This window comes from Neovison vison, chromosome 12 (genome assembly GCF_020171115.1).
Source record: "Neovison vison isolate M4711 chromosome 12, ASM_NN_V1, whole genome shotgun sequence".
Classification (NCBI taxonomy): Eukaryota; Metazoa; Chordata; class Mammalia; order Carnivora; family Mustelidae; genus Neogale; species Neogale vison.
In genome coordinates, this window is record NC_058102.1 from 103,852,776 (window position 1) to 103,996,954 (window position 144,179).

Here is a 144,179-nt window from a genome sequence, read left to right on the forward strand (position 1 = left end):
CTATATCATCTATCATATAGATGTATCATAATAGGGATGACTAATTACTCAGCCACCCTCTAAAGCACTGGCTTAACATGAAGTGGTGATTCTAAGAAACAGCTCCCCCCACTTTATAGTTACAACAAAAAGACTTAACTTTTTTTTTTTTGCACAAAACATTCATTGAATCATGAAATGTAGACAATCAGAGATAGACGGATGTAACGGTATCAAGGAAAAGAGCACACCAAGACTCTTCCACTTTTATTACAGGTTTTGACAATGAGAGCTTCATAAAATCCCGTGAAATTCTAGTAGCTATACAATAAACATCTACTTCTGAGTAGACATATGCCACATTACAGCAACCATTTTAACGTGTAAAATAATTCTGAATTCTTACTATAAAAATATTGGCTAAAATATGAAACATCTTTGCAGTAAAACTGATCATGTAACTTAAGATTTCAGAAATGTCGGGACGCCTGGGTGGCTCAGTTTAAGGTTAAGCAGCTGCCTTCGGCTCAGGTCATGATCCCAGCGTCCTGGGATCGAGTCCCACGTCAGACTCCTTGCTCAGCAGGGTGCCTGCTTCTCCCTCTGCCTGTGCCTGCCATTCTGTCTGCCTGTGCTCGCTCCCTCTCCCTCTCTCTCTCTGATAAATAAATAAAATATTAAAAAAAAAAAAAAGATTTCAGAAATGTCTCCTGGGAAAAATGGGAATGTTTCCTTTCGCCAGATAAATTCTCAACGGTGAAACTTAAGGTGCCATAAATTAGACAAAGCTAGAAAGCAACATCATTTTACTAGAAAAGAGCAGTATGCAACATGGACTTCCTCCTTGTCGAAGGGACAATCACTTAATGACAATGCCTTATTATAAACACCGGAAAAAGAGAATACATTCTTCAGGAGGAAATAAGACCACAAGATAATTCTTATAAACAATTTTCTTCTTGAAGTCTTGAACAGCTTCAGATGAACATCTTCACAAAATAGGCAGAGGCAATTCACATGACATGAAAGGATTCCTTTACATTATGACACACCTCCTTAAATAGAAACACACTGTAAAACTCTGATTCTCTTAATCAAACATTTGTTTCCTGCCACACTCAGCTATGAGCGGCGTTTGGATGCAAAGGTTTAACTCGTGCTAATCTGGACAAGCCAAGGCGGAGACTCTGATTTGGAGACTTAACAGACACCCCTGCCAGTGGGCTCCTGTTGCTGTTGCTGCTTCCAGATGTCGCTAAAAGAAAACATATCACCTAATGCTCAGTATGTTTGCAATCTCTTAACAATGATCAACTTATAAAACAGAAGATACAAAAAATAAAAAAAAAAGGCAGGTATGGATTACTGTGGTATACAAGTTCTATCAAGTTATAAACAAGATCAAAAGAATCAACAGTATTAAAGGGCAGAAAGAATACAGTACTGCCTATTTTCAAACATGCTCAAAAAGCAAGATAATGACACCAAAACTTTAAGCACAAAAACTGAAACAGGTAAGTTGGGAGCAACTAATACTGGTCATGAGAAATGCATGAAGTTATAATTTCTAAAGTAGCAGAAAAATCCAATGTATTTTTGAAAATACTGCAATTCTTACAAATACTTCTTGAATCTATTTTTCAAATATTAAATTATTGTAAACATGACAAATATTCTTTTTATTTATTTATACTAGTTCATTTAAGTGACATCATACGGTATTTGTCCTTCTCTGACTGGAGGTGGGAGTAGATGGGTGAAATAGATAAGGGGGATAAAGGGTTCAGAGATACAAACTTCCAGTTATGAAATAAATAAGTCATGGAGTTGAAAAGTCCAGCATAGGGAATATAGTCAATAACAGTGTAACAACGTTGCATGGGGACAGGTGGGGACTATGCTTATCATGGTGAGCACTGAGTAGTGTATGCAACTGTTGAATCAATATGTGCCTTATATTTCACAAGATGAAAGGTAGTAATTAAGAGACATTAAGTAATCATGCAGTCTCAGACTCTTTTTTTTAATAATGCTTTTTATTTAATATTTCAAGTTTTTATTTAAATTCTAATAACATATAATGTAATACTAGTCTCAGGAGTAGAATTGAGGGATTCATCACTTACATATAACACCCGGTGCTCCTCACAACAAATGCCCTTCTTAGTGCCTATCACCCATTATCCCTCCCCCCCCCACCCATCTCCCCTCCAGCAACCTGCAGTTTGTTCTCTATAGTTTAGAGTCTCTTATGGGAGAAATCAGAGGGGGAGAAGAACCATGAGAGACTATGGACTCTGGGAAACAAACTGAGGGTTTTAAAGGGGGGCGGGGAGGATGGGTGAGTCCAGTGATGGGTACTAAGGAAGGCACAGATTGCATGGAGTGCTGGGTGTTATTCATAAACAATGAATCATGGGACACTACATCAAAAGCTAATGATGGGGGCGCCTGGGTGGCTCAGTGGCTAAAGCCTCTGACTTCGGCTCAGGTAATGATCCCAGGGTCCTGGGATCAAGCCCTGCATCGGGCTTTCTGCTCAGCAGGGAGCCTGCTTCCCTTCCTCTCTGCCTGCTTCTCTGCCTACTTGTGATCTCTGTCTGTCAAATAAATAAATAAAATCTTTATTAAAAAAAATAAAAGCTAATGATGTACTGTATGGTGACTAACATAACACACACACAAAAAAAGAAAAAATAAATAAAATAATAAATTTAAAAAGAGTCTCTAATGGTTTGCCTTCCTCTCTTTTTTTCCCCCTTCCCCTATGTCCTAATGTTTTGTTTCTTAAATTCCACATATGAGTGAGATCATATGGTATTTGTCTTTGACTGATTTATTTTGCCGAGCATAATACCCTCTAGTTCTCCATCTAAACGGCAAGATTTCATTCTTTTGGATGGTTGAATAATATTCCATTATATATATATACTACATCTTCTTTGTCCATTCATCAGTTGATGGGTCTCTGGGCTCTTTCTGTAATTTGGCTATTATTGATAATGCTGCTATAAATATGAGGCAGCAATACAAAAATATTGACTCAGACTGAAATCTGTCTATTAATACCTAGTCATTGGGGGTGACCACTGTGGACCAATCAAGAAATATAAGTGAAAAGATATGAGTAGATGTGGACTGACTTAGAGAAGGAGAGGGGAAAAATGAGGATAGACATAAGACAGGGAGGAAAGTGGACACAGGTTCTGATAGAAGATGACACACACTGTGTTTAAGGAAGAAAAACGGTATCAGTTTCCTTGGACTTGAGGGTGCATATGGTTGGGTGAGAGAAAGTGGATACAGGACTACTTAGGAAGCCACAGGTAGTTTGGGCAATAAATTGGACAGGGCCTGGACTAGGTTTTTGGTAATGTCAAGATAAGTGAAGGTCAAAGAATTCTTGAAGAATCAGTCAGACTTGGCTATAGAGCAAAAAAAAAACCACAAAAAAACAAAGAGAAGTCAAGTCTGCAAGGGCATTTGTTAAATGCTGGAAGACCATGTACAGGTCCTGAGGCTTCAGTCAGACTGTGACCAGTGGGTCTTGAGCAAAAAGCTTTGTTACCAAAAATAAATATGAGGAATGTTAAATGTTAACACTCTTTGACACTGTAAATCCACCACTAAAAATTTGTTCTAAAAAAATAATCAAGGATGTGCCCACAGATTTCTAAAAATAAGGATGTTTGTGCTTATTACAAACTTATTTATGATGTTGAGAAAATAATAAACAATCTGGATGCTCAGTATAAGGGAATGACATATGATGAATAAATGCAGCAATTAAAAACCTTGATGTTGAAAAGTATGTAATGATATGATGTGACACTTAAAACTAAGGGAAAAAATTGGCCAGTGATAATTTTCTAAGCCCCTGCCCTTGATCAAGAAATACGCCATACCTGGTGGGACCCACTTAGGTTTTCTGCTTTCAGCTGAAGGGCTGCATATTTGTAATGGCTTCCTAGCGGCCTCTGAAGAAAGAGAAACCTTTTTTGCTGAAGGCTGAGATTCTGATTTCACAGCAGCTGGAGCAGAGTCTCTTGAAGTCACTTCTTAAAAAAATTTAAAAAAATAAATAAATAAAATATATACATATATATATACACATATATATGGAACGAAAGAGAGAAAGTAATGAGCACTGGGTGTTATACACAACTGAGGAATCACTGAACTCTACCTCCAAAACCATTAATAGACTCTGTGTTAATTAACTGAATTTAAATAAAATAAAATTTAAAGAATATACACATAGAAAAAGTTTTGCACAGAGGAAGATTAAATCTAGCATGTAGATATAAAAATTATTAAGTTATATAAACTTATAAAAATTAAAAAGGCAATATCCTAAATTTGGAAAACGCTTACATTCACTGAGAGCCCAAGAATAGTCATCTCTTATGAGCATTTATAGGCGAGGCAGTATGGTACCCACACCACATACATTACTTTTAACTCTCTGAGCAATTCTGATACAGATATTCCTATCCCCACTATCAGATAAGGGAGAGAGACTAAGCAATCCGCCTGTAGCCTGGTAGTTGATTAAGTACCTGAGCCAGGATTAGGAATAAGGTCCACCTCCCAAGTCTATACCTGCAGCCAGGATATAACAGTGTCTCCTCAGTATGTGTCAATGACACGATATATTAGGCTCTAGGGTTACAAAGAGTATAGCTCAGGGATCTTGTTCCCAAGGAACTTAGACTCTAATAGAGTTCAGTCACTAGACTCCAGTAAGAAGGGGAAAAAAAGCAATGAGATGTGTATCGCGCAGTGTGATGAGACAGAAGACAACTCTAGAGGTATGCACAGTAGGAGGGAACCTACAATCTATGTATGTATGTGCATAGGTTTCACAGGCCACAGGGAGGTTGTCTGAGGATAGTTTGAGCCAGATCAAGGCTGCAAAGTAAACAGAGAGGAAAGTTTTCTAGGCAGAGGGAGAAGAGCATGCAAAGCTAGAGAATGCAGCCAGTTCTAGGAGAGCTGCCAGTTCTGGATGGCTAGATACAGTGGGAAGGTCAAGGATAGGAAGGTGAGAGACGGACAGGGTGCACATCACTGATGCAGAGTTTTGCACACCAGGGAAGGGGTCTGGTTAGTCACAATCAGATACTGATTTTTCTCAGGAAAACCTGTGTTCTGAATACATCTCTCTGATGGTAGGGTAAGACAAGCAGACCACTTAGAAGGCTCTTAAGGTACTCTAGGTAGAGGTGATAAGGGTACTCTCTACTCTAGGGTAGAGGTGATAAGGGCCTGAACCAGGGGTGAATGGAGGAAAGAACAACAGATTGGAGATCTTCTAAGAATTAGATGGGGGCAGGCGGTGATGGAGACAAAGAAATAATCATGACTTGCAAGTTCCTGTCATGGGCCCACTGCCTGATGGTGTCATTTACCCAGAGAATAAGCACAAGAATGGGACTAGGTTTTGTGGTTTTTTTTTGGAGGGATATGCTGGAAATGAAGGGAGGAGGAGAGGTGAAATACAAACTCACTTTTAGATAATGCTTACTATGTCACGATTTAAGGGATATCTAAATGCATATGAATACATAAATTTTCATTATATACTCTTCTTAATGTTAACATCTAGTCCCTACATGAGCACTGTCCAACAGAAGTTTTTCTGCTACGATGGAAATTCTGTGCTGTCCATGTAATAACCACTAGCCACATGTTGTTATTAAGCACCTGTAATAAATGTGGTTATCAAATCCACGGAAGTGGCTTTCAAAGTTTATTTAACTTTAATTAAATCTAATATAGCTGCATGTGGCCAGTGGCTATCATATTGGATAGCACAGCTCTCGAGATTTTCTCTATCAAGGGAAAAACTGTAGCATGTGCCTGAATAAAGACTCTCAAAAGTTACTCAATACCTTATTAGTGAGGCTAAAAATATAATCCTTCTTTGCCGACTCCTAATCCCATAATTTAGCAGGTAAATTTTACTTCTTATATTACATATTAAACTTCCTTGTGAAGCAACACGCTTCAAGGTATACAGAAGACTTGAAATGGTAAATTCCAATGTGGAAACTGACATTTTATTCTGAGCTTTTTGTGTGTCTTAGTGAGGAAGCATAAACAAACATCCAAAGAAAATATAAAATATGTTCATGTTGTTAATGACTTTTTCATATCTGTTTGTGGCCGGCAGAAGAATGGCCCCAAACATGTCCATATTGCAAAATTAAGTATTTTGCACTAAGCTTACCCAAAGTATCACATCTGGATTTAGGCTTCTTCTCCTTTTTCTCAACTAGGGATTTTACCTTCACTTCTTTCTTTTTAATTTCTTTCACTTTATTTTTTCCCATGGTGAAGTCTTCGTCATTGTCTTCGCTCTCACTAAAATCAGAGTCGTCCTCAGACTCTTCACCTAAAACAGAGGATTACATACCGATCTTTGTTCTAAAAAGTGAGGCTTCCATGTGTACCTGAAACTAATGTAACATTGTATGTCAATTCACTTCAATTTTAAGGCAAAGTGCGGTTTCTATTGCCTTGACTTTACTGCCTTTGCACTGTAATTCTTGGGCAGCTCGCACTCTGCCGTGCCGCGGCAGGACTGAGAGCATGGTTGCCTGGGCTGGAATCCTAGCCCTCTGCTTACACGTTGTGTGGCCTCAGATAGTCTGCTCACTTCACTGTGCTTAGGTTTCCTATGTATATATGAGGACCATCATAAAGCCTACATCAGAGGGTTGTTGTGCAGATTAAATGAGTTAATACAGGTAGAGCGTTTAGAATAACATTTGACAAACAACAAGGAAAACAGAACTGTTTGTTCTTACTATTATCATTATCATTTTCCATCAGTAATCTTTACTTTCAATTTTTCCAATTTAACTTAGTAACTTAAGAAGAATGGTAGGGCACAATATTAGGAACTCCTTCAAAACAAGGACCTTGATGGTAATAATAACAGTATACTTTTTTAAATACTTTTTTTATTCTAGAATAAAAACCCATTAGGAATTGAGAAGAGACTAAACATACCACAACATCTTAACTGATAATCCTATGTATGATTTCATTTGGGACACACCTCTCATTTCCCACAAGCTCTTCTCTGTATTATATGGGATGATACAAGCCAGCGAGGTGATAGGTTAACCAACTACAGCTGCTCTAGAAATCAACATTTTTCACAGAGCTGGAACAAATAATCCTAAAATTTGTATGGAACCAGTAAAGACCTCGAAGAGCCAAAGGAATGTTGAAAAAGAAAACCAAAGTTGGTGGCATCACAATCCCAGACTTAGAGCTAATAAAGAGCTAATAAAGCTCTATTACAAAGCTGTAATCATCAAGACAGTATAGTACTGGCACAAAAACAGACACATAGATCAATGGAACAGAATAGAGAGCCCAGAAATGGACCCTGAATTATATGGTCAACTAATCTTCAACAAAGCAGGAAAGAATATCCAATGGAAAAAAGACAGTCTCTTCAACAAATAGTGGTGGGAACATTGGACAACCACATGCAGAGGAATGAAACTGGACCATTTTCTTACATCACATACAAAAATAAACTCAAAATGGATGAAAGACCTAAATATGAGACAGGAATCCATCAAAATCTTAGAAGAAAAGACAGGCAGCAACCTCTGTGACCTTTGCTGCGGTAACTTCTTGCTAGACATGTCTCCTAAGGCAAGAGGAACAAAAACAAAATTGAACTCTTGGGGCTTCATCAAGATAAAAAGCTTCTGCACAACAAAGGAAACAGTTGACAAAACCAAAAGACAACCTACAGAATGGGAGAAGATATTTGCAAACACTTTATCAGATAAAAGGCTAGTATCCAAGATTGATAAAGAACTTTATTAAGCTCGACACTCAAAAAACAAATAATCCAGTCAAGAAATGGGCAGAAGACATGAACAGACATTTCTCCAAAGAAGACATACAAATGGTTAATAAACATATGAAAAAATGCTTACCATTACTCATCATCAAGGAAATACAAATCAAAACCACAATAAGATACCACCTCACGCCAGTCAGAATGGCTAAAATTAACAGGTCAGGAAACAACAAGTGTTAGCAAGGGTGCAGAGAAAGGGGAACCCTCTTACAGTGCTGGTGGGAATGCAAGCTGGTGAGCCACTTTGGTTCTTCTAGAAGCTAAAAACAGAGCTACCCCATGACCCAGCATTGCACTATTAGGTGTTTATTCAAAGGATACAAACATAGAGATCTGAAGGGGTACCTGCATCTCAATGTTTATGGCAGCAATGTCCACAACAGCAAAACTACAGAAAGAGCCCAGAAGTCCATCAACAGAGGAATTACTCAGCCATCAAAAAATGAAATCTTGCCATTTGCAATGACGTGGATGGAACTAGAGGGTATTTGCTAAGCCAAATAAGTCCATCAGAGAAAGACAATTATCATATCTTACTCATATGTGGAACTTATGAAACAAAACAGAGGATCATAGGGGAAGGGAGGGAAAAATAAAATAAGACAAAATCAGAGAGGGAGAAAAACCATGAGAGACTCTTAATTCTAAGACAAAACTGAGGTTTGCTGGAGGGGAAGGGGATTGAAGGGATGGAGTATCTGGATGATGGACATTAAAGAGGGCACATGATGTAATGAGCACCGAAACTAATAATACGGGATATGTTAATTAATTGAATTTAAATAAAATTAAATTAAAAAGAAAAAAGAATATCTGATAGTTAAGCAATGATTTTTCTGTTCCGGGGAAGGCCAGGGGAGGGGAGTCAGAACATCATGTCTTATAAATAATAAATTCTGAATAGTAAGTATAAGTAAGTAGTAGTACTGTATTTATAAAAACTTCCTTACATTTTCTATATTATAAAACAGTACATACTTATTGCATGAAATATAGAGCACAGCAAAGAAATATCAAGGCAAAGGGGTGCCTGGGTGGCTGAGTCGTTAAGTGTCTGTCTTCGGCTTAGGTCATGATCCTGGGGTCCTGGGATTGAGCTCCGCCTAGGGCTCCCCGCTTACTGGTCTGCTTCTCCCTCTCCCACTCCCCCTTCTTGTGTTCTAACTCTAGCTAAGTCTCTCCCTGTCAAATAAATAAATAAATCTTAAAAAAAAAAAAGAAAGAAAGAAATATCAAGGCAAAAGAAAATCTACTCCTAACCTTGCCACTCAGAGATAGCCACTGTTATGCTCACTGTATATAATACTTACCTATCTGTAGGAAATAATATTTTATAGAAAAAATAATTTACATAAACATTCCCAAGCATATAGCAATAAACAATAATAAACTACCGCTCAGACTCAATATTCATCAATACTTTCCTACATTTGTTTCATCTCTCTTTTGTTTTCTCTTCCCCTCCCTGCTCAGAGTATGTTAAAATAAATCCGAGACATCAGGTCAGTACGCTTCTAGATACTTCTGAGTATGTCTCTGAAAAATGGGCTTTTTTGTGTGTTGGAGGGAATGAGGAGAAAGGGGAACCCTCTTAGACTGTTGGTGGGAATGCAAGTTGGTGCAGCCTCTTTGGAGAACAGTGTGGAAATTCCTCAAGAAATTAAAAATAGAGCTTCCCCATGACCCTGCAATCGCACTTCTGGGTATTTACCCCAAAGATACAGATGTAGTGAAAAGAAGGGCCATCTGTACCCCAATGTTTATAGCAGCAATGGCCATGGTCTCCAAACTATAGAAAGAACCAAGATGCCCTTCAACGGACGAATGGATAAGGAAGATGTGGTCCACACATCTTTTGTTGGTTGTCTTTTGATTTTGTTAACTGTTTCCTTTGCTGTGCAAAAGCTTTTGATCTTGATGAAATCCCAATAGTTCATTTTTGCCCTTGCTTCCCTTGCCTTTGGCGATGTTCCTAGGAAGATGTTGCTGTGGCTGAGGTCGAAGAGGTTGCTGCCTGTGTTCTCCTCAAGGATTTTGATGGATTCCTTTCTCACATTGAGGTCCTTCATCCATTTTGAGTCTATTTTTGTGTATGGTGTAAGGAAATGGTCCAATTTCATTTTTCTGCATGTGACTGTCCAATTTTCCCAACACCATTTATTGAAGAGGCTGTCTTTTTTCCATGGGACATTCTTTCCTGCTTTGTCAAAGATTAGTTGACCATAGAGTTGAGGGTCTATTTCTGGGCTCTCTATTCTGTTCCATTGATCTATGTGTCTGTTTTTGTGCCAGTACCATGCTGTCTTGATGATGACAGCTTTGTAATAGAGCTTGAAGTCCGGAATTGTGATGCCACCAACTTTGGCTTTCTTTTTCAATATCTCTTTGGCTATTCGAGGTCTTTTCTGGTTCCATATAAATTTTAGGATTATTTGTCCCATTTCTTTGAAAAAGATGGATGGTACTTTGATAGGAATTGCATTAAATGTGTAGATTGCTTTAGGTAGCATAGACATTTTCACAATATTTATTCTTCCAATCCAGGAGCATGGAACATTTTTCCATTTCTTTGTGTCTTCCTCAATTTCTTTCATGAGTACTTTATAGTTTTCTGAGTATAGATTCTTAGCCTCTTTGGTTAGGTTTATTCCTAGGTATCTTATGGTTTGGGGTGCAATTGTAAATGGGATTGACTCCTTAATTTCTCTTTCTTCTGTCTTGTTGTTGGTGTAGAGAAATGCAACTGATTTCTGTGAATTGATTTTATATCCTGACACTTTACTGAATTCCTGTACAAGTTCTAGCAGTTTTGGAGTGGAGTCTTTTGGGTTTTCCACATAGAGTATCATATCATCTGCGAAGAGTGATAATTTGACTTCTTCTTTGCCGATTTAGATGCCTTTAATTTCCTTTTGTTGTCTGATTGCTGAGGCTAGGACTTCTAGTACTATGTTGAATAGCAGTGGTGATAATGGATATCCCCGCCGTGTTCCTGATCTTAGCGGAAAAGCTTTCAGTTTTTCTCCATTGAGAATGATATTTACAGTGGGTTTTTCATAGATGGCTTTGATGATATTGAGGTATGTGCCCTCTATCCCTACACTTTGAAGGGTTTTGATCAGGAAGGGATGCTGTACTTTGTCAAATGCTTTTTCAGCATCTATTGAGAGTATCATATGGTTCTTGTTCTTTCTTTTATTGATGTGTTGTATCACATTGACTGATTTGCGGATGTTGAACCAACCTTGCAGCCCTGGGATAAATCCCACTTGGTCGTGGTGAATAATCCTTTTAATGTACTGTTGAATCCTATTGACTAGTATTTTGGTGAGAATTTTCGCATCTGTGTTCATCAAGGATATTGATCTATAGCGCTCTTTTTTTATGGGATCCTTGTCTGGTTTGGGGATCAAGGTGATGCTGGCCTCATAAAATGAGTTTGGAAGTATTCCTTCCACTTCTATTTTTTGGAAGAGTTTCAGGAGAATAGGAATTAGTTCTTTAAATGTTTGGTAGAATTCCCCCAGGAAGCCGTCTGGCCCTGGGCTTTTGTTTGTTTGGAGATTTTTAATGACTGTTTCAACTCCTTACTGGTTATGGGTCTGTTCAGGCTTTCTATTTCTTCCTGGTTCAGTTGTGGTAGTTTATATGTTTCTAGGAATGCATCCATTTCTTCCAGATTGTCAAATTTGTTGGTGTAGAGTTGCTCATAGTATGTTCTTATAATAGTTTGTATTTCTTTAGTGTTAGCTGTGATCTCTCCTCTTTCATTCATGATTTTATTTATTTGGGTCCTTTCTCTTTTATTTTTGATAAGTCTGGCCAGGGGTTTATCAATTTTATTAATTCTTTCAAAGAACCAGCTCCTAGTTTCATTGATTTGTTCTACTGTTTTTTGGTTTCTATTTCATTGATTTCTGCTCTGATCTTTATGATTTCTCTTCTCCTGCTGGGCTTAGGGTTTCTTTCTTGTTCTTTCTCCAGCTCCTTTAGGTGTAGGGTTAGGTTGTGTACCTGAGACCTTTCTTGTTTCTTGAGAAAGGCTTGTACCGCTATATAGTTTCCTCTCAGGACTGCCTTTGTTGTGTCCCACAGATTTTGAACCGTTGTATTTTCATTATCATTTGTTTCCATGAATTTTTTCAATTCTTCTTTAATTTCCCGCTTGACCCATTCATTCTTTAGAAGGATGCTGTTTAGTCTCCATGTATTTGTGTTCTTTCCAAAGTTCCTCTTGTGGTTGAGTTCTAGCTTCAGAGCATTGTGTTCTGAAACTATGCAGGGAATGATACCAATCTTTTGCTACCGGTCGAGTCCTGATTTAGGACTGAGGATGTGATCTATTCTGGAGAATGTTCCATGTGCACTAGAGAAGAATGTGTATTCTGTTGCTTTGGGATGAAATGTCCTGAATATATCTGTGATGTCCATCTGGTCCAGTGTGTCATTTAAGGCCTTTATTTCCTTGTTGATCTTTTGCTTGGATATCTGTCCATTTCAGTGAGGGGAGTGTTAAAGTCCCCTACTATTATTATATTATTGTTGATGCGTTTCTTTGATTTTGTTATTAATTGGTTTATATAGTTGGCTGCTCACACGTTGGGGGCATAGACATTTAAAATTGTTAGATTTTCTTGTTGGACAGACCCTTTGAGTATGATATAGTGTCCTTCCTCATCTCTTATTATAGTCTTTGGCTTAAAATCTAATTGATCTGATATAAGGATTGCCACTCCTGCTTTCTTCTGATGTCCATTAGCATGGTAAATTCTTTTCCACCGCCTCACTTTAAATCTGGAGGTGTCTTCGGGCTTAAAATGAGTTTCTTGTAGGCAACATATAGATGGGTTTTGTTTTTTTATCCATTCTGATACCCTGTGTCTTTTGATTGGGGCATTTAGCCCATTAACATTCAGGGTAACTATTGAGAGATATGAATTTAGTGCCATTGTATCGCCTGCAAGGTGACTGTTACTGTATATTGTCTCTGTTCCTTTCTGATCTACCATTTGTAGGCTCTCTCTTTGCTTAGAGGACCCCTTTCAATATTTCCTGTAGAGCTGGTTTGGTGTTTGCAAATTCTTTCAGTTTTTGTTTGTCCTGGCAGCTTTTAATCTCTCCTTCTATTTTCAATGGTAGCCTAGCTGGATATAGTATTCTTGGCTGCATGTTTTTCTCGTTTAGTGCTCTGAATATATCATGCCAGCTCTTTCTGGCCTGCCAGGTCTCTGTGGATAAGTCAGCTGCCAATCTAATATTTTTACCATTGTATGTTACAGACTTCTTTTCCCGGGCTGCTTTCAGGATTTTCTCTTTGTCACTAAGACTTGTAAATTTTATTATTAGGTGACAGGGTGTGGGCCTATTCTTATTGATTTTGAGGGGCGTTCTCTGAACCTCCTGAATTTTGATGCTTGTTCCCTTTGCCATATTGGGGAAATTCTCCCCAATAATTCTCTCCAGTATACCTTGTGCTCCCCTCTCTCTTTCTTCTTCTTCTGGAATCCCATTTATTCTAATGTTGTTTCGTCTTATGGTGTCACTTATCTCTCGAATTTTCCCTTCGTGGTCCAGTAGCTATTTGTCCCTCTTTTGCTCAGCTTCTTTATTCTCTGTCATTTGGTCTTCTATATCGCTAATTCTTTCTTCTGCCTCATTTATCCTAGCAGTGAGAGCCTCCATTTTTTATTGAACCTCATTAATAGCTTTTTTTATTTCAACTTGGTTAGATTTTAGTTCTTTTATTTCTCCAGAAAGGGCTTTTATATCTCTGGAGAGGGTTTCTCTAATATCTTCCATGCCTTTTTCGAGCCCGGCTAGAATCTTGAGAATTGTCATTCTGAACTCTAGATCTGACATATTACCAATGTCTGTATTGATTAGGTCCCTAGCCTTCGGTACTGCCTCTTGTTCTTTTTTTTTGTGGTGAATTTTTCTGCCTTGTCATTTTGTCCAGATAAGAGTATATGAAGGAGCAAGTAAAATACTAAAAGGGTGGCAACAACCCCAGGAAAATATGCCTTAACCAAATCAGAAGAGATCCCAAATCATGAGGGGAGAGAAAGGGGATAAAAAGACGTTCAAAAAGAAAGAAAGAAAAAGAATTTAAAAAAAAGAAAAGAAAAAAAAAAGAAAAGAATTTAAAAAACGAATAAAGAAAAGTATAAAAAAGAAAAAATATATATATTAGATAAACTAGTTAAAAATGTTAAAAAAGAAAAGGGTAAAAGTTAAAAAAATTTTAGCAGAAGAAGAGAAAAAAATGAAAAAGAAAAAAAATTAAATTAACTGCAAGACTAAAAAATCACAGGGAGAAAGCCATGAGTTCCATGCTTTGCTTTCTTCTCCTCTGGAATTCTGCTACTCTCCTTGGTATTGAAACTGCACTCCTTGGTAGGTGAACTTGGTCTTGCCTGGATTTCTTGTTGATCTTCTGGGGGAGGGCCTGTTGTAGTGATTCTCAAGTGTCTTTGCCCCAGGCGGAATTGCACCGCCCCAAGGGCCGGGCTGAATAATCTGCTTGGGTTTGCTTTCAGGAGCTTTTGTTCCCTGAGCGCTTTCCGTAGAGTTCCGGAGGACGGGAATACAAATGGCGGCCTCCTGGTCTCCCGCCCGGAGGAGCCAAGAGCCCGGGGCCCCACTCCTCAGTGCTCCCTCAGAGAACAGTGCCCAGTAACTCCCGTCTGCCTGACCTCTGGCCGAGCTCCGAGCTCACCAAGCCTGCAACCGGTTCAAGGTAACCCCGAGCTGTGAGCTTACTGTCGGCTGTCTCTGTAGCCGGCTTCCCCGTTCCAATACTCGCAAGCTCTGCGACATTCAGACACCCCCGATCCTTCTGTGACCCTGCGGGACCTGAGGCCACGCTGACCCCGCGTGGGCTTCACCCCAGTTTAGCCTCTGGAGCGATGTCCCTCAGCGGAACAGACTTTTAAAAGTCCTGATTTTGTGCTCCGTTGCTCTGCCGCTTGCCGGGAGCCGGCCCCTCCCCCCGGGGTCTATCTTCCTGTCGCTTTGGATTCACCTCTCCGCCAGTCCTACCTTTCAGAAAGTGGTTGTTTTTCTGTTTCTAGAATTGCTGTTCTTCTCTTCGATCTGCCGATTTATTTGTAGGTGTTTGCAGTCTTTAGATAAGCTCTCTAGCTGATCTCCTGCTAGCTGAAGTACTCTCAGCTTGCTACTTCTCCGCCATCTTGACTCCTCCGTCTATTAATCACTTTTAAAAAAAGCAGTATCCCTTCCCTTTTCACCCCAATGCCTCTGAGTTGTTGAAGTAACCAGGTCAGATGTCCTACAGAACTTCCAACATTCTGGATTTGTCTGTTTTCTTCCTCATGGTATCACTTAGCTTACTCTGTGAGTAGGAATTTTCTTAAGGCTCAATTAGAATGAGGCTCACCTTATTTTTTTCCTAAGTGATCACTTCATGAGTGATGCTCTGTACTCCATATTGTATCAGTTCACAAAGCACATAACATCTGTCCTACTCTTAGTTGGCTCAGCTGCCCAAACTCTCATTGTGAAGGTCCTCATCAGCCCTCCATTGATGGTCTTTGCCTAAATTAACATCTTTATGATCTTCAAATTGCGATTTCCTTATTCTGTCTTTACACACAAATAAAAACTTAAAAACAGGTATGAGAGTAATCAACCCACGTATTCTCATAATGATTACTGGGTTACATAGAAGTAGCTGTATAATGCCAGCAGACCACATGGAGGCTGCTAGAAATAGCACTTTGTAAAATCAAATAATTATCTGGAGTTTCCGAAAGGATCTAGGTGTGGAGGGCAAGTAGTGGAGTTTCTCCAAAATTTCAAAATACAGACTCTAGGAGGACAAAACTTCCTATATATCCAACAGTATTGTTAGTGCATGTATTCTTTTCTTGGCTTGAGAGAATAAATGGTAGGAGCTGGCTAAACTCCATCAAACTTTTCTAAAGATGGGGTCCAACTGATCATCATCAGGCAACAAAGAAAGTAGTTTAAATAATTTTGGTGGTGGGAAGACAGAGCTCCCAGAATCCCAAGTCATTAACATACCATACTGGCAAATCTGGCAGGCCCAAACAGTGGGGTTGTGGATTCTGTGAATCTTCAGATGTCCTTAAGAGAAGTCTTACGTTCTCTCCAAATTTCATTTTTCTTTCTCTACTGAAGGTCACAATGATCCTTCTCTTCTCATCTAATCCGCTGATGAATATTTGGGTTGCTTCCATCTCTTAGCTATCATGAAGAATGTTGCTATAAATATGGGTGTGCAGAAGTCCGAGACCCTGCTTTCAATTCTTTTGGGATACATACCCAGAAGTGGGATTGCTAGATCATATGATAACTTATATTTTTAATTTCTTGAGGAACTGCCATCCTGTTTTTCACAGCGAAAATCCCACTACCCGTGCACGAGGGTTCTGATTTCTCCACATCTTCACCAACACTTGTTATTTTCTGGTTTTTGACATTCTAATGGGTGTGAGATGACAGCTCACTGTGATTTTGATTTGTATTTCCCTAATACAATACAATGCCCAATATTGGGCATCTTTTCATATGCTTTTTGGTTATTTGTGTATTATCTTTAGAGATTTTAACTACTTTTAAAGGCATACAAGCAACTATAAAGTCACTATCCAAATTACAATTTCAATAAAAACTTATTTTTATAAAAGGATTTGAGAGATTATCTGAAATTCAAATGCAAATAACAAAATATTTCTCTTTTTGAATCTCTATCATGCCTGAAACATAATCCATATAAACCTGGCCAAAAAGCAAGTGATTTCATTTCCACAGAAAAAGCAAACATTTGAACCATTAGTAAATAATTCAATAATATGAATCACTATTAAAGACAAATTCATTTCACTGGCATGCTAAGTAGACTTGCAACTCATAACTTTAAACCTGTTTATGGATTGCTCTGACAAGCGTGCATCAGATAATGACAACGACATTCTAGAAGTGCTACGATTATCACCCTGAAAAAGCACTAAAACTGACAGGGGTTATTTTTTATCATTTGGGGCTTTTTCGTATTCAGTAACCTTAAGTTGGGAAGCTTTCAGCCCATGCTCTCCTATACTGTTTCTCCAGGGTGTTTTTTTCACCGGCTCCTGCTTTCGGATGTTCTACTTATGTCTGTTTCTCCAACTAGGACCCCGAGACCACCTGCTTTGGTATGACCCGGGTCATGTAAAATGGCTCTACACTACCTTCCTCTTCTTCACGGCTCTTCTATGATGACACTGGATACATTCTACATTTCATTATTGTCTGTGTTCCCTTGCTTGAATTTAAACTCCTTAAGGGAGCTCTGGTTTTTGTTGTTGTTGTTCACTGCTATATTCCTAGTTTCCAGAATATCATGCACAGAACAGATACTCAAAGATTTCAGAATGCAGATGAACAAAATCATTTGTCAAGAGCATGTTAAAATCTGTCAAACTATATCACCTGATTTGGAAAAACTTTATGGATTTATTCATTTTAATGAATAATGAATAATGAATAATGAATAATGATGTCCTGTCATGGTTACTATGCTTCTCATCTGCCCTAATTTCTTTTTTTTTTTTTTTAAAGATTTTATTTATTTATTTGACAGAGAGAAATCACAAGTAGATGGAGAGGCAGGCAGAGAGAGAGAGAAGCAGGCTCCCAGCTGAGCAGAGAGCCCAATGCGGGACTCGATCCCAGGACCCTGAGATCATGACCTGAGCCAAAGGCAGTGGCTTAACCCACTGAGCCACCGAGGCGCCCCTGCCCTAATTTCTGAATGAGTCTGAAACCTGTCACAATAAAATACAGGTTTCATCTCACTTCAACCCCAAAATGTCATGAATTTCCACTACCTACAGAAAAAAGTCTACATGTCTCAGAGTGGGCCTGAGACCCTCCATGATCCTGTGCCCACCTGCCCCTTTTAGCCTCTTCTATAACAGTCTCTCCCGCAGGCTCACTGACCTCTTATATGTGTGCTTATCTATGCCACTGTTTATGCCTTTCTGTCAGTCGGGAATGCTATTTTGCCCTGGTATTTTGCCTAAATGCTACTCATTTTTCAAGGCACAACTAAAAGGTCACCTCCACATAAAGCTTTCTCCCCAAATGGCAGAGCTGAATTTGACTGTCCTGCTTGTTTCTCAAGTTTGCACATATCAAACATTTAGCACAGTGCCTTGCATACATTAATGGTCTCTAAGAACTTTTGACTGAATTTCCATAGGCTTAATTTTGAGGTAGGCTGTAACTCACCAGTTGCAGAGTCTGGTTCAGAGTCATTAGCACTGTCACCATCACTGCCTTCCAGAAGAATCTTCCTCTGTTGTACCACAGCTTTTGATGCTGCTTTTCTTTTCCCTTGAGCACCATGCAAATCATCTTCCTCAGTAATCTTATCCAAATCTTCAGGAGAGGTGTAAAAACCAACGGGAAACTTTTTGTCACAGATAATATTGAAAGAACTGCAGGACAGACTTCTATCACATCTATTGTTTTTACGTGCCCTGCTCCGTCCCTCCGCTGCTTCTGAGAGATCACAGAGTCTGACCTGGGTCAATCCCAGTACATCGGTCTCCTGATGAAAGAGTCCAGTTTAAGGATACATGCAAGACTCAACTGAGGAGGCTTTTCCCCAAGAAATGGTAAAAACTGGAGCCCCTTTTTTTCCATGGTCAACAGTTATTGGCTAGAATCCGGGGGTCGTCATGGCCCTCCCCCAGGAAAGAAAAGGCAAATGGGTCTGTAGTAAGAGGGAAGAAAACTACTAAAACACAAAGCAACGAAGGAGAAGAGGAGACGAGAACCTTGACAAATTTAAAGATCTTGGTTCTACATGAGAGACTATGGACTCTGAAAAACAATCTGAGAGGTTTGAAGTGGTGGGGGGGTGGGAGGTTGGGGTACCAGGTGGTGGGTATTATAGAGGGCACGGCTTGCATGGAGCACTGGGTGTGGTGAAAAAATAATGAATACTGTTTTTCTGAAAATAAATAAATTGGAAAAAAAAAAGGGGGGGGGCCCAGGTTTGGGACAGCTTACCAAATTCAAAAAAAAAAAAAAAAAAGATCTTGGTTCTAGCTACAGTGGTGGTGTTTAAATAAAAGCCAGAAAAATAGCAATGTTGATAGAAAAAGTAAATATTATTAATATCAAAACTTACCTAAATAATCACTGGCCACACTGCAATTGGAGATATGGGGAGACTTAGTCATTGTTCTGATTCCGCTGCTGCCACATTTTTCAGTGCCTAAAGACAATGAAGAAGGGAAAAAAGATACAGATGCACCTTAACCAGCCAAGAAGCAGAAAGAGGAAAATTGGTGCTCTGATGTAAAAGTCCCAGATACAGAGAAATGATCCAAACTCAGAACACAGTGATTTACCTTGGAAAGGTTAGCATATGGTTAGGAGTTTGGGCTCTGAAAGGAAGACTTAGACTTCTGTTTAAATTCAGGCTCTATCACTTACATTGGCTGTATAACCACAGGAAAGTTGCTTATCCTCTCTAAGACTTAATGTCGTCATCTATAGCATGGAGATTAAAAAAAACAGTGTGTGGAATAATTGGATTTATTGTGGGTGATTAAACACTGATCACATGTAGGAATTTTTTACTGTAGTGCCTAGCACATAGGAAACAGTCAATAAATATTAGCCATCATTTCCGCATAGGCAGATACATGCTCTTATTAACGGAGCCTCTTCAATCAATGTAATAGCCTTAAAATGATCTAAAGTATTTCAAGAGGACTTTCAGTCATGAAAATGGGTACTATTAAATCCCATTGCTCTAAAGTACATTCATCTATGAGAAGTGGTACTTCCAAGGAAATCCTGCCATGTATTCTACCCTCTCTTACAGAAGAGAGATGAATTTCATTTTCTCAATTTTTGGATATAAGATAATTCTCTTTTTACATTTCTTCAATTTCCTGATTACTAAATGGCTCCCTAATCAACAGATTCTCAATAACTTCCAAATTGGAGGCAATATTGATTTAAACATCTATACCCCTAAATAAGCTAATGAACTAAAAATATCCTCCAGCATAAGTTAAGCCAAACAACTTCATCCAAAAAGCATTTTAACAGTTTGACTCTCTTTTCCAGGAATAATGATTTCTGCCTCTCCAGAATATCAATATTGCCATCTGCTGCACAGTTGCCAGAAAAATAGAAGGAGAAAAACCCAAAGAGATCCACAAGTCACACATCTTTTATGTCCACTGAGCTTGCTAACCAAACTAGTATCTTTAACCGTTGTAAAAAATAAAAATTACCACCATCAGGTCATGTTTAACTGATCTGAATTTTGAGAGAAAACAGGCAGATTGTTAGGACTGTATACACCAATTCATTTGATCAAGAGGTTAAACGTCCACTGTAAACAAAAATGTAACTTGAACACCCAAGCTCATAGTCCATGACCGCAAGCTGACAGTGAGTGTTAAGCAAAGATGTGTGTGTGCACAGAGATTTACACATCAGAATAAATAGCTGGATCTAACTGGGCCCTCTACAAATTGCTCCATTTGTTGTCCCAGGCATTAACATTTTATTCTTTCCTCTGTGAAATGAGAAATGATGACAGAAACATTAAAGTTATAAAGATAAATATATGGAAAATGAAGTTACTTTTATCTTGAGCCTCTTCTACATCAGTGGTGACTGTTGGAAGTTCCTTCACTGATAAAGCTAGTGCGACTTCTAAGTCTCGCTGGTAGAGCTTGTCATCTAAAGCCATCCTAAAGTGGACACACAAATAAAAATGAGTTTTTAAAAACATCAATCTCAACCAAATAGCAAAATCTGCAATATTCCTGAATTACTATGTAAGAGCTGCCAATCTCACAAAAATGTTTTTAAACAGTAATTATAATCATAAATGACAACACTGCTAATATGTAGTAATGTCATTTTACATCTAGCACAAAAGACTGGAAAAAGAGGAGCAGCAAGCGCCCTTGTAAGTACTGCTTCCTTTCTGCATAATGTCAGTCCTAACTACCCACTCAAGCACCTGTTCAACCTAGAATAAAGACTTGGCTCAAAAGTCCACTTAGAAATCTTCCTTGACCTCACTCACACCTCCTTTAGACAAGTATTATAGCTCTTATATTAAACATTTTTTAAAAAAGATTTTATTTATTTATTTGATAGAGAGATCACAAGTAGACAGAGAGGCAGGCAGAGAAAGAGGGGGAAGCAGGCTCCCCACTGAGCAGAGAGCCCAATGTGGGCTCAGTCCCAGGACCCCGAGATCATGATCTGAGCCAAAGGCAGAGGCTTAACCCATTGAGCCACCCAGGCGTCCCTTAAACTGGTTTTTTTTTTTTTTTTTTTTAAAGATTTTATTTATTTGACAGAGAGAGAGAGCTCACAAGTAGGCAGAGAGGCAGGCAGAGAGAGAGGAGGAAGCAGGCTCCCCGCTGAGCAGAGAGCCCGATGCGGGGCTCGATCCCAGGACCCTGGGATCATGACCTGAGCCGAAGGCAGAGGTTTTAACCCACTGAGCCACCCAGGCGCCCCCTTAAACTGGTTTTTAACATCTGTTCCTCCCAATCTCAGTTTTAACAACTATGTCACCAAGTACTTACTATGTCTGAGGCAGGCACTAGATAGAATACTAAAAGTACCCTCAAGGAGTCTGAAATTAATGAGGAGGGTAGGGAAATAAGACATACAATATTTATCCTATATATGCAGATTATTATATCTCCTATTCAAGGTGGTTCAATGTGCTATGGTATGTAAGAAAACTCAAAAATTCAAAAAAAAAAAAAGTTACATAAAAAATGAAATACTGAGGGGTGCCTGGGTGGCTCAGTGGGTTAAAGCCTCCGCCTTTAGCTCGGGTCATGATTTCAGGGTCCTGGGATCGAGCCCTGCATCGGGCTCTCTGCTCAGCAGGGAGCCTGCTTCTCTTTCTCTGCCTGCCTCTCTGCCTACTTGTGATCTCTGTCTGTCAAATAAATAAATAAAATCTTAAAAAAAAAAAAAGATGAAATATTGAGATGTACCTTGAGAGATTTATTTTTTTTAAAAAACAAGTTTTATTGATATATAATTCACATAGTATAAAACTCACCCTTTTAAAGTGTACAATTCTGCAGTTTTTAGTACAGAGTTGAGAAACCATCACTGCTATCTAATTGCAGAGCATTTTCATCACCCCCAAAAGAAACCCTACATCCATTAGCGGTCACTCCCTGCTTAGCCCTCCCCAGCACCTGGCAACCACTAATCTACCTTCTCTTTCTATGGACTCACCTATTCTAGACATTTCTTATCAGTGGAATCATACATGTGACTTTTCATGGCTGGCTTCTTTTGCTCAGCATGTTTTCAAGGTTCATCCATGTTGTAGCATATATCAGGACTTACTTTTATTGCTGAATGATATTCCATTGTATGCAGAGACCATATTTTATTTATCCATTCACCAGCTGGTAGACATTTGGATTGCTTCCATTTTTTGGCTGTTATGACTAATGCCATGAACCTTCTTCATGTCCAAGTTTTTGTGTGGGTATGTATATGTTTTCATTCCTACTGAGTATATACTTTGGCCGGGTTATAAAATAACTCTGTATTTAACATTTGAAGGAACTGCTATCTCTGCTTTCCAATGTGGCTGCACAATTTTACATTCCCAGCAACAATGTGTGAGAGTTCCAATTTCTCCACGCCCTCTTTAACAGTGGTTTCCCTCTGTGTTTTTGATTATGGCCATCCCAATGGGTGCGAAGTACTGTCTCACCACAGCTTTGATTTGCTCTTCCCCAATGGCTAAGAAAGTCAGGCATCTTTTATGTGCTTATTAGCCATTTGTAGAACTTCTTTGGAAAAATGTCTACTCAAATCCTTTGCCCATTTTGTAAACTGGGTTATTAGTCTTTTTACTGTTGAGTTGTAAGAGTTCTATATATATTCTGAATACAAATCCCCCATCAGTTATATGACTGGAAAATATTCTCGTCCATTTGTAGGTTATTTTTTTCACTGTATTTAAAATGTAGTACAAGAGGACGCCTGGGTGGCTCAGTTGGTTAAGCAGCTGCCTTAGGCTCAGGTCATGATCCCAGGATCCTGGGATCGAGTCCCACATCAGGCTCCTTGCTCAGCGGGGAGCCTGCTTCTCTCTCTGTCTCTGCCTGTCTGTGCACGCTCTTTCTCTCTCTCTCTGACAAATAAATAAATAAAATCTTAAAAAAAAAAATGTAGTACAAGCAGCTCAAAAACAAAAATAAATTTTAAAAAAGAAAGAAGAAAAAGAACGTGGAGTAAATTTCTCTTTGTTAATCAACTTTTCTCACACTTGCAGCAGTGAACCATATCGTGCCTTACCTTCCATTTGTTAATACTCCCCTTCAGCCCATCTCTTCTCCATTCTACAGGTTTGGGGCCTCTCGGTACTTGCTTCCATCATTCTCTTTTCTCTTTTGGTACTAACTAATGGAAATCCAGAATTCATCTACAAACTATAGGAACTTCTCAGCGCTGGACAACTCTCAACAATATAAAGAGAAAATATCCTCTATCTACAGAAAAATACATTGTTTAATTTTTATAAAATTATCCTTACAAATGTAATTTTTAATGAAGTAGCTTTATAAGACTAAAGGACTTTAGAGACAGGTACAGAGTCCTACCAAAGTAAGCTATAACTCCTAAACATTGTAATTATGATTGACTTAATACTTAAATGAGCATTTCCTTACATGTTTGTGAATTTCTAAGGCAGAAAGTCAGAAGGGGATGAATGTTACATCCCTGTTCTCCTACACCCACTAAATAAAATAATACCTAGGACTCTGCTCAAGTAATAATTTAAACCAAGAGTTTGAATCTGTCTCTCTTTTAAATGAACACATCTAATGTATATTTACTCTATATCTTACCTCTCACCTTTTTTTAGGTGTTTTCTCTTGTAGTGGGATATCTTCTTTCTGGAGATTCTTCAGCTTAGGTTTCCTTGTTTCTAGTTTCAACTCCTTTGGTGTTGTTCTGGGTTTCTTATTTAAAGGTGCAGTTGCAGAAACAAAGTCATCTATTTATGTGTGAATCAAAAATAAATGTCTATGAAATTGCTTTTCATAAGTAAAAATAAAAACATTTTCTGAGCAGTTTAAATTCATTACAGTGTGCACTCCAGTTTTAAACATTAAGAAACTTGTTTAACTGCCACAACGTAAAAAGTATTGTTGGCATATTATTTACCTTTATTATCACTCATGCTTTTCAACTTTGCTTTAGTGGCATTTATTTTCAAATTACCAGTCTAGCAAAAACTGATAAAGTTTCAGTGACACTCAACATAAAATTGTTGCTATAGCTTTTACACTCATGCGTGACACACGTGTGCATAGCCTCTGACACATGTAGTCTTAATTGCAGCATTAGTATTAATATATGTTGTCTCTTTCAAGCTTCCCTGAGTAGGAATATGATAACTTGTGGCTTGCCCCCCACCTCCACTATGTCTAGAACACAACTGGCAATTTATAAAAATCTACTGACCTATTGGTTACAGTAATAAAAAGCTACAAGTTAGAGTCTCTACTATTTTCTTCCAAGTCTTAGACACACTTATAGTCGAGCCCAAAGCAAAAAAACAGGTTCCTTCAAATCTAGGATTACTAGAACATTTGACTCAAAGAAAGCTCTGGTGGTCTGAATAATACAAAACCTACTTCGAAGTATAATGTAATCTAACTGAACATTTCTCACACTTTCTGACCAAAATTCTTTTAATAGCAGAGACAAAAAAAAAAAAAAATGTCAAAATCACATATAGAGTATAGCTTACTCCTAACCTTTCTTCCAGGTCTTTTTTTTTTCTTCCAAGTTTTTATTTACCCTATTAGTTAACATACAGTGTAATATTAATTTTTTTTAAAAGATTTTATTTATGGGACGCCTGGGTGGCTCAGTTGGTTAAGCAGCTGCCTTCGGCTCAGATCATGATCCCAGCGTCCTAGGATCAAGTCCCACATCGGGCTCCTTGCTCAGCAGGAAGACTGCTTCTCCCTCTGCTCACTCTCTCTGACCAAAAAAAAAAAAAAAAAAAAAAAGTTTTAAAGATTTTATTTATTTGACAGACAGAGATCACAAGTAGGCAGAGAGAGAGGCGGAAGCAGGCTCCCTGCTGAGCAGAGAGCCCAATGCGGGGCTCGATCTCAGGACTCTGGGATCATGACCTGAGCCAAAGGCAGAGGCTTTAACCCACTGAGCCACCCAGGCGCCCCCAGTGTAATATTAATTTATTAGAATTTAGCGATTCAACACTTATAACCAACACCCAGCACTCATCACAAGAGGTGCCCTCCTTAATCCCCATCACCTATTTCCCCCATCCTCCACCCACCCCTACTCTGGTAACCATCAGTTTGTTCTCTATAATTAATAGTGTATTTCCTGGTTTGACTCTCTTCCACACTGCCCCCTGACATTTTCATCTGTTTTTGTTTCTTAAATTCCACATATGAGTGAGATCATACAGTATTTGTCTTTCTCTCACTTATTTAACTTAACTCTATCCATGTCATTGCATATTAGTAAGATTTCATTCTTCTTTATGGCTGAAAAATATATGACCCAGCAATTGCATTAGTAGGTATTTACCCAAAGGCTACAAAAAAAATACTAACAAAGAGACACATGCAGCCTGATGCTTATAGCAGCATATTTTTTGAAATTTAATTTTAATTTTCAGTGTTCCATAATCCATTGTTTATGCACCACACCCAGTGCTCCATGCAATAAGTGCCCTTCTTAATACCCACCACCGGGCTCACCCAATCCCCCACCTCCTTCCCTCCAAAACCCTCAGTTTGTTTCTCAGAGTCCACAGTCTCTCATGGTTTGTCTCCCCCTCCAATTTCCCCCAACTCACTTCTCCTCTCCATCTCCCAATATCCTCCCATATTATTCCTTATGATCCTCAAGTAAGTGAAACCATATGATAATTGAATCTCTTTGCTTGACTTATTTACTCAGCATAATCTCTTCCAGTCCTATCCATGCAAAAGCTGGGTATTCATCCTTTCTGATGGAGGCTTAATACTCCATAGTATACATGAACCACATCTTCTTTATCCATTTGTCCGTTGAAGAGCATCTTGATTCTTTCCACAGTTTGATGACTGTGGCCATTGCTGCTATGAACACGGGGGTACAGATGGCCCTTCTTTTCACTACATCTGTACCTTTGGGGTAAATACTGCTATGAACATTGGGGTACAGATGGCCCTTCTTTTCACCACATCGATACCTTTGGGATAAATACCTAGTAGTGCAATTCCAGGGTCATAGGGAAGCTCTATTTTTAATTTCTTAAGGAGTCTCCACACTGTTTTCCAAAGTGGCTGCACCAACTTGCATTCCCACCAACAGTGTAAGAGGGTTCCCCTTTCTCCACATCCTCTCCAACACTTGTTTACTGTCTTGTTAGTTTTGGCCATTCTGTGTAAGATATCTCAATGTGGTTTTGATTTGAATCTCCCTGATGGCTAGTGATGATGAACATGTTTTCATGTGTCTGTTAGCCATTTATATGTCTTCTTTGGAGAAGTGTCTGTTCATGTCTTCTGCCCACTTTTTGACATGATTATCTGTTTTGTGTGTGTTGAATTTGAGGAGTTCTTTATAGATCTTGGATATCAGCCCTTTGCAGTGTCATTTGCGAATATCTTCTCCCATTCTATAGGTTGCCTCTTTGTTTTGTTGATTGTTTCCTTTGCTGTGCTGAAGTTTTTAATCTTAAAGTCCCAAAAGTTCATTTCCACTTTTGTTTCCTTTGCCTTTGGAGACAAGAAAGAAGTTGCTGTGGCTGATGTCGAAGAGGTTACTGCCTATGTTCTCCTCTAGGATTTTGGTGAGATTCCTGCCTCATATTGAGGTCTTTTATCCATTTCAAGTTTATCTTTGTGTGTGGTTGTAAAAGAATGGTCGAGTTTCATTCTTCTATACATAGCTGTCCAATTTTCCCAGCCCCATTTATTGAAGAGACTGTCTTTTTTCCACTGGATATTTTTTCCTGCTTTGTCAAAGATTATTTGACCATAGAATTGCAGGTCCATATCTGGGCTCTCTACTCTGTTCCACCGGTCTATGTGCCTGTTTTTGTGCCAGTACCATGCTGTCTTGGTAATCACAGCTTTGTAGTAAAGCTTGAAATCAGGCAACATGATGTCCCCAGTTCTGTTTTTCTTTTTCAACATTTCCTTAGCAATTCAGGGTCTCTTCTGGTTCCATACAAATTTTAGGATTGTTTTTCCAGGTCTTTGAAAAATGCTGGTAGAATTTTGATCAGGATGGCATTGAAAGTATAGATTGCTCTAGGCAGTATGGACATTTTCACAATGTTTATTCTTCTGATCCATGAGCATGGAATGCTCTTCCATCTTTTTGTGTCTTTTTCAATTTCTTTCATGAGTGTTTTGTAGTTCCTCGAGTACAGATCCTTTACCTCTTTGGTTAGGTTTATTCCCAGGTATCTTATGGTTCTTGGTAGCAGCATTATTTACAATAGCCATATTATGGAAAGAGCCTGAATGTCCACTGACTGATGAATAGATAAAGAATATGTCGTATATAAGATTTTATTTATTGTACCATTAACGGGGATTTCACATTATATTCTGTAACACATTTGTGTTTTAATAGACAATGTGTTTCTTCTTAGGGAAAGGGACAAGAGGAGACAAACCCCGCTATGAGAAACTTGAACCTAGAAGAGCTTAGATTTAAAAGGCATCTCACCTGGCCCTGTTCATTTATCACTTACCTACATAATTCTTGTCAGTGTAATTATCAGCATAATCATCCCAAATGCTTAGAACATCATTTTTACAGCCCTAACTCATATACGCCCGGACAATATGTTCAATGTTAGAGTTCTATGTTATATAAATTCTGAGAAAATTTCCAAATTTTTAAAGCAAAAATATGAACCTCCACTTACCATCGCTGTCAGAATTCTCAAACTGTGAGTAATTGATTGGTTTCTTATGCCTATGACCAAGAGAGAAATTTAATTACACATATGCCAATTTCCCACCTCCAATCCTTAAGACCACTGAGTAAAGGAAAATGTGTTTTGACTCTCTTAAGAATACTTAAACTTGAAACACGAGTTGGATTTTACAGTTGGAACTTAGCATTAGCTGAAATAATTACAACTATACTTGATATATCTGATAAGGAAAATATGTATTCAGATAACCATCAAAGTGAAAACAATCAATATCATTAACACAATTTACATATTGTTTAATTGCTGTGGGGCACTTAGAAGTTCCTGTTACATGTATGCTTTAGTTTTATCTGTGCATTCTGTCTCCTTATTAGATTATAAACTTGACACTGAAAGCTATTGTCTCTCTTTTTTAAATCTCCCCACAATACTAAATAATGTTCCTTATGCACTGGACACTGAAACAATGGTGAGTGACTTGTACCTGCCACCTGAAACAAATCTTTCTACTACTTTAGAGAGCCATTAGAAGAAAGAGATATTCAAAGTGGAAAAAAATGAACTCACTTTCTTCCCCCTTCCCCTAGGCACTAAATAAAACAGCATTGTGGTTTTCTTGTCTATCTTCTGCCAAATACAAGTGTGAATAACCTAGTAGGCCAGTTCTTTCAAACAAAATGGTGTTCTATGAAAAAAGAGGTCAGTTCAGCTCCCAACTCAGTCTCACAAGTGCTTTCCCTGAAGACAACCACTATAGAAGTGGTTTATGTTGTGCATATGTAACTGTGACACTCTCCTACTCTTTGAAGTTAAAGAATTTGAAAGCTGAATAAAATACAAAAACCCCTTTAGTAACTCTGAAGACTGAATAATAGTAAAATATAATAAAACCTTTTAATAAAAGAAGGACACTCAACAGTTGAGCTATAATATGAGAATTCTTACTGTTTCATCAAACACAGTCTTAAGTGAAACTGGCATTTTCTCTCTCTCTCTCTCTTTTTTTTGTACTCTGAATGTGCAGCAGTAATGAATACAAAGATATTTGTGCCACTGTCTTAATTTGTGCTGAGGCTCCAGCAGTTATGCCACCACTGCAGTGCAGGTGACAGAACGATGAATAAAGCAAGCAATGTCTTGGGATTACTATGAAAATAGTTTTGACCTCATGGACCTCCTTACAGGGTTTCAGAGAACACTAGGGGTCTGTAGACAGTACTTTGACAACTGCTATTCCAGACAAGAGGGTTATGTCTTCGCTATTTGGGTGTTTAAATCCATTTCAGACTTCGTGAGCTCAAAAATGGAACTCCTAATCCCCCACACTCAAAGCTGTTCCCTTTCCTAGTCTTCCCTACCTTGATTAGTACAAGGATCATCCATTCAAGTAGCTCAGACCAAAAATACTGTGAAATCATCTTTGATTCTTTTTTCCCCTTACCTCTACATTCACTTCACCAACAAGTTCTGTCAGCAATATCTCCAAAATATATCCCAAATTTATCTGCCCCATTCCATGTCCACTGGTAATACCCTAATCCAAACCACTATCCAAAGATATGATGGTTTTCCTGTCCCCGTTCTGGTCACCCCATCTTCCATTTTTCTCCACCAAGAGCCAGTGAATTTTATAAAGCCAAAACTAGATTTCCTTGTTCTACTTAAAACTCTCCATTGGCTTCCCATTCTACATAGAATAAAATCTAAACTCCTTTCTAGAGCCTACAAGGTCCTACCTACTCTGGCTCCTACCTATTTCTCTGACCTAATCTACAATTCTCTCCACTGCTTGCTAATGCTACAGCTTTAGGGGCCCTTTCTGTCCCTAAATATAGTCAAGTTCAGGGCCTTGGCTCTTGCCCCTGCTAGCTGGACTGTCCCAGATTTTCACGGGCTAGCTCATTCTCATCATTCATATCTCGGATCATGTATTATCTCTGCAGAGAGGTGCATCCTAACTACACTATTTAAAACAAGTTTTTCCTGCTCACTCTCCATCACTTTGCGATATTGATTTGTGGTCCCCTAACCTGACCCCTTGACTGGAATGTAACCTCCCACAATCAGTACAGTATACCCATAAACTCTCTGAATGAGTGCCTGACTCTAGGCCTCCATAGCACTCCACTGTGGTTAAGAAGGGGAATAGTTTCAAACAGTATAATGGAAAGTACAGAGGATCTAGAGCCAGAAGATTTAGGTTTGAGTGTTACCCTGCCACTCACTAGCTGTGACTCAGCTATATTGTCCTTTAAGCCTAGGAGTTTAAATCGATAAAAACGGGGATATCTAAACTGTTATATCAAAGAATTGTAGGGATGAAAAAATGAAAAAACACGCAAGCAGGAGCTAGGTGAAATGTAAAGCGCTGTTCCAACGTTAACATAACCAGGGCTTATTTGAATGGGTGGGTAAAAGAATCCGCAATAGCTGCGAAGGGAGGCAAAGAGAAGGAAAAAGTTAGCATGCTAGGATACTTCTACGGATTGGGAGACTCTCAGTGGACACTGGACAGCTTCCCAGAAACCGTCCATCCCAGCCCACCGTCGCTACCCGCCGTCCTATTTGGCCCTTTCCCCTCAATCATGTGTAGACGAAGTTGCCTACAGCGTCCTCCTGCTTTTTCTCCCCATCGCCGCCGCAGTCACGAACTACTCACCTCACAGGCCGCACCATGGTCCCTTCCTAGGCTGAAAATTCGCAGCTTTCAAGTTCTTGTTGGCAGCAGCGGCGGTTTCAATTCCCGCCCAAAACCAGACACAGGAGCTCTCCGCCCCCTGCCACCAGCCCTCCAATGATTACCAGCCATTCTTGCAGCTGCGCATGCGCTCTGAGAAGAGCTGCATGCTCTCGTCGTTCCCAAGGCATTGCCCTTCCGCATCCGGTCTACCAAAGCCGAGTTTGTGCTTTGTCCTTGCACTTTCGCCACGACAGTGGATTTCCTTAGAAATCAGTAGAAATACAGTAAAAATACACATTCTTACGTGTTTTAAATGATTAAATTGAGGTAGGATGGGAAAATGGGGCACTTAGACCGAGGAATTTTCAGAGTGTTGGGAAAGAGGAAAAGGTCTGGGCGAATCTGCTGAAGCGGATCTGTTGGCTGTAAAAACAAAGGGGTAAGTCAGCTGATGTTCCCTGTGCCCCAGCTCACTGACAGCTCGGAGTGTGCGTTCGGCTCGGGACTTCGGAACTAGGGTAGGTGAGCCCAGGACCAAGAGCGAGGAAGATCTTGGGGACTGCAACCGCCTAACGGAGGGGGTGTTGTCCTCATTCGGCAAGAGCTTCTCGCGCCGGCAACTTGCCGTCCCTTTCCAGCACTCAGAACCTGCTCTCTGTTGGCGGCAGGATCCCATCCCAATTTTGCCCGAAAAGCCTTCCTTGATTTTACCCCTGCTAAAAATAAATAAATAACATAAAATTGGGGAGAGAGAACTAAAGTTTCAGTTTGTTGAAACATAGTAAGTTTATATGTTGAACCGTTTAAAACCGGAGCTCATGGTTTTTGTTGATCGAAAATACTGAATCTAAACAAGATTAGATCTTAACCCACTTATCCCTAACTTTCAGTTCCCTTTTACAGTGTTCCCTTACTGCCTTTGTCTTCATCATGTATACTCAATCAGTATCCTATGATTTTTAAATTACTACGGTATTAGAGAACTTTTATTATTATTACTAGCCTTCATCTGTTGATCATCTTGTTTGTCAGATGCTTCGTATTTATTGCTCAATTAATCGTTATGACAGTCTTACAAATTTAAAGACTCCCCGGTGCCCATCTAAGCTAAGACCTAATGAGTAGTTGTTATCCAAGAAAAAAGGCAGTAAGAGTGCTCTAGGCAAAGAAAAATCATTCCAAAAGGTTGGAAGTGGAAAGAGAGGTTTGGTATTAAAAAGAGCTTCATATGACTGGAAAATGGTTTGTGAATTTGTGTGTTGAGGATGAGGGGTTGCAGGTGCTGGGGGGGGGGAGAAGTGTGGAAATAGAAACGTTGTGTACTGGGTGAAGGCATTTGAATTTTATCCTGAGAGCAATGGAATATGATCAAAAAGTTTTAAGTAGATGAGCAACATGATCAGATAGGCACTTTGGAAAGATTGCTGTAACTTCAGCATGGAGAATACTGTGAAAAGTGATTTGATGGTGAAAAGTGTAGAGATGGAGCCTACTAAGGAGGCTGATAAATAAATCCTTAATTGATATTGATTCTTCCTCTTTGTGGCCAGAATTTCGTCTTTTTGAAAAGTGTCCTATTTACCTTTTGGGATATACTGTACTTTTTCTCACATGGAAATCTTCCTAACACCATCTTTCTTGCATCCTTATCCAATAAGATCTCATACTCACAGCATCCAAGATCTTCAAGATCACTTCTTGGTCCCCGATCTGTTTCTTTGACTTTGTATTCACCAGTTGTTTCATAAACTCTCTATCTGTCCACCTAGTCATCTCTTCCTAAAAATCTTCTCTGCTCTTCTCTCCGTGTTCTCTCTCTATTATTGAGAATCCTGCCTAGGTATGCAAAATACTTTATGGGCATAATGGTTTTTTTTTTCCTAAGTGAAGTTCAAAAGGAACTTTTTTCATTAAAAAAAAAAGAAGCACTTCATTTTCTTCATGAAGATTAAAATGCAGGGATGAAGGTAGGAAAACCAAAAATAATTAGCTTTGAGTCACACAAACAAAATCACTGAGTCGTGGAACATTTTCTTAGAAGTGGTACAACAATAACGAAACATGATTTTTATGGACTTATAATCTGCTGGGTTTTTGTTTGTTTGTTTGTTCTATAGAAATCCTGCCAAAGATGAAGAAAAGCAGAGAAAGATTCTGCAACACAGAGAGGGAATTTGTATATAAATTCAAAGTAGGAAGTCAGTGCTTAGAATTGAGGGTGCCTCTCAAATTTCCTGTTCAAGAGAATGCCAGTCATTTACATGGGCGTCTGATGCTGCTGCACAGTTTACCATGCTTTATAGAAAAAGGTGAGAACTGATTTTGTAAAGGTTTATCTATTTATTTTAGAGAGAGAGACACACAACAAGCATGTGGGGGTTGGGGGAGGAGCAGAGGGAGAGAATCTTCAAGAGGATTCCCCACTGGGTGTGGAGCCCAGCACTGGGCTTCATTTCATGACCATGAGGTCATGACCTGAGCCAAAATCAAGAGTCAGACACTTAACCAACTGAGCTACTGAGGCACCCTGAGGATTGATTTTTTTAATACTTTATTATTTTCTGATAGTCTCTTTCCTTAGACATTTCATATTAGAAAGCTTAAGCCTGAGAAGCTTGAAACAGCAGATGTGTTTAATTGCTTCCTAGAATAAAAAGGTTCCCCAGGCCTTTGTTTTATTGATTTTTTTTCTATAACCCTTGTAGTTATTTACTAGGTAATTTAGTACAAAAATTAAATTATAGGGGCACCAGGGCAACTTGGCCAGTTAAGCATCTGACTCTTGACCCCAGCTCAGGTCTTGATCTCAGGTTGTGAGTTCATTCCCCATATTTAAAAAAAAATTAAAAATAAATGAAAAATTAGCTACGAGGTTTGGGTTAGAATGCTTACTCTCTTAATTTAGTTGGGTGGATTCATTTCAGTTATCACTAATTATGATATTAGAGAATTGCATTGCTAAATGCATTGCCTTTTTAATGAACTGGTCCTCTATTCCTGAGATGTCATGGAAGGGAAGCAATACTAATCTTTGAATAATTATTGCTTACCTAAATTAATTCCATAAGATCATCTGTATTAAATCATTTGTAAAAGGTCTCTGTGTTTTATCTAGCAAATGATAAAAACATTTGAAGCTGAGAATATGTTAGGTCATAGAGTTGTAATGGAATCTAGGAACTTTTAACATGATTTCATTATACAAATAAGGAAACATTGAAAAGTTAAATTCTTTGCCTAACGCAGCGGTTCCCAAAGGTTGTTCCTTGATCAGAAGCTACAGCATCCCTTGGAACCTTGTTATAAATGCACATTCTTGGGCCTCGCCCCATTCTTTCAGGATCAGACACTCTGGGGCTGGCATGTAGCAATCTATTTCAGTAAGCCCTCCAGGGAATTCTGATGCATGCTAAAAACTGAGAACCATGGGTCTAAGGTTACAAACATAGTGACAGAGCCAAAATCAGAACACAAATATCCTGATTTCTATCCCTATGCTCTTTCCATTATATCATCTCTAAGTAGTGTTGCTAAAACTGGAATTATAGATCATCCCAATTAAATCCATTTAATATGCTAATCACCCAATTTCTCTTTCAAATTCAAAGAATGTAACTCTATATATAGGAAGCTTTTTTATTTAAATATGATAACCTTCTGAAAATTTGTAGATTTTTCTTTTTCAGTTTTTCAGTTTCTTTTTCAGATTTTTCTTTTCAAACTGAAAAATCAGACTTAAGAAAGTAATGTTTTAAACCAGTGTCAAGGTTATACATAAGAGTTAAGAGTTTTAACCATTCTCAATGCAATAACCTGTAATAGTAAAGAAAAATAATTGTGAAACTAGTCAAATGATCCCCAAGCTAATTTTATTTTATTTAGACATTCAGTTAAGGATACAAGCTTGATAAAGTTTCACACTGGAAGACCTATCCAGGTAAAATGTTCCCTCTTTATATTGGGATTTTGTGATGTTGGCATTTCTTATCCCTGTTACAGACTTAAAAGAAGCTCTAAGCCAGTTTATAGAAGAAGAATCCCTCAGGGATTATGACAGCGACGCCGAAGCATCCCTGGAAGCTGTGAAATCCGGTGAAGTAGATTTACATCAGCTAGCCAGTTCATGGGCCAAAGCTTATGCTGAGGTAAGAAAATAGATCAGATTGTGAATTTCAGAGATATTCTGGACTTCGATGAAGCTTTTAAATTGCTAAAGTAATAGTGAAAACAGTTGTGGAATCCTTTTTTCTCGACATACTAGACTTTATTCCGTAATATATGATCTGTATTGACGTTCATGTGCTTCTTTCCTATATGAGGGTAAGCACAAAATACTTTATTATGTAATGTCTTTGTAAAAGGGAAGCTACTTTTGTATTTCTAACCAGGACAGGGTTAGCAGATTTAGCAATCAAAAATACAGGGCACTCAAATCCCAAAGAATGAATATTTTTTTTTTACTGTAAGTATACCCCACATATTATATGGAACATAATTAGAGTAAAATTTATTCTTTTCTTATATGAAATTCTAATTTAACCAGGTGACCTGTATAATCTAGAAACCTTAAGCTAGCAGTAGTGGTTCATTTTAAGCTTTTATTTTGTCCTCTCACTTATCCTCACTATTCTTGTTGCCTTTTTTGTTTTTTTAAGAGATAGAGCAAACTGGCGTGAGTGGGGGTCGGGGGCAGAGGGAGAGAGAGAATCTTAAGCAGGCTGCATGCTCCGTGCGCAGCCCGATGTAGGTCTTAATCTTACAACCCTGAGATCATGATCTAAGCCGAAATCAAGAGTCAGTCACTAACCAACTGAGCCACCGGGGTGCTCCCTCACTGTCATTTTTATAGTTACATAATGTCGGCATTTTTCTATTTAAGTAATATATCTTCTTTCATAAAGTCTAAGATGCCATCGATCATAACATACCATTATTTTATTTACTACTGAGAGAGAACACCACCACCAATTAAACAATGATAGAATACCAAGATACCATCAGTACAAGACGCATTCTGATTTCTCAGAAGTGTAATGTGAAAAAATATGGACATATAATGGTGAATGAGATAGACACAAAATGAATTTACATTTGAGTTAGAGAGCCAGAAACTACACAAACAGACAAATTCGATAATTGCAAGCTATAATGAGTGAATTACATCCCACTTTAAGCAACTCGGTCTATGAGAATTTAAAAATCAATTTTATAGACATTGGGGAGGATATGTGCTATGGTGAGTGCTGTGAAGTGTGTAAACCTGGTGATTCACATACCTGTACCCCTGGGGATAAAAATATATTATATGTTTATAAAAAATAAAAAATTTTTAAAAAATCAATTTTATGAGGTCATATTTTGTTGTTCAAAGCAGTTTCCTTCATGCCTATTAAGGTTTCCTAGTATATTTAAAAAAGATGATACTATTTACATGTATTATTTTAAATATTAAGAACACAGGTGCATTAAAAAAGATACACCTGTAATAATTATTATTTAAAACCACATCTTTCTGCTGATGAGAAAGAACATAAGATGTAGTAAAAGAATAATTCTACTCAATTTATTCAAGTAGTATTTTTTTGTATATCTAAAATGGGTTGGGCACACAGTTGAGAATAAGTCTTTGCCTTCAAGGAGCTTATGCTCTGTGGAAGGAAACAAAGAAGTCTGTAGCCAGTAACACTGTGCAGTTAGTGTTGGGATCAGGGTAAATACCTGGGAGCATGTCGAGAAGGTGGGGGAAGAAGAGTGCCTAAGAGTTCCTGAGGAAAGCAATCAACCCCTCTTCTAGGATTGCTATTGGTTTGATACAAAATCTGGAAGCAGAGCCTCTTCCAGCCCTGATTTGGTATAACCAAAGAGACAACTTCCCAAATGTTAGGTCAGTGACTGGTTAGGTCTTTAAGTTGTTATTATTATAAAAATGTAATTACCATATTTACTAATTTATGGTTTCCCTTATTTTTCTGCATATTAGCCATTCTAAAAATAGGAATTTGACTATCTTCCAGATTAATGATCATAACAATAGTAATAATAATAATATTAATATAACAAAATAAAAACACTTTATACTTATTCATTTACTCCCAAGAGTACGGATTTATTGTGAACTAAAATCAACAAGCCTCCATAAAGCAAGTAATCTGTTATTACCCTCTGCAAATTTAGAAGATACATAGCACCCCATATTACATAGAGTTCAGCTTTCTAACAATGCCAGAATACTAGAAGTATAGTTGCTTGTTTGTTTTTAAAGAATTAAGGAAAGAAAGAAGGAAGAATCTAATTCTGAAGTAAAAAATGGAAATCTTGACTGTCAGGAAAAAAACCGAGAGGACCCAAATACTGTTATACCCACTGGATATATTCAGGCTGTGAAAATTATAAAAGCTGAACAGCTAGTACAAGCTCAAGAAATGTAGGAATCAGCAAATAAAAAGAAGGAGTTAAAAAAGGAAAAAGAAATTATGTTGCAAGTCACCAAAAGGTCAGCAGAGATTAGAAGCTGCAGCCTTGCAGAGATCAGAAGAGTCCAAGTATGATGAGCCCCAGAAAGGGGGCTACCGCATGGCTGCAGTGTATGGGTAAACAGTGTTACAGTCACCTGAGAAGGATAATGGGACCATCAGTAAAAAGGTGAAAGAGCATAATGTTTACAGTAGTATTGATGACCTTGGTTTTGAAAGAAGGAGCTCCATTTACTATAAATGGACTTAGCAAACGTTTCAGACGCTAATATATTTAAATCATGAAACTTTTGCCTTCACCACCTTTTAACAAAGATCTTCTAAAAATGTAGTACAGGGGTACCTGGCCGGCTCAGTAGGAGGAGTGTGCAGCTCTTGATCTCAGACTCCTGAGGACCCCGAGCCATTGTTATAAATATAAGTGATGATACCTTTAGGTTATACAGTGAGGGTCAGCTCCAAGGAAGGATGTCTGTCCCATCTCTGCAGAGATGTACTGAATACCCTGCTGTTGTGTAATGGATTTCTGTTCTAGAGGACCACTGCACCCTGACAACAGAGCTGTACTTCAATGGATGTACCTGCCTGGTAGCAGAGGTTCTGATGGCCTACTAAAGTGTGTCTGACTGTGAATCCCTACTGTGTGGAGGAATTCTCTTTTCTTCCATGTTTCCTTTTCTTGCCTACTGCCATAGGTTCTATGTTTTCAGCCTCTAAAAACCTTTTATGGTTTTTTCCTAATCAACTGCTATGTCTTTGCTATTGCACTAATTTTTTTAAATTATGAGAAGTAAGCTTGGCTAGATGAAGAAAGCTAGACAGAGCCAACTATTGGCAAAATCGTGAAGTTGACTTTGTATTTTTGGTGGTGCCCTATGTTCCATTTCAGTGTTGTCTTCTCAAGTCTCTGTATTCATCCATTCATCAAATGTGAACTGGGCTTCTATTAGGCATCAGATATTGTGTTAGGCACTTGGGGATAAGCAGAAAGAAAATAGACACAGTTCTTATCTTCATAGAGTTTACAGACTGACAAATATTTAAAATTGAGTGCCATGGGGGCACCTAGGTGGCTCAGTTGGTTAAGCATCTCCCTTCAGCTCAGGTCATGATCTCATGTCCTGGGATGGACCCCCATGTGGGGCTCCCTACACAGCGGGGAGCCTGCTTCTCCCTCTCCCTCTTCCTCTTCCCCTCCCCCCACTCATGCACTCTCTCTCTCTTTCAAGTGAATAAATAAAATCTTTTAAAAAAATTAAATTAAGTGCAATGAATGTGATAAGTGCTATGGTATAGGACAGTTGCAAGGAGAGCACAAAGCTGGAGAACTTCAGAAAAGCTTCCCACAGGAAAGAGAAAGTGAGTTGAGGCCTGAAAGATTAGTTGGAAATAGGTGGGTGGAAGGTGTGTGGTGGGAGAGGAGAGAAATAATATCCTAGGTAAGGTGTACAAATATAAAGGTCTGGAGGTGAGAGAGCCCATGGCACATTAGAAAAACTGAAAGTTGTTCAGAATGGCTAAGAAAGAGAATTGCAAGTCATCTTGCATTCTGTCTTTATGCCGAAGGTAATGAGCAGCTTTAGAAGAGTTTAGCAGAGAAGTAAGATGATGATCCTAATTGCACTTCAGGAATATCAGTTCAGTGCATTAATGTGAAGAGTTTATCCTGCAAGAGAGAAATATTGGAATAAGTTAGAAGACTGTTGTAGTTAGGGGAGAAATTATGAAAGCTTAGTCTAGAATAATGATAGTTAAAATGGTAGATAAAGAGAAGATACCAAAGACTTTCCATTCATGTATTTGTTTATTCAGCAAACACTGTGTATGGATCCTGTACCAGACATTGGGGATGTATCAACATGACAAATCTGGGCCTTATTCTCGTGTAATGTTAGTGAAGAAGACACTTAATGAGTACGTAATTTACAATATTAAAAATTTTATTAAGGAAATAAGTAGGGTGCCATGGAGAGCCATGAAGGGGGTGAGGTAGGTTGGGAGAACCTAATTTATATAGCATTAGAGAACTCCTCTCTAAGATGGTAGTATTTAAGCTGAAACTTGAAAGATAAAATATCACTTGGCTCAGATTTCTGGCTTGGACAACTGAGGGAATGCTGGAATGGTGGCTCCCTTCACTTGAGCTCCCTTTACCTGAGAAGCAAGTTACAGCATAAAAATGATGGCTTCAGTTTATACCCTTTAAATGGGAAGTGCCTACAAGAGGCACCTATGTGGAGAAGTCCCATAAGCACTTAGCTGTGTACACCTGACACTCAGGAAAGATGATTGGATTGGAGACAAAGGTATGGGAGTCATTCATGCATAGATAAATTTTGAAGTCCTGGGATGAATGAAATTGCTGGTGACTATATAAGGAAAAGAATGCATTCCTGTGCAGAATCTTGATGAAACCCTGCATTATAGTTATCTGTTGACTTACCTGTATCTCCTGCTTGTGTGGATAGGCTCCTGGAAATGTTTAGTGTATTCTCTATTATAGCTCTGGAACCCAATGCCTGAAAATATAACAGTGCTTTGGTATGGGTTGGTAGATGGCAAAAAAAAAAAAAAAAAAAAAAAAAGAATATACAAATAAATGAACACACTAACACTTAAGAGATGAACAGAGGAAGAAGAATCTGCAAAGGGAAGAAAGGGATTGGCCCAGGAAGTAGAAAGAAGAGAGATTATGGCTTCATGAAAGTTGAGAAAAAAGAGGTGCCAAAAAGGAGGAAATAGCTCATAATGTCAAATGCTGCTGAGAAAATGAAGTGAGGAAAAGACTCAAAAAATATCCATTGGGTTTATCAAGTAATCTTTCTCTGCGGCAAGATCAGTTTTAATGGATTGGTGGGGCTGAAACTAGATTTCAGTGACTTCAAGAATGGAAGTGTGGAAATAAGACTTTAAGAATGGAGTGTGGAAATAGAATGAGTACAGATAACTCAAGAAGCTTGGTTGCATAGAGAAGAAGGATGAGACACTTGCAAAATGAAAACACAAGGTCAGAGGTTTGTTTGCGATGGTACCAATGAAGACTAGAAGGGATAAAATCCAGAACTCAGGGAATTAATCCTGACTGGGAGGAGGGACATTTCTTCTGTTTTGGCAGAAAGGAAGAAGAAAAGGATGTATACAGATTCTGAAAATTTTATTGCTTTTGTAGCAGGAAGTTGAGGACATTTTCTTCTGACTGCTTCTACTTTATCTGGGAAACAGGCCACATGAGGTGGGGAACTAATGACACAATTGGATATTTGAGGAGAGAACTGACCAGAAAAAGATGGGATTGCCAGGCATCATTCAAGGGAAACGTTCGAGTAGCACCAAACATTAGAGTAGCACCAATCTGTCACCATAAACGTCGCAGTTTTGTGCTTTTTTTTCTGCTGCAGTGTTCTACAATCTGATTTCAGCCATAGAGAAGAGGAATATGAGTTTTGTTAGGTGGGCAATAGAAAGAATATCAGTCCTGGGGGTTGAGGATTTGGGCAAGACAATGGACCATTCTCTAAACAGCTAAGAGAAGAAAATGAAGCTGGGCTGGACCTAATGGCTGATAAAATATGAGAAAGTAGAAGGGTCTGTGCAATGGAGATCCTGATGATTTAAAGAACCAGTTGCCTGGGAGTAATTGAATGTGAATCTTGGTTAGAGGTTATAGTCAAAGACTGAATGTTTCGATTTCAGAGGCTAAGCTATTCCAGGGGATGATGCAGAAGGGGTTTTAAGGAGGAGTAGAGAACTTAGTAAAGATAAGTTCTGAGAAGCAAGAGGCAGAGAATTGGATTGGTTTATCCACATGGGCATCCAGGTAACCCAGGCTGATGACAGGAGTGGAAAAGAGAGGACGTCTGTGAACTCAGGGCCAAAGATTTATGCAGGAAGGTGGAAGTGGGGAAGTAATGGCCTGGACATTAAAGAGTTTTCTCTCTGCAGGTCTTTACCCAGTGTCCCCATTCCCCACAGCTATCACAATTCCCTTCCTAGTATCCTCTGTCCTGAATGGATGGCATGAGTTAGGTTAGGAAAAAACTGTTTAGCGCTTCTCGTGTAGGTAGTTTCTACCTATTTGTAAGGCTTACTCTAGGCCAAGTTTTAAGTTGATGCTGCCAATTATTAGTTAGCTTATCTGGTACTATGTATGGGCAGGCAGATCCCTATGGTCTCTCAGGGCTCCTTCCTACATAATTTGAGCATGAACCTGAAGTGAATTTTGAACTGAGTTTAAGTCACATAGGCTATTTATAATTCCTAGAGCAGTTACCAGAATGTGCTTTTGGGACTTCAAGATCAAAATCTTCTGCACAGCAAAGGAAACAGCAAAGAGGTAAACCACGGAATGGGAGAAAATATTCACAAATGACACTACAGACAAAGAGCTGATATCCAAGATCTCTAAAGAACTCCTCAAACTCAACACACACAAAACAAATAATCATGTCAAAAAATGGGCAGAAGATATGAACAGACACTTCTCCAAAGAAGATATACAAATGGCTAATAGACACATGAAAAAATGTTCATCATCATCAGCTATCAGGGAGATTCAAATTAAAACCACATTGAGATACCACCTTACACCAGTTAGAATGGCCAAAACGAACAAGACAGTAAACAACAAATGTTGGAAGGATGTGGAGAAAGGGGAACCCTCTTACACTGTTGGTGGGAATGCAAATTGGTGCAGCCACTTTGGAAAACAGTGTGGAGATTCCTTAAGAAATTAAAAATAGGGCTACCCTATGACCCTGGAATTGCACTACTGGGTATTTACCCCAAAGGTAGAGATGTAGTGAAAAGAAGGGCCATCTGTGTAATTAAAAAAAAAGAGAGAAGGGCCATCTGTCCCCAGTGTTCATAGCAGCAATGGCTACAGTCACCAAACTCTGGGAAGAGCCAAGATGCCCTTCAACAGACAAATGGATAAAGAAGATATGGTCCATATATACAATGGAATATTATGCCTCTATCAGAAGGGATGAATACCCAAACTTTATATCAACATGGACGGGACTGGAGGAGATTATGCTGAGTGAAATAAGTCAAGCAGAGAGAGTCAATTATCATATGGTTTCACTTGTGAAACATAAGGAATGACACGGAGGACATTAGGAGATGGAGAGGAGAAGTGAGTTGGGGGAAATTGGAGGATAAGACAAACCATGAGAGACTGTGGACTCGGAGAAACAAACAGGGTTTTGGAGGGGAGGGGGGAAGGGGTTGGGTGAGCCTGTATTGCATGGAACATTGGGTGTGGTGCATAAATAATGAATCTTGGAACACTGAGAAAATGAAATTTAAAAAAAAAAGAATGTGCTTTCAAGTTTTCAGAGGCATCAGAGCAGATGAAATCTATGTTCAAGATTCAGCTAGTCACCTTAAACTCTTCCCTCCTGATCTGGCAACTGGTTGAAGTATAAGTGAAAGAAAACAAGGGGGAAAGCTTACCTATTGAGTGACTGGGTTCAAGATAACCTATTTCTGGGATATGTCTTCTTGTTTAATTTTTAGGTAAATTATTACTCTGAGTTCTATCATCATCGATTACAGTTTTTGTTTTCATTGGTAAGAAAAGGGAAGAATTCAGATTGTTCTTTTTTTTTACAGGTGTATGTCTACAAAGATCAGTAATGGAAAAAACATTGAATTCTTTGTGTCATTTCCACTTTTGCTGTTAAATTATATAATCTTTGACAAAGGACTACTCAGCCAGTTTTCTCGCTTGTAAAAGCATTGTGTCTGTCTGATGTATTGACAGATCCCAGGTCCTTGGGACAGCATCCGTACCTCCCCACATGGTTGTGTGTATCCTCATTTTGAGGGTATCCTCATTTTGCCTCTCCTCATGTTTCTGTTTTTCTTGTTTATCAGTGTTTACTCAGTCCCTTATCATTTTGAGTTAGCTGTTTTCATATCCTTAAAAGCATATTTTTAAAAGATTTCATATTCTTAAAAGCATTTCAAGAAGAAAGAATACTAGAAAAAGTCAAAATAATTGAGTAGGTTTATCTTTTTTTTTTAAGATTTTACTTATTTATTTGACAGAGGCAGAAAGAGATCACAAGTAGGCAGAGAAGCAGGCAAAGAGAGAGGGAGAAACGGGCTCCCTGCTGAGCACAGAGCCCAATGTGGGCCTCCATCCCAAGACCCTGAGATCATGACTTGAGCCAAACACAGAGGCTTAACCCACTGAGCCATGCAGGCATCCCATGTGGATTTATCTTGATGTAAAATCCTGTGCATGAATTGGGTTTTCAGGGCTATTGCATCACTAAACATTTGAGTATATATGTAACCTCATTTTCTACATGTATATCCTAAAAACCTTTTTTTAGCAATGTATTTTTAATAATGAAAAGCTTTTTTCTAATTATAATAATATAATTTAAGAAAGTTAAGGTCATCAGAAATCCCACATTCCTGAAGTAGCCACCATTAGCATTTTGTTGATCATCCTTTGTGTGTGTGCGTGTGTGTGTGTGTGTGTGTGTATTTTACAGAAATGAGATCATAGCACCCTTAATTTTTTTTTTAATTATGGACACTTCGTATTTTTTCTTCTATATTAGCACCCCCTCCTCATCCCTACCTCCAGGTAATTCATATTACAACTTAGTTTATGTCTTTCCATATTTTTTGTATACTCAAATAATCCTATATAACTTATATCTCTATTTATATAAATAAAAGGTCTCAATCCATTGTCTGATGAACAAAAAAAGATTCATACTACATATACTACCCTAGCAGTATAGTAAATAAAATGCCATTTCATGATTTGAGAATCTCTATATGTCATCTTGTAGACCACATTAGAGCATGCAAGGCCTGAAGAGCCCAGCTGGGATGAAGATTTTGCAGATGTGTACCATGACCTAATCCATTCTCCAGCCTCTGAAACTCTCCTAAATTTGGAACATAATTACTTTGTTAGTATCTCAGAATTGATCGGCGAAAGAGATGTGGAGCTGAAAAAATTACGAGAGAGGTATTTCAGATTTCTTGCACTATCATGATTAAATGTCATATTGTCAGATATGATGGCTGCAGGACAATTGGTTTTCATTTAATTGTAAAATCGAAGAACAAAATAGAAAAAGATTCTCTAAGTTTGAAAATTAATCTTCTTGTTTCAGTTTGTAATTTCAACTAGGAAGTCGTCGTAGGCTTATGAAATTTCTCAAGTGAATAAATTATGGTGGCTTTATATGTTATTTCAAGTTCCAGGCACTGCGCAAAGAGCTTTAGATGATGTCTTAGCCCTGGTCAGGCTGCTATAACAAAACACCATAGACTGGGTGGCTTAAACAAGAGAAATTTCTTTCTCCCAGTTCTGAAGGCTAGGTAGTTCAAGATCAATGTGCTGGCAGATTGGATTTTTGGAAGACCCATCTCCTAGCTTGTACAGAGTGCCTTCTCAGTGTGCGATCCCTTGGCCTTTCCTCAGGGTGTGGTCCTAGTGCATCCCTTCTGGAGAGAGAGCTCTAGATACTAATTCCATCACGAGGGCTCCAACCTCATGACTTTGTCTATACCCAATGACCTCCGAAAGCCCCACCTCTGAATATCAGCACACTGGGGATCTGGGTTTCAACATACGAATTTGTGGGGACACAAACATGCAGTCCATAACAGATGCCCTATCTCCTTTGATTCTTACCATGACCCTAATATTATTAGCCCCTTCTACAGCTGAGGAAAATGAGGCTTAAATAAGTCAAATAACTAACTTGTCTAAGGACAAGCTGGAATTTGAAGTCGTAGCTCCACTCCAGAATTCTTAACCACTGTGCCATGCTCTCTCCCCATTCAGAACGTATTTAAAACCCTACATTACTAAGTTCATGGTCTCATTCAGTTCATTTTTGTAAGCTTATTTACATGAGGGAAAAAATAGCACTGGTATTGGTCCAGGATATTTTAATTAGATTTTATTTCATTGTGTACAGTATTGCAAACAGTCCTTTTGTGATTCATTTTTTTCCTCCAGAGTAAGTATTATTTATTTTAAAGCATGGCTTTCCAGATTGCTTCCTAGCAATTCTATAAAATGTAATAATAATCAGGATAAGCTTCTTCTAGATAATCTATTTTCATCTAGCAGAATCTAATAACATTTATTACCTTGCAAATACTCATTTAAGTCTTTAGGTACATGGCATTAAGATAATGTTTTGAGTAGCTAACGAGAAATTTCTTTGATTGTGAAAGTATATTAGGAACAAATCACATGTATTTTTTGTGGCTGACATGATAGTCTGTCCCAAGGTAGTAAATTTAAAATGATGTACTGGTTTGCTCCTGGCTCTCATTTGCTTTACATTAGAAAATGCTGGGACCAGCAAGATGAGAATAATCTGTTATCTTGAGGGTTGTCATAGTTAGGGAAATTGAAAATGCAAAAATTATAAGCAAATGGATTTAGTAATTTTTTCCTGAGAATTATGCTTCTGCGTACCAGATCAGCATTTTCACTATATTGCATAGATTTGTACATTTTCATAACAGTTCTATTCCTCTTTTATTTTCCTATCTAGTAGAATATTAGCATTTCAGAAAGAACTTCATGTTTTGACATCTGTCACTCCATATGGGTTTAGCTTTGCTGGTGAGCTACCCTGAGGCAGTTTATTCCTTTCTAGGTGGGACACCTGCAGTACAGGTAGTTGCCACCAGGTAAAGAGTTGAAGCTGTGACCCTGAGGGAGACAAAAATTTGATTGTTTTTTTAGTCCTTCATTATGTAGCCGGTAGTACTGTGAATATAATTTTAGAATAAGAATGAAGTATAGTTGGCTTTATATAAATATATGGAAGTATAACGACCTAACATTTACTACTTTCTGTTGAACTTCATTTATTTGATTTTTCCTACCAAAGCTTTAAATAATATAACCTTCAGCTCATTCTGAATCTACTCCTGAATCTCGGGTTTTCTGGGATTGTCCTCATTCTGCCTATTTAGATATATTGAAAAATTCCTAGCTTGGCTGTCTGGAGTCCCTATTAGTAGCCACAACTAGTACTTTCATTTAGCTGGTGAGCTACTCTGAATTGTGCCTACTTTGCCACCTACTCACCACACCTCACAGAAAACCCTGCATCTGGCCATCAATATTCTTTAATTGTTCTTTTTTTCTAAATCAAAAGAAGATTCCTATTCCACATGATTCTTCACCTTTTGGGAAGCTGCATTAACTTATTAACTGCATTTACTGGTACTTCATACTTTTCTTTCTATCGTGGAATAGCTTTTTATCAGGAGTTTATTTGGGTTTATGTTATTTTTTTTTAAAGATTTTATTTATTTATTTGACAGAGAAAGATCACAAGTAGGTAGAGAGGCAGGCAGAGAGAGAGAGGAGGAAGCAGGCTCCCTGCCGAGCAGAGAGCCCGATGCGGGACTCGATCCCAGGACCCTGAGATCATGACCCGAGCCGAAGGCAGCGGCTTAATCCACTGAGCCACCCAGGCGCCCCTGGGTTTATGTTATTTTTTGAAATGTCCTTTGGCCAAATCTCTTGATAGGTTTTTGTTTTGTTTTGTTTTTTCTTTGTAAACATAATATTTAAATACATTTATTTTGATAGCAGTTTGTAGTTCATTCTCCACATACCCAACTGTTAGCTTGAAAGGGAAAGGTAAGCTAGGTTCTTCTTGAGGTAGGTGATTGTTGTAAAGGTGAACAGTATAACTTAAGGCAAGTTGGAATTCACTGATAGCCATGGAAGCTCACCCAGTTCATTCACCCAATGCATAAGCAGAAGTGACACATTCTCTTAGTTCTATTTTCATTTTAATTCCACTTTGCATCTTTAAAAGACAGTTTCTTAGCACAGTATAATCATTGTTTGCTGTTTTGTTCTGTTACAGCAGACTTTTATAATCGTTTTTCCTAAGTGTCTTCAAGATAATATTCAGGTTGTTAGAATTGTCACACCTGACATACTGAGCCAATATCTAGTTAGAACTAGAAATACAATAAAGTTTCCTTTGATCTTAATCTGAGACAATTGTGTTGTATCTTTAGCTCTTGCAATTCCGACACATTTAGGATAAAATAAATGTTCATGCAGTTTACTTTGTTGAATTATTGATTAGTCTTTTTTTCCTCACTGTTAATTTTATTACTGTCAGCAAACCAGATTTAAGATATAAATGTTTAAAGATACTCATTTATTGATATTTAAAGATCCTGAATCTTTAAAACTTAAAAATGGCAATGATACGTTTTATCCACTAGAGGGAACATGTGTAATGTAAAATATTAATCTATTTATATCAAAGTTTGTATTTTTAACTTTGTTGCCGTTATTTCTTCTTTAATTAAAAATTTTACTTGCGAGCACCTGGCCCCCAATAGATATTGGAAGTTAATGGGGTCACCCTCATTAGAATTAAGTGAGGACTAAATGGTACTGAATATATTTAATACTAGGAGGTAAATATAGAAATGTATAAATGGGCGCCTGGGTGGCTCAGTGGGTTAAGACGCTGTCTTCGGCTCAGGTCATGATCTCAGGGTCCTGGGATCGAGTCCCGAATCGGGCTCTCTGCTCAGCAGGGAGCCTGCTTCCCTCTCTCTCTCTCTGCCTGCCTCTCCATCTATTTGTGATTTCTCTCTGTCAAATAAATAAATAAAATCTTAAAAAAAAAATTTTTAAAAAAAAGAAATGTATAAATGTATAACATATAAATGACTTATTTATCACATACGTATAAGTATCTTAATCAGTTGTTATAAGGATAAATTCTCTTTTAAGAGCAATTAATATAATTAGACTGATAGTAAAATCCTTTTCATTTATATCTTTATTTCATTCTTTTCCCATCTGTTTGAAATACATTTTAGGACAAACTTTTTAAATACATTCATATTAGAGGATAATTTTTTAATTTGAAAAATTTAAAGAACTTATTTATTAAAATATATAGAAAAGACAACAAACTGTAGGTGTACAATTCAGTAAGTTTTTATAAAGTAATCACACCCATCATCAGTCAGCATAAGAAATGGAATATTTCTAGCACTGCCGAAGGCTCCCTCGGGCCTTCTTGTCACAGCCCATCCCTCCCACAAATAACTGGTATCTGAACGTCTAATACCAGTGATTAGCTTTTCCTGTGGAAAAACCATGTTTAATTTCTGCACAGACAAAGAATGCAAGGCCAAAACATATCTTTAGAATGTGTTTTATATTCCTCTGTAAAGAGAACTTTGTGATTTAATACCAGTTTGATTCTTAGAACCTAACTGATAGCTTCAAGTGATAACTATAAGCTAACTTTCAAAGCTTGAAGTCACTTTAACTCTTGTGCATATAAGTAGAAAATGTAAAGCTGGAGTCAGAGTGTCTTCTTTAAGGAAATCTGCAGATAAGAAAGGAGTCTAGTTTCAAGCATTAGTCATGGAAATTGAAAGATCGCCTAGATTTTGACCGCTCTCACTTCTGTGTTAAATTTAGATCAAGATCTAGCTGAATAAATGAAGCGTTACATGACATTATCATTATTCCCACATCCCCTTTTCAGGCCTTCAGAGTGCTTTCCAGGTATTACAGTTGCTTTTCCTGGACATCTTCTTATAAAAGGAAAAAATTTATTTTTACTTCATGGAGCTTGTTTAATGAATCTGGAGTAGCCATCCCCTTAAAGATATCATGAATATATCTGATCTGCTTATTTATGTTTTAGACAAGGCATTGAAATGGAAAAAGTTATGCAGGAATTGGGAAAATCACTGACAGATCAAGATGTAAATTCACTGGCTGCTCAGCATTTTGAATCCCAGCAAGTAAGTAAAGTACAATGATTTTTAGATACGCAGGTACGTTTTCTTTCACTTATGCTTATTAAAAAAAAAAATGACCACTTGGTGTACTCTCTCTTTTTAGGACTTAGAAAATAAATGGTCAAATGAATTAAAACAATCAACTGCCATCCAAAAGCAAGAATATCAGGAATGGGTGATAAAACTTCATCAAGACCTAAAAAACCCTAACAACAGCTCCCTCAGGTATTACCCATCTGTTCTTATTAGATGAAAGTTCATTGTTAGGAAGGGTTCGTATGTATTATAAAATTGAATCTTTTAGTTGCAGCTATTTTTAAGTTACCAATGACCATCCAAGATAATTTTATACTTCTAACACCTTTGGTATTATCTGGATTTGTGTGGGTTGTTTGGGAGGGGGGTTAATTAGTTGGCTTAAAATAGTGACTTACCCCTGTAGAACTTAGCTATAAATCTCTTAGGTGTGTATATCTAAATATCCCAAGTACAATCTCTTGTTTGTTTTCAATTGGTTTCAGTTCAGTGCAGTTAGCATTGGTTGAATGCATCTTAAATTCCAAGCACTCTCTAAGCAGAAAAACAAAGATGGCTACACATGTGGAGCTTATATTCTAGAGAGACTGACCTATAAATAAAATAATACTGTATAGAATGACATTTGCAGTCATAGAAGCATGTACAAGGTAGAAAAGGAGTGTATATACAGCTAATGAATCATTGAGCACTACATCAAAAACTAATGATGTACTGTATGTTGGCTAATTGAACTTAATAAAAAAAAAAAGAAGGAAAAGGAGTATAGAGGACTTCTGTAATTCATAACCTGTATAGTACCTGATGGCCTAAATGCATTTTATTCATATGTTGCCCTAGAGCTTGACAGCGCTTATGTTATTTCCTGGGTATATACTCATATGTTTGAGAATTTCTTCTTTCAAATCTTAAAGTATATTCAACTGGAAATGTACTTAGTACAAATGTGATAATCCTGTTTCCAACAGTTGCCTGGTATCTGCTCCAAACATTTAGAAATAGCATTTTATTTGTGTAATGTCAGTCTCCCCTCCTAGTCTTGCCTTGAATACAAAAGCCATGTCTGTTTTTTCTATTATACCCAGATCTTTGCCAAGTGTCTACCTCTTCACACTGGCACATAAGACATGCTCAATAAATATTTATAGGATGGGGAGACAAATAGGCAGATGGATGAGTTATCATTTAACTGTTTACCTGATATCTGTATCACCTCTTCTCCAAATATTATAATCTGTCATTTGCCTTATTTTCCCAAGGCAACACTTTAGAAATATTTGAACAATTTTTATGATTAGAAATGGGGTAACATCCTTGACACTAATATATTTGACTCTACTCCTCATTTCAACTAAATAATGAACAAGAAATTTTTAAAAATAATGAACACAATACAAAGGGAAAGGTGGGCAGAAAGAAGTGTTGAGAGCATCTGTATCCTATAATATATAATGGTGTTTCTCAAACCGCTGGTTGCAGTCTGCTAGGACCATTCTAGATTCATTACTTTCCAGTCAGATGTTTAAAAATAGCAATAAAATGGAATGGAATGAAATGAAATGGAACGGAGTATGGCAGAATAGAATAAGGAAAAAATATGACAGCACATCATGGATGAAGCTTTCTATAAATAAATGTGTATATTAAGCCAGAATGTGAAGTATATACTGTATGTTTTGGTTAGAATTGTGGAGAGTCTGGTGATGGGCATTAAGGAAGACACATGATCTGATGAGAACTGAATGTTATACGCAACTAATGAATCATTGAATACTACATCAAAAACTAATGATGTACTGTATGTTAACTAATTGAAAAAAATTAAAAATAAAATAAAAATTAAAATTTAAATTTAAATTTAAAAAAAAAGAAATGCGGAGAGTCACGGATTTCAGGAAGCTGAAAATGCCCCTTGTTATAAAAATTATCTCTCGCTTTGCTGCTATAGTTTTAGAAATTCAATCTATAGAATCAGTTCCACTGTGTACATATTGGCCTCTAGCTGATGCTGCTTTTACAAACTAAGTAGTCCTATGAAAAGATGTTTTTACTGAGACTTTGTCAGTTTTGCTTTTCTTTTAATAGCGGTTTCCTTGGGCCGCAGAAACTTGTTTTCAACTCAACTCCGTATAGAACTCTTGTAAGAAATTGATAAAAGTGGCATTTTATTTTTAGCCATTATTTTTGCTTCTTTTAAAAACATCAGGCCTACTGAAGGGTAAATTATGCAAATTAAAATTTACCTCTTTTAGGTTTTGATGAGTTTTGATAAACTTAACTGTCATGAAATCATCACTGCAATCAAGATTCAGCATTTCATTTTTATATCTTTATAGCTCATTCCTTTCTCTTTCCCAGCTCCTGGCAACCTGCTCTGATTTCTGCCCCTGCAGTTTTGATTTCTTTTGGAATGTTTTATAAATAGAATCAAACCGTTACGTAGCAGTTTGTGTCTTGCTTCTTTCCCTTATCATAATGCTTTTGTGACTTATTCATGTTGTTTCATTTATGAATAGTTCTTTTCTTTTTATTACTCAGCAGTATTCTAGAAATATTGTAGTTAAGATTTATAGGCATTAGTCACGATGTATTATTTCATATACATTATATGTAAGTAATTATGTCTACTATAAAATAAACATATATATGATGGTGTAGAGTTTTGTTTTTCTTTTTTTTAAGATTTTATTTATTTGACAGACAGATATCACAAGTAGGCAGAGAGAGAGAGGAGGAAGCAGGCTCCCTGCTGAGCAGAGAGCCCGATGTGGGGCTCCATCCCAGGACCCTGAGATCGTGACCTGAGCCAAAGGCAGAGGCTTTAACCCACTGAGACAGCCAGGTGCCTCTAGTTTCATTTTTCTTATGATATCTTCATTTGGCTTTGACATCAGGGTAATAGTGGTATCATAAAATGAGTTGGTGGTCTGCTGATGAACCTGTCAAAGGAGTTGATATCTGTAATCATCAATCTGATATCATGTCTTTCTTTCTCGTACTTTAATTTCCTTTCTCCCTTTGCTTAAATTCCTTATGCGTCCTTGTGTGTTGTTTTCCAATAGATCTTTTAGCGTATTGCTCATCATTGTGTGAAAGTCTTTTTCTTGTATGCCCAGTATCAGGGTCATCTCTTAGTTTGTGTCTGTTGATTGCTTTTGCTCTTGACAATGGGTTATTTGTTTCTTTTGCTTGCTTTTTTTGGGGGTCTCTCTCTCTCTCTCTCTCTCTCTTTTAAAAGATAAATGCTGGATGTTGTATGTATTAGAAGAGACTAAGGTAAATAATACTTACATCCAGAAGTGAACAGGCCATCAATGTAAAGGTCATGCTGCACTAGTCAGTAGTTGAGCTGAGTTTGGTTTTTGTTTTTTCAGTGATAACCACAGGCTTCATGTTCTCTACTATAGTAAGCTGCTGCCACTTTGTATTTAAGATGGGGCTTTGGGTTCTAGAGGGTTTTTCCCTGTCATCCTGTTCTCTCCAAAACTTCCAGTAGTTTTTGCAGGCCTGTGCCACAGCATGAGGTCTCTCTCTATGCTGTTGTTCTACCCCTGAGGAATAGACTGTTGTTGTTTGGGAATCGGACTTGGTGCTAGACTCATAATTGGGGGTGGGGAACAGGTCTCTATTGTCTTTGCCCAGCTTCAGTCTTGGGCAAGCCCTGTCTACCTAGGGCTTGAGTTTGGAGCATTCTCAGCATTTCTGTCTGTGCCACCAAAGAGGCTCCCTTGTCTCCTGGACTGCCGCCAGTGTTTTCTTGGAAACACCTGGTGGAGACCAATGGAGAAGAGTTTGCAAGTACATGCAGGCCTCCTTGTGCCTGAGGCTCAAGGCTATTCCAAATTTACATGCTAGCCCACACTTGGCCTTTAAGAATTCATTAAAATGTTAGTGAGTTCTTCTTACCTCCTTACATTACAACAACTCATTTCTATCATGCGCTGCCAGAAATGAAAACTGTGTTTCCTGTCTACCCTAGGAGGGGTGTGTTGCACTTTAGAATTGAATTTACTTAGTTGCCATGTTACCTCAAGTTTCAGAAAAGTTGGGATTTTATAGATGATCTGGCTTTTTCTTGTTGTTAGAGTGGGAGCAGCAATCTCTTGGGGCTTTTCACATCCTACAGTGAGAGTGTTTTATTAATATAAATCTATTTTTAGGTTTAAATTTGCTGTATATACTAATGAAGGTAGTGAGACTAATGAGACTCTTTGGAATAATCCCAAAAATGTAGTCCAAAATGACTATGAGAGACATATCATCTTCAGCATACCGTGACATTTGAATTTACAGTCGTACAGTGCCTCCATGGAAACCTTTTCAGCAAATAAGTAAGATCACAGTAGAGCAAAGAAAGAAGTCCTTGAAAGGGAGGAGAATGTCCTTGAAAGACAGGAAAAAAAAAAGGAAAACGTTAAAAAAAAAAGATGTGAATACATCAAAATGAACTTCATCTTTTTTTTTCCTTTTATTTGACTTCTCAATTTTTATTTCTATCACTTCACTGATGTTTTTAGTTTTTCCTAGAGTCAGCCTTGATATAGGATATACTACATTTTTTTAAATGTGCCATTTTAAAATAGTAATATTCTCTTAGGCCACATGCGTTGATATTCTAATGACTGGAAAGAATAATATGCATTACTTACTGTAAGGAAATCAAAGAACAAGTAGGAATTTTAAGAACTTCTGGTGTTTATGATTCTTCCTTATTACCATGGATTAAGGAGTAGTTTAGGAATAAATTAAGTGGTACTCTTAGCTTTCATTTTGTCTCATTTCATTATAATGCTTTCTTTCCTTCATGAAAAGTTTTTGACAAATAGACAAAAAAAGTATATGAATAATTTTATTAATTTCAGTGAGGAAATTAAAGTTCAACCAAGTCAGTTCAGAGAATCTGTAGAAGCAAATGGAAGGATTTATGAGGAGCAGAGAAAATTGGAAGAAAGTTTTACCATTCACTTAGGTAAGTGGATTCATTTTTTGCAGGCATAATTTATTATAACTTGGGAAGCTTTTTTTATGATGTAAGAGAAAAATCCCTAGCATATGAGTACAATGTACCCATGTTGTTTTTATACAAATTATGTCCTACTCCCAGCGACATGCAGAAGAATGAAACTGGACCTCTTTCTCATACCCATACACAAAAATAAATTCAAATGGATAAAAGACCTAAATGTGAGATAGGAAACCATCAAAATCCTGGAGGAGAACATAGGCAGCAACCTCTTTGCCCTCAGCTGTAGCAACTTCTTACTAGAAATGTTGCCAGATGCCAGGGAATCTAAAGCGAAAATGAACTATTGGGACTTCATCAAGATAAAAAGCTTCTTTCTGCACAGCAAAGGAAATGATCAACAAAACTAAAGGATGGCCTTCAGAATGGGAGAAGATATTTGCAAGCAATGTATCTGGTAAAGGGTTAGTATCCAAAATCTTTAAAGAACTTATAAACTCAACACCCAAAAAACAAATAATCCAGTCAAGAAATGAGCAGAAGACATGAATAGGCACTTTTCCAAAGAAGACATCCAGAAGCTTACAGACACATGAAAAGATGCTCAACCTTACTCATCATCAGGGAAATACAAATACAAACCACAGGTGTGAGATACCACCTGTCAGAATGGCTAAAATTAACAACACAAGAAGCAACAGGTGTTGGCAAGGATGCCAAGAAAGGTGAATCCTTGTGCTGTTGGTGGGAATGAAAACTGATGAGTTTGGAGGTTCCTCAAAAGGTTAAAAAAAGAACTGCCCTACAACCTAGCAGTTACACTACTGGGTATTTACCCGAAAGATACAAAAATACAGATTTGAAAGGGTATAGGCACTCCAGTGTTTATAGCTGCATTTTCACAACAATAGCCAAACTGTGGAATGAGCCCAAATGTCGGTCAACTGATAAATGGATAAAGAAGTTGTGGTATGTATATGCACAGTGGAATATTACTCATTTTATTACCAATAAAATGAAATCTTGCCATTTGTAACAACATGGGAGGAGCTAGAGTGTATTAGGCTAAGTGAAATAAGTTAGAGAAAGACAAATACTAAATGATCTCAATCACTGTCAACTTTAGGAAAGGAAACAGATGGATATAGTGGAAGGGCGGGGGAGTAAAAAAAGGGAAGAGGGAAACAAGCCATAAGAGAATCTTAACTATAGAGAACAAACTGAAGGTTGATGGAGAAAGGGGAGTAGGAGATGAGCTAGATGGGTGATGGGGATTAAGGAAGGTACTTGTTGTGCTGAGCACTGGTGTTGTATGTAAGTGAATTCTACACTGAATTGTATGTCACTGACTTCTACCCCAGAAACCAATATGGAACTGTATGGCAACAAAAAAAATTTAAAATAAAAAAATTATGTCCTTCTTCCATAGTTTGTTTTGCCAAACATTTTCTGGTATAGCTAATATATTATTTTTTTTTAAATAGGAAGGTTAAATCTGTATAGTTATTAGAATGGGAAATTGCAAAGCCTATTTCTAATTATTTGTAGCACAGATTTATCTGAATTCTTGCCATAGAGATTTGCATCCTGTTATACTGGATTTTTGCAGCTGTCTTAGTTTCTTTCTGGGACTGTTGCCCACCCCCCAGGAGCCCAGCTGAAGACCATGCATAATTTGAGATTGCTGAGAGCAGATATGCTGGACTTCTGTAAGCACAAAAGAAATCATCGAAGTGGCGTGAAACTCCATCGACTCCAGACTGCCCTGTCACTTTATTCCACATCTCTGTGTGGCCTGGTTTTACTAGTAGATAATCGAATCAATTCATATAGTGGTATTAAGAGAGGTAAGTTAACATTACCTTATTTATTTCATTAAATTTCCCCCTTTTAATACCATTCTTACAAAGAAAGAATTTATAGAAAAGCAAAAAATTTAGTTAGCCCTAGTATTTTAGTAGCCAAGCAACACACATACCTAGCCACGGCTGTTTGAGATTTCTTTCATACTTTAGCATTTGTAGATTGCTTCAGGATATTTACTCCCTCTTAAAATTCTATTATATCCTAAGTACTGCTCTTACAAGATTCTTGCTTCAAGGCATAACAAAAAGAATAACTAGATATAAACGTATTCAATTCAGAAGCCAATCCTGTCTCCATGAATTTTAGTTCATCCCTTTGTCCTTTCTTCCTAGGATTTTAGATAACATATTTCTTAAATGTGCTAGGTAAAAGTCTAAGTTCCCTCTGTACAACTCACTTTGTATGAGTATTTTAAAAATTTTAGATATATATATTGAAATGTATACATTTTTAAGGAAGCTTGAATAGAGTTTATTTCCCATCATAACTCTAAGAACTGTCTTTTTTTTTTAGCATTGGGGGACTGGATGATGATTAAAGTAACTGTTATTTAAAGGTTTGAAATTATCTGAAAATTTCCTTATCTATTAGTTGTTTACTCTTTTGAGTGAGAGATTGGGTTTCTGATTCCAACAAAACTCACTGTCCCCTAACTTAAGACATAATTATTGAAAGGACAAGTGTAAGAAATCATACTTAAGAATTTTATATTTTATTTCTACCAGTTGTCATTTTATAAGTAAATACTAAATATTTGATAGTTCACTTGTAGAAGTTTATAAATGTTTTGGGTCCCTTAGATTTTGCCACAGTTTGCCAAGAATGCACTGACTTCCATTTTCCCCGAATTGAAGAGCAGCTGGAAGTTGTCCAGCAGGTGGTACTTTATGCTAGAACCCAACGAAGGAGTAAGTTGAAAGAATCACATGGTCAGTAAAACTCAAATTTTTCAAAAGTTCACTTTCAGTGTATTCTGTCCCTAAACACTCTAATAGCATATGGACCATTATTAAAATACAGAAAGTTGTATTGGTGGAAAAGTGGAAGAAAGAAATTAAGAACAAAATTTAAGATCTTCAGAAGCTTGAATTCTGTTCTTAATTTCCTTTTTGCATGATTTTGTTCAATAACCTTAGCAAAAACTGTTTTAATTTTTTTTTAGCAAAACTGTTTTTTTTTTTTAAAGATTTTATTTATTTATTTGACAGAGAGAGATCACAAGTAGGCAGAGAGGCAGGCAGAGAGAGAGAGATGAGGAAGCAGGCTCTCTGCTGAGCAGAGAGCCTGATGTGGGACTCGATCCCAGGACCCTGAGATCATGACCTGAGCTGAAGGCAGCGGCTTAACCCACTGAGCCACCCAGGCGCCCAGCAAAACTGTTTTTAAATTTAAATTCTGGGGGCACCTGGGTGGCTCAGTGGGTTAAAGCCTCTGCCTTCGGCTCAGGTCATGATGTCAGGGTCCTGGGATCGAGTCCCACATCAGGCTCTCTGCTCAGCAGAGAGCCTGCTTCCTCATCTCTCTCTCTCTGCCTGCCTCTCTGCCTACTTGTGATCTCTCTCTGTCAAATGAATAAATAAAATCTTTTTTTAAAAAATTTAAATTCTGTAGTTAAAATTGAAGTACTCATTGGAAAGTTGGTGGTCTTTTGATCCAAGTTCTATATCTCTAAAGTGCTTGCTATATCTCTATATCTCTAAAGTACTTGCTACCTTGAAGGGCATTGACGTGATAGAGTAAATGTTAGCACAAAATATACACTTATTATATGTTCCATCTTTGATCCTTCTTAGGTAGCAGGAAGTCAGGAAGACTTGCTGTTGATTGTTCTTTTGAAAAATTACTATGTCCAGAACTATGTCCTGCTTTTTTTTTAATATTTATTCACACTATAAACATCCTTTCTAACTATTTGAGAAATTTGCTAGAATGTTATTTTTTAAAGCTATAGAAAATGTTCATGGCATTGCTCTGTAGAAGACTTCTATTTATTGATAGACTTAAGGGAAGATATGAGTAAGGGAAAGAATTTTAGCTCAAATTACAGAGTAATTATATTTTTTAATTGAAAAATATAAGTTTAAAAAGCAGTTTTTTATAAATTAAATTGGCACTGTAAGTTTGTTTAGTTAAGATCTAACTATAAGGGTAATATCCATTCAAAAATAAATGTAAGCTGTGTGTTTCTTGTTTTTCAGACATCTCCTATTACACAGGCATAAAATTGCCGTAAATGTTCTTATTTGGCTTTAATGCATACTTTCAAAAACTTGATGTTTTCCCCAAAAAAATAAAATATGGCAAGTTATTAAACTGTGGCTGGTCAGACTTTTGAATCTGCTTCTGGTAGTCGGATGTCTTTTTTGTTGGTTTGTTTTGCAACTTCAGTGTTTAAAAGAAACCGTCATAGTACTTTTGGTTCATGTGTTGTGTTCTGTAGTAAGCTAAGAAATATTGCTTTATCTTTGCTTGCTGTCTTTGTTCCTCTCCCAGTAGAAATTGTAGAATTTCTCCCTTTTTCCTAATGCTAAAAGGTAGCTCTCTAGACTTACTTTGATTAGCATTCACTATGGTTTCCATATTCAATAGACTTTTAAAAACTTGTTTTATTTTTTAATCATTTCCTAAATAGGTAAAACAATCTCAAGATTCACAATTTAAACTGTAGAAAGAGCATACAGCGAAGATCTTCATAATTGTCACCACCCATTCAGTGCCCTTCCCAGAGTCAGCCAAGCCTGCCTTGTGCCTTCCAGACCTATGCTAATCTGTGTATCCATGCGTGTATGTGTGTACATGTATTTATTTTTCCTTTTTACACAAGTGGCATCTTTCTCTGCACACTTTTCCATACTTTGCTTTTTTTTTTTTACTGAATATTTATCTTGGCCATCATAGCATATCAGTGCATAAAAAACATCCTTACTACCTTGCCACTGCCACATAGTAGTCCATTGCAAGGCATCCTGTTATTAATCAGTTCCATGGTAGACATTTAATCTGTCCCAGCATTTTTGCTGTTATAAGTAGTAATACGTAAACCACCTTATGCATACATCATTGTGCACATGTGAGCATCTCTGTAGGCAGCGACTCCTAAAGAGACATTACTGGGTTAAAGGGCGCATACATTGCTAATGTTGATAGTGTTCTCAGTGGCTCTCCATAGCAACGCCGCTAGTTTATATTCCACTCTAGGGACTGTGGCTTTGCTGTGGCACTGTGTGTCACATATGACAGAGCCAGGCTGTGTTAGGAAATCATACAGAAATGTATCCGAACAAAGGACCTTTCAGAAAATTCCAGTCTGTCCTTTTACTCTTCTGTCATCTTCTTCCTCCATGTCATTCAGACTAGCAGTGATATAATGAGAAACATCTTAATATTATTCTTAGTAGGGACTAAAAGCATGGAGATTGAGATCAGGACAGGTGTGGGAGAAGGAAGAGGATTCTAAGTATATTTATGAGAGATAGAAAGTGCAGCAAATGACAGGAAGTTTTCAAACCACATACAGTTAAGGCAATGTGTGTAAATCATGGTATTATTTTGTTCTTGTTCAAGCAACTATTTTGTGGTTTAAGTGAGTCAGTGAAACAAGCAGGTCTATAAAAGACAACTTTCTGAAAGGAACCCACATGTCGTCATAGAAGAACTCTGTGAAAATACTTTCTCCATCTTTTCCTCTTCTGTGTACACCCACGTATTTGTTTTCCATGTTTATATCCTGATACTCAAGTACCTGTTTATTCTAAGGCATTCCATTGTTTTCCTTACTGTGTTCATTATATTAGGATCTTTTTATTTCTACAATCCATGATAATAAACCAAATGCAGTTTTGCTTCTGTGTACATGTTATATAAATTTTTTAAAAAATGAAAAATAGTCATTTTCTTAATATTACAAGGTATTACCATTAAAACATGGGGAGGGGAATGGACAATGACCTCTTCTCTCTTATTCACTTAGTAGGGATTCTGTTTGCTCATACCCCATATGAACAAAATCACTAGAGTCCTTATTTATCATTTCTTTTGTTTTCTGTGTTATGATCATACATTTATTCAAAGCCTATCAGTTATATCACACTGTATGAGAGATAGACTATTGCAGTAAATATAGATTCTGGCAACACAAAATCTCCTCTCTCTGCCTCCCTCTCCCCCTGTTGATAAAATATTTGCATTTATAAGGTACAGTGATACAGTCAATTAGTCAAAGTAGTCACCAAGTAAAAATACTAAGTTGCTTTCATTCAGAATATTTTTGAAAGCATAATTGCCCTTGGTATTTTCAGTTTACCCATTTGAAGTTCTGACTGTTTTCAAGTGATACTCTGATGGTGACAGCCATTCCAAATAGTTGTGTATTTAATTGGAATACATATACACCCTCTTAAAGATAGCTGCTTTGAATACTAATATTCATTCTGCATTTTTGAGTTTTGGTAGAAGATACATCTGAATTTTCTAAGAAATCTATCAAAAATACATATACGTACATAAAATAATTTGTGTCCAAGTATAATGCATGGTCAATTGTGATTTGTCTTATTTTACCAATATTTATCCTTCTAAATAATATCATCCCTTCTAGAAAGAAAGAACAACTATTGACTACCTAAAACAAAAATTTCCCATTTGAAACAAAGTCTCACGTATCTGTTTGAAATAAATTGTATATGGTGACAGATAAGAAATAACAGATTTCAGAATGGGCTGAATATTAAGTAATTCCTGGTACTACTAACCATTTGCTTGTAGTCCTGAACAAGTTATATCACCAACAGTGACTCAGAATCTAAAAATAAAGATGATCACACTAGTACTATCTAATGAAGTTTTTTTATGTGTAGTTAATTTAGTGCCCTGAACCTCCTAGATGAAAAATAGGATAGTGGCAAGTGGAATGTGGTTAAGACCATAGGGTTTAGAATCTGGATATGTGAGTTCAAGACCTGGTTCTGCCATTTACTGTGCATTCTTGGTTAAGTTACTTAACCTTTCTAACCCTTTGTTCCCTCATATATACAATGAAGATAGTAACAGTACCAACATCATGAGATTGTGTTTTAGGAGTTTTGTAAGAATTAAATGAGATGATACATGTAAAATATCTATCAGAATGCCTGGCACCTAACTAGCCTTAGCAAACTTTTGCTGTTACTGTGATTGTTTGGGGAGCAGTAGAATTAATGTGCTTTCATATGTTGTTATGTTCTTTCATGTTGCATTCTCATGAGTAGATTCTGGAAACCGAAATGGAGGAAGTGACGATAAGGCTAAAAACGCTGACAGAAACTATTTAAATATTTTACCTGGTAAGTAGTATTTTATTTGAAATTGCAGTTTTCTTATAATCACATCCATGGAGATCAGAGATTTGAAATAGAAGTTTTTATGGTGTATACATTATAAGAAGTTTGTCAGTGTATCACTTAAAATTGTATCGACAGAATGTACTTTCACAGATGTTCTGCAATTTATATCTTTATTCTTATTCTAGTTCTGACTTTCTAGATCTATACAATAAATATTGTCTAGACAATTTGCATAAATTTGATAGCATTTGCTATTTTAAATTTCTTCTGTTATACATTGTTTCTTTGTTTCTTAAAAGAAGCAAGAAGTCATGTTTACTGTAAAATATAAATAGTACTAGAGACAGAAACGGTTGAACTTGTAGAAAAAATGTGGGTCACATAATTTACAATCTTTCTTACTTCCACCTCCCCATAACCGTTCCTATTTCCCATTTCTTTCATTTCCTTTGTTGTTTTTGGATAGATTATTTATCAGCTGGAAATTCAAGCTCTTGATCCTCTTCCAGACTGAATTCACTGTGGTGACCCTTGTAGTGTTTGGATGACAGGGTATGTAGCAAGGAAGGCATATCTCTTCACAAGCATAAAGTCTTTTAAGCTAACTAGTAAAGTTTGCATTTCCCTAAATAACTAGGTTGTTCCTTCACTGTTTGTACCCAGATTTTCAACAGGTAGGTCACATCCCATTTAATGTAAGCAAATAGCGTATCGCTTTCTGGTATCCATCTTGTCAGTCCCAGTCGGTTAGCTTGTGGTCATCAGCTTCCGAACTCCCTCCCACCTTCAGAGATCCTACCTTCGTGGGTAATGTTAGAGGCAGGATTGCATCACCACATGCTGTTTCCTCCACTTTGTGGAACAGGAAGCTGTCCTCCTCTCTATCTAAAAATACCTTCATTGAGACAGGATTTATTGTATTTCTCTGCACAGATCCATAATTTAAATCATCCATATTTTGTGGCTTTCTTAAAATGTGCCAATCTCCTTACCTATTCCGGAGGTACCGATGTGTGGGTTTTTTGCAATTTACCTCTTTCTTGCTATATTTATTTCCTTCCTTGCTCCTTTTTGGGAAGAGCCTATAGGTTAGTATCCCAGTCACTAAATCAGGAGGATATGTCATAGTAAGCATTAGAAAACGAGTACCTAACTATTGGATTAGATACGCTGACAGCATTTGAATTTCCATTTGTCCAACAGCAAGAAGGTTTACCAGAGATGAAGATCCAAATCACAAATGCTTTTCAGTTTTCAAGCTACGAAAGTTTTATTTATATATTTGTATATTTATATATTTCATTATCAAAGTATTTATCATTTATATCATCTAATTCTCGCAACAACTTCTTAAGGAAAGCAGTCAGGCATTATTTTTCCCATTTCTTACACGAAGTACAGAAAATCTGTGAATCAGATTGATTTGCCCAAGATCACTCAGCCAATAAGTGCTTAGAGACCAGACTTTCTCAATACCCAGTCTAGTCCTTTTTCTGCTATATCATATTATTTTGATGACCACTGCCAGCTCATAACCCCCATTTCACTACTGGGTAAAACAAGGCCAAGAGACAAGTCATGTAAGGTCAAATGAAGCAGTGCCAGTTTGGGGATTAGGAGCACCTGACTTGTTCACTAAGTCATCTGCCTCACCACTGGACAATGGCCCATGTTTAATGCTGCCACTCCCCTCATCGAAATGATCAGTTGGAGCTGAGGTGGTAATGTACTTCGTTGGGCCCAGAATGATACTGTCTCGTATGGTCTGCCAAGTTTCTGATAGGCGGTCTGCATCTTTTATTGCCTTCCAGGAAAATTGTAACTGTACTCTTCCACCAATTTTCCTTTTCCTTTTTTTTTTTTTTTTGTTTTTGTCTAGTTTATTTTGATGTCTCTGTTACTATAATTTCTTTTTCTGCTTATCTAGTCTTTCATCTTAAGTCAAAGAAAAAAAAGGCCTTTGCATGGAGCCTGTCAGTGGCATCCATGGGTACAGCTTATAAACACTGGGTACTACAGATGAGTAAACATTGTGCTAATGTATGTCTAATACTTTTAAGCATACTGTGAGTTTTATAAGTCAATATAAATAAAATCCTACAATAATGACTTTGAAGCAAGGGGAAGTAGAATTTGTGAGGGCAGGAGTTAGAGATGGAAGTGTAGCTCTTAGAAGAGCAAAGCTTTCCTAGAATTTTCTTATCAGAATTTCCAGGGAGGCATGTGTGTTTGTAAAAACATAGTCTTTATAAGCTTGTATATTTTACTTATTTATATTGAGAGAAACTGTAGAATATAAAGGCTGTTGACTAGTGTGACTAATAGAAAATGGAGCAATTATAGGAAGCATGGATTTTAAGCCTTGTCTATAAACATTTGTTCATCCAGTCATTCAACAAATACTTACTAAGTACCTTCTATGTAGCAGGCACTGTTCTGTATGTTGGATTTAAAACATAAAACAAGATAGACAAAATCCCTATAGTCATTGAGCAGAAACAATGGTCTCTTTGATTTAAAAAAAAAAAAAATGCTTTTGCACAGCAGAGGAAACAGTCCACAAAACTGAAAGGCATCCATAGGAATGGGAGAAGATATTTGCAAATATCTTATCAGATAAAAGGCTAGTATGCAAAATCTGTAAAGAATTTATCAAACTCAACACTCAAAAAAACCAAAAAATCCAGTCAAGAAATGGGCAGAAGGCATGAACAAACATTTCTCCAAAGAAGATATACAAATGGACAATAGACACATGAAGAAATGCTCAACATCACTCAGCGTCAGGGAAATGCAAATCAAAACCACAATGAGATACCACCTCATGCTGGTCAAAATGGCTAAAATTAACAAGTAGGAAACAGGCGCCTGGGTGGCTCAGTGGGTTAAAGCCTCTGCCTTCAGCTCAGGTCATGATCCCAGGGTTCTGGGATCGAGCCCCGCATTGGGCTCTCTGCTCTGCAGGGAGCCTGCTTCCTCCCCTCTCTCTCTCTGCCTGCCTCTCTGCCTACTTATGATTTCTCTCTCTCTGTCAAATAAATAAAATCTTTAAAAAAACAAACAAACAAACAGCAGATGTTGGTGAGGATGCAGAGAAAGGGGAACCCTCCTATAGTTGGGAATGCAAACTGGTGCAGCCGCTCTGGAAAACAGTATGGAGGTTCCTCAAAAAGTTAAAAATGGAGCTACCCTACAACCCAGAAATTGCATTACTAGATATTTACCCAGAAGGTACAAATACAGTGATCCAAAGGGGCACCTGCACCCCAGTGTTTATAGCAGCAATGTCCACAACAGTCAAACTATGGAAAGATCCCAGATGTCTGTCAACAGATGAATAGATAAGAGAGGTATGTATGTATGTGTGTATATGTGCATGCATACATGCACACACATACACACACATAAAATAAAATATTATTTAGCCATCAAAAAGAGTGCGATATTGCCCTTTGCAATGACATGGATGGAACTAGAGGGTATTATACTAAGTGGAATAAATCGGAGAAAGACAAATACCATATGACTTCACTTATGTGGAATTTAAGAAACAAAAGAGATGAACATAGGGAAAGAGAAGGAAAAAATAAGAGGAAAACAGAGAGAGAGGCAAGCCGTAAGAGAGTCGTAACTTAAGGAACCAACTGAGGGTTGCTGGAGGGGACATGGATAGGGGTTGGGGTAACTGGATGATAGCACTAAGGAGGGCACTTGAAGTAATGAGCACTGGGTGTTGTATGCAACTGATGAATCACTGAATTCTACCTCTGAAACTAGTAATACACTGTATTAATTAAATCGAATATAAATAAATTTTTTAAATAAAATAATCTCAAATGAAGAATTTCAGTGCTGAGAAGAAAATAGAACAATGTGGAGAAAAAATAAGGGGTGTCCTATATCAGATGGGAGAATCAAGGAAGAGCTCTCTGAGAAGGTACTCTTTGATCTGAGACATCATTGGTGACAAGAAGTCAGACATATAAGAATCTTGGGGAAAAACTTGGACAAGGCAGCCCTGATTTGGAAATAAGCTCTACATGTTTGAAGAACTTTACAAAAGCCTGTGTGGCTGCGTCAGAGGAGACGGTGAGACAAGAGGACAGACAGATACATAGGCAGTATCCCAGTCATATAGACCATGGGAACCACAGTAAAGAGCTTGGATTGTCTTCTGGAAGAAGTGTGAGCCTGCTGGACAATGTTAAGTAGATGAGTGATATAATCTGATTTATAAAGAAATTGTTTGGCCTGCAAATGTGGAAATGGTTTGTAGGTAGGAAAGATGGGAGCAGAGAGATGAAGAGGCTTTGACAAAACCCTAGGTGAGCGATGATGGTGGCGTGTACTAGGGTATGAGCTAGGGTAATAGCAATAAAAATGGAGTGCCTCAGGTTTGAGATAATTGTTGGAGATATTATTGAAAGTAGTTGATGGTGCACTGTACTGTGGGTTAGGGAAGAGATACCGAGATAAAGGAGGTAATTAAGGGCAACTTCTGTGTTTCTGTCCTATGCCAGTTAACTAACTGAAGGGAGATTAGATCCATGAATTGAGATGGAGAATGCTGATTTAGGGTGTAGGGAAGAGAGGTTATCAAGCAACCTGTTTTTACATGCTCACTTTGAGTCAAGTAGGACATTTTGAACATTTACATAAAAATAGAGATAAGTACTCATTTGGTTTGCTTACTACTTAGTGGTCACTTCAGGCCAATTTGTGAACCTAATGCAAAATTGGCTATTGTCTCTTTTTTTCATCACCTCTCCAAGAATGAAGGAGCCGTGGCTGTATTTGCTTCCTGAGCCCAACATAGATACATACACCTCTCGTAGTTCAGCTCATTGACTGCCATATAGTTCCTTATAAAGCCCACTGATGAATGAGATTTATTCATTTGAAAATCATGCTTTTATTTGGTGTTCCCAGGAGAATTTTACATTACACGGCATTCTAATCTCTCAGAAATACATGTTGCTTTCCACCTTTGTGTGGATGACAATGTGAAGTCGGGAAACATTACTGCTCGAGATCCTGCCATTATGGGACTTCGAAATATCCTCAAGGTTTGCTGTACCCATGACATCACAACAATAAGCATACCTCTCTTGCTGGTGCATGATATGTCAGAGGTAAGCAGGTAGAAGAATAATACCGTAATTTTATAAATATGTTAACCATCAACATTGTGTAATAATAATAATCCACTTTACATTTTAAAAGCACTTTTTAAAAATAATCAGTGGACCTTTGTATCCCCTATATGGTTAATAGCACTGAGTGACATATGATACAAAACAGAGAATAATCCTTAACAATTTATGTCCAGAGAATATAGTAAGTAGAAAATAAAAATTAACTTAAGCTTTGGATAAGACATATGGCCCTACTCCTCCCCTTTCTCTCCCTCTTCCTCTGTTTTTGTCTTAAGTAGCATTAGAATTACCTCCACATTTATATTTGGCCTACACTAACATTAAAATTAGTTTGCATTCTCTGAGTATGCATTAATAGGCAGCAGAAGGAGGTGCTAGATAACAGGAAGAAACCGGCCTCATTTTAACATTCTCTCAAGAATGCTCGAGGATGCGTTTTGGATAATACAGTTGTTGGCTTCCAAAGTTAAAATACGGCATAATCATTGATTCATTTTATTACGTACTGTGCTTTGTTTTATATTTTGGAAAAAAGTCTTCCCATGACTGTCTGCTTTCTCCTGTTTTCCTTCTCATCCACATAAAAACTGGTTAGAGAGGATAAGCTGAAGAAATAATGCAAAGACCAAAACTCAACTTAAAGTAGTTTGGAGAAACAAAGTAGCCTCAAAACAGTGGGTGCAGGCAAGTGCTTTTGGGAGAGCTAGTGGTCAGCCTGGTGGTGAAGGACCCTTATCAGCAACTTGGGGCCAGCTGGTTCAGAGGTGGCTTTTTTTTTTTTTTTTTTTTTTTTTTTTAAATAAAATGGCTCGATGTGCATTGTGGATGTCAGGAAGGAAGCCTTCCCATTGATTATTAAAACTTATTTCTCAAAATAAAAGATGTATAAATGCTACTTTTTAGAGCAAAACATTTCGATTCATTCATCTTAAATGCAGTACCCTATGTAAACACACACACAAAATCAATTCCAGGTAAGAGGAGATGATTTACCACTTACATCCCATTTGTATTTTCATCAGACACATTGTTTCAGTTAAGAGAATTCTGGCTCCATCCTATGAAAGCTGCATCAGACTGCCTAATCTGTCACCATTCACTTATGTAGCCGAAGTCATACCTAATATGGTATCAGGAGAGATGAACACACATGGTTTGTTTGGGGTTTTTTCAACTGTAGCTTTATAAAGTTTTAGTTCCATCAGGCATGTTTAGCCGTGGTTAAGTTATCATCACTAACTAGTCCATCTATAAAAGTCTTTGGAGAATAACAAAGAAAGTTTGTGATGAATTCCAGCCGCAAGGAAACATCCAAACATTGCTGCAGCTGGACTCCTGGTTAACCAGTTTATAAAAATGGTTATATGTAGGTGGGAAACAACCTCAAAAACAGTATTTCCAAAAGTCACTAAGTTTGGATTTATTTCCAGACATCTGATACTACTAGCATTCCCTCTCCCACAATGTTACAAAAGTTACATGTTTTAAATTGGGACAGCCAGCTGCAGGACATTAAATTTGTTTCCAAAGTGTCCATTTTCATTCACAAAAGTATATTGAGCCACCATCCTCCCATTTGTTGTATTTAAACACCCATTCGGGTCACGAAGTTTATTCTACAAATTCAGACAACACTGCACAGGATACAGAGTTAATCTTTGTTTTAGTTTTCATGCAAGGGTCCCAAAGCATTTTCAGGTGTTGTTTACTTTCTCTAACAAACAGAATTTCTAGACACTCGGTTACCACATTTTAGTGGTGCACAGTAAAGACCATAGTGTCTGTGGTATTTAGAGCTGTAGAAATTAATTGCAGTTCTAAGAAAAAAAAAAAAGAAAGGAAAGAATAATCTATCAGCAAGAGGAGAGACATCCTGATAATCACCAGGTTATCCCTGTAAATATTTGTGATATAAGATACTGTCATACTGGAGCCAATCTAACCTGATGGGTATAGAATGAACCTGTAAATCAAGAATCCCAAGTTCCTGGCACACCTGGGTGGCTCAGTGGATTAAGCCGCTGCCTTCGGCTCAGGTCATGATCTCAGTGTCCTGGGATCAAGCCCCACATCGGGTTCTCTGCTCAGCGGGGAGCCTGCTTCCCTCTCTCTCTCTGCCTGCCTCTCTGCTTACTTGTGATCTCTCTCTCTGCCAAATAAAGTAAATAAAATCTTTAAAAAAAAAAAAGAATCCCAAGTTCCTGATTCCCTTTTATTTTTTACTGTTAACTTGTTCAATAATTTGGAACTTAGAGCTTTTAGTTATTATAATTGTGGTTGAAGAAGATGTTGTTTTTAAATTTTTATTAAAGTAGAATACACATATAGAAAAGTATACTGAAGTATATAGCTCAAATTTTCACAAACTTAACACCCCTGTAACCAATACCTAGATCATAAAACAGAACATTACCACCACCCCAGAAGAACCCTAACCCTTCCAGTCTCATAAACCATACTCTCTCCATGAGGGTAACCATTTTTTTTTTTTCCCATTTTGAAAAGCATGGATTACTTAGGCTTGTTTTTGTAGTTTATATAAGTAGAATCCTGTAGTATGTACTCCTGTATCTGGCTTCTTTCACTCCATAATTATGTTTGTAAAATCTACCCACATCATTGTCTATGGTTGTTCATATTATTCTATATTACTCTACTGTGTGACAGGACCACAATTAGCAATGCATTCTACTATTTAGGGATATTTGGGTAGTTTCTAGGTTTTGATTATTATGACTTATGTTGCTATGAACATTCTAGTAGGTAGATTTTGGCATTTCTATTATGTATATACTTAGGGATGGAATTGTTCAGTGTCACGGTGTGTGTATGTTTAGCTTCTGTATTTACAACCAAATAGTTTCCCAAAGTGGTTTACTTAACCCATTGTTTCTGCATGTGAAAAATCAGAAAGCCATATTGTTCCTCACCCTGAGATAATGACTAAGAAACTGATTAATAGGAGTATTTCAGGTCCCTCAGAGCCATATACTTGAGAGTAAAGAATAGCCTTTCAGTCTCTCCCATGGGTGTATAAACTCAGAAAATAACTCCTTGGTTACATTCATTCCTATGTATTTTATGGGTTTTGGTGCCATTGTAAATGGGATTGATTCGTTAATTTCTCTTTCTGCTACTTCACTATTAGTATTTTTTGCATTTTTCTGTTTTAATTTCTAATGTAATAACTACCAAGAGATAAAATCCACATAGGCAAAAGCTCATTGGTGTCCTCATTGATTTTTAAGAGGGTAAAAGATCTCCTGCCTCGGGGTCCTGGCTTCTCGGGGAAGACTCCCTCTGCCTGTGCTCATGCACCCTCTCGTTCTCTCTGTAAAATAAATAAAAATCTTTAAAAAAAAAAAAAAGAGAGTGTAAAAGATCCTAAGACCCAAAAAGATTGAGAACCACTCTAATGAAATAACAAATGTACAGTTTTGATTATGAAGACTTGCAACATGGGAAAGTAATTCTGGTGATCATGAAAAGAAGTAGAATTTTAAATGGTATAATCACGGATCATAACTACAGAAAATAAATGGGTCAGTTCTCGTCCGGCGGTAGCACTCACGTGCGCATTTGGTCAGAGATTAGAAAGGAATGTAGAAAATGAGTGCATTCGGTTTGGTAGGTGACCGGGATGGGATGTTTGTGTATTTCTGTCACTTTTGTAATAACATGTTATACAATAAAAGCATTTTAATGCATTGTTCCAATAGTATACAAGTTAATGGAATTATTCATGCTGAAATCGAGAATATTTGGAGTTCCTATGTCACTTTGTCTTTAGAATTAATTATCTAGAAAGTTTTAAGGGTATTTTTTTAATTATAATTAGTAGGATAATTAAATTGGTTTGTATTCCACAAATGTAGTCTAACAGTTACAACAAATTATACCTAAAGACCAGAAGAAATCCACCTAAAGTTAGCAAATAGGTGCCCAAATCTGTTCACGAAGTAGATGGTCAATATTATAGGTCTTTTTTTTTTTTTTTTTTTTTACAGAGTTCTGTTAAAAACATATGATTTGTTTTGGTTCTCTTTTTAGGAAATGACTATACCATGGTGCTTAAGGAGAGCAGAACTTGTGTTTAAGTGTGTCAAAGGTGAGCAGAACCTTATATTTCAACAACATGACCTGTATTTCTTAGTCCCAACTATTGAAAGTAGAGCTGCTCAGGAGAAGAATGTGAACATTACCTCTGTCCTCTGGTGTCCCAGTTAAAAGTGGTTTAACAAGGCAAATATTTTTTTACTTCTCTTTTTCCAATCATAAAGGAAACAAATCTCTGGCCCTCTTGAAATACAAGGATATTTGGATGTTATTTGTATTTTGATCTGATTATACCTTGCTCTCTCTTGCCTTTTTATTTTCTTAAGAAGAAAATATAGAACCACATCTTCACTTTTCCTTCAATAACCTGCTTTAGCTTCAATGTGCAGAGACTAAAAGGACTTGAGAAATCATAAGGGAAAATGCATTGACAAAATGATGTTAAACCTCTCTGGCATGGAAAGTTAAGGATTGCAGAAGTTCATCTGTTCTTCGGGCCTAGCCTCTCCTGCACACGAGTGGCTACCCAGAAAGGCAAGACATGAAGCCCCACAGTGAAAATTCAGTTTATCTCCATAAGGGGCTGGTAGGTTTGAGGACCAGAACCTGTAATTCAGCAAAGTCTGTTGCTCTGTTTTAGGTTTCATGATGGAAATGGCTTCATGGGATGGAGGAATTTCCAGGACAGTGCAGTTTCTGGTACCACAGGTGTGTTATCTTAATAGATCTCTCCCCAGTTTAATCTCTGCTATAATATTGCTCCCAGATACAGCTAGGTACCCTGTCCCAAACTCAGTAGAACATAATAAAATGCTAACATCTTTCTATTTATTAAGGGGAGAAGTGTTTGGATGCCATAAAGGCATTTAGATTATTGTCAAAGATGTCAGCATCTTCCACTCAAGGGATCTTTTATTTAACCCTAGAACCAAACTTGACTCATTTTTTGTTTTTTTCCCACATTCGTGATCTGTAGTTCTTGAAAAATTCACATAAAAGGACATTAGCAGAAAATGATTCTGTATTCTATATAGAGCTTAGCAAAATCAGTGGTACTTTAGTTACTGACTAAGCTAGAGTTATCTAGGGATTTTTCTGGTAATTAAACTTACTATTTGACAGAAACAACATAGTTTCTCAGAACGAAAACACCCACTGCCCATAATCATGTGGCTAACTCAGTCATGGAAGAGAATTTCCAAATACGGCTGTCCTATCTAGGAATAGTTCCATATTTTAAATAACTTTAAAAAATCAATGATGATTTAACAAATGTGAACTTCTTTTTTTTTTTTTTTTTTACTTCTGACAGAGTATTTCTGAAGAGATGTTTTATCAACTTAGTAACATGCTCCCCCAGATCTTCCGAGTATCATCAACACTTACTCTGACATCCAAGCACTAAACCCTTAGAGACTGACACATTGGCAGAAGAAGCCTCTTAAACTTTCCAGGAACTTGAGCTGTGCTGGGATTCTGTCAAGCAAAAGATGCCCAGAAAGAGAACTTTTAATCCAAGTCACGAATCAAATCATGATGTATGTCTGTGAAACCTTCCAAAAATTCATATACTGCATAGCCTAGTGATCAGCCTTTTGGTCATACATTTATTCTTAACATTTCTTTATGAAACTTTTTTTTTCTACTGTTATGCCCTGTCTGCAAATATTAGTACCTGGAACTTGATATGGGAGATTGTTCATTGCATTTTCTTGGAGACATCTGAGTTTTCCAAAAAATTTGAATCATATCAAGTGCAAGACTTCATTAACCATAAGAATAAAATCTTTCCTTTACCTTAATTTGCCAAGCAAAAATTAAAGGCAGTGCAATATACATTGCAAGTATGGATTTTTTATGAAAAAAAAATCATATGCTTGTAGAAACACAAGCATATGAGACAAATGTGCTTATTCTTTTAAATTCTATTTCAAAAACTCTTTCTAAGGTTTTATAAGTCAAGAAAAAAAAGTCAGAAAAGGACTTTGGATTCTTTACCTCTCTCTCATCCTCTCTATATGACCTTACCCTTGTCTATTAATAACATTTCTTGGGCTGGGAAAATAGCATGCTCATTTGCAAGCCCAATGGAAAGTTAGTCCAAACCAACACCTGGCAGAATTTCAGTGCTCATCAACATCATGACAGACAACAAAGATCATTTTTATTTCTCCATCCTGCTTCCTATATTCTCAACTTCCTCAACCAGTCTTCCACTTCCTGCATTCCGTTGCTGATAACTATATCCCCATTTCTTTCTGTGCTCTGTTTCCTCTCCCCTTTTTCGTCATCTTTCCTCCTTTCTCAGATGATGCATATCACTTATTTCTCCCATCTGTAACACATTTGCTATGAGTAGTGACTATATTAAACAAAGACATTTATAAAAGAAACAATTTCATCTTATTCAAGTTATATGGATGTTGTAACTGACCAATGAAATGAAATGGAGGACCTTTGATATCCTGATGAGGTGTTACATCTTGATTCCAAGAAACAGAAAGCACTCTCGTTAGTATATCTAAATACTTAAATATAGTAAATTATAGAAACTCTTTTCACACACAAAATGCTTCCCCATAATGCAGAATGTGTCTTGATTTTCTATGCAAGGAAATGACTGTCCAGGTAACAACACTAAGGAGGACATGTACTCCAGACTGTATCTGTTACACACTAACACCTTCCACATGCTTTTCCAGGGAATCTGGTGATCCCACCAAGAAGAAGGTGGGTATTCTGCTCTCACAGTGAGAAATTATCTTCCAGGCATCACTGTTGTCCTTAAGACTGATTCTAATGCAAAGCAAGGTACACAGAGGAGGAAAATAGGGGTGTGTGAGAGCAGTATCAAAGACTCTTCAGATCATAATATGAAAGGTCAGATTGGAGGTGGGTGTCCTTGGATCAATATAAGGCATTCAAAAGGAGAAACCAAGAATCTTTCCATAGATTAGTCCTGTAACTAAGTGGACAGCCAGTAGCTAGGGGTACAGCCAGAGGTCAGGGGATAGGAGTAAGAGTTCAGTCATGGAAACTTGGTAAATGCTGCTGCCCTGTCCTTCCTTGTTCACTATATAATGTAGTGGCTTTCACCCCAGGGCAATTAGAGGTACCGTTTGGCCCATGAAATCAAGATAAAGGTATTAAGTATCCTTTTTTTTCACATGGTACTGTATTATGAGATATATGGAGTAGAAGATTGGAAAAATGCTTATGATAGTATATGAAGACATACCAAACTCTGAGCTAATAACAAATATATAATTCAAAGCACTAATTATATGTATTCAAGTGATGGAGATTTTAGTGAAGCAGTAGATGAGGAAGTCCGGAATTTTGTGTTTGGACCAGAAAGGGTGAAATCATGACCCTTTTCGGAGTGTTCTAGAGGGCTTCATGGAGGGGAGTGGTTTGGGACATTTCGTGAGTGATGTGAAGAAGGTATCTCAACAGGCTGAGAATGGAAGGGGCATTCTAGGTCTAAGATACAGATAGGAACAGAAATCAAATGACAGGAGGTACTGGCAAATGGCCCACGAGTTGAGAGAAGCTGACCACAAGAGCCTTTTGGGGCTGGGGTATAGGGCCTTGGTTCAAACATTGGTGAGGTGTTCCACTGAGCATGAAGCTTTCTGGTTGCATGAACAATTACAGTGTTCCTAAGACAGATGACAATATGGGCCTCAAGTCCTTAAAAATATGCTTGGAAATCATGCAGGGGCATTGAGCCTGGTGTCTCCATTCTGTATTGCTCTGTCCTCCCCTTCCCTAATTTTCGTTCTCAAAGCACAAAGCCAAGCAAAGCTATAACCATGCTATTGATCAGAAGTGTGGCATCAGCTGTTCTCGGCATGGCATTGTGGCCAGAATGGAAGAAATGCATGAAAAAGAATTTCAACAGAAACACAGCTCAGTTTGCCTGGGAGTTGGCAGATCTCTTCCTGGCACAGAGTACACGTCGTTTGTGCCACTTCAGTTGGATGCTGGCGCATTCTCACAAGAAGAAAAAATGTTCCACAAAGGAAAGATGAATTCACAGAAATGTTCCTAATGTAGAGGCCCTAAGGAGATTCAGCAGAGCTGGCCAAAAGAAGAAACAAAACTTAAGAGAGCAGAGTCTTGGCTGTTTCTCAGACTCTAGGTGAGAATGATTGCTTTTCTGTGACTCCGTTCTCCCATTCAGATGAAAGTGGACTGTTTTGCTCAGGAGGAGTTAGAGCAGTGTGAAAATCATTATCACAGTTATGAAATAAAAAACGTTTTACAACACCTGATTTACCTGAAGTACCGCGTATTCAGAACCATTTAGATGAATGGCTGTTCTACCCTTTAATTATCAAAGACCCTTTCCATTATCTTCCCCATATTTCTCTGAAACATTTTGAAAACTTTTACCGAGCAAACAATTGAAGTAAAAAAAAAATAATCTTTTTGTTGTTATTGTTATTGTTAAAGACATATCTGGGGAGCTGAGTGACAGTATTAGCAAGCAATACATAGTGTATTATTATCATTGCACAATTACCATACATAGTTTTTACACATAAAGTACATAGAATTATCGTGTAATACCAGGAAAATTCACAAAAACAACCTTGCTGTTTTACTTAACCTGCAAGATCTCATCCCAATGAAATGTATTTCAGAAAGATTTTTTTTAGTTTATTTAATATTATGTTCAGTTAGCCCTCATGAGTTTTTGATGCAGTGTTCAACAATTCATTAGTTGCATATGACACCCAGTGCTCATCACAACATGTGACCTATCACCCAGTTACCCCGTCTCCCACCCTCTCCCCTCTGTAACCCTCAGTTTGTTTCCCAGAGGCCAGAGTCTCTTATGGTTCATCTGCCTTTCTGATTTCTTCCCATTCAGTTTTCCCTCCCTTCCCCTATGGTCGTCTGCACTATTCCTTATGTTCCACATATGAGTGAAACCATATGATAGTTGTCTTTCTCTGCTTAACTAACTTCACTTAGCAGAATCCCCTCCAGTTCCATCCATGTCAATGTAAATGGTGGGTATTCTGATGGCTGAGTACTATTCCATTGTATATATGGACCACATCTTCTTTATCCATTCATCTGTTGAAGGGCATCTTGGCTCCTCCTACAGTTTGGCTATTGTGGACATTGCTGCTATGAACATTGGGGTGCAGGTACCCCTTTTCAGAAAGTTTTTTTTAGTAGCTCACTAACATCTCCAAGGACCACTAATTCCAGGAACCCTAAGCTGGGAACCACAACTTTAGGTAGAAATACATATGTGAGAGTACCTTACAAAGGGAGGGCAGGGATAAGGATGGCATGAGTAGCAGATTGGTCTTAGAATCCCATTCAATAAGCACCAAATGTTTACTGAGTTTCTTCCACACAAAAGGGCATGGTGGTTAACAAGAGTCAGCCTCTAGAAGGCTATATACAAAGGCTATGGGCCACACGAAACAGACAAACACATCAAAAAATGGGCAGAAGATATGAACAGACACTTCTCCAATCAAGAAATACAAATGGCTATCAGACACATGAAAAAATGCTCATCATCATTAGCCCTCAGGGAGATTCAAATTAAAACCACATTGAGATATCACCTTACACCAGTTAGAATGGCCAAAATTAACAAAACAGGAAACAACATGTGTTGGAGAGGATGTGGAGAAAGGGGAACCCTCTTACACTGTTGGTGGGAATGCAAGTTGGTGCAGCCTCTTTGGAGAACAGTGTGGAGATTCCTCAAGAAATTAAAAATAGAGCTTCCCTACGACCCTGCAATTGCACTCCTGGGTATTTACCCCAAAGATACAGATGTCGTGAAAAGAAGGGCCATCTGTACCCCAATGTTTATAGCAGCAATGGCCACAGTCGCCAAACTATGGAAAGAACCAAGATGCCCTTCAACGGATGAATGGATAAGGAAGATGTGGTCCATATACACTATGGAGTATTATGCCTCCATCAGAAAGGACGAATATCCAACTTTTGTAGCAACATGGACGGGACTGGAAGAGATTATGCTGAGTGAAATCAGTCAAGCAGAGAGAGTCAATTATCATATGGTTTCACTCATTTGTGGAGCATAACCAATAGCATGGAGGACAAGGGGCGTTAGAGAGTAGTAGGGAATTTGGGTAAATTGGAAGGGGAGGTGAACCATGAGAGACTATGGACTCTGAAAAACAGTCTGAGGGGTTTGAAGTGGCGGGGGGGTGGGAGGTTGGGGTACCAGGTGGTGGGTATTATAGAGGGCACAGCTTGCATGGAGCACTGGGTGTGGTGAAAAAATAATGAATACTGTTTTTCTGAAAATAAATAAATTGGGAAAAAAAAAAAAAACAAAAAAACAAAAAAACAAAGGCTATGGGACTTGAGGAACTATGTGATGAAGGTAAGAAGAATTGGCAAGGTTTTCTGTGATCTGTGATGCTGGCTATGACCAAGATAAAATCCCAGGTGAAGCAGGTGAAGGGATAAGTAGCCTCCTGAGAATACCTGCAGAAGAAATAATACAGGCTTGTGATGTCCTGTTCAATATACACAGCTACAATTATTGCAGTACAATCCAGATCTCTCTAGCTATCCTTTTCCTGACATATCCAAATCCAAAATTTGTCTGAATTTTATGCCGCATATAGTCAATCCTCATTAATCATGGTTTCTATATTTGTGATTTCACCTATTGCTCAAATTTATTTGAATTCTAAAATTAGTCCATAAAGGCATTTACCAAGGCCCAAAATCATTCACAAAAACAGTGGTTTTTTATTTAAAAAAAAAATCAAGTTGTGTGGCTGTTTTAACTGACTCACAGAATGAAATGGAGGACCTTTGGCAGCACTCACAAGAGAAAAAAAATTTTTTTTTCTTTTATTTTTTAATTTTTTTTCCAATTTATTTATTTTCAGAAAAACAGTATTCATTATTTTTTCACCACACCCAGTGCTCCATGCAAGCTGTGCCCTCTATAATACCCACCACCTGGTACCCCAACCTCCCACCCCCCCCCCCGCCACTTCAAACCCCTCAGATTTTGAGTAGACACACACACCTTCCCAGCTGAAAGGAGGAAGGTGACGCTCTGCCTTCTGGTTTCAGCGCTCATAAACAAGTGTCCTTTCCATGGTCTATTTAGTGTCGTGCTTTCACACCTTTATGCTTTTTGTTGGTGATTCTGCTGTTCGCTCCCCTAGTGCGATGCTGAAGTGCTATCTAGTGTTCCCAAGCACAAGAAGGTTGTGATATGCCTAATGGAGGAAATGTGTGTGTTCGAGAAGCATTGTCCAGGTGTGAGTTATAGTGCTGTCAGTCATGAGTTCATGGTTAGTGAGTCAACAATCTTTTTTAAATAAGGTGTCTTTAAGGGGCGCCTGGGTGGCTCAGTGGGTTAAAGCCTCTGCCTTCGGCTCAGGTCATGATCTCCGGGTCCTGGGATCGAGCCCCGCATCGGGCTCTCTGCTCAGCAGGGAGCCTGCTTCCTCCTCTCTCTCTCTGACTGCCTCTCTGCCTGTCAAATAAATAAATAAAATCTTAAAAAAAAATATGTCTTTAAAAAGAAACACACATTTTAAAATGTTATGTAAGGATTAATTCACAAAAATGTAGTGAGAGGCTTGCAGAAACCTCGCTCTATATTTCTTCTAGGAGCAATGGCTCAAAATTTCCTCCTCCGTGTTCACAGCACTAGAGGCAACAGGTTTTGTGTCTTCTCTCACAGGCCAGAGCACGTCAAGAGCTACCCGTGGATATCTTTCACACATAGGGAATAACACATATTATCAGAGAAGCAAACATGTCCTTTCTGGAGATGTTTAGGAATTAAGCAGAAATTGCTGTCACAAGTTAGTTATGATATCTGCAGGAGGAGGGTGTATTTGTGGGTCTCTCCTTCCCTGTTTCATTCTCTCCTGCTTTCTATCCTTTTTTCCTTTTTTCTTTCTTTCTTTCTTTCTTTCTTTCTTTCTTTCTACTAAAGTCCTAGCTTCTTGTTATCAGGAAATCTGTACTCAAAACTTCTCAGGATGACAGTATGGCATCAGAGATGGGGAGCATAGTCCCTAGAATTAAATCCGGTTCAAGTGCCACCTCCCTGATTGACTTGCTGTGGTTTGTCACATTGGACATATTACCTAACCCTCCTAGGCATGCTTCCTCATCTGTAAGCTAGGAAAAATTAATAATAGTATCTACCTCACTGAGTAGTTGGAAGGATTAAGTCAGAAAGTGCACACTACCTGGCATATAGTCATTCTATAAATATTTGCTGCTATTACCCTTCCTTCATGCCTTCCTGTCTCCCCTTCCTTTCTTCCTTCCTGTCTGACCTTTCTCCTCCGTACCTTCCTTCCTTTCACTAGATAGTAGGGATTCGAAGTCATTAAAAACGTCATGTCCTCAAGGAGCTTACAACCCTATCGAGCTGAGAAGGGAAACTGTAACTCGCAGTATTAGCCCACATAGAGTAAGGGTATACAGTCAGTGCAGAATAAAGTGTACACAGAGTGCTGTGGAAGTCAAAAGAGAAACATGAGCAATGCAGTGGGCTGAGAGGGATGTTGAGCCCCTTGAGAGCTGCTTGGCCCTGCCTTTCTCTGGCATTGCCTGAGTATCCTCTGGGAGCCCTTGTTACCCTCAACATAGGTCAAGCACAAATCCTCCTGGCAGGGAGACAGAATGCCACCTGTGCCAGTGGCAGCAACAACTTCAGGAACAAAGGACAGGGCAGGTTAGAATGTCAGGAGGAAGTCACAAGATAGGTGAGTAACCGTGTATTTGAGTGGAGCAGGAAGGACTATTACATTTTTATCAGGTGAATCTAGATTTTAGACATAACAGTAGTATGAAGTAATTATAAAAGTGAAAGTCTCCTAGCCCTGTAACAGCTTCTGGATTTGCTTCTGGAATGCTTCCCTCGTTCTTCTCTTATGACTGTCTTGTCAGTGAGCTGATCAAAAGTTTCCTACCTTTTGATCAGGTGACTGAGGCCAGAGGATTAAGTGCTGGCAAAGGATTAAATGCTACAAAGGTATAGGGAAGAAGTCCTGCCAGTGGAGGATTAGAATTCAGGCATAAGTGGCCAACTTGGTGTAATTGTGCATGTGGTGGCAGTGAAGGGCTGGGGGTAATAAGCACAATGCTTTATTTTAAAAATTGTCTTGGCGGGGCATCTGGGTGGCCCAGTCGGTTAAGCAACTATCTTTGGGTCAGGTCATGATCCCAGGGTCCTGGGATCAAACCCCACATGGGGCTCCCTGCTCAGTGGAGAGCCTGCTTCTCCCTCTCCCTCTGCCTACCTGTGCTTGCGCTCTCTCTCTTTCTCTCTCTCTGTCAAATAATTTTTTTTTTTTAAATCGTCTTGGCTATCAGAATAACAAACCACTGTAAAACTTAGTGGCTGAAACAGGAAGAATTTATTTATTTATTTATCTAAATTTTATTTATTTTTTAAATTTCTTTCCAGTGTTCCGGAATTCGTTGTTTATGTACGGGAAGGCTTTATTATTCATGACTCTCTGGTTCACCTCTGTAGTTCTTCTGGTCCTACCTGTGCTCATGCATGAGCAGGTCTTCACACCTACTTCAGTCGGTCAGATAAGCAGTTCTGATGAATGTGACAAGGCTCTCTCTCGCATGTTTGAGTGTTGGTTGCTGTAGGCTGAAATAGAAGGACCTCAGCTGGGACATCTGGACTGTCCTTCACTGGGTCTCATCCTCCAGGAGGCTAGCCCAGAATTTTTCGCATAGCCATCATAGAGTTAGCAAGGAGAGAGTGGAATCATGCACTGACTCTGGAGTTCTAGACTCAGAGCTGACATGCTCATGCTTCCACCATGTTCTGTGGAAGAAGCAGGTCATGAAGCCAGCCCCTACTCAAGGAGTGATGTAGTAGACTCCCCGTGTTGATGAGAAGGGCTACAGAAGTCACACTGTGAAGAGCATGGACACAGGATGGGGAGAAGAATTGACAATCTTTTTGCTCTTAATGTATGACTCTCTCCTCAGCAGTTACCACTCTCTCTTTTTTACATTAACATATAATGTATTATTTGTTTCAGAGGTACAGGTCTGTCATTCACCAGTTTTACACAATTCACAGCACTTATGATAGCACATATCCTCCCCGCCTACACTGTTGGTGGGAATGCAAGCTGGTGCAACCACTCTGGAAAACAGTATAGAGGTTCCTCAAAGAGTTGAAAACAGTTACCACTTTCTTGATGTTGTTTTTCACTCTTACGGGTTTATTTATAGTTTTAATGCATAGCTATATAGTGTAGCCATTTCTATACAGTGTAGCTGTAAATGTGTCATATTGAAATGTGCCAAAGTGTCATATTGAAGCTTTGTTTTCCACATGTCATTCAACAACTTGCTTTTTAAAATTTCAACATCATGTTTTTGAGTCTTAATCATGTTAACATACATAGAGCTAGTTCACTAATTTTAGCTGCTATATTATTTTTGAATAATGTGAATTATATGCTTGAAGCCCAGGTTATTTATTCATTCTCCTATTGGTGGACAATGGGAGGTTATTTCCACACTTGTGCCACCTTGTTCTGTGCTGCGGTAACCACGTTCTTACACAGGATCATTGTTCATATACGCTAGTTTCTCCAGGGTATAGATCTCTGAATGCAACTGCTGCATTACAGAGTCTTGACATCTTCAAATTGATAGTTTCAAATATTACTCCAAAGTGGTTGTACTAAATTCCCCTTCTATTTTCAGTATGTGAACACCCCCTTTTCTCCATATCTCATATAGCCTAGGCACAAATTTTCAGAAATATACATTTTTCCTGTTTTGGTAAGTATGAAATATCATCTCATTGCTCTTTTGCTTTACATTTCTGTGGTTACTGGTGATGATGAATAGCACAGCATGTTTGGTGTCAGTTTTTATTTTTGTTTTTTTGAGTTGTCCGTGTGGATCCTTTCTATTTTTTCTATTGGGTTGTCTTTTCTTGTCCTCTTTTTAAATTTTATCTATTTGACTTAGAGAGAGAGACAAAGACAGAGCACAAAAATGGGGGAAAGAGAGAAGCAGGCTCACCACTGAGCAGGAAGCCTGATGCAGGACTCCATCCCTGACCCTGGGATCATGACCTGAGTCAAAGGCAGATGCTTAACTGACTGAGCCACCCAGGTACCCCTATTGGGTTGTCTTTTTAATATTTATTTGTAAACATTGTTTTTATTGTCTGAACATTAAACCTTTATAACTTATTCTTGCACATCTTTTTCTGCAGTTTATAGTTTTCTTTTCACTTTTTTTATTATATTTTATTTTTCATAGTTTTAAATTTTAGTTTAATATAATTTATCACTCTAAGATGTATCTAAGATCTGAACAGGAAAGCAAAAATAAACCTACACCCAGGCTCTTTGTGGTAAAACTGCAGGACACCCAAAATGAAGATAAAAGTCTTAATGGTATTTTAACTTTTTAAATAAAAACCAAGCAAAAGCGTTTTGAATTACAATTTCGAAAAGAGCAGTCTTCTCAGTAGCAATAACAGATGCCAGAAAATTATCAGTGACAGAGAAAATAGCTGCCAACAAATGATCAGTGTCAGAGAAAATAACTGCCAACAAAAAGTTTTATACCTAACTAAACTATCATTCAAGCCATACATCCACATAAACACATTTAAGTCAAAAAAAAAAAAAAAGGAGGTTTCAACTAGAAGAACTCTCTAAAAGATCATCTCAAGGAAATTACTTTACTTCAGAAAGAAGGAAACATATCCTCAAAGGAAGGAAGAGACTTTCAAATTGAGAACATAGGGTTTGTTCCTATAAAACAGCAAAAGACCAAGAGAAATATGGCCAAGTCATCACAAAAATATTTAGCTATTTATGGATTTTCTGATAACTATCTTAAGAGTTTAGCCATGGAACACACATGGCACACTGCCCCCATTTAATGTTTGCCAATTTCCTTTTGTTGGCACAACCACCTTAGTTAAATCAAGACATCATTTTCCTTATCAGAATTTCTCCATCTCTAAAACTTTATTTACTATTTTCCACCTATGCTGCATTCCAAGTCAATACTTCTTATCTGTTATCTGTTCCCTCTTTCTCTTAATTTGTATGTAACTTACTATTTGTTTCAATTTCATTTAGCTTCAGTGCTGAGGACCACATAAATTCTACATTATTTTAATTTATAAAAATTCTTTGTAAATCTGCCTGGTATTTTGTCATAGTGTCTTGTTCTTTTCTTATGTTTTATATTCTTTCTATGACTAATCATTTGAGATATGTTTATTATATATGTTTATCAGATCATTCCATTATTATTATTTTGCTGAGAACATTTAAGTTCTCTCCTAGCAAATTTCAATTATATAATATAGTGTTATCAACTATACTCACCATGTTTACATTAGAGCCATAGATTTTATGCATCTTATAGATGGAATTTTGTATCCTTATTACCAACCTCTCCCTATTTCCTCCACCTCCCCAGAGTCTAACTTTTTTTTTAAGATTCTACAGATAAGCAATGCCATGCAGTATTTGTCTTTCTTTGTCCAGCTTATTTTACACAGTATAATGCCCTTAAGTTCTAGCCATGTTGTTGTAAGTTGACACGATTTTCTTCTTTCTCATAGCTGAATTAGGGGTGTTTGTGTGTGTTTATACACACATACATCTTCTTTATTCATCTGTTGACAGACATTTATGTTGTTTCCATATCTTGGCTATTGTGAATAATGCTGCAATGAACATGAGAATGCAAATAACTCTTCAATCTCCTGTTTTCATTTCCTTTGGCTATATAACCAGAAGTGAGATTGCTGGATCATATGATAGTTCAATTTTTAATTTTTGAGGAACCTACATGCTCTTTCCTACAGTGGCTGTACCAGTTTACGTTCCCATCAACCATGGACAGGGTTCCCTTTACCTCACATCCTCACCAGCATTTGTTACTCTTGTCTTTTTTTTCCATCAGTTTTATTGACATATAATTGACATATTACACTGCAACATAATGATTTGATATACATATATATTGTGAATTAGATACCATAATAAGTTTAGTTAACATCCATTACCTCATGTAGTTACAAATATTTTTTCTTATGATGAAAACTATTAAGATCTACTCTCCTAGCAACTTTCAAATATAAAATGCTGTATTGCTAACTACAGCAACCCTGCTGTATGTTATATCCCCAAACTTGCTTATCTTGTAACTACAGGCTTGTACCTTTTAACCACCTTCACCCATTTCCCTCCCCAACACCCTCATCTCTGGCAACTATCAAATCTGTTCTCAGTTTCCATGAGTCAATTTTTTTTTTTTTAGATTGCACATATAAGTGAGATCATACAGTATTTGTCTTTCTCTGACTTATTTCACTTAGCATAATATTTTGGAAGTCTATCATGTCTCAAATGGCAGGATATCCTTTTTTTAAAAAAATTTTTTTAAAGGTCTTATTTCTTTATTTGCAGATAGAGACACAGCGAGAGAGGGAACACAAGCAGGGGAGCAGCAGAGGGAGAGAGAGAAGCAGGCTTCCCACTGACCAGGGATTTCGATGTGAGACTCAATCCCAGCACCCTGGGATCTTGACCTGAGCCAAAGACAGACACTTAATGACTGAGTCACCCAGGGGCTTCTGGGATCTTCTTTTATGACTGAATACTATTTCATTACACATACATACATACATTCATACATACACATATCACGTTTTCTTTATCTGTTCATTGTCAATGGACACTTAGGCTGTTTTCATGTATGGACTATTATAAGTAATGCTGCAATGAACATAGGGGTGGAGATAGCTCTTCAAGACATTGATTTCATTTCCTTCAGATATATACCCAGAAGTGGAATTTCTGGATCATATCATAGTTCTAAAAACTTTTTGAGGAACCTCCATATTGTTTTCCATAGTGGCTGCCCATTTACATTCCTACCAACACTGCACAAAAGTTTCCTTTCCTCTGCAGTCTCTCCAATACTTGTTATCTCTTGTCTTTTTGACAATAGCTGTTCAAACAAGTCTGAGGTGATATCTCATTGTGGTTCTGATTTGCATTTCCCTGACAATTGGTAATATTAAGCACCTGTTTATATACCTGTTGGCTATTTGTATGTCTTCTATTTAGTTCCTGTCCATATTTAATCAGGTATTTTTTTCTGTTGAATTTTTTGAGTTCTTCATTTATTTTGGATATTAAGCCCTTATTAGATACATGATTTGCAAATATATTCTCCCATTCCTTAGGTTGCCTTTTCATTTTGTTGATGACATTCTTTTCTGTGCAGAAGTTTTTTTAGCTTGATGTAGTTCCACTTCTTTATTTTTGGCTTTGTTGTCTGTCTTTTGGTGTCAATCCTCCCCCTCCCCAAATTATTGGCCATGACCAATGCAAAGGAAATATGCTTTCTTTTAGAAGTTTTATGGTTTCAGGTGTCAAGTTTTTAATCCATTTTGAGTGAAATTTTGTGTATGGTGTAAGATAGTGCTCCAGTTTCTTTATTTTGCATGTGGCTATCCAGTTTTTCCAACACCATATATTGAAGTTCTATCCTTGCCCCTTTGCCTTTATCATAAATTAATTGGCTCTTTATCATAAATTTTTGGCTCTTTATCATAAATTAATTGACCATTATCTGTGCTCTCTTTTGTTCTTTTGATCTATGTCTGTTTTTATGCCAATACCATACTATTTTGATTATTAAAACTTTGTAGTATAGTATGAAATCAAGACGCATGATGCTTCCAGCTTTGTTCTTTCTCAAGTTGGCTTCTGCCATTCAGAGACTTTTGTAGTTCCACACAAATTGTAGGATTATTATTTCTTTTTCTGTAAAAATTGACATTGGAATTTTTATAGGGATTGAATTGAATCTATAGATTGCTTTGAGTATTGTGGGTATTTTATTTTTTAAGCTTTTATTTACGTTCCAGTTAGCATACAATGTAATATAAGTTTCAGGTACAGAATTCAGTGATTCAACACTTCAATAAAACACCCAGTGCTTATCAAAAATGAACTCCTTAACTCCCCTCATCCATTTAACCCATCCCCCACCCACCTTCTCTCAAATAATCATCCATTTATTCTCCATAGTTAAGAAATTGTTTCTTGGCTTGCCTCTCTCTCTTTTTTTCCGTATGATTGTTTTGTTTCTTCAATTCCATACATGAGTGATATTATGTGGTATTTTTATTTAACTGACTTATTTTGTTTAGCATAGTACTCTCTAGCTCCATCTATGTTGCTGTAAATGGCAAGGTATTTCATTCTTTTTATGGCTCAATAGTATATATATATTTGGACATTTGGGCTCTTTCCATAATTTGGCTATTGTTAATTACATTTCTTTAAACATCAGGGTACTGGGGGTGGTATCTCTTTGAATTAGTATTTTTGTATTCTTTTTTTTACAGATTTTATCTATTTATTTGACAGACAGAGATCACAAGTAGGCAGCAAGGCGGGCAGAGAGAGAGGGGGAAGCAGGCTCCCTGCTGAGCAGAGAGCCCAATGCAGGTCTTGATCCCAGGACCCTGAGATCATGACCTGAGCCAAAGGCAGAGGCTTTAACCACTGAGCTACCCAGGAACCCCTGTATTCTTTTTTTTTTTTAAGATTTATTTTTATTTATTTGAGAGAGAGATCATGAGTGGGTTAAGTGGCAAAGGGAGAGGGAGAGAGAATCCTCAAGCAGAATCCCTGCTGAGCATGAAGCCTGATGCAGGCTCAATCCCAGGACCCTGAGATCATGACTTGAGGCAAAATAAAGTTGGATGCTTAACCAACTGAGCCATCCAGGTGCCCCAAGTATTTTTGTATTCTTTGGGTAAATACCTAGTAGTGCAATTGCTGGATCATAGTGTAGGTCTTTTTTTTTTAATTTTTGAGGAACCCCGATACTGTTTTCCACAGTGACTGCATGAGTATTCATTCCCACCAACTGTGTAGGAGGGTTCCCCCTTTCCCCACATTCTCACCAACATCTGTTGTTTCTTATGTTGTTGATTTTAGCCATTCTGACAGCTGCGAGGTGATATCTCATTGTAGTTTTGATTTGTATTTCCCTGATCATGAATGATGGTGAGCATCTTCTCATGTGTCTGTTGGCTTTCTGGATATCTTCTTTGGAAAAATGTGTATTCATGTCTTCTGACCATTTTTTAATTGGATTATTTGTTTTTTAGTGTTGAGTTTTATAATTTCTTTGTAGGTTTTGGATACTAACCCTTTATCAGATATGTAATTTGCAAGTATTTTCTCCCATTCCATAGGTTGCCTTTTAGTTTTGTTAGTTACTTCTTTGCTGTGCAAAAGCTTTTTTTTTTTTTAAGATTTTATTTATTTACTTATTTGACAGAGATAGAGAGAGCACAAGCAGGGGGAGTGGCAGGCAGAGGGAAAGGGAGAAGCAGGCTTCTGACCAAGCAGAGAGCCTGATGTGGGCTTAATCCCAGGATCCTGGGACCAGGACCCAAGCCAAAGGCAGATGCTAAACCAACTGAGCCACCAAAGCACCCAAGAAGCTTTTTATTTTGATGAAGTCCTAATAGTTTATTTTTGCTTTTGTTTCCCTTGCCTCAGGAAACTTATCTATAAAGAAGCTGCTATAACCAATGTCAAAGAGATTACTGCCTGTGTTCTCCTCTAGAATTTTTTTTAATTTAAAAATTTAAATTTTAAATTTAATTTAATTTTTTAAATTTAAATTTTTTGTCAAAATTTTAATTCAAAACTACAGACATTTTGCTTCCATTGTGTATGAGACATTCTGTAAGGGGCTTGTGATAGATTCAACAATTAATGAAATGTGCTCAATGAATTTGTAGGATAACACTTAATGTACACATTTATACACAAATCTAATCCTTGATGGGAGCAAACAATTAGTATATTCACTTAAGTATATGCCTAGATAGAGTTACAGCTCTGTAAAAATGAAGTCGTTACAAACTTACAAAACCCATAATTTGTACATATATTAAGATTTGCTGTGCTTTTTGCCCCAAAACACACAAGTGTTTCAAAGACTTTTTTCTTATCTAAAAATATGTCTTATATTAGCTTTCAAATAAAATTGAAACACATTCTAATTGTCATGATTGCCTATTCTGCCAGTCATAGATGAATTAACTTATTTTCTTCAAGCACATGGAACAGAAAAAATACATATTCTTTCTAAAATGGTCTCCTCTAGAATTTTAGTGGTTTCCTGTCTCACATTTAGGTCTTTCATCCATTTTGAGTTCATTTTTGTATATGGTATAAGGAAGTGGTCCCATTTCATTCTTTTGCATGTAGCTGTCCAGTTTTCCTAGCACCCCTTGTTGAAGAGACTGTCTTTTTCCCATTGCATATTCTTGCCTCCTTTGATGAAGATTAGTTGACCATAAGTTGTGGGTTCATTTCTGGTTTTTCTATTCTGTTCTGTTGATATAGGTGTCTATTTTGATCACCACAGCTTTGTAATATAACTTGAAGCCCAGAGTTGTGATGCCTCTAGCTTTGCTGTTCTTTTTTCAAGGTTGCTTTGGCTATTCAGGGTCTCCTATGGTTCCATACAAATTTTGGGATTGTTTGTTCTAGTTCTATGAAAAATGCTGTCAGTATTTTGATAGGGATTGTATTAAATGTGTAGATTTTTTTTATAGTATAGACATTTTAACAATATTTGTCATTCCAATTTCTGAGTATGGAATGTCTTTCCATTTCTTTATGTCATCTTCAATTTCTTTCATCAGTGTTTTGTAGTTTTCAGAATATAGTATACCTAGGAATAAACCTAACCAAAGATGGTAGTGTGAATATTTTAACAATCCAAATCCATAAACATGGGACTATCTTTAAATTTATTTTTTTCTTTAATTTCTTTTATCAGTATCTTATAGTTTTCAGTGTAGAGATCATTCACCTCTTCAGTTAGACTTATTCCTAGGTCTTTTTTCTTTTTGATGCAATTGTAAATGGGATTCTTTTCTTAATTTCTCTTTCTGATATTTCATGGTTAGTGTATAGAAATGCAACTGATTTTTTATATATATTGATTATTTTTATCCTACAACTTTACTGAATTTATTAGTTCTAACAGTTTTGTGTGTGTGTGTGTGTGTATATGTGAAGTCTTTACGTTGTCTATGTCATACCTTGTTATCAAATGCAGACAGTTTTATTTCTTACTTTCCAATCTAGTTGTCTTTTGTTGCTCTGTCTTGCCTAATTGCTCTGGCTAGGACTTCCAGTACTATGTTGAATAAAAGTGGGGATAGTGGGCATCCAGCCTTGTCCCTGGTCTTAGAGGAAAATCTCTCAGCTTTTCACCAATGAGCGTGAGGTTAACCGTGCACTCATAATGTATGGCCTTTATTCTCTTGTAGGGCATTTCTTCTAAACCCAGTTGTTGTGAGTTTTTAATAATAAATGGATATTGAATTTTGTCAAATGCCATTCTTTGTTGCATTTATAGAGATAATCATATAATTTTTATCCTTTATTTTGTTAATATAACATTGATTTTTAGATGTTAAATCATCTCATCCCAGCAATAAATCTAAATTTATCATGATGTATGATCTTTTTAGTGTATTATTGAATTTGGTTTGCTAATATTTTGTTAAAGATTCTTGCATTTATTTTCATCAAGAATGTTGTCTTCTAATTTTCTTTTCTTGTCCTTGTCTTATTTGGTATTAGGGTAATGCTGGCCTTATAAAATCAGTCTGGAAGTGTTCCCTCCTCATCTCTTTTTGGAAGAATTTGAGATGGATTGGTGTTAATTCTTCTTGGAATATTTGGTGTAATTCGGCAGTAAAGCCATCTAATCCTAGACTTTTCTTTGTTGGGATATTTTGTTTTATTACCGATTCAGTGTCCTTACTAGTAATTGGCCTGTTCGGCTTTTCCATTTCTTCAAGATTCAGTCTTAGTATCTTGTATCTTTTTAGGAACATATCCATTTCTTCTAGGTTGTCCAATTTTTTGGCATAAAATTTTTCTTAGTGATCTCTTGTGATCCTTTGTATTTTTTGTGGTACCAAATTGGTACCACAAAATTGGTACCAATTGGTAGAAACATTTCAATATTCTCTATAGGGTTTAAACAAGACCCATGATTTTATAACATAATATTATAAATGTCCTGGAGGCAATCTAGAAATATTTTTCATACGTAGGACAAGAAAAATCTTAACTCCTAAAAGATAAACAGCAAATGCCAATTCTGAGATTACACAGATGTCAAGATTATACAAAAAGACTTAAAAAATAGCTATTATAAAAATGCTTTATGAACTAAGGACAAACTCTCTTGAAATGAATAAAAAGGAGAAATTCTTAGCAAAAACATAGATAGAAAGAAGATTCTCATGAAAATTTAAGAACTAAAAAATTATTATCTCTAAAATCACTGGGTAGGGTCAGAAATAGAATGGAGATGGCAAAGAGAAGAATCCGTGAACTTGAAGATAATAGAAATTCTTCAGGCTAAACAACAGAGAGAGAAAAGTTTGGCAAAAAAATAAGCTGAGCTGCAGGGTCCTGTGGGAAAGTACTAAAAAGTCTAACATTCATATCTTTGTAGTCCCAAAAGGAGAATGAATGTAGTGCTGAAACAACATGTGAAAAAATATTGGCTGAAAACTACCCAAACTCAGTGAATGATAGAAACTTAAAAATTCAAGAAGTTCAGTAAATCCCAAACAGGATAATTCAATGAAACTTACACCCAAACTCATCAGAATCAAACTACTGAAAACTAAAGACAAAGAAAAAAGCCTTGAAAGCAACCAGAGAAAACCAATGCATTACTTAGAGAGAATGCTAACTTGAATGACAGCAGATTTCTTTTCAGAAATTGCAGATGCCAGAAGGAAGTGGGTAAATATTTCTTAGGCACTAAAAAGAGTGTCAACTCAGAAATATGTACCCAGTGAAAATATATTCAAGAACGAAGGTGAAGTGAAGACATTTTTTGATGAAGGAAGAGTAAGAGAATTTGTGGTTAGCAAACCTGATTTGAAAGTATTGCTAAAGGAAGTTCTTCAGAAATTAGGAAAATGAATTTTAGGAAGAAATTTGGAATATCAAGAGTGAAGGAAGAATAACCAAAATGGTAAATGTCTGAGTAAATATAATAGACTATTTGTCTCTTGAGTTCTTTAAAGTATACCGGACAGTTGAAAACAAACAAAAAACAAGTAACATTGTCTAATGAGGATTTTGATGTATGTAGATAGAACTACCTAACAGCTACAAAATAAAGGGAGGAGTAAAGGGTTTATATGCTGATCAGGTTTCTGTATTTAACTGAAGTGGTAATATTAAGCCTAAATAGACTATGAAAACAATCAAGCAAATAAATAAGTAAATATCCTGAGACAAGAAATTTGTCTGATGAATTCAAGTAAATAAGACATTAAATTGTACCAAGGGGCTACTGGGTCATGTCTGCTTCTTCCTCATCTGAGAAAGATTCTAAATGGAGATTTTGCCTCATGACCCAGCCCTTTCCCACATAGCCACATGTAAACAATCACCAAATCCTTCTTACTTCTTTCAAATCTCAAATATCTCTCCATTCTGTTAGGGTCTTCATAGTCCAGGGCTCGCTCTTTCTTTCTTTCTTTCTTTCTAGATTTATTTATTTATTTGAGAGAGAGAGAAAGAGAAAAAGAAGCAGGGGGGAGAGGTAGAAGAAGGGACTCTCAAGCAGACCCCCCCCACTGAGTCCAGACCCTGACAAGGTGCTTGAACTCATGACCCTGAGATGAAGACCTGAGCTGAAATCAAAAGTTGGACGCTTAGGGGCACCAGGGTGACTCCGTTGGTTAAGCGTCTGTCTTCAGCTCAGGTCATAATCCCAGAGTGCTGGGGTCAAGTGCAACATCAAGCTCCCTGCTCATTGTCTTTGCCCTGCTCATGTTCTCTCTTTCATTCACTCACTCTCTCAAATAAATTTTAAAAATCATTTAAAAAAAATAGAGTAAAAAAAAATTAGAGTCGAATGTTTAACTGACTGAGCCACTTACGTGCCTCTGGGGTATCATTCTTATCTATATACCATCTCCCCCAGAAATGGTCTCCCTAATTCTAGTTTTGCCTCCTGCTTTTTTCTTCATCCCACTCCAATTACCTAAATTCAAATATTTTTATGTATTCCTGCTTAAAACATCAATTACTCCCTCAATGCTTTTAAAATAGTGAATCCTTTAGCCTGTTCCAAGGCTTTTAATAGTATGCCTCCTGATCATCTCTCTACTCTCCTTTCTTGCCACGCTAATTTCTCTCCCAACTATATTCTCTAGACCAGCATAGTAAACATTTTAGGTTTTGAGGGCCATATGTTCTCTGTTGCAGCTACTTAACTCTGCAGCCACAGATAGTATGTAAATCAATAGGTAGAATTATTTGCAAATAAAACTTTAATTACAAAAACAAGCACCTGGCTGGATTGGCCATGGGCCGTTATGTGGTGACCCCTGCTTTAGACAATGAACTACCTACAAATCTGGGGATGCAGCATTTTCTTTTACCTCTCGAGTACTCCACAATGTGTTGTCTGTTGGGAATGTTTCTTTCCTTTTGTCTGGCTACTTTCAGTTCATTACCAGGTATCAATCTGGATGCTACTTCTTCAAACTTTCCTTAGACTCCCTATCCCTCTACCTCCATCATTGCACTTACCACACTAATATATTTACCTACCGATATGCTTCCCTGTTTACTTGCCTGTCTTCTCCCACTTGTGTATAAGCTTCTGGAGGGTAGAAACTATGTTCTGTCCACATTTTAATCCTTAATGCCTAGCAGAGTACTTGGCACATATAAGCACTTGATGAAACTTTCAGTTTTTCCATTGAATGAAGGAAAGGACCATAGCCCTCTGGCTGACCCAGACCCTGTCTAAACCTTCAGGCTGGGAAAATACTGCCTAACTAGACAGTTGTATCTCAGTGGAAGCTGTGATCTGTTTTGGGCAAGCCATCCCTTTCCTTTGGCCTGGATGCTTCTTCCAGGACCAACCACTGTATCTCCTCTCAGGCAGCACCCATCCCATCTACCAGGCAACTCAGAGTTGTCTGACCCCACTTTCGGCAAGCATTCTCAGCCACTGATTTTAAAAATATGACCCGAGGGGGAAATTGCTACATCTCTTTCCAAAGGCTGTTGTAGATGCCAAGGCAGTGGACAATGAACGATTTGTGGTTAAGGGTGGGGCCACCACCATTCAGCCAAGCATCCTGGGGACTCTCCCTGCCTGTTCAATGTCCTCCCTTTCCAGCCCATCACCAATAGAGTGGGAAAAAAGCAACTTTCTCTGACAAGCCTTCACGTAATTAAGTACCAGAAGGATCAACCATGTGTCCTGTTCTCAACTAGGGTTAAATATCAGGTAAATACACAGCCCTTCCTGTGGGACCTAACCATCTATTTTTTTAAAAATAATTCAGGCTGGGGCGCCTGGGTGGCTCAGTTGGTTAAGCGACTGCCCTCGGCTCAGGTCACGGTCCTGGAGTCCTGGATCGAGTCCCACATCGGACTCCCTGCTCGGCAGGGAGCTGCTTCTCCCGCTGATCTTTCTCCTCTCATGCTCTCTCTCTCTCTCTCAAATAAATAAATAAAATCATAAAAAAAATAATTCAGGCATGTTTGAACCATTTAGAGGTTAGTAACATGCATTTATTCATTTACTCATTCACTTTTGAAAGTACCAACCTAATGCCAGGCACTGTGGGATGCTAAGTCACAGAGACAAAAAGTTCACTCAAGGATATTCTCAGTCAACGAAAATTTCCAGGAGGAATATGTAATGTGAGAAGGTTTTAGAGTTAAAGATATCAAAAGCTAAAGTTGTCAGAGAAAGTTCCATCAAGGACGTGGAACTTCAACTGGTTTTGAGGAAAGTATGGGGTACAGATTTATGAATGGAGAGAGAAAAGAATTTCAGAAGAGATGACATGGCCAGAGGTGAGGAGGAAGGCCAAGTGTGGAGAGAGGGGAGGAAAGGTCAGGAGTGAGAGATAAGGATAGAGAGAAAATGAAATATTGTAGTGGGAGACCTTGAAAACTGGACATTTAACCCCAAGCGTGGGGGGATAATATCCTTCTTCTTTTCTTTAACTGAGTTGTAGTTCACATACCCTAAAACTCACCCTTTTACAGTATAAAACTCAGTGGTTTTTAGTATATTCACAAAGTTAGACAATGATCATCATGATCTAATTGCAGGAAGACAATATCCTTTTGAATATTTCTGAACAGAGAATTCATGGATAAATCTGTGTTTCAAGCAGAGTACCCCAGCTACAGGAGCAGGAATGATTATGTGGGAAGAAACTGGATGTGGAAACAAGCTAAGAGGTTCAGAGGCTTGGACACCTAAACCAGAATAGGTCATAGGCCACCTCCTGTCTATGATCTCGCTTCAACCATGAAAGTGAGGTTTATGGCAGGATAATTTATTGAGATAATAATCTATGTCTTGCTCTCGTATTTTCCCTCCCTTATTCCAAGAAGATAGCAGACATTTGTGTTTCTTAACCTAAGCAGTTTCCGGGAGCTAGACTAAAAGCTAGTTGCCCATGGACAGCCACCCTTCCTGACTTCTGTTTTAGGAGTTCTGAACTCAATATTGGGATTGTGTTGGGGGAGGAGAGAAAAGAGACCCTTTGGGGGCAGCAGGAGCTGAAGATGAGAGAGCAGAGCAGAGAGGGAGACTCCCCCCAAATTTTGAGGGGATTTCTGGTTCTGAGAGTAGGAGGGGTGACAGCATGCTTGACCCGATGCCCCAGGTCCCAGAGCTTCAGGGCTGAAACCCTCAAAAAGGACTCCTGTGCCCAAGTGTGGTACAGGAAGTTTATCAATTCTGGCAACATGAACTAAAGACCAGAAGAGCTCTCTCCTAAGTGTTCCATTCAACAAAAATGCCCATTCTAGAGGATGAGGAGCCCCAACAATAATGGAGACTGCTTTAATCACCATCTTGGCAGGTTCAGTTTCACACTTAAAGAAGTTGAAGCACTGGAGACCTTCTTGAGAGGTCGTACAACATAGGGGTTACTCCTCCAGATTCTAGGAACAAACTGTCTGGGATTGAACCCATGAGATGGGCACATAAGGAAAGCTATGTAAGTGTTGACTTATTATTATTTAATAAGAGGAAAACAAATAGGGGAAAGGAGGAGTGTTGCCTTATAAAGGCAAACTATTGGATGGAAATAAGTGTGGGGAAAACAGAAGGAATGAAGAATTTTAAAAGGCAATATTAAGGATGAAATACTTAAGGTAGATAACCATTTAGACACAAAGAAGAAAGGACAGTAAAATTAAAATGAATGAAGATCAATAGAGATAGAAAAATAGGTTATTTGATTGATAGATATGAAATAAAGAGAGATTGAGAAATAAATACATAGTAAGAACATCACAAAGGTAGAACAATGGTGACAAAGAGTATATATAATATACTCTTATTATATACATAATATATATAACTGAGAAAGTTATATAATTGAGAAAGATCAACTAATATGGTAGATGATAACTCAGAATGAAATATAGGAAATAGCATCAGATGCAACATGGAGAAAAGAGGGGACAAAAAAGAAAGACTCAAGGGAGGTGGTGAGGACTTAGTCACAATGGATTGAATGACTTCCAGTGTCTGAGACAGAGGGGACTACCGTCCCCCTGCCTAACACTGCCCCACCAACCCCCTCCCACACAGCTCAGCTCCATCTTCTTTGACTTCCAAACCATGTTCCTCCAACTGAGGACTCCCTGTTCTCTGTTCTGTAGAGTTCAGAAGTAATTTTCTTCTGTCTCGTTTTCTAACAGCTTTGTGTATGCAATTCTTGTCTCCATTCCAAAAGACTGTTTACCACTCTCTCCACTTTCGTGGTATCTCACCCAGTATGTAGAGGAGAGAAAAATATGTAGAAGGCTAGTCCCAGTGTAGAAGTGGGAATAGTAAGGCTACCAGTATCACCACCCTGTAGGACATCGTCCATCACCCCTGGAAAGTTCATCTCTAAAAACAACCTGGAGGGGGGTGCCTGGGTGGCTCAGTGGGTTAAGCCTCTGCCTTCAGCTCAGGTCGTGATCTCAGGGTCCTGGGATCGAGTTCCACATCAGGCTCTCTGCAGAGCAGAGAGCCTGCTTCCTTCTCTCTCTCTCTCTCTCTCTCTCTGCTTGCCTCTCTGCCTACTTGTGATCTCTCTCTGTCAAATAAATAAATAAAGTTTTTTAAAAATAAAATAAATAAATAAACAAACAAGCAAACAAACCTGAGGAGAACTTGTTTAGCTTGCCACAGCACAATAAAAATTTATGTAATATGTAATGATCCTTTCCCCTCATACTTCTCAAAGGTCTAGACATCTGTAACTCAATATTTTCCTATAAATAATTGGTTTCCCTAGCTCACAATTATGTGAGCTCCCCGAGGGCAGAGACTATATGGGAAAAGCTTCAGAAATGCTACAGAATGAGCAAGAGCTTCTGTTCTCTTTCTGCCACTTCCAAGCATCTGAAAATTTCTACCATTGTAGTTGATGTGCTCGGTCCTAAGGACAGAAACTGTATCATCAGGAGAAGGGAACTTTGGCATAAGAAAAGAGAACTATGAAGCTCTGTTTACACAGGTCCTGAATATAGGATCAGGGCCTTGTCAGGATCCAGAGAGAGTTCTGGTCATTTTGGCCAAATGAAACTCCCCCAGACTGATCTAAACCTGTTCCTTTCCTCCTAGACAAGAGGAAGGAAAAGTCCCATTTGTAACCACGGAGAAATAAAAGTCTTCCTCGGTGATTATATACAATTTACAGCAGAGTGTTTCATTTGCTGTCCAGGAGCCTGTAATAGCTGGAATTGCCCTTGTTTCTCTTCCTCCTTGAGGGCCAGAGCTGAGAAGTGCTCTGTGATTATGGGTCAGGGCCTGGCATCTCTATGCCAAACTTGCTCAGCCTGGTTTGCTGTTGTGTGCGTGTGCGCGTGCGTGTGTGTGTGTGTGTGTGTGTGTGTGTGTGTCTGCTTCCAGAACAAAATTTTCCCACCTCCCTGCATGGTTTTTCAATTCATAAATAATGAGTTAAGGTGTCTTTGCCATCTTACCCATACTTACTGGAAGAGAGGAAGGGAAAAGGAAGGGAGGAAATTAGAATCATCCCCACCCCCGCCACAACTTCACAGTGGATTGAGAACTCCAGTTCTCAACAAAGCAGAAAAACTGAAGTGAGTTGGGCTGAAATGTACTGATGTTTACAGTACAGGTGATGAGAACCTGAGAGCAACGGACTTCCTAGATTGTGAGGGTGAATGATGCCTCATGAGATAGCTTGTGACTGGTACTCTTTCTAAGTTTTGGAACACAGAAGCCTTGAGGAGAGTGGTATGCAATAAAATATTAGAAACCTTAAGTCTGGGTTGCAAACTTTTTCTATAAAGGGCCAAACAGTAAATATTTCAGGCTTCATACGCTATATAGTTTCTCTTACCACTTCTTAGCTCTGCAGTGAAAAAGCAGACCTAGACCATATGTAAACAAACTGGCATGGGTATGTCTCAATAAAACTTTTTTTACGGGGACAGCTAGGTGGCTCAGTTGGTTGAGGGACCAACTTCTGGTTTGGGCTCAGGTCATGATCTCCCGGTGGTGAGATCGAGCCTCAGTCAGGCGCTGTGCTCAGTGCAGAGGCTGCTTCAGGTTTTCTCTCCCCTTCCTGTTCACACACTCTCTCACTTTCTCTCTCTCTCTCAAAAAATAAATAAATAAAATCTTAAAAAAAAACAAAACAAAAAAACCTTTATTTACAAAAATAGCAGATGGTTAGAATTAGCCAGTAGGAGGTAGTTTACTAACTCCTGCTCTGAGTGTTTTAATAGTCTGAGAATCTGTTTTTGAAAAATCTTGATACTTTTAGAGTAAAGACTAGAAGACAGAAAGGATGGAGAAGGAAAGGAAGAAAAGGAAGAGGTAAAGAATGGGTAATAACTGTTTTTAGAATAAAAACAACTTGGAGGGGCGCCTGGGTGGCTTGGTGGGTTAAGCCTCTGCCTTCGGCTCGGGTCATGATCTCAGGGTCCTGAGATCGAGCCCCACATGGGGTTCACTGCCCCGCAGGAAGCCTGGCTCCCTCTCTCTCTCTCTCTGCCTGCCCCCCTGCCTACTTGTGATATCTCTCTCTCTCTCTCTCTCTGTCAAATAAATAAATAAAATCTTTTAAAAAAATAAAAAATAAATAAAATTTAAAAAAAAAAAAAACCTTGGAGCATCTGGACTTACAGGCTGGGTACAAAGGGAAGCACAATCCCAGTTTGAGTCATTTGTGGGTGAAATTTTGGACATCTTTAAGTGGGGGTTTGAGTACTTATAAGGAAAGCAGTTGTGATGAAGTACTGAGGAGTAGAATCTGGGTTCTAACATGAGAGATCTATCTTCCTGTATTACTTATCTATTTCTGTATAGCAAATTAACCCCAAACCTAGTGATTTAAAATAAGGATAAGTGTTTGTTATCTCTCACAGTTTCTATTAGTCAGGAAGTCAAAAATGGCTTGGCCAGCTGTTTTGGCTCATGGTTTTTCATAAAATAAAGCCAGGTCAGTCAGAACTGCCATTATCTAAAGACTTGACTGTAACTGAAGGACCTGCTTACTCACCGCCTGGCGAGTTGGTGTGGGCTGTTGGTGAGGGACCTCCGATCTCCACAGAGATATTTGAGTGTTCTCACAACATGGCGCTGGCTTCCTGCAGAGTAAGTAAACCAAGAGGCCAAGACAGAAGCTGCAGTATTTGTATGACCCAGGATCAGAAGTCACACACCATCTTGTCTACCATATGTCAGTGGTCACAATGACCAGCCCTGATTCAGTCTTGGGGAAGGCCAGTGCTGGGTGCAAATACCAGGAGGCAAGAATCAATGGGGTCCTACCTAGAGGCTGACCACCTGCCACCTAATAACAGAAAGAGGTAAAAGATATGTCTATGATTTCAGTCTAGGATCTGCATATTAAGATGGCTTGGGAATTTGTGTTAGTTAGAATGCATGTGGCTAGAGCAAGAGACCAAAGCAAAACACCCCACTTCAAGTTGCTTAAACAATAAGATTGATTTTAAGAGGGGCGCCTCGGTGGCTCAGTGGGTTAAAGCCTCTGCCTTCGGCTCAGGTCATGATCCCAGGGTTCTGGGATCGAGCCCTGCATTGGGCTCTCTGCTCAGCGGGGAGCCTGCTTCCTCCTCTCTCTCTCTCTCTGCCTGCCTCTCTGCCTACTTGTGATCTCTGTCAATAGGTAAGTAGAGTCTTTAAAAAAAAAAAAAAAAAGATTGATTTTAAGAAAGAATCTAGAGTCAAAAGTTTTCAGTGTTAGTCAATTCTGTAGCTCAACATCATCAGGTTCTTGTTCAACCTTTCTGTGGTTTTCTTGGCTTTTCCTTCATGGTCACAAGATGGTTGCCACAGCCCACATTACATGTTTACACAGTTGTATGTGAAAGCAGAAAGTAAGGAATATTTATTGGGTAACCAGCTAGCCCTGCTGGCCACAGAAACTGGCATGACGCTCTGAATTGAGTAATATGAATAGTGTACTTGTAACTTCCCTAGAACCGTGGGCTCTTAGGGATGACTAAGTCCAGTTCCCATGTAGTACTTGCATCCATTCTTTGGATCTAGGGAACATTGTCATACACCAAAATTCCCCCTCACTGTGGTAAAATAGCTTGGCTGCCATAAATATGACAGAGGCTTCTGGTCAAAGTGCAGAATTGTAAGAAATGTCAAAAGTTGAGGCCAAGTTATTTGGGGGACAATCCCTGAGCCCCTCACTGGTAGCAGGAACTTTGGAAGCGCTAATGGAGTCTTTTATTAGGGACTGCCTCGGCATGCTCTGATCACCATGTAGATGGGTATCTTTCTGAAACTTAAAATGAGTTTTAGAAGAGGCACATTCCCCTAAACGACTTTTGCCTGTAACAATAAAACCCAAAATTGAATAACTAAGACCCAGGGATAAAAGTCACCAGGAGAGGGGCGCCTGGGTGGTTCAGTGGTTAAGCGTCTGCCTTCAGCTCAGGTCATGATCCCAGGATCCTGGGATCAAGCCCCACATCAGTCTCCCTCTTTGCTGGGAAGCCTGTTTCTCCCTCTCTCACTCCCCCTACTTGTGTTCCCTCTCTCATTGTGTCCCTCTCTCTCTGCCAAATAAATAAATAAAATCCTAAAAAAAAAATAATAATCATATAATATGTAATCTTTTCTTATCTGGTTTCTTTCACATAGCATAATATTTTGAGGTTCTTCATATACCGTGTATCAGTACTCTGTAACAGTTTACGCAAAAAGTATTCCATCTTGAGAGTATATGCATTTTATTTATGCATTCCCAGTCTGATGGACATTTGCTTGTTTCCATTTTGGGACAACTATGAATGATACTGTTATTTATTCATGTATAAATCCTTGTATAGACCTATATTTTCATTTTTCTTTAACTTTTTGAGCATTTTTGTTCAAAACTATTTTTGGAGGCTGCATCATTTTACATTCCCACCAATAGTGTATGAAGGATCCAGTTTTTCCATAATCTTACAAACCCTGTTTGTTTTTTTTTTAAAGATTTTATTTATTTATTTGACAGAGAGAGATCACAAGTAGGCAGAGAGGCAGGCAGAGAGAGAGGAGGAAGCAGGCTCCCCGCTGAGCAGAGAGCCCGATGCGGAACTCGATCCCAGGACCCTGAGATCGTGACCTGAGCCGAAGGCAGCGGCTTAACCCACTGAGCCACCCAGGCGCCCACAAACCCTGGTTTTTGTCTCTTTTTTATTGCAGAGTCATCCTGGTGGGTGTGAAAGGATATTTCTTTGTAGTTTCCATTTGCATTTCCCGCAGGCTAATAATTTTGAGCATCTTTTCATTTGTTTATTGTCTATTCATATATCTTCTTTGGTAATATGTCTATTAAAATATTTTGACCATTTTTTATTGGGTTACTTGCCTTCTTATAATTGAGTTGTAGGAGATCGTTATATATTCTGGATATAAGTTCTTTATCAGATATTTGATTTGCAAATCAGATACATCAGATACATGATTTTTCCCAGTCTGTTTCTTCTTTGACTTTCTAAAATGACCATAAAATAAAGCACACTTTTAATTTTGATGAAGTCCAATTTGTCCATTCTAAAATTTTTTGTTTATTTTATTTACTTTTTTGAAATGGATCAATTATTTAATTCACAAACTTGACTTGTGAAAGAAAACACAGAGTGGAGGTAGCCCAGAGGCTAAGAAAGAGCTTCGATTTTTGGCAGAATTTTTGAGTCCACACTTTCAACTTTGAGCTGCTCTGTAGTCCCACATTTCTCTTTCTCCATGTGGAAGATTTCACCTTTATACAGCTTCTTCTTCTTGAAGTAAGCTTCAGTAAGGTGTTTTGGGATTTTCACACAGTTGACATCAGTTTTGGTAGAAGTGACAATGACAGATTTCTGGAGTGTTCCACACAGAATAACTCAATTGAGGGCCAGAGGGCCAGTCACAAGTAGCAAGTCACTGCTCAGTTGCTCAGGAAAACCACCATCTTGCCTCTGTGGTGCCCAGTGAGGACAGTGATAATGGTGCCAGGAGTGATCCTAGCTTGAAATTTTCTCACACACTAACTGAAAGGGTTTTTTTGTTGGTGTTATTGTTATTTTTGTTTTGTTTTGTTTTTAAGATTTTATGTATTTATTTGAAAGAGAGAGCACAGAGGGAGAGGGAGAAACAGACTCCTTGCTGAGGAGAGAGCCTGACATGGGACTCGATCTCAGGACCCTGAAATCATAACCTGAGCCAAAGGCAAGATGTTTAACCAACTGAATCACCCAGGCAACCTGACTGAAAGGGGTTTTTGTTTGTTTGTTTGTTTGTTTTTTGTTTTGCCATGGCTCAACAACATTTGAGGCACATTTTCAGTAGGATCATACCCAGGCATTTTGTGAAGTTTAACCACTCCGGGACCACCATTTTGTCACCACCAGCTGGTTTTGTGACAGTAGCAACAACCTTCTTCTTCTTTTTCTTATCACCCATAGATTTTGTAACTGAATACTTCCTCTTGTACATGGCCTTTCTGGAATACTTAGCTGACCAGGAATACTGGCCAATTCCTTTGACCAGGACAGGGTTTTGGCTACAATGGGACTTCCACCTCTTTGGCCTGGAGGTTATAGTTCTTAACCTTGCCACCAGCATCAGGCTTTCTCCTCCCCCTCCTCCTCCTCCTCTTCTTCTTCTTCTTATTCTTTTAATATTTCTTTATTTATTTGAGAGAGCAGGGACAGTATAAGAAGAAGGAGCTTGAGACTCCTTAAGCAGACACACCGTTAATTATAAAGCCCACTGCAGGGTTCCATCCCACAACCCTGAGATCAGGACCTGAGCCAAAATCAAGAGTTGGTCATATAGCAGACTGAGCTACCCAGGTGCCCCCAGCATTACACTTTTTGGCTTCAAGTTTCTTCTCTTTAATATCCAGCTTCTCAGATTTTTCACCCACCATCTTTCAAGATAAGAAAGAGCCAATTTATCATTTTTTAAAAAGGTCTATTTGACAGAGGGAGACACAGCGAGAGAGGGAACACAAGTAGGGGGAGTGAGAGAGGGAGAAGCAGGCTTCCCACCAAACAGGGAGTCCAATGAGGAGTTCGATCCCAGGACTCTGGGATCATGACCTAAGCCAAAGGCAGACATTTAGCGACTGAGTCACCCAGGAACCCCAATTTATCATTTTTAAAGTTAATTTTATGTGTAGTGTGAGGTAAAGACTTAAATTCATGTTCCTAAAAATGGACATCCAGTTCTCTTCAGAACCATTTGTTGAAAATTTAGCTCTTTGCCCCATTGAATACCTTGGCAGTTTAGTCTAAAGTCAACTTACCATAAATGTGCAAGTTTATTTCTGGACTCTCAATTCTGTTCTATTGATCTGTACTTCTATCTTTATGCAAAAGTTCTATTGAAAACTTACTAGAAAGTTAGTTTTTTTTTCCAATTTATTTATTTTCAGAAAAACAGTATTCATTATTTTTTCACCACACCCAGTGCTCCATGCAAGCCGTGCCCTCTATAATACCCACCACCTGGTACCCCAACCTCCCACCCCCCCCCGCCACTTCAAACCCCTCAGATTGTTTTTCAGAGTCCATAGTCTCTCATGGTTCACCTCCCCTTCCAATTTACCCAATCAAGATGGTAAGTTTTAAAATCAAGAAGCCCTCCATTTTGTTCTTTCTCAAAAAAATGGCTTTTTGGGTTTTTTTTTCATTTTCATATAAATTTTAGAATTTTATTGCCCAATATACAAAAAAGGGGGAAATTTTTATTGATATTACATTGAATCTGTCTATAAATTTGGGGAAAATTGCCATTTTAATAATACTGAGTATTGTAATCCATGAACATGGACTGTCTGACCATTTATTTAGACCTTCTTAATTTCTTTTAGCAATTTTTAAATTGAAATTCAATTAGCCCAAATATAATACATCATTAGTTTTCTAATCTCCAGTGTACAGGTCTTGAACATCTTTAGGTAGATTTATTCCTTGGTATTAAATTCTTTTTGGTGTTATTATAAAAGAAATTATTTTCTTAATTTCATTTTCAAGTTGTTTATTGTTAGTACATAAAAATAAAATTGATTTTAGTATATTGGCATTATAACCAATGACCCTACTGAACTCACTCATTAGTTTTCATAGTTTTTTTGTTTGTTTGTTTTTAAATTCTTGGAACTTTCTATCTATAATATAATATCATCTGCAAATAAAGACCATTTTACCTCTTTCTTTCCAATCTGGTTGCCTTTTACCTTTTCTTGCTTAACTGCACTGGTTAGAACCTCCATACAGTTTTGAATAGAAGTGAGAAAAGAAACAAGTTTGCCTTGTTCCTTAATTTAGGGAGAGAGCTTTCAGCCTTTACTATTAAATATAAAGTTAGCATAGATTTTTTCATAGATGTCCTTCATCAAGTTGAAGAAGTTCCACTTTATCCTTGACTTTCTGAGTTTTTATCAGAAAATTATATTTATTTTAACAAACTTTTTTCTGCTTATGTTGAAATAATTATAATCCTTTTTTAGTTTGTTAAATGGTGAATTACACTGATTTTTGAGTGATAAACCAAGGTTGCATTCTTGGGATAAATTCCACACTGTCTTAGAGAGTTATAATTTTTCTGTATTTTTATTTTTTTATTATTCTTGTTTAATTTAATTTAATTTTTTTTTTTTTGGTGTTCCAAGATTCATTGTTTATGCACCACACCCAGTGCTCCATGCAATACGTGCCTTCCTTAATACCCACCACCAGGCTCACCTAACTACCCCACTCCCCTCCAAAACCCTCAGTTTGTTTCTCAGAATCCACAGCCTCTCATGCTTCATCTCTACCTCTGATTTCCCCCAATTCACTTTTCCTTTCCTTCTCCTAATGTCCTCCATGTTATTCCTTATGCTCCACAAGTAAGTGAAACCAGATGATAAACTGAATCTCTCTGCTTGAATTATTTCACTCAGCATAACCAATTTTTCTATATTTTTATAATTGATTTGCTAAAATTCTCTTAAGAATGTTTTCATCTATATTCATAGAGATATTGATCTAAAGTGCTTTTATTTCCATTGTAATGTCTTTATCTGGTTTTGGTAAGTGGTAATGTGTGCTTCATAGAATGAATTTCTTTTTCATCAATTGTCTGCAAGAGTTTGGATAATGGAGAATGGATATTATATCTTCTTTAAATATTTAACAGAATTTACCAGTGGGCCCTCTGGGTCTGAAATTTTCTTCTTGGCAGTTTTTAACTTTTAGGTTATTTATTTAGAGCCATTCAGGTTATTTATTTATTTGAGAAAGAGAGAGGGGGAAATTATTTATTTCTACTTGCATGAACTTTAGTAACCTGGATCTTTCAAAAAACAGATCCATTTAGGTGAAGTTACCAAATTTATTGTCATAAAGTTGTTCATAATACTCCTTTATTATTCTTTCAATACCTGTAGAATCTGAAGGGATTTCACTTCTCTCATTCCTGATACTGGTAATTTTCATCTTTTCTATTTTATTTTCAGTCTGGCTAGAAATCACTAATTTTATTGGTCTTTTTAAAAAATTCAGCTTTTAGGGACACCTGGATGAGTCAGTCAACTGAGCATCTGACTCTTGATTTTGCTTCAGGTCATGATCTAAGGGTTGTGGGATCTAGCCCTGCATCAGGCTCTGTGCTCAGTGGGGAGTCTGCTTATCCCTCTTCCTCTCTCTCTGCCTCTCCCCCCACTCACGTACTCCCTCTCTCTAAAATAAATAAATAAATAAATAAACAAACAAATAAATAAAAAATAATCTTTTAAAACATTTCATTTCTTAGGTGCATTAATTTTCCTTTTTTCCCATTTTTTTATTTTATTGATCTCTCTAATCTTTATTATTTCCTTTATTCTTACTTTGTATTTAATTACTCTTCTAGTGTCTTAAAGTCAAAGCTGAGGTCATTGATTTGAAATCTTTCTTTTTTTTCTAATATGGCATTATGTGCTATAAATTTTCCTCTGAATTCTACTTTAGTAGCAGTCCACAAAGTTTTTTAAGTTGTATTATTATTTTCATTCAGTTCAAAATACTTTTTAATTTCCCTTTAGATTTCTTCTGTCACCTGTGGATTATTTAGAAGTGGCTTATTTAGTTTTCAAATATTTGGAGATCTTCCAGATGTTTTCTGATCTTCCAGATGTTTTCTGTTATTGATTTCTTAATTCTATTATTGTCAAAAAATATACTTTATATAACTTGAATCCAAACAATATTGGTTTTTGGCCCATAATATAATCTGTCTTGGTAAATGTAATTTTTTAAGTTGTTGGTTTGGGTTTATAGAGTACATTTTTGACATAATACACTCCACCTCAAAATGTTATTATACTACTTCATGTATAGCATTGGAATCTAATAGAGTTTCTTTCCTCCTAGACTTTCTGCTATTGTCATACATTTTATTTCTACTCATATTATAAGCTCTACACTATATTGCTATTATTTTAATCTATCAGTTATCTTTAAAGAGATTTAAATAAGTTTTAAAATTTTGTATATTCATCAACATATTTACCATTTTTTTAAAGATTTTATTTATTTATTTGAGATAGAGAGAGCAAGTGTGAGAGCATGCGTGAGGGCAGGGGCAAAGGGAGAGGGAGAAGCAGGCTTCCCACTGAGCAAGGAGTCTGCTGCAGGTCTGGATCCCAGCACCCTGGGCCCATGACCTGAGCTGAAGGCAGAAGCCTAACTCACTGAGCTACCCAGGTGCCACAACATATTTACCATTTCTGATGCTTTTCCTTCCTTTAGGTAGATCCATAACCTCCATCTGGTATCATTTTTACTCTCCCAAAAGGACTTCCTTTAACATTTCTTGCAGCATGAGTCTGCTAGCGATAAATTTGTTTAGCTTTTGTTGGCTGAAAATGACATTTTAAAAAAAGATATTTTGGGGTGCCTGGGTGGCTCAGTAGGTTAAGCATCTAACTTTTTTGTTGTTGTTGTTGTTGTTGAGATTTTATATATTTATTTGAGAGACAGAGAGTTAGAGAAAGAGAGAGAGAGAATGAGAGCAGGGAGTGTCAAAGGGAGAAGCAGACTCCCTGCGGAGTAGGGAACCTGATGCAAGGCTCAGTACTGGGATTCCAGGATCATGACGTGAGCCCAACACAGACACTTAACCAACGGAGCCACCCAGGCACCCCAACCATCCAACTCTTGATTTCAGCTCAGGTCATGATCTCAGGGTGGTAAGATCAAGCCCCACATCATGGTTCCTGCTTAGTGCAGAGTCTGCTTAAGATTCTCTCTCTCTCTTCCTCTGCCCCTTCCCTGCTTGTGTGCCTGCATGCACTAAGTAAATAAATAAAATATTTTTAAAGATTTTAACAAAAAATGAATAAGATACTTTGCTGAATATAGGATTCTACATTGATAGTTTTCATCCAGTATTTTAAAGGTGTTTGTTCACCGCCTTCTCATTTGCAATATTTCCTACAAAACAAACAAAACAAAACAAAAAACTCTGCTGTTATCCTTACCTTTATTTCTCTGTACATAATAAGTGGTATTCCTTTGGCTGCTTTTAAATTTTTTTGTTTGCCTCTGTTTTTTATAAATTTGTTATGATTGTCTTAGAGTTTCTTGATATTTCTTGGGCGTGTGGTTTATTGGGCTTCTTGAATCTATGACTTTATAATTCTCCTCAAAGTGGGAAATTTTTCAGCCATTGTTTCTGCAAATTTTTTTTGTACCCTCCCCAACATCAGAGACTCCAATTACACATATACTAGGTTGCTGGAATGATGCTCTGTTCCCTTTTTGAATTACTTTTCTCTCTGCAATGAGTTTGGATAGTTTCTATTGTTAAGTCTTTGATTTTACTGTTTTCTTCCACAGTGTCTAATCTGTCATTCATCGCACACCGTCTGTTTTCCACCTCAGGCACTATGGTTTTCATCCCTAAAAGTTCCATTGGGTCACTTTTATATCATCTGCTTACCATGTTTGATCTTTCCTCTAGCTTCTTGAGCATATAAAATATAAGTATAGTAACTATGTTAATGTCCTTGTCTAATAAGGCTAACATTTGGGTCAGACATGGGTTGTTGTCTACTTTTTACGTTTTTCTCCTTATTATGACTCATATCATCCCTTCTCTTTGTGACTGGTCATGTTTTATTGCATGTCAGACATTTGAAGTTCCCCTCAAATACTGGGGTTTGCATGTTCTTTTATTTCTATGAACATTCTTGGGCTTTTTCCTGGAGTGAATTTAAGTTACTTGAAAATAGACTGATCCTTTTGAGTTTTTCTCTTATTATTTGTTAGGTAGGCCTGGAGCAGCATTTGATCTGAGGATAATTATTCCCCATTACTAAGGGAAGACACTTGTAAGTACTCAACCTAATGTTCTCGTGAATTACTGTATTTTTCCATCTGTCTGGTGGGAACAAGCACTGTCTCCAGCCCTACAGAAGCTCCAAGTACTATTCTCTCTAATCCTTTTGTGTAGCTCTCCCGCCCCCCTCCATCTTCAGGTAGCTTACACATGTGCTAATCTGTACCCTGCCGACCACTCCAGAGGGTTGCCCCTCTGCAATCTCTGAGTTCTCTCTCATGCAGCTGTCTCTTGTCTGGTACTCTGCCCTGAAAACTCTGCCTTCATCTCCCACAGTCAACTTCATTTCCTCAATTCAAAGCGTTCACCAGACTCCACCTACATTTCTTCTCTCTGAGCCATGCTTGAGAATTCTCTTAAGACAGTAAACTGGACAATTGTCTCATTCACCTTGTTAATTTCTCATTTTTCAGGGAAACTTGCCCTTTGTGTCCTGATACATAATGTTTGAAAAGCTGTTGTTTGATACATCTTTTCTAGCTTTTTAGTTGTTTTGAACAGGTGGGTAAATCCAGTTCCTGTTATTGCATCTTAGCCAGAAGAAGTCTTGAAAATGTTGCAGAGAGAGGGTCCAGACCCTTAGTCCAGGGCTTAATGATCACTGTTATTAAGGTATGCCTCTTCTGGGGTCTCTGCTGAATGCTCTCTACTGAGCAAATCTAATTCTCTCCACTCTGGCTGGTCTGAACACATATAGCTCCATGACCTCTGGAAATTGCCCACCTTCCAGTGTTCTGATAGTGCTTACCTTATTCCCATAGAGTTCACCCTGTATTTATATGGCTGGATATTGAGCAACAGACTTAAGGGCAAACACATCCAGATTTCTGGAGCTCTTTCTCTACATACTCCTTCTTCTTGGTGTTCTACCCTGCAAGTTCGTGCTGCCTCAGTCTCCTTCAAACACTGGTCTCTGCATCCTCATCTCACTGTGACCTCTAGGTTCTGCTTGGGTTCTGCTCTCCTGCTCTGTGGTCTGGAAAGTGTCTCCAGGAGGAAGGAAAAGGTGACACTAGAATCCATCTCATTTGTTTCTTTTACTCCAGAGATCACAGTCCTGTACAGCCCATTAACCAAGGTCTAGAAGCAATTGTCCCATCTGTCGGTGTTCTTACTGTCTGCAGTGGGGGCAACAAATCCAGTGTGGGCTTCCCCATCATGGTATAAGCAAAAGGCCAATGGAATTTTTTTTTCATGAATTTTGAAAATGTTGTTTTTTTCTTTTAATGGATATGCCCCACCCCCACCAAAATTCTGATCACCCCTCCACAAAGGGCTGGGCCCTTGCTGAGAATCCCCTGCCTAGTGAAATCCATAGATTCAAAGCCTTTAATTCAACACCTGTTCAGACATTCTATCAACTTTATTGTGTGGCGGGCGCTATGCTGGGTTCTGAATATACAGAGATCAATAAGACACCATTGTTTGCCTCAAGGATCCCACTCTCAGAATGATGACCTCGTCAAGCTATTATAATATAATCTGGTAAGGGCAGTGATTGAGATAGGTACAAAGCACTAGTGAGGTGAGGATGGGCAGGCAGTGGAGATGGGGCCACCAAGTCCAGCCTAGAGACAGGAGGAAGGTTATCGGGGATTGCTTCCAGAGGTGGCACTTAAACTGAGTCCTTAAAGATGGGAAGCAATTTGCCAGGCAAAGAGAGGACAGTTAGAACAAAGACATGGGGGCAGAAGCAGCACAAAGTGTGCCTGAGAACAACAAGCCATGCAGGATGCAAAAATCCCCAGCGCTGGAGAGGCCAGCAGAGGTCAGGACACCATGGGCTGGTCGTGCCACACTGGGGAGCCTGCCACTAAGGGCTGAGTCTCTTACATAACCCTGCATGGTGGCTGGCAGGGTGCATGCCCTCCTCAGCACGCAGTAGGTATTATTAGATGATGATCAGGAAAGGCAAATCTGAGAAACCGCAAAAGTCTGAGCAGAGCCAAAATCCCTTACGTTCTGAGGCTCCAGAAAGTTATCTGACTCCTCTGCCCCTTTGCAAATTCAGCCGAGATGTGCTGCCATGGTGGTCAGCCAACACTGAGGTGCTGCCTCCTTGGCAGTTGGCTAGCCCTCTAGGCTTGTATATATGGTGGAGGACAGTAGGGGGAGAGAACAGGGGAGCCAGAGAGAGAAGAATGACAGAGTCAGGAGACAGGAAGACATAAAATGATAGCAAGATGGGAGCTCAGATTGAAGGATAGATCCAGAAGATGATTTCTGGGGTGGAGGGGAGGACATGAACTCCCCCCAGCAGACTCTGCACATCCTCGAACAGCCAGGTCACAAAGCAGAGGGTCCAGCCACCTTCCCTCCCCAAGGGTGGGCTGCAGGAAGTGGAGCATGGTCTTCCATGTGAACTCAGGTCAGGATTCAGACACATGTAGACAACCAGTGGGCGGGCCCCAGCAGAAGTCTATTTACTTGAGGGGTGAGGAGCCTCCATCCTGAAGGAAAAGGGAACCGAAGCGGATGAGCTTGTCCCATGAACAAAGACTGAATGGAAAAGGGAACCGAAGCGGATGAGCTTGTCCCATGAACAAAGACTGAATGTGCTACAGGTAGGGAATCTGAAAATAAAATCCAAATGAATACATCACCAGAGGACAAGTAGTACCAGTCAGACATTCCTTTAATAAGTATAACTATGAGGAAGAGAACGAAGATACACGTTCCTTCTTTGAAACAGAACACAAAGCAGCTTTCAAACCTTGAGGGCTTTAGGTCATGAGCTGTGGTGAGAAATGCCATATGCATGGCTGCCAGGGGGAGGTGGCAGGGTGAGGGACAGCATGGTCCACCCAGATGCCCTGCAGGGACCCCAGACAGGAGCAGTCACGTAGTCACAAACATGTGTAAGACGTGCTCTGGGAACTCCACAAATAACCTGGGAACGACTTATAGTAGGGTAAAGTCCCTCCATATGAGCTTGTAGAGGCAAAAACTCCGGAAATTTAGATCATAATGGAGTCCTGCTTACATGGGTGAGACCCAGAAAAATTGAGTTCCACTGGAAAGAACAAAGTATGGATTCCTCCACCGACTAGCTAGCAAGACAGCACCTGACTTCTCTGGCAGAAGCTGAAGACCTTTGTTCTGGTCCAACTTTCTCTCTTGAATCCTCCCACTGGTAACAAGTTTTATGAACCCTAAGTACCTCTTTTGCTCAGCTCAAAGGCAGGGTTCTTCTTAATCCCTCCCCCTCTGCACATGCCCATGCCATACCTGCCAAGCAAACCCAACCCTAAAACACCAGGGGTAGGCATACAGGTGCCTGTCTGAGCAAGAGGGAAGGGGAGGCAAAGGGAGGCGGCCAGGCCCCTGTGCCTAAGGAGCTCAAAGAAAACCCGAGACAGAAGAGAAAAAGACGCTAAACACAAATCGTTACTCTATTTTCTATCTTACAATTTTTTGTATTTTCAAATTATCTATAGAAATAAGCAAATACTCCTTTTTTCAAAGCCAAATGAGAAAAGTACGAATAAACACAACTTTTCACAGTCAACATGAGCTAGATACGCTGTCCCTTAGGGTCACTCTGCGGAGCTCGAGCCTTATTATGTAATACACAAGAGTCCTAGAACGCCACCTGCTCGGTGTTACAGAAGTGGTTCCATTGTGTAGGTGATGTGCCAAATTTGACGGAGCCGCACTGAGTGGTACCCCGCTCGGGGACAAAGACCCTGTCATGGAAGGAGACAGACATTAACATTGTTTCCCACTCACCTCCAGTAACTCTTGGCTCATCCAAAGAGAGTGATTGACAACCCCAAAGGCTGCTGGGCAACGATTCGAAACAGGGGTCCAAAGAGAGGCCTCCCCCACCTGTTACTCTTTTCTCTATCACTTCACATCCATAGGGGTCCCTAAGCCCCAAGAGAAGGGTCAAGTGCAAATCTGGTAAACCAAGAAGCCCGAGCAGTTGTCAACTTAATTAGCCTTCAGGAGAAATCTATGGATATATGAGCACAGTGGACTTGCTATAGAGAAAAGCCCAGGAGGCACATTTAGAACAGGGCCTCATCACATCACCCGATAAAAATAAGACTCAGGCTTTTTAATAGAATGAATTACTTAAGTTTTATATTTAACAGGGACGATACCAAGGCTATTACTGGTTTTCAGAATATTTTAGGAATCTAGACTGCCTGCTTTGGCATATGTTAACAGCCATCACAACATATGCTCTTGTGGCCAGGAATTAAGAACTGGAAGCCCATACGTCTCTCTCCCACCTCCTGAGATGAGAGAGGGTCCTTCTCCCTTTGGGGTTGTCCTCCCTCAATTGGGTGAGAGATTTTCGAAGTGTTTGAGATAAAGGACTGAAGGAGAGCTCTACTGTGCTTTGCACAGGGCTATTCGCATATATCATTGCTAATCTCTATCACGGGCTCATGAAGTGAAGATCTCATTTTGCAGATGAAAATAATGAGGCTCAGAGAGGTTCAAAATTTTTGCAAGGTCACAGAGCTCACGAATAGTGGAATCGGGACTCAGATTCAGGTGTCCTCCATTCAAAAGCCCATTGCCTTAAAGACACCACCCACAATCTCTGCACACAAAAGAATCTGGGAGGGAGGGAATCTTAAGAGATTTACCATTTTTACTGAAGTCTGGTGTGGACCTTGTTAGAGTTCAATCTCTCCTCGGAGGCAGTCCCGAAGTGGATGGGTGCCAAGAATCCCACAGTGATGATGATGAGCGCCTCTTCAGGTATCCAAGGCAAGTGTTCATTTCAGACTGACTTTTTACCATCCAGCATGCTTCTGGGATGCCTCTTCCCTACATCAGCACAGCAAGCATAATTAAGACAATATTCCAAACTGATCATCAGTAAGAAGACATCTCCACTCCTCTTGCATACGTGAAAACTTAAATATATGAAATCAAGTGAAGGTCACGTTTTTGTCTTTTGATTATTCATGATTCTCCTACTTTGCAGAGATTCTTTTGTATGATTTTCCATCAAAAGCCTACACAGTAGACTCAATCTGTGCCCACAGGTGCCAGTCATTCACAGTTTCTGGGAAACCAGGGTGTTGGTGACAGGAGGCTGGAAACAAGGTAGTGGAGGTGCCAGGGAGGAACAAGACGGTCGGGAAGCTGGGGATCCTGGTGGGGAGGGGGTCCTAAGAAGAAGTACATGTATCCCTCCCCATTAATTTTACCAGCAGAGGATAATGGCAGAAGATGCCAGGGCTTCAGGGGGTCTGAGAGAACATATCAAGGGCAAGACTGAAATGCATGGTCTGACAGAAATCCTAAGCAAAGCATCAATCCAAATGAACAGGACAGAAAGGCAGAAGGCAGGTAGAAGGACAGACCAAAGGCTTGACCCAGACCAGAGCAGGAGGCTTGGAAACAGAGGGAAGGGAATGGTGTCTCAGAAGAATCCCTAAACAGTGGGATTCATCCTAGGAACTTTCCCCAAGCTGCCCATAACCTCCAGTCTGTGTGTGGAAGTGAATCATTTGTGCTATTGAAATAATTCTATGATGTACTTTTAGCTTTGAATGAGCTCAGTAGACTCTGTGGTGGGCCAGTCTGGTCATCTAACTTCTACTATAGGCAATTCTGGGAGGGGTTAGAAGCACAGGCTTTGGATTCGGGCCAGTTGTTAGCTATGGTAACTCAGGCCAGTCACTTGGGTTTTCTACACCTTAGTTTCTTATAAAATGGGAATGCTATGAGTCAGATGCCAAGGATGAGCCCAAGTAGGAAAATGGCCAGTGGACTCTGTCAAGGCCCAGCACAACTTCCACCTCATTGGTTGGGTGAAGGCCATGGCCAGAAGTCTGACCCTAGCTCTCTCTTCCTCGACAATCCTAAAGCTCCTTTGACCACCTCCCTACACTCCGCCACCAAATCTCTGTTCTCTCCCGTAAAAAGGGCTCGGTCTTTCGGTGTCCCCCAAAGCTTACCTTGGCATGCGTTACCGTGAGCTCTTTCCATGAAAAGGTCTCTAGTGTAGCTCAAAGGCCACGATCATCACCTGCCGCCAAGTTTTCCCTATCACCGTCTTTACCCTTCGCCCTCTAAATAAGGAAGTCAGCGGCACTGCCAGGCCAAGAACTTTTGCCCAGTTTGGGTTCTGGGTGGCCTCTTGCCTCCCTCTCCCCTGGGCCCCCAGCCAAATCCTCCCTCCCTCAGAGATGCTCCCTGCTCACTTCATTCCTGCCTCATAGCTGGAATGACAGTGGCTCCCAGAATCCCTGGGGTGTGGGGAGGGTGATGGGGGTCTGGGGAGCCAGCCAGGCCCAGGAGCAGGTTAATGTTACAGCCCTGGATAAGTGAGCTGGGACAGTTGACGTCAGGGTGATGATGGGTGGAGGGGAGGGACAGTCTGCTGAACTATAAAGATAGGTCAAATCAAATATAATCAACTCGGGACGGAGCAAGCGGGCGAGCTAGACGCCGTCCCCAAGCCATGATCCCTACCAGCCGTGGCTCAGCCTGGGTCCCTCTGCTCCCAACCCGAGTGCCCAAAGCAGGCTTTGGTTTCATGTCAGCAGCCTTCATCTGCCTTCCAAAAATAAGCCCCTGCCGCCATGCTGAGGGGAGAAAAACAAGAAGGGCGGTATTTTTAGGGCCATTAATTCTGACCACGTGCCTGAGAGGCAAGGTGGATGGCCCTGGGACAGAGGCTGTTCATCACTATGTCCCGGGGAGCAGGACGTCTTCAGGGCACGCTGCGGGCTCTCGTCTTCCTAGGCGTCCTATTGGGCATGGTGGTGCCCTCGCCTGCAGGCACCCGCGCCAACAGCACGCTGCTGGACTCCAGGAGCTGGGGCACCCTGCTGTCAAGGTCTCGAGCTGGGCTAGCTGGAGAGATTGCTGGGGTGAATTGGGAGAGTGGCTATTTGGTGGGGATCAAGCGGCAGAGGAGACTCTACTGCAACGTGGGCATCGGCTTTCACCTCCAGGTGCCCCCCGACGGCCGGATCAGCGGGACCCACGAGGAGAACCCCTACAGTGAGTGCCAGCTACGGCCAGTTGGGAAGCGGGGGTCTTGGGCTCAAGCAGGGCTAAAAGACAACAGGGACTTGCTCTGGTGCATGGGGTCTTATTGCAAAAGGGAGAGAAGTGTTAACTCCCTGCTTGGATGCTCACGGGATAGCCGCCTCCCCTAGACTCACTTGGACCGTGCCTGGTTGCACGCTTGATATGCTGAGGTCTGAGCATTCTGGTGTCCTTTGCCATCACCCCACGGGGCCCCAGTGGCACTAATTACTTCAGCATTATAGGCACATCTATGGCCCTGGACGACCGCCAGAAACCATCAGCAGGGAAGCCATAAGGCATGGGTGGAGAGAATAAATGAGGGAACTGGGACCAGGTTAAACTCAAGCTGATTTTTACTTAGCTTCCCTCTTTGAGAAGGAAAGGCAAGTGATTTGCAAAATATCCTGCTCAAGTACATCTTTCTTTTATAGTCCAACCTGCCTTCTCTGTCCTCAGGCTCCTTGTCCTAGGATTGCTGCATAGATAGACTCGCCCAACCAAGAGGGGACAGGAGCTGCAGAATCCAGTTAAGCCGTCAGCCTCTGTGTGGCTGCAGTGTTTGCAAGTTGAGATGAGCTGAGATTTGGTGAAACATGTGGAGAATCAGCTTTATGAAAAAACTCATCAGCATTCATTTTTCTACCCCGGGCCAGGACCTCATGTGATTAAGTCAGAAAGCTAATCTTACGTAGCTAGGTTGTAAGCCTTGGGTCTGGTGTCAAAACCATCACCACCCTCCGCCCCCCCGCCCCCGCCCTTGTGGAGCTGGATCTTTGACAGTATAGTGGCAGGACTGGCCGAGTCCAAAGTGAGATCAGGGATACAGGGTCTGGCTTTCTAGGAGCCGGGGACAGGCTTAGATGTCCTTGCGGCATCACCTCTAGTTTGATATCCCACGCTGCTCCACACAAGCCTTGGGTAACGTGCCCCCCCCCCCCTTTCTTTGTCAGGCCTGCTGGAGATTTCCACAGTGGAGCGGGGTGTGGTGAGTCTCTTTGGAGTGAAAAGTGCCCTCTTCATTGCCATGAACAGTAAAGGGAGATTATACACAACGGTGAGTCTATCGGGCCGGGGGAGCTCCAGCTTAAGGGAGCAACCTCCAGCTGTGAGGGCTGCAGCTTACACAGCTGAAGAAAATACTAGAAAAGCTTTGAGCAGAGAAGTGCCTATCTGTCTAGAACAAGAAGGAGGGACCCGTACCAGTAACCCGCCTGGAAATCATACCTCGCTTGCTTCACAGTTAATTCGCATCTGCTCTGGGCCATGTTTTTCCTGACCCTTCCATTGTTGTAATTAAATGGGAATCATGGCTCAGGAGGCTACTGGCTCTGAAGGAGAGCTGGACGCCGGCATAAAGCTGTCATCCAGGCTTACGTTTGGTTTTGATCCCCTGAACTGGAGGGGCCCAGAGAAGCAAGGCTCTGGGGTGCTGTTCCGCAAGAACCCCCCTCTGAGAGGTACTCCCACCTATGGTCCAGCACACCTTCATCAGGGTGTTGAAATTTTACTTTAAGGTTTTAAGTCCTCTGACCCCTGATCCCAGAGGCTAGAGAAACATACTCAGCCCACCCTCTGGGGCGACACCCCACCACTAGTCCCCTCCCCATCACAAATCACCCCTGGGAGGGCAAATGCTAGTCCTTTGGTTAACCTAGCCAACTTCTAAGCATATATACCTAAATCTCTGCTGTCTTTGACCTCCTGAGCCCTGGGGCTCTCCTCTCATGATTCAGCTTATTCCAAAATATGGGCTGGGAAAACGTGCCTATGAAGTTGAAACTGGGAGTTCTTTTGACAGAAATAAGAAAGCTAAAAAGGTAGACCTCTGAGCAATTGTCAAGGAATACCAGAGTTATTTATGAGAAGGGCGTGGAGTGCTGTTCTACCTCTCCTTGGAGACAGACTGAGCATCAGAAGTGAGCAGAGAGAGCTGGGGTTGGTGCCGGGTTCTGGGGAAGCTATCCCTACAGAGGGGGTCTGCTCCCTACCCACCCAAAGGGGGTGCTCAGGTGGCCTCTTCTGTGTGATCTTTAGTGCTGACTCTAAGTCTGGGTCGGTTTGCATGGAGACAAGGCGTGGATTAAAAGTGGGTGTCTGGAGCAAGCGGAAGAGCTGGAGGGTAGGTGACACCAGGAACCAGAACTCGGGCCCCAGTCTCTATACCACGGGCCCTTCGGCTGCAGGTGTGACACGCTTTACCTGCAGAGCCCAGAGGTGGGTCCACACGCAGCCCTGACTGGACATGAGACCTTGGAAACCTTGGAAAGTCCTGTCTGTAAAGGGAAGATAAAGATCACACACACCTCCCAGGGCTGCGGGGGGGATAATGCTTGGAAAGCCCTCCGCAGGGTGTCCAACAAACACTAGGTGCTCAATATGGGGCGGCTATTACATTATCTAAGGAGAGCGAGGCACCCCGCTCAGAGGCTGTGCACCCCACTTTCCTAGAGGTAAGGCAGGTAAGACCTTTTGCATCCACGGCATCTTGGTGTTCCAAGTGCAGATAGATGTCAGGGACCTCTATCAGAGATTCTTATCCAGCAGAGCTGGGGTGGGGGCCTGGATATCCGTTTGTTTGTTGTTTTTGAAGCTTCTCTGGTATTTCTGAGGCACAGAAAGGTGTGAGGACTACCAGGCTATATGGCCTTTGGAGGGTTGGGCAGTAAAAACCTAGCATCAGCCTTGGAATTCCCACTCTTTTTCTCAGACACCTGTCTGCACAAAGGTGATGGAGAAGGGCAAAGGCTGCCTGGGACCAACATAGGTGTGGGTGCAGCAGGGCCCCTTCCTGTGGAATGAGTCATCCCCAAAAGCCCCTTCTCACCAGCCTGCACAGTACCTGGGATCCCACTGACTGGAAAGCCAAGAATGGAGGTTGTTGGCTGTGACACTGTCTGTAGGGGACCATTTAGCAGGTAGATCTCCGGGAAGGAAACCCAGATGACAGAAGCCCTTCTCTAGTATTGCTTTCTCCTTACCCAGAAGGAGGCTCAACTCTGAGCAGGGAAAGGGCATAAATACAGGAGCATTTATCCACGTCCTCCTTGAAATGTGGGGCCCTGGCAAGAGAACCTACATGAGATTCCAAACTCAGAGCTTTAATCATAGTCAGAGAAAGTACTGCAGGGGCACCTGGGTGGCTTAGCCACTTAAATGTCCAACTCTTGATCGCAGCTCAGGATTTGATCTCAGGGTCGTGAGTTCAAGCCCCACATCTGGAAGAAAGATGAAAGGAAAGGAAAGGGATGGTAGAAAGAAAACATTTAGATATCACTGCAAAGGGGTAAAGCATTGAGTAGCAAAAGGGAAGGAGCCATGCCTGAAAGTGGGCTGACTCCTGATGTAGGAGACACATCTGCCCCAGCCACCAGGGCCCATGACTTCAAAGGGGGTCAAGTGGGCCCATTAGCTGGAGGGTTCACTAAGTGAACAAGTCCAGGGAAAGTGGCCGGGGCGGGGGGGGGGGGGTGCTGTCCTGAGGAAAGACCCATTCACTCTGCACACTCAACCCCTCCCCCATTTCCCAGGAACATTGGGTCCAGGAACACCTTGTCGGAGGTGGGAGCTCGACCCCCTGGAGCCCAGGGCCAGGGTACAGAGAGTGGCCCTGGAAGAGGGTGTCTGGCCAAACTGTGCCCCAGGCCTGAGCAACTGATGTTTTGTGTGGGTGGCTGTGCACCAGATGGGCTGAAGCACCTCTACCCCCTCCTGCTGCCCCTCAGGGGCCTGTTATCACAGTCTAAAAAAACAATTGCCAACTGATCCCCGGAGCCAGGAAGACTCCCGCTGGGTGATGATTTCATTCACACTATTTCCCTTAAGCCCCTAGAGCTGCCTCAGCTCCCCTGGCTCAGCTGCTACAGCTTGCAGCTAAATGAGATTTCTCTTGGGGGGAGGGGACCCGTGCTGGGGTTGGGGACACGGGACAGCTCATGGTCAGAGAATAAGAGCCCTGAAAAGCCGCCCAGGAAAAGTGGCCTCCTACCTGCCTCACCTCTAGGAAAGCGGAGTACACAACCTCAGGGCGGGGTACCTCGCTCTTCTTAGATAATAACCATCCCATATTGAGCACCTAGTGTTTGTCGGGCACCCTGTCGCCCCCCACAGCCCTGGGAGGTGTGTGTGATCTTTATCCTCCCTTTACAGACAGGACTTTGCAAGGTTTCCAAGGTCTCATGTCCAGTCAGGGCTGTGCGTGGACCCGCCTCTGGGCTCTGCAGGTCATGGATGGGAAGCCCACAGCGGAAGCACACTGACAGGATACTGGGACCCAAGTCCTAGCCCCTGTCCCACCTGCCTTCCACTACTCTCTCATTTGGGGCAAAATCACTGACCTTCTCTGGGCCTGGACCTCTGCTCTCTGAGTGTAGCCAGAAGCAGAAATCAGTGAATTCCAATCGCCTTCATCCTTTTAAAAGTAAAATTGAAAAAAATCAAAGATCTCCACCTGACAATGTTCTATGAGAATCCTTTAGCCAAGAAAAATGTACACAGACAACAAGCTAGTACGAATTGAGTTATGCTTTGAAGCGATTTTAGTTTTACTAATTATAGCTGTGTCTACATCCTTCTCATCAGTAGTAGTATGACAGCATACAAAACACGCTGTTTGTTTCATCCATCAAGGCCTTTGATTATTCTCTCGGGCATTACTTTGGGACAGGGGAGAACTCAGCAGCAAAGCTCAGAGAACAGATTCCTGAGGAGACGTGTTGGCTCCAGGGGAAGGACTAGGGGCTGGGACCTCAGAGCCCTGCAGACAACTTTCCCCAGCTCACCGCCTGCCTGCTACAAAAGGCTACACCAAAGGGCACCTGGGTGGCTCAGTAGGTTAAGTCTCTGTCTTCTGCTCAGGTCATGTTCTCAGGGTCCTAGGATTGAGCCCCACATCAGGCTCTCCGCTCAGCAGGGAGCCTGCTTCCCCCTCTCTCTCTGCCTGCCTCTCTGCCTACTTATGATCTCTCTCTCTGTCAAATAAATAAATAAAATCTTAAAAAAAAAAAAAAAGAAGTCTACACCAGAATTAGAGAATGATGGGCCTGCTGAAAAGCTTTCAAACACTGTAAATTGACAATACAATTGTGTGTTACCAAAAAAAGGCAGGTGCAATAGACAGACCTCTTCAGGGCTGGGAGATGGAATTTCTCCATTTCCACTAAAGACAGATAAAGAAACAGTCAGGGGCTGCAGAAGAAAGGGTCTTAGAAAAAAGAGCCTTTTTTTTTTTTCTCACTCCCCACCTCCTTAAATACGTCTTCCCCCAACCCTTCCCAGGCACACACACAACCAGAGTAAGAGGGGCAGGTGGCCAAGGCAGCCCCAGGAGGAAGAACTTTAAAGACAAGCACCCACCCCCAGCAGTCCAGGTGACTTAGCTCTGCTTGAAGACAAGAGGATGGTTGTTTCCTCCACCCCAGACTGTAAGGGGCATTTCTGCCAGAGATGACACGCTGAAACAGCCCTCTGCAAAACCCCTCCCAAAATGCCCTTCTTCTTGTAAGAGCTGATCTCTTTGGAGTTTTGGTTCCTCATTAGACCTACATGGAATTTAAGACGTTGTCCTGGTGGGGCCTGAGGCCCGCCCGGCCCAGGAAATGTGATCTGGTGGAATTATTTTCATTTGTTCGAGTAATCATATATGGTAGCTCCTTTTCTTAACACGGCGTTCACTTGGCACAAGTGCTTTTCTCACCAGAGCGGAGCAGCCAGCACTCCCAGGCCATGAGAACCGTGGGCTCAGGATGCCAGAGGCACGGATTAAGGGGCTGGGTCTGGATACCACACTGAGCATCAGGCAGGACAGTGGGAAAATCCTATTGGCCTGAAGCTGCTTCAAAGAGTTCAGGGAAATGGTCTTGGCTTCCTGCCGTCTGAACCCTAAGGACAGGTGGAGGGGTGCAGAAAGGGACAGGCAAGGGAAAGAGAGGGCTCCGAAAGCAAACTTCATGTTTCACTGTATATTTGTACACAGTTCTGGGGAAGGCTGGGAATCTGAGCAAGGCTAGAGAAAAAGAACCAAATGGAAAGAAACGAAAGTCGGAAAACATTTTTGTGAAAGGAGAGAAAATTTGAGTAATCCCTCAAATTTGATGAGCAGAGCACAAAGCACAGTGCAAATAAGCACCATTGTGCATATTTAACAATGTTTCAGGAGCCCCAGATGCTAGGAAAGACTGGATTCTTAATCCACACATTCTAGAATGGAGGATACGGGCAGAAGCCTTCAGAGCTTCCTGCCTGAACCACTCTGTCCATCCCCTTTCCCTTCCTCTCCTCTCTGCACGCTGGCCCCAGGGTTTGATTTCCTCTCTAGAGTTTGCAAACCACACTCGAAATCTGTCCCGTAAGCACCATCCAGATCAGAAATTCATTCTCCTGGAAACTGACGGTGGGGTACTCTCCGGGAATATCTAAGTTACAACAGAGGGGAAAGTAGTGAGTGGCAGGGGCTGAACCGGACAAGGGCGGGGGGGACCACCAGTTTCTGATAGAAATGTTTCCTTGGCTCTGTTTCCTGGCCCATCTCCTATCCTGAACTCCTTTCCTGCTTTAAACAATCTACTTCCATGACTAGGTAATATGTAAACACGGTGGGGCAAGGGATGGAGGGAGAAGGTACAAAAGAACATGCCGTGGAAATTTAGTCCCTTTCTCACTGTCTTTTGAAGCCACTAGTATCTACCTCCCCCAGTGAAAGGCACTACCCAGCCTTGTGTGTTGCTCCAGGAAAAACCTGTGTCCCTGTGAGCGTGCCCTCACTGTTACCTTATAAACTCACACGGATAAGAGCACATTACACACCGTTTCGAAGCTTGCCTCTTCACTTACCAGTATGGCTTTGAGACCGTTTCAAGTTCATGCACATGGAGGTTCCGTATGTTTCATGGCTCATAGTATTCAATTGTAGGACTCTGCCAGAACTGAACTAACTTCTTCCCTCCTAATAAACACTTTGTGGTTTTTGGTCTTTTACTATTATAGAAAATGTTGCAGCAAGTAACTTTTGTACATGTGTAGGAGTATGCCAGTAAGATAATTCCTAGAAGAAGAATTAGTAGTCCTTTTTCATTCTAGAAGATATTGTCCAATTGCTCTGTATAGAGCTCATTACAATACAGACACCCAGAGACATTACATGAGAATTCCTAGTCTTCGTGCTCTCACCAAGGGAAGAATATTATCAAGGGGCTCCTGGGTGGCTCAGACAGTTAAGCATCAGGGCTCTTGATTTTGGCTTGGGTCATGGTCTCGGGGTGTCGAGATGGAGACCTGAGTTAGGCTCCAAGCTTAGCGTGAAGACGGCTTGACATTCTCTCTCCTTCTCCTTCTCCCTCTGCCCCTCCCCGCCTTGCTCACATGTTATCTCTCTCTCTAAAAAAGAAAGAATATTATCAAACACCTGACTTCTATTAATCAAACAATTAAAAAATGTCTCACCATTATGACTTAGATTTCTCTTATTAGGTATATTTTCTCATGTTCAAATGTTAATTGTATTTCCTTTTCTGTGAATGGTCTGTTCATAAACAGTTCTCAGTTAAGGGTTCTGCATATAGTAACAAAATTATACTCTCTGACACATACACATTGCAACTATTTTTTTATTTTTTATTTTCATTTTATTGGTTTTTTGTTATTTATTTATTTTAAGTAGGCTCCACACCTGGCATGGAGCCCAGCATGAACTTATGACCCTGAGATCAAAACCTGAGCAAGAGTTGGAAGCTCAACTCCCTGAGCCACCCAGGCGCCCTGACATGGCAACTATTTTCTTATGCAACTATTTTTTAACTGAGTTTGCTATTTATATATTTTTTTGAGGCAATTTTTTTTTCCAGGCAGAAGTCAAATTTATTGGTTTTGCTTTTTTTATGGTGTCTAGTTTTCTGTGTCCTGCTCAAAAAGAGCTTCCCGACTCAAGATTATTGAAACAAATTTTTTCTGGACTTTTAAGGCTCTCATTTTCACATTTACATCTTTGCTAGTTGTAGAATTTATTGTAACGTAAGGAATGAAATAAAAAGTCAAACTTTATTACTATTATTATTATTAGATATTATCCAGTTGTTCCAGCGCCATCTTCTCTCTAGTGATTTGAAATGCTTTTATTTTATATAAATTTCAGATCCATTTTTATTTTATATTGACATATATTTGGATCTACTTCTGCTTCTGGACTCTATTTTGTTCATCAATCTGCACCAGACCTGTTTTCTTTTTATTTTTTATTATTTTATTTTTTTTTAAGATTTTATTTATTTATTTGACAGAGAGAGATCACAAGCAGATGGAGAGGCAGGCAGAGAGGGAGATAGAGGGAAGCAGGCTCCCTGCTGAGCAGAGAGCCCGATGTGGGACTCGATCCCAGGACCCCGAGATCATGACCTGAGCGGAAGGCAGCGGCTTAACCCACTGAGCCACCCAGGCGCCCTGTTTTTCTTTTTAGAAAGAGAGAAAGAATACGTGAGGTACATGTGCGTGCGGGCAGGTGTGCAGTGGCAGAGAGAGAAGGAGCGAAAGAGAAAATCCCAAGCAGGCAGCATGCTCAGTGCAGAGCCCCACGTGGGGCTCAATCCCAGGACCCTGAGATCATGACCTGAGCTGAAATGGACAGTCCAAAGCTTAATTGACTGAGCCACCCAGGTGCCCCTGCACCAGATTTTTATTTGGCGTAGTTTTATTTCTCAGTTAAATTTACAGTCAATCCTGAGTGTACTTTCTCCTAGCGTTGTTGCTTCAGAGCTTTGCTCACCAACAATCTTAGCTCCTGTGGCTGACCCTACACCCCATGCACAGGTAAAGAAACCACGGTCCAGAGAGGCCCCAAAGAGCAGTGCTGGAACGTCAGCCTCTGTGTACCCTAGTTCTGTGCTCTTCTCATACAAGCTCAAGGTCTCAAAGTCATTCAGTCCATAACTGCGGAGCTTAAAACCAAAAATGTGTCATAACCCACAGCAGGTTTTGCAGGAAGGGCAATCCAGGGTAAGACAGACTTTCAGGGCTTTTAATGTAAAGTAGTTTGTGATAGAGCAGAGTTATAGTAATAACAATATTTTCTACTTCACTACGTGCCAGGTGTTATACCAACGACTTGCTGTATGTTATTTCAATTCATGCTCGCGCCAGTTCTATGGCATGATTATTCTTACTGTGTCCCAATGTACAGATGAGAGAACTGAGGTTAAGTCAGAGGAGGGAAGGTTAAACCATGTGCCCCTGATCACAGAGCTAAGTAAGCCACGTACCCTCAAACCAGTGTACACCTATGCTTTTTACCTACTTTGATTAGTTTATTCTCTCTGCCTTTGGGACATTCCTTCCACAAATACTTACTGACCATCCATAACAAGGCTAGCTTGGGAAAATCCAAGTGCCCAGTGTGCCGCTAGGAAGTCAGCTGGTGTGGCTGGCTGAAGCTTTCATATTCATCCCAGGTAAATTAACACTTGTGGAAGTTTCAGATAAATGGGGGAAAGGAGAAAGGGACAAAGGGCAGGAGGGGAGTGTGCCCTTCCCTCCTCACACTGCACTGCTCCTAGATCACTCTCACGCTGCATTGAAGGAGCCAGCCGTGGAGTCGGAGGGGGAGGGGTATGCACCTGCCTTGCTGTTGCCCCTGTTAAATCATGGTCCATTCAGCGTCACGTACCTGACAAAACAGTCCTTGTCTTGGGCCACTTGGAGTCTATTGGGATAGAAGAAGCTGTCCCTGGGGATCACACACTCCTGTATGTGCTGCCTGAGAGGTGCAGGTGCCCAAAGGGGGGGGGCGGTGGCGGTGGGGGAGGGGTCTGGGAGCCCAGTGAGCCAGCTCATCACCCTCCGTTCATAACAGGAAGAGGCTCTGGTCCATCCCCCGCCTCCACCAGCCCAGGGTGCTCCCAGTACGATTCCTTCAGAGAAGGTCAGATGACACCTCTGGCACAGCCAGCCGGCCATTGAGTGGGCTTTTTATAGCCGATGGCCTCAGTCAGCAGGAAGGAGTCAGAAATTACATCCCACCTCTCTCTTTTTGTTTCATTCTGTACTTCTTTCAAGACAGGATCCCAGATCTCCTGGCTCTTCTCTTGCTCTTTCTTCCTCTAGAGCCCACAGAGCCGTTCCCTGTCCAACGCACAGAAAGCTCCCCAGCCTCCCTCAGCAGTGGGCCCAGAGGCCTGGGGAGGAAGGGCCCTCTTTTCTAGGAATAAAGGAGGACATGGGTGATAGCGGGAATGAACTTGTTGATGTGTGACAGGAAGTTCAGCCTTCATTTTCTGAACAGATGGTCCACACACGCTTCTCTACCAAATTAGCACTGAAGGGGCTGATTTATCACTGGCCCCAGACTCCACGGCACCACCTGCCACAGAGAGAACCAGGTTCTCTTCCCCATAAAAGTGGCTGCTCCTCACCATTTCTGTTCCCAGACTCGCCGTGAATGTCTAGGAGGCACCGGGCCTCTTCTGGGCTCAAAGTCAAAACCAAGAATGAACCTCTTTAAGGGGTTGCAAACGTAGGGCATAAGCTGGAATAGACAGAGTGAGGGGACACCAGGGGAAAGAAGAAATGGTTAACATAGTCAACAGGCAGCATTGGAAAAGACCTGCACCCCCAGGACACAGCTTGCAGGAAAGGGAACAAAGGCTGAGAGGGAGATCCTGCCCGAGATCACACAGCTAGAAAGCAGGGAAGTTCCTAAGTGGAGCCTGGGCTCCCAGTCCTGCTCCACGAGACCACCTCTCACAGTGGACATGAGAAAACAGCCTGTTGTTTCCTTTTCTGAATGGAATAAATTATCAGCGAGGTGCTAAGTGGAGAGCGCCCTTAAACTGAAAGTCAGGAGACCTGCCCCCTGTGATCCAGACCATTGATGTCCCTGGACCTTGGTTTCTTCATCCTAAAGGAGGGAACGTGAGAAGGACCCAACAGCTCAGAAGTCACTTCCTTTCTGACCTTCCATGACCCAGTTCACCTAGGATGGCTCAGAATCCCTGCTGGTTGTCTTACAGAGAGGAGGGGAGGGGAGGCACACCCGGTAGGGGGCCCGTTACACCTCATTTGTAACTGAGCCTCTGCTGTTTGTCCATTTCTTTGGCAGCCCAGCTTCCAAGAGGAATGCAAGTTCAGAGAAACCCTCCTGCCCAACAATTACAATGCCTACGAGTCAGACCTGTACCGAGGGACCTACATCGCACTGAGCAAATACGGACGGGTGAAGCGGGGCAGCAAGGTGTCCCCCATCATGACTGTCACTCACTTCCTTCCGAGGATATAAGGACCCGGAAAGGAGGCTCTCAGATTGAAAGCAACATCTTTTGTATCAGAATTTTGCACAAATGAACAATCCCCCTTGCCCCCCACGACTCCTGAGTCAGGCTTCTCTTGGGCTTGGGGAGAAGCCATACCAGACCCTATGGTATGTAACCAACCCAAGAAAGGGCTTGCAACCAACCTCCTAGAATGGCGATGGATATATGCTCTGAACTCAAGTGAGGGAAGAAGCTACACGGGGCATGTGACCATGTGCACAGGGAAAGGCCAGCGTGGCAGCATGTGTGTGTGTTGGTGTATAACCACACATTGTTGTATAGACAGTCTGAGCAAAGGCATGACAGAGTGTCAGGTTTCTTTCTCCCAGGATCACTGCAGCAGGAATCTGCCTGCAAGAATGTCTCCCGTCAAACCAGCAAGATTGATGTGGACTCTCATTGTGCCACTTCCCAATCATCCTTCCATTCAGAGGCCACTCGCATGCATGCATGGCGTGCGCAGGCCGTGGGAGCAGCTGTCCTCTAAGCATGGAGGGCAGGATGGGAGGGAGAGTAGGGTTTATCTGCAAACCAGAAAGAAAGTGGGAAGGCTCCAAACTTCCTGCCTATGAGGGCTCCGGGGACACTGGGCTGCCCTGACAGGAAAGCTGGGAGAGAAGGGATCCTCTTCTTGCAGAAATGGGGTAGAGCTGTGTCTCGGGCAGCTGGGGAAGGCCTGCTGGAAGCGGTGGAAGGGACTGGATGTCCTGCAGAGTGCCATTCGGCCTGGAGGATTCAGTGCTGTGAGTGACTCCAAGAACAAGACGGGGCCAGGCTCCCTGCCCATAACTTTTCCTCACTTTGAACTGGGTCTTATTTTAACCTCAGATGACAAGGATCCTAATAATGGCAACCTCTTTGGCGAGGGGTGAGGGGGTACAAAATAGGGCATGAAGGAAGTAGAGAGGCTTGGACTGCAGATGATGATTCGTCTCCAGCTACGTCCGGGAAGCTCACCCAAGTCCTCATCTGATACTCTCACTTCCTTCTTGGTCGTCCTCATCTCGCGCACACACACTGGTGGCTGGATGCAGTAGAATGGGCACCATGACCTCCAGAGTTTGCCCCCTCTGCTCCCCCTACAGTAAGAGAAGAGTGATAATCCTATGAACTCAAGCAGCCAAGCTGTAACAGCTCCTTGCTGTACAATTCTTCTTGCCTCCTGTCCTTTGAGAGTATTTAAAGCAGAGGTTCCCCCCAAGTGACTATAAATGTTGTCTGCCTGGAGCCTTCAGATTCCTGAACGATTGGAATGTTCCTAAATCTGAAACCACAGAGAGCCATATCAGAGTGCAAATATTTTCGGCATACGTGAACCATCAAGTTACAGAATGACCTGACACCCTCCGCTACTCTTAGGGGCCCCCTGCCTGGAAGACAACCCCCCATCTGCTGCAAATGCCTTCGCCTTCGACATACCTCTCTATTTGCAGATGCGACCATCTATAGATAGATCTGAGCTGAGTGACTATGAGCTGGACATGGAGGTTGGCCACTCAGCAGAGGCATCCTACAGGCTACCTCTCCGTCTGGCACACATCAGGGAAGACATGTGCTGGATGAGGAGGAAAAGGCCCCACAAAGGTGAGCAAAGATTGAGCAGACAGTAAGAGCTCAGGAGCAAGAGTAGACCCCGCCTTGGAAGAAACTGGCAGGAGCTGGGGTCTTGGGTCAACTGGAAGGGGGAGAAAACTGGTCCATCTTGACCATTTGGAATATTCAAAGGGCAGGTCTGCTTGGAGGCAGAGGACAAAGCTGATTATCTTGTCCAGAGTAATTGATTAGTTTGACAGGGTACATCAGAAACTGATGCACTCAGAACCCGAGGCATGTAGCCATACCCAATGGAAGGTGCTGGGAGTGCATAAAGGCTCTGGGAGTACAGAAAAGTGTTAGGTCCCAAAGTGTTAGTTCCTTTCTTCCTAAACCTCTGAGCCAACTCGGCATGAGAGGGGATACATTTCTCAAAAGAGTCTCAAGGCCTCAGACTGCTAGACCTTGTCTGCATCTTTCTGGAGGCTCATAAAAGTGCTCAGACAGTGACAAGGAGTTCCTCCAAAAGTCCACTTCCATATCTCATGCTAGGAATGAGAAGGAGAAGCTAAGACATGCCTGGGACCAGGCAGGCTTGCTATCCAGTCCCCATGCAGAGGTACCAGCACACCCATTGCCTACGACTGGAATTGCTTCCACCAGTTAGGAATTGCCTATGTCCTAACTGATACCGGAGTCTATGCTGTAGCAGTCGTTGAACATTCTGAATATATTCCTAGATGTGGTGATGCATCATTGACTCTTTAAAATGTCTCCTATCCAGAGGCATTCTCTCCCAAGAGCTTTCTCTTCGATCTGTAAGTGGTTTAGGCTTACAAGTCACTCTCCAGCCATAGAAGTGGGTTAACGGGCAGGAACAAAGGAAGATCAGCAAAGGACTGCTCAGTCCCTTCTCCCCTGCAACTGTGTCTGTGCACAGGTGTGTCTGATCACCATGTCTACTGAGCTCCAAACTGAGCTCTCAGCCCCGTTGGATCCAAAAGGCTGTAGCAGACATCATGTAGGCAGGGGAAAGAATGACCTTCACCTTCCTGCTGCCATGTACTACGAACAACTTAAGTCATCTCTCTCCCAGATCCCGAGCTATGATCCTGGTTTATAGAGTTTTGTAGTCATTGGCTTCTCTCCTATCCTGAACCTTCTCTGGCAGCTCCATGCAAACTTGGGACTCCAGAACATAGATGCTGCCTTATTCCTTCTTCAAGAGCAAACTATAAAAATGAGAGCAACATACGAGCACATTCTTGGAGTGAACTTCTCAGCTGGGGAGACGTGAGCTCAGAAACCATAGGGGACCCGGTAGAGCACCCTGTAGAGTCTGCACTCTCCTCAGGACAATGGGTGGACCTCAGAGGAAACAAAAAAACCCCAACTGCCCCATTGAAACTGTTGATTGTGTTTGTTCCATCATTTGCTACCTTCTAACACCCCTTCCCTTCCTACTTGCCATGCATCTTTGAACCTCCCATGGAAGGCAGCATATAATGTTGTAATACCCTACCATTATCCTTCACAGCCTTCCCCCTCTGCTGCCACGTCCCACAACACATCCAGCATATGCACCCCATTCTATGGCTCAGGAAAGAGAATATTTTCTCCTCTCTCCTGATCTAGGCTACAAAACTCTCTCCTTTTTAGACATATAGGATTCTCTCAGGCCAGTAACCCAGGCCTGAAATTCTCTCCTGACCTTGTCACATGCTGGGAAGTTTGGAATTCTTCTCATGATGGTGCTGAGCCCCTTTCTTGTCCTAGACATCAGAGCCTTCAAGTTATCATTCTGTAGAATCCTAAGAGAGAAAGATGTATGAAAGTTCACAAGCTGTAGTTCTCCTTCCTCCCAGAGTTGTAGGTCCACTGCCCTTGCCCATTATGTGCCATGGCCACTGGTAGAAACATATCTACCAAAAGTAGTCACTGGCCCCTAAGACACAGGGTTATTCTCTCTTCTGTCTATCCCCTTCTGCTGCTTTTCACGTGGACGGATGCTAGAAAGTGCCTGTAACTTTCTGTCCCCAAAGGCTCTGGGTCAGATGTCACTGAGGAGGGACTCTCTGCCACTTGCCACTTTTGTGTCTAGGAAGTGGGTCTCTCAAATCTTGCCCCCTGCCTCTCCACTTGGCCAGGAATGGCCACTCATTCTGCTACCTCCCAGAATGATTGGGACAAGCCCAGGAGGGAAGATAGAAATAACTCCATTCTGTCCTTACACCTGAGTTGATGTTTCCTCTTCCCAGAACGGAAGGAGGGAGTGATTACACCCAAAACAGATCCCGAATCTAGTTCGTCATGCCAAGAGCCAACACAGAACCATGTTTGTATACCTCATTGAACTACTGAAATTCCAGCACTCAGACAGCTGTGTCCTCATGTGGTTTTCCCCTTTCTATAAATCAGTAAGTACCTCAGACTGGGTCCCAGTACAGAGCTGTCCTCAAGTTTGGGTCAAGTGAGTAGAAAAACCCAGAATTTGTTCAGTCATGTGCTTGTAAAATGTGATGCTTCTATTTTTTAATATGTATGTGCTATGCACAAACCATATCATGTTCCAGCAAAAAGTAAAAGGTCTTTTTATACGTTCCTCTAAACTGTCCGACTCTGCCCCTCCTATTAAAACTCACAACGAATCTCTGGGTTGTTGCTGATTTTCACCTTGATTCTTTCTCATCTGTCAAGGTGGAAGGCGAAGGGAAACAGAAAGCATGGATTCGTGGTGCTGTCCATATTACAGATTCATGGTGCTGTGGATTATTAAGGCAAAGAGAATTCCTATGAGCCACTTAGTCCAACCACCATATTTTATAATGGAGAATTCAGTCCCAAAGAGGAGGGAAGTTACCATAGACCATAATGAGGCAGCAACCCTCTTCCTCTTCTGCCTTAGTTAAAGCAAGATATCCCCATTTCTGTGACTATAACATTTACTTACTCACCCATCAAGAAATAGTTATTGAGCATCCTATTTCTGTGCTACATTGGGTGGAGCTTTAGGATATGTGAGTGAAGGAGATAGATGCATTTCCCACCCTTTCACAAACTTGCACTAAAAAAAAAAAAAAAAAAAATCACCCAAGAGTGTGTTAAAATGGGGATCCCCTGGCTGCACTTGCAGAGAGACTGATCCAGACCCCTGGGGGGCCTTAGGAGTCTACCTTTGTAACACACACCCCTGGTGATTCTGACATTGGGAAGCCCTAGTCTAGTAGAATGACTGGAATTATAGAATATTTGAGCCAAGGTCTTTTCATAGGTTAAAAGAAGATGACCAGGGAGCTTATTTTTCTCACCCAGCATCCCAAAGCCAGACGAGAACCCACAACTCCCAAGTTTATTCTCTCTTGTTCCACATAGCTCTTCCCACACCCTCCCATCCTCACATCTGTGATCTCCGCACTCTGTACCTCGTCATGCCACTCCCTCCCATATCCCTCTTCTATTCCACATGTAGTCCCTAGGGAGAGACTAAAATGTGTGCCTTCCCTTGAGCAAGACTGGGTTCTCAATAAATCTATGTGCTCTTGGAAGAGCTGCCTGGTCTTGTGGCCTCTGTGCCTCATTCTTAAATTTAACCACGCAATTAATATTTCTAAAATCTGACTATGTGCCTTGGAATATCACTGTTGACAAATTATGTGTGGGCTTATATACCGGTAAGGGGGACAGACATTACACAAATAACCACAGCAAAATGTGATCAGTGGCATGAAAGATAAAGTCCAGGTGTACAAAACCCAGGTATGGGGGCACAGAACAGAGTCCTAAGATCATCTGGGTGGACAAGGGCATTCATCCTACAGAAAGTTGAGCTTTGAGGGGTATCAGCCAGATTTGGGTCAGGCAGCCGCGAGGGAGGTCACAGCAGGTGCTTGAAGGTGCAGGTGGGAGCCCAGAGGAAGAACAAGACACTTGGAGGACCTGAACCAGGGCCAGTGTGTGTCCAGTATACAGAGAGAGGGAGGGGTGAGATGGAGCCCAAGAGAGGAGAATTCATTAGAAACTGTATCATGGAGCACCTGGTAAGTATAATAAGATGCTTGAATATTTTTCAATTTTTCATATGTAATCCACCCTATTCAAATGTACAATTCAATGTTTTTTAAGTAAAGTTAACTAAGTTGTGCAACCATCACCATATATCAGCTTTAGAACACGTTCATTACTCCAACTAGATGCTCTGTGCACATTACTCTTAATCTCCACTTCACCATGTCCACCGCAGGCAACCATTAATCTACTTTCTGCCTCCACAATTTTGCCTTTTCTGGGTATTGCATGTAAAGAAATCACACAATATTTGGCTTCTTTCACTGAAGGAGCTTTGATTTTCCTCTAAAAACAATGTGAGGTCCATCCTTGCTGATTTGAAGAAGTAACAGGACCAAACAGGGGCTTTAGAAAGAAGACTATAACTGTCCTAAGTAGAGTGGTGTGGAGGAGGCCAGTCCTCTGCAGGGAGGACAGCTGGAGACTGTTGGAGTGCTCCAGGCTGAGGACATGGTGACAGAAGATGAAAACAGGGCTGGTCAATTCACACAGCAGTCCTGGCCCCAGGGAGCTCTTCATAGGCTGAACCTCCTTCTTCTAGAACATGGGAACCAGACTCCACCATTTTCCAAGGTGAATATCAAGAGATTTCACATTCTCTGTTTGATGAGCTCTCTCATTCCTAGATGGACCAGCCAAAAAGTTCCTCTGCTGGTATCTGTGTCCGTCCTCAAGGCCTTGAGGTCCAGGGTAATGGTTCTGAACATAAGCAAAGGGACTTTACAACTTCATTTTACAAATAATGCTTGACCAGGATGGCTGCTGCCTCTCCTTTCCTCGGGGTTTAAGAGAAAGTGTCAAAAATGCCAAGAAAAGGTAATACTGGGTATTGATCTGTTATTGTGAAAACAATATCCTGGGAGTACTCTGGAACCTTCCACACCCAGTTAAAATTTCTATGCTATATTCTCTTACTGTCTCCTACAAGAGGAAATGATGCTCAGAGTGAAAATTTCCAGATCTGCAAAATCCTCAGTTGATAAATGCATTTTTAAAGAATTAAGTGCATATTTAAAAAAGATTTCAACATAAAACTTTGGGTACTCCTCTGAAAGAGTTTAAAGTTCAGTCTAAAAAAAAACCAAAAATCAGCCAACCAAAATATTCTACTCCTTGAGCATGCCTTCTAAGGTTGCCCTGAAAGGGAGAAGGGAGCCTATTCACAGTGGCTCTTTGGAAAGCTGAAGAGTCACTTGACTGGCCAATTGTAGTGTTGTTAAAAATATCAGTGATTAATCATTGCTTATTTCTATACGGAACCCTAGAGCCCTCCCATCTGGTTTTGTTGGGCCACTCTCCATCTAACAGGCCAGTATATGTCTCCATGAGACAAGGCTATCTGTGGTTCTAAGAGACCACAGGGGTGTTCTCCCTCTTGGAGAGGTGCACAGACTGCCTGTCTGAGTCAGCTCAGGCTACCTTCACAAGATGCCACAGAATGGGTCATTGCATAACACTGTTCTGGAGTCTGAAAGTCTAAGATCAAGGATCAGCAAGATCTGTTCTGCTGAGGCCTCTCCTTCTGGCCTGTAGAGAGCCACCTTCTCTTTGTGTCCTCATGTGGCCTTTTTTCTGTGTGTGGACATGGACAGAGAGAGCTTTCTGGTGTCCGTCCCTCCCTCTTTTTATAAGGACACCACTCCCATAGGATTCTGGTCTGCCCTTATGACCTCATTTAACTCCAATCAGCTCTCTAAAATCTCTATCTCCAATTATACTTCCATAAGGGGTTTAGGCTCCCAAAATATGAATTTGGGGGATATGTAGACATTCAGTCCATAGCAGTCCCCTCCCACCATCTGGGGAAGTCTGGCCTCAGACATGATGAACATTCCAGGAAGGAGAGTCAGTCCGTCCATTCCACAGACATCCAGGGGGGTCTGTTATAATCACAAGTAGCCCTCATGTGGGGGCCCTATTCTTTTGAGTAGGTAAAGTTACCTCTAAGGTAAGGGTTCACAACAGGGGAAGATTTTGACCTGCAGGGGGACATGTATGGGACACTTGACAATATCAGGAGACATTTTTGATTGTCACAACAGGAGGTGCAGAGTGTGTAGAACTGATATTCCATGGGTAGTGGCCAGGGATGCTGAAGAACATCGGGCAGTGTACAGGACAGCCTCCTAACTAAAAGAATGATCCCGTCCCGAATATCAATAGTGCTGAGGTTGAGGAACCTGCTCTAAAGGGTAGCCCATTTCTCCTTTGTCCTGCTATTCTTAAATCGACCCTCATCAGAAGATCCAGGTTAGGAAGAAAAGGCTGGAAGAGAAGCTTCGGATGCCATTATCAACCTTTACACCCAGACCCAATCTCCAGGAGGTCCCTGTAAGAAGGTGATCTGTGGGTACCCAGGTGACTCAGCTGTTTAAACATCCAGCTATTGATTTTGGCTCAGGTTATGACCTCAGGGTCATGGAATTCAGCCTCATGTCATGCTCCATGCTCAACCTGGCATCTGCTTGAGATTCTCTCCTTCTCCCTCTGTCCCCTCCCCCAGCACATGTGTTCCATCTCTGTCTCTCTCTCTCTCAAGTAAATAAATAAAATCTCAAGAAGAAGGAGGAGGAGGAGGAGGAGGAGGAGGCGAATGTGATCAGGACAGTGGTTTTTCACAACTTGTACAGAGAATAGGTTGGAAGATGGACACTGAGAAACCTTGCACTTGCGTGTCAGTTTGTATTTGTGGGTCTGCAGGGTGGCATGAGGGGCAGGTCACTAAGATCAAAGGGAAGGAACTCAATAGGCCCTCACTCTTCTTTCTCACCATCATCCTGCTGCTTCTTGCACCTGGACCAGGGCTCTACCTCCAGTCCCAGGACAGCCAAGCAGGACTTTTCTTTAGAACTTTAGCCATAAATTGTTTTTACGTATGTAATCTTAATTTCTTCACTTTTTTTCAAAGATCACAGTTGATTCTCATTTCTTCAAGGTTATACAATTAAAACTACGTTCATGGTAAAAAAAAAAAATACAGAAAACTCAGAAAATTTAAAAAACGACTTCCTCACTCATAATCTCACTCCGCAAAGACCACTGCTGTTCAGATTGTGCTGTGCTCTCCTTCAGTCTTTCATATGTAAAACAAGTGGGACCTGCACGTGAGGGGAGGCTGCTGCAAACTATTTTATTTCGGTCTCTCCCCAGCCCTTTAAGTTTGCTCTATGGACCTGGCGCACTTGGAGGAAAACTCAGGTACTCACAAGGCTTTTCTGAACAACTGGGGCTAATACAAAGTCATAGGTATACCAAGTTGCAAAAGCAACTTTTTTTTTTTTTTAGTTTTCTTTTTTGTTTGAGTTGCAAAACAGAGCCACTATTCAGAAATGTTAACACCAGAATAATCTGCACTTTGGTCTTCACTCAAAGGTAAGACTTCCTCCCTCAACCCCAGCTGGGGCTGCTGCAGGTATGTGAGAAAGTATGGTCACTTCCTTGGGCACCTCCTCAGAGACTTGTTGTGGTTAAGGACCCTTTTGGGGTGCAGGAGGGAGGCCAGGAGGAGGAATGGTAAGGTGAGCAACAACATTCTCACCTGAGTGGCCCCATTATAAATTGGCTTTGTGTTCTCTGGGCCTAGCAAATACCTAAAACTCTCTCTTTCTCTCTCTCTTTCAACCTTTTTCTCAATCCCATTCTCTCTCAGTGCCTATCTCTTACTCTCATTAGGTGCTGCTTTAGATTTTTCATGGACTGTCCATCTCTGGGAAATTCTTGCCTATAACATTCATGACCCAAGAGTTCATCGATTTGCGGGGAGGAGTGGAGAATTTGCCTACTCCCTTTCCATTCCCTTAGAAGGCCAGAAATCCACCTGCAACTTCTTTCTGCCATAACCCATTACCTCCATAGGAGGCTGTATTGAGCTAGCTCTGAGTCATACCCTCTTCCATATGTGACCCACATCCAGTCCTTGGGAAATACACACAATCCTGGCCTCTAAAAACTCCAGAACAGAAGCAACCTGTCCTTCACCTGTATCACAGGAGCTGCACTGAACCCTCCTTTCTCTTGCTTTGGAGACCTCCCAGGCAGAATGACACAGTATCTATCATGTCCCTCAATGTTGGGGATATGTGGTCCACAAAATGTTGTGGGATCTTGCCAACTGTCTAATGCACTCCAGCCCAGCCTAGAGTCCTCTAAAAAGTTTCCTCCTGAAATTCCACTTCTCAAAACCTTATTTTCTGACCCTTGATATAGATGAATCCCACAAATTCTTGATCTCCCCTCAACCCCTAAACTCCCCCCCAATATTCTTTGGCCCTTCTCCATTCCTCTTCATCCAACTCTGCCTCACCCTTCTCCAGGGTAAGCTGTGGGTTCCCTCTGATTTCCGACAGGAAAATAACACATCCCAAAGTTTTTAACGGTCTTCTGTTCATTTTTAATTGGGAACAAGCAGCAAAACAATTACAAGTGAGTTAAAAAAAGTAACCCATAACTCTTGATTAAAAATATTTTAAACCCACAGACAACAATTAGGAGGGTAGAGGAAGAGAGGTAGCAAAATTTGGAAGCGAATACAGGAAATAATACTAATTGTGCTTTTTGCCCTCTTTACAGATCTAAATGTGTGTCTCCATTTATGGACTGTGTTATGTGTTTCTTGACTTGTTAATAAAACTTGAGGAAACTACAGATGTAATTATTTTATAAGGAAGAACAAAAAATATTCAGCAGAAAGAGCCATTTCTTCATGTTTTCCAAATTGTTGAAAAACGTGAAAAGATGTAACTTCCAAAAATTCATTCTTTTTCTAACTTTTTTCTAATTTCGCTCCCACAGTTCCCAGTGTTGTTTACTTTTTTGGCTAAGTACATTTCAGTCATTGTGTACTTTGGTTCCTTTGTCCTTCAGGCTCTCTCTCTCTGTGTCTCTCGCTCTCTCTCTCTCAATCTCTCCCCCCCCCCTTTTTTTTTTTCCTAGAACACTACAAAGATCATCAAGATTTTATATCAGTTTCCTGGGGCTGCTGTAACAAATGAGCCCACTCCGGGGCCTTCAAACAGCACACATTTGTTTTCCCACAGTCTGGAGGCCAGTTGTTGGAAATCAGTTTCATTGGGATGAAATAAAAGTATCAGTCTCCAGAGTGTCTAAGCCAGACTCTATCCTTTGAAGACTTCATCTTCTGGTGGCTGCCCCATATTCCTGGTTTTATTACCATCAATTCAATTTCTGCCTTTCTGGTCACATTATTTTCTCCCCCCTTGTCTGTCTAGTTTCCCTCTGCCTCTCCTTTATTAATTTACATGAAATTAACATAACAAAATCAACTCAAACTGAATTCAATTTAATTCAATAACAATTTAAAAATAAATAAAGAGTGCAACTCAGTGGAATTTGGCACATTCACAATGTTCTGCACCCAACACAGCTATTTCATTTCAAAAAAATTTTTCACTCACAAAGACCCTGCACCCATTAAGGCTCCCTGTCCCTGGGAACCAATAATCTGCCTTCGACCTCTGTGGATTCACCTGTCATGTAAGTCCTAAAAATAGAATCGTATAATATGTGGTCTTTTAGGTGTGACTTCTTTTTTTTCAGCTTAATGTAAGCTCATCTGTGTTACAGCGTCCCTCAGGGTCTCTTACCCAGAACACCCGACCCCGGAAGGAAGTCAGAACAGCCATTATTAGACCTTTTGGTACTGCCCCCTTGTGGTTGCTTTCTTAATAATGATTATTTCATCCCTAGATTTCAAGATGTTCAAGAAAGAGCCACTGAATGCCAGTTGTGAGTTGGGACGTGGATGCTAATTTTAGAAATGAATGGATCACAGCTTTGCCTAGAAAGAGATCATGAGTGGAAGACAGTCACCTGCCCAGTTAATGCTGCTCTAAGTCAGAATACACATGAAATCACAGAGGCAGAAGTGACTCACGGGAGAGGACAGGATGAGAAAATGCCTGGAGGAGGGGCCAGTGGGGCTGGGGCTGCAAGGATGAAAGGCACATGGAGAAAAGGAAGGCGTGTTCCAGGCTAAGAAGAGTCTGAGCACAGGCCTCGGTCAAAATATAAAACCCAAGCTATGAGAAACAATCTGAGGGTTTTGAAGGCGCGGGGAGTGGGAGGTCGGGGAAGCCAGGTGGTGTGTGTTATGGAGGGCACGGATTGCATGGAGCACTGGGTGTGGTGCATAAACAATGAATTCTGTTACAATGAAAAGAAATAAATTTAAAAATTTTTTTCTCCACTAAATAAATAAATAAATAAAACCCAAGCTAAATTCGGCTTAGTGTGGGGTTAGAACGTGGCAGACAGGTGGGAGGGTCAAACCTTGGACGCGCCATTCAAAAGCTGCAGGATGTTAGGTGGGTTATTGAAGCCTCAGTTTCCTTCTCTATGGCAATGGGGACAAGAACAGTGTCTATCTCATACAGTCCTGGTCAAAATTAATTAGAATCATGTACATCCAGTACTTTGTACAGTGCTTGGCCTATGTCAGGGTCCAGTAAAAGTTAGCTACTAGAGGCAAGTAGTTAGGGTGCTTTAGTGTGTGAGCGGTATGGATGGGTGTGGAAAGGGATGAAAGTTGGAACCAGGTCTTGAATGCCAAGCCAAGGAGCTCAAAGTTACCTTGTAGACAATGGTTGCTTCGTTGCAGGCTTTTGCAAGGAAAGTGTGGGTAATGAGATCCTTTTTTAAGAGGAGACATTTGGGACAATAAAAGATAGGAAGCCAGGAAGATACCAGTTCATTTATTAAACAAGTATTTATTTAAAGCCTACTATTTAAATAACCATGCTGGTACTTGTAGAGATCAGTAAACTGGAGACAGTGGGTTCCTGTTTATTGGAAGTTTCATTTCAGTGGAGACTAGACCATCTGCGAAGTCTCCACCGCCATATTACACGCCATGGCAGGAGGGGGAGGTGGGTGGTTGGCAAGGAAACACACAGCGCTAAAATGGGGAAGAATGTCAGGGACCTGGGTCACTTAAGTGTTCTGTGCCTCAGTTTCTTCATCCCTTAAATGCCATTAATAACCCTGCTCTGCCTACTGTGCCGTCTGTGTGTAGATTCACAGGACATGGTATTCTGGAAGAGTTTCATGAGGTGTAAATCACTATAGAAGTAAGGACAATGCGCTAGTTCTTTCCCTGCTGATGGCAGGTTCCTGGTGAGATCTTGGAGAACTATGCTGCAGGATCCTCTGCGGTTGCTTCATCTATGCCTCCTGAGCCAGTCCACATGCAAGACAGATCTGGTTCTCCTCTCCTCTGTCCCCTCTCCTGCTTCAAAGGACCATATGGAGAGACAAAGGCAGGCAAGGAGCGGAAAGGAAGGAAGGGAGGGCGGGAGGAAATATTCTTGTTAAGTGTCAGACCTGTTCTATCAGTGGTTACCAATGGGAGCACCAGGATAACCTGGGAGTGTGTTTTGTTGTCACAATGATTGGGGATGCTCCCAGCCTTTGTGAGCAGAGGTCACAGTACAGAGACATCTGCAACATGCAGGACAGTGGTAAAGAATTGTCCTGCACTCCGCTCAACGGTAGAATGTCATACAAGAGAAACACCTGTTTATCAACCGGAGCCTGGACTCCAGCTCAGTTTACATCAAGCGGGAAGTGTTTTCCCATCAGTTTCATAGGCTCTGAACTCTCCAGCATGGGGTGAGTCCCAGAAGGACCGCCTGCTCTTGGTTTTGCTTGGAACTTTCCAAGAGCAGTTCATCATTTTGGAAAATCTTCTCATGAGGGTGCTCTGGTGGTACTAAGTTATCAAAAGAGCTGTGTTGTGGTTCCCATGTTCTCGGTCGTTCTGTGTGTGTGTGTGTGTGTGTGTGTGTGTGTGTACACAGATATACTTATTGAGCCCTGACTTCAAACGTCAAAAAGGCATGTAATTTTTAATTAAACGTTTTTTTGCTACTCTGAAATCCGATTTGTCCATTGCAAACTACATAGGAGCAACTATGTTCTTTATCTGGCCTGTTAAAGTAGTTGTGTTTGAACACTTAAATATTGAAATACAGAGTATTTGAAGTTACTTTCATTTCTCCTGCAGTTAAGGCATTCTAGTGATGTTCTTAAAGTGGTGTGTATAAATTCTATTAACTACGAATTTCACTTTAAGATAGTAAACAGGTGGGATGCCTGGGTGGCTAAGTGGGTTAAGCATCTGCCTTCAGCTCAGGTCATGATCCCAGGGTCCTGGGATTGAGTTCTGCGTCAGGCTCCTTGCTTGGCAGGGAGCCTGCTTCTCTCTCTGTCTGCCAATCCCCCTGCTTGTGCTCTCTCTCTCTCTCTCTCTCTGTCTCTGACAAATAAGACCTAAAAAAACCAAACCAAACCAAAACAAACAAACAAACAAAAAAAAACCCACTTTAAAAATAAGATAGTAAACATGCTGTTATAAAATATTTGCTATGAAATATGCTGCTTTGTGTGACGGGGTAGACAGTTACTGTGTTGGTTCATTTAACAAGAGCAGGTGAATAGATAAAGCTCCCGGAATTCCCTGGTGACCTGTCATCAGGGCAGATTGAGAACTGTCTCTATTTACCCCTTGCGTTCCTGGCCTTGTGGCTTCCTTGGAAGTTCTGTCTGGGAAGCTACTCGTCTGGTCTGATTTTAGCAGGCTGGAGCACCCTATCGCAAGAACCAGGGCAGGGATGTCCTCACCGTTGTCCATAACAATTCATACTGTGTCCAAAACCCCACACTAAGCCATTATGTCCTGAGGATGTGATTGGGGGCAGAAAAAGTCCCCACATTACAAAGAATGGACAATGTCCTTCTGGGGGTTCTACCAGCATAGAGCTGTCGCAGTCAGTGACCTGACCTGAGTCGCCTGGGCTAAATTTAAGTCCCCAAGGGACCCTCCCCCATCTGGATCCCTCTGGTGATCTGTCCTTCACCCTGGGATTTCCAAGTAGCAGAAAGATGCTGTATTTATAGGGCATCTTTCTCAGAAGAGCTCCAGCCTCTTTTGGGACATTAGCTCATTGCAGCAGGGGTAGAGGGAGGAGAGAGAGCTGGACGCTACATTCTTCTTTCCCGTTAAGGCAGAGGAATGAGCCCCACTTTAGAGGCTCCCTGAGACCTTAACTGGGTCAAGTAAACCTCCCCCTGGTGGCCAGCACCATTCTCCCAGCCCCTGTGGCCTGGATATGGAGCAGCAAGAAGCTGGAGATCCGCCTCGCTTTCTCATGTCCCTAGCAAGCCTGCCATGAACGAGCTGCATGTTTAGCAAACAGAAACACAGGGGCCAGTTAAAATTGGATTCCAGATAAACAGTGAATAATGTTATAGTATAAGTATGCCCTCCAGAGCTCTTTTCTGGACACGGCAGGATCTCTGGCTGAATTATTTCTTTAATCGTGGTAAAACAGACACAACATAGAATTTACTATTTTAGCCGGTTGTAACTCCACATTTTAGTTGCGTGAAGTACATTCACATTGGGCAGTCACCGCCACCATCCGTCCCCAGATTTTCATCTTCTGCATCTTCTTAAATGGAAACTCTGTAAACACTAACCCCTCATCCCTCTCTACCCTCAACCCCTGGTAGCCACTAGTCGATACTTTGTGTATCGAATTTGTGTACTTTGTGTATTTCCAGGATACCTCATATAGGTGGAATCATAGCATACTTGTCCTTTGTGTCTGGCATATTGTCATTCAGCATAATGTCGTCAACGTTCATCTGCACCGCGACACCAAATGGCATCATTAAGCCCATCCCTCCCTCCCTCCGAGATTCCTCTTCCCGCAACTTAACCGCATCCGGAACCTAATGATGCGTCCTCTCACACACTTCCATGAGGGGCTAGGATGCAGACTTAGCTGGATGCCGAACTTTCAAGTTGTATAGAGTTTCCTTTCTGATACCCAGTTTCCATTCCTGTGCATCTTCTCATACTCTGAATGTAGGGTTCCCATATTTGCCCAATAGAAGCACAGAGGTCAGTGAAAGCTGACATTGACTTTCAGATAAACAATGAATCATGTTATAGTATAAGCATGCCACCATGCAATATTTGAGTCATCCTTATACTTAAAAATAATTTGTTCTTTATCCGCAATTCAAGTTTAACTAAGCGTCTTGGATCTTACCTGGCAACCGATTCCTAACACTCCTCCATGTTGGTGGGAAAGCCCTTGCCTTCCTAATCTCTCTTCCCTGTATCAGTCATCTATACCTACGGATGCAAGCAGTATGGATCTAAGTGAAAAGAACATTTCAAAATTTCAAAAGACATTTATACTCAGAGGACCTCATCTGAATCTCAGGTCCACAAAAAGTTGGTAGAAAATCAATTGGTCTTTCTGAGTTTTATTTACCTCATCTGAAATGAAGACAGTAACCCTAGCTGCGCAGTGTGTTTAAGAATCAGGTGGTGGGGAAATTGGACGGGGAGATGAACCATGAGAGACTATGGACTCTGAAAAACAAACTGAGGGTTTTGAAGGAGCGGGGGCTGGGAGGTTGGGTGAGCCTGGGTGTGGGTATTATGGAGGGCACATATTGCATGGAGCACTGGGTGTGGTGTATAAACAATGAATTCTGCTACACTAAAAAAAGAAATTAAAAAAAAAAGAATCAAGTGATACAGCATGTGTGAATTTCCTTACACATTTATTTCTTTGCTCTAACTGTGGGGTTATCTGCAAGGGAGCAAGGATGCCTTTGAGATGTCTCCCATGCCATCACTGTCTGAGCACAACCACATGAGACACCCAATCAAGAGCCACCTAGCTGGGTCCAGTCAACCCCAGAACCATGAGATGTATTAATAAAATAACTGTGCTTTTTTAAGCCATTGAGTTTGGGGATCATTTTTTTTTTCTTTGTGCAGCAGTACTTACTAGAATAAGTGGGAACAACAAGTACAAAGGTCCTGTGGCAGGAAAGTGACTATAGGAGGAAAACACAAGGTGATGTGCCTCATTTTGGCCTTTTTAGATAAAAAGAGTCAGTCCCGTCAAGTCCTATACCCAACCCAATAACTCTCCCTTCTCCGCATCCTCCCTGTGATCCTCGTCTGCCTCTTGAATACAGTCTTTTCTGGCCAGTGATGGCACTACCCTCTGGCTGCTGCAACCAGTCGTCTGTGATTCCTCTCACCCCTTTCATTGTAGTAAGAGTCACCGTGGTCAAGCACCCACAGTGTGTCCGGCATTGTGCATACTTAATTCTCATCGCATGTCTCTAAGGCGGGCACTATGACCATTCCCCGCTGACTGATGAACGTTCTGGGGACAGATGTGGGGGAACTCGCCTATGCGCACACAGGGAAAGCAGCAGAACCAGGATGCAAACCTGGGAATGTCTGCCTCAGAGCCCACACTCTTACCTAGAGGGCACTACTACTTTGCCAAACTGGTGAATTCACTGGGCCATTGCCATGTCTCGTCATGCCTCTCGTGGATACTGGGGATGGTGGCAATCATTATCCAGCTTGTCTTTCAGCCATCTCTGTTCTCACTCTGCAGGTTACCTTCAGGTGGCCACTAGAATGAGATTTCTTGGCTCACATCTGTAGAGTAGGATCTAGACTCCTTTTGCAAGCCCTTCACTTTCTAATCTTTGCAGACTTTCCATACCCCCCCCATCCACCTTTCCCAATGTCACAAGGAATTCACTGTCGCCTATACCTGCTCCTTCTGAGTCTCTACCTGTTGCAAGAGCTGATCCTTCCCCTAGAATGCCCTTTCCCATCCAGTGCAATTTTAACTACCCCGCTCAAGCATCACCCCTAGTGGAAGCCTTCTCTCCTCATGGCCCCCAGTTCACTCCCTTCATTCCCTGCACACATTTCTCATGCTGCGCCATTATTACACGGGACCTTGCCTACTTCCTCCACTTGCTGGTTGTTCCTTGATGGCAGAGAGAGATTCATGAGTCATCTCTGTATCCCAACCTCAACCCATCCCTGCCGGCTTACAATACGTGTTCACTAAAAAAAAGTCACATTGAAAGAATAAACGAACAAATGAGTATGCTTTGAGTATAAGGGATGGGCTAGAGAAGTCATTAGAAAATCAGTGGTGCTGTCGAGTGCACAGAGTGAGCCCTTTCTTAGTTGTCGAGAGAATATAACAATCATAAAAGAGGCAGATGGATGGCCTGTGTACTAACTAACCAAGCTCTGGGTCCTGGACCATGAGTAAGAGAACCAACAGATTTTCTAGTCCAACCAGCAAACAACCAGTAGTTCGGAGACCCCCTTGGCTTCCTGCCTGATGGCACTGAGGGCAGAGATCCCTTCCCCCATGTGCCCTCATTTCCTCCCTCCTCCCACAGGGGCTGTGAGTAATTGGAAAGGAAGCTTATGGGGAAAGCCCTACACAGCTGATGAAATGCTAGTAAATGGCCGCGTATGGCTGGCCAGCCCACAAGAAAAACATGTGGCCAAGTGCGTGATTCCTGTCACCTTTAGTCCCGTGCTGTGATTTATCGTAAGCATCTCTCTTTCAGCCAACAGTTCTAGGAATCAGGCGGGACACTGAATCCTCAGACTGCAAGGAACCTACCAAGGCCAGCAAGCCTATGTCTTCCCTTAAGACTGAGCATGCCCCAAGTACTTGCCCCCTTCTTAAATGTCTTCAGGACATTACTCATAGCTGCCTAGGGACACCTGTTCTGGAAGTTTCTCAAGTGAGAAAGTTTACCCACAACCAGTATCTTTTTACATTCAGCTCAGTCTCCACCAGATCATTTTCTGACTTTGTGTGACTCTGTGCTCAACACGGTAGTCAGGCCCTAAGGGAAGTCACCAAGACGGGTAAGGCACTGCTCCTGCCCCCAGGAGAAGTGGAGAGTGCAGAAGCTGAGACACAGCCTCTAGAAAAGGCCCAGCTTGAGCCAAATTCTGTCTTTACCACTTCCTACCTACAGGACCTTGGGCAACTCACTTGACCTCTCTGAGACTCAGTTTCTCTACCTGTAAAATGAATGTGATCTTTAGTACCTTCTCTGTAGGTCTGTTCTATGAATTAAACGAGTAAATATGCCCAAAGTGCTTAGCACAGCACAGCCTGGTACAGAGTAAGGAGTCCATACACGTCGGCTACGGTTACAGCACTGTAAGGGACTCAGACATGACCACAAGCTATTGCTAATACAAGCAGCATAATAATGTCTTCTCACATATA

General features: G+C 40.2%; 3 protein-coding genes and 1 pseudogene across 5 annotated transcripts; 2 read left to right on the forward strand and 2 right to left on the reverse strand.

Annotated features, from left to right (window-relative positions):
• Positions 1 to 608: 608 nt before the first annotated feature.
• On the reverse strand, positions 609 to 30,641 carry RAD51AP1 (RAD51 associated protein 1). 2 transcript variants are annotated; one of them, XM_044228134.1, is made up of 9 exons: positions 30,508 to 30,641; positions 27,837 to 27,886; positions 23,780 to 23,921; positions 20,507 to 20,616; positions 19,032 to 19,118; positions 18,125 to 18,274; positions 6,212 to 6,376; positions 3,885 to 4,034; positions 609 to 1,234 (listed from the first exon to the last, which is right to left on the reverse strand). In XM_044228134.1, exons 1-9 carry the CDS (start codon positions 30,522 to 30,524, stop codon positions 1,098 to 1,100), a joined length of 1,008 nt encoding a protein of 335 aa, XP_044084069.1. In that variant the 5' UTR covers positions 30,525 to 30,641; the 3' UTR covers positions 609 to 1,097. The 2 variants fall into 2 exon arrangements, with proteins under 2 accessions (XP_044084069.1, XP_044084068.1); XM_044228133.1 differs by having other exon boundaries at positions 3,885 to 4,037.
• Positions 30,642 to 30,961: 320 nt separating this feature from the next.
• C12H12orf4 (chromosome 12 C12orf4 homolog) lies at positions 30,962 to 72,588 on the forward strand. Of its 2 annotated transcripts, XM_044227152.1 has the most exons (14): positions 30,962 to 31,046; positions 32,646 to 32,837; positions 34,528 to 34,673; positions 43,814 to 43,995; positions 48,701 to 48,800; positions 48,901 to 49,022; positions 53,696 to 53,802; positions 55,446 to 55,643; positions 56,463 to 56,591; positions 60,909 to 60,983; positions 65,913 to 66,115; positions 70,190 to 70,247; positions 70,836 to 70,903; positions 71,508 to 72,588. In XM_044227152.1, the coding sequence occupies exons 2-14, from the start codon at positions 32,660 to 32,662 to the stop codon at positions 71,598 to 71,600; spliced, it is 1,659 nt and encodes a 552-aa protein (XP_044083087.1). In that variant the 5' UTR covers positions 30,962 to 31,046; positions 32,646 to 32,659; the 3' UTR covers positions 71,601 to 72,588. The 2 variants fall into 2 exon arrangements, with proteins under 2 accessions (XP_044083087.1, XP_044083089.1); XM_044227154.1 differs by lacking the exon at positions 56,463 to 56,591.
• A 27,825-nt stretch (positions 72,589 to 100,413) lies between these two features.
• On the reverse strand, positions 100,414 to 101,732 carry LOC122891024 (annotated as a pseudogene).
• A 12,067-nt stretch (positions 101,733 to 113,799) lies between these two features.
• Positions 113,800 to 125,432, forward strand: FGF6 (fibroblast growth factor 6). The gene is made up of 3 exons (XM_044228008.1): positions 113,800 to 114,145; positions 115,126 to 115,229; positions 125,256 to 125,432. The coding sequence occupies exons 1-3, from the start codon at positions 113,800 to 113,802 to the stop codon at positions 125,430 to 125,432; spliced, it is 627 nt and encodes a 208-aa protein (XP_044083943.1).
• Positions 125,433 to 144,179: the final 18,747 nt, after the last annotated feature.

Bases quoted from the DNA above. Each gene is read 5' to 3' on its own strand.
- RAD51AP1 (XM_044228133.1), bottom strand. The intron at 23,922-27,836 runs GTAAGTGGAGGT...ACACATAAATAG, and splicing joins TGAGAATTCTGACAGCGATG to ATGACTTTGTTTCTGCAACT. The intron at 1,235-3,884 runs GTATGGCGTATT...GTTTTCTTTTAG, and splicing joins ACCTAAGTGGGTCCCACCAG to CGACATCTGGAAGCAGCAAC.
- C12H12orf4 (XM_044227152.1), top strand. From the start codon at position 32,660: ATGAAGAAAAGCAGAGAAAGATTCTGCAACACAGAGAGGGAATTTGTA. The intron at 34,674-43,813 runs GTAAGAAAATAG...GTCATCTTGTAG, and splicing joins GGGCCAAAGCTTATGCTGAG to ACCACATTAGAGCATGCAAG. The intron at 66,116-70,189 runs GTAAGCAGGTAG...TTCTCTTTTTAG, and splicing joins TGGTGCATGATATGTCAGAG to GAAATGACTATACCATGGTG.
- FGF6 (XM_044228008.1), top strand. From the start codon at position 113,800: ATGGCCCTGGGACAGAGGCTGTTCATCACTATGTCCCGGGGAGCAGGA. The intron at 114,146-115,125 runs GTGAGTGCCAGC...TTTCTTTGTCAG, and splicing joins CCACGAGGAGAACCCCTACA to GCCTGCTGGAGATTTCCACA. The intron at 115,230-125,255 runs GTGAGTCTATCG...TTTCTTTGGCAG, and splicing joins AAGGGAGATTATACACAACG to CCCAGCTTCCAAGAGGAATG.